The sequence below is a fragment of the Plectropomus leopardus genome, chromosome 2 (genome assembly GCF_026936395.1).
Source record: "Plectropomus leopardus strain MGB_pleo_1.0 chromosome 2, ASM2693639v1, whole genome shotgun sequence".
NCBI classification, from domain to species: domain Eukaryota; kingdom Metazoa; phylum Chordata; class Actinopteri; order Perciformes; family Serranidae; genus Plectropomus; species Plectropomus leopardus.
This window is the reverse complement of record NC_142177.1, coordinates 15,861,046-15,978,592: the sequence shown is the minus strand read 5'-3', so window position 1 is coordinate 15,978,592 and position 117,547 is coordinate 15,861,046. Positions and strand designations below refer to the sequence as shown.

General features: G+C 41.1%; 1 protein-coding gene across 3 annotated transcripts; it reads left to right on the top strand.

The window, feature by feature from the left end:
- Positions 1-7,810: 7,810 nt before the first annotated feature.
- On the top strand, positions 7,811-111,310 carry prickle2b (prickle homolog 2b). Of its 3 annotated transcripts, XM_042502522.2 has the most exons (9): positions 7,811-7,997; positions 9,387-9,472; positions 95,858-96,041; positions 102,901-103,014; positions 104,277-104,414; positions 106,454-106,657; positions 107,279-107,465; positions 108,565-109,449; positions 109,716-111,310. In XM_042502522.2, the coding sequence occupies exons 1-9, from the start codon at positions 7,956-7,958 to the stop codon at positions 110,663-110,665; spliced, it is 2,790 nt and encodes a 929-aa protein (XP_042358456.2). In that variant the 5' UTR covers positions 7,811-7,955; the 3' UTR covers positions 110,666-111,310. The 3 variants fall into 3 exon arrangements, with proteins under 3 accessions (XP_042358456.2, XP_087942624.1, XP_042358463.2); XM_088086498.1 differs by lacking the exons at positions 7,811-7,997; positions 9,387-9,472 and adding an exon at positions 53,293-53,515; XM_042502529.2 differs by lacking the exons at positions 7,811-7,997; positions 9,387-9,472 and adding an exon at positions 88,969-89,466.
- The last annotated feature ends 6,237 nt before the right edge of the window (positions 111,311-117,547 follow it).

The following is a 117,547-nucleotide window of genomic DNA, read 5'->3' as shown; positions in this document are numbered from 1 at the left end:
AGATGTCAAAACTAGTCCTCTTAAATAAATATAATACTGCTGAGACGATTTCAGAAGACAAAAAACAGCAAATAGAGAATGACCTTTTATCCAAGGCAGATCCAAATCTTTGTTACTGTGAAAAAAAGAACTGTGAAAACAAAATGCTCTGTTGTTGATCATAATATGCATCTTTTCTATATTCATTTTTCTGTAGCCATTACTTTGTGCAATCAACATTTACTTCATAATGATAAGTTAAAGCAAAAAATGTGTCTTCTTCTACTTATTCCCTTTGAAACCTGTAGCAACATTGCATTCTTTTGCTGCTTTCAGGCGCTTTTCATAAGTATTTTATTCTTGGAACCCTGAGCAAATTGGTACAAAAAGCAATGTCCAACTTGGTAAGAAATGTCCAACAAATTGCAAGAAATTTGTAGATATATAAAATTATTTTAGGAGCTAGGTGAAAATATATAGGGGGGAAAAAGAAAAGCTAGGATAAAACTACAAAATTATACTATGTGACAAAATTATTACAACATTTAAGCACTTTTTCAAAGATCATTTCATTCTGTTGTTGTTGGGTTTTTTTTGGGACTTTCTGTTTGTTTTTGTGTTTTTGTTTTGTTTTGTTTTACTAATTTTCAGTTACTTTTCTTTTTTTCTAATTTGTTGCAAATTTTTGAGTCATTTCTTCCTTTGTTGCTCATAGCCTTCTTCCCATGCTTTTTTCTTTTTGCAAAGGGTTAAACAGGGATTATGATGTAGCAACTGGCTGTAGGGCAGAGAGAATAATGCACCTCTGACCAGTTTTCACAAGTGTACATGATCTATATTTCATGTCGTTTTGGTAATCTCAGGTGAGCAATAGCAATAGGATCTGACACATCAGTTGAGGATTGATTTCTCAAATGTCTGTCATCAGTTTGAGTAAGCTGCTGTCTGAGAGTGGCTATTGAACTGGGGATAAGTACAAGTTTGAAAGGGAAAGAGAGGGAAGGAGAGTTGTGGAGGCAGGAGCTTTCAACAGCTCCAGAGGGCTTGTCTAAACTTAAGAACGTGATACAGAAGTAGATTTTCAAACATCCCAGAGGTCAGTTTGCTGGAAAAACTCTGTTTTTCTTGCTCACACATAAGAGCTGTGAGACAGCTCCACTGTGGAGTAGCTAGATGACAGCAGCGTGTCAGCAAGTTTGTATTACATCAGATATTCCTGAAAAAGAAATGACAGACTTGCAAGGAAATCTTCTTCCAGATGTAGCCACATGTAATCCAAAGAGCTCTGCCTCACTGCTCATAAATAGTTGCATCACTGTTGAAAGTTATGATGAATTCCTCCAAGCATGCTGATGTGGGTTTAACATTACAAAGACAAGTGGCTTCTCGAGTGTATCCACGCCTCACTGCAGGTTTTCAGCAGCATATCTGATCAAAGCAGCATCAATACTCACTCTGTGCATGGGAACTCAGGTGAACCACAGTTTGGAAGATATTCATGTTTTCCATTACAAGTGATTATTTGTCATGGTCACCGGCGATCTGATTTGCTGTGCAGATATTGATTCTGACTCGAAGAGTTGGTTAATGCAGTGTGTCTACTATTATTTAAATTATAACGACCTTAAAATCAGTGATTCAAGCAGAAAAGGACCTGATTTATTGTGGTCGATGGCACAGATCAAATAGCATTAGATTCACATTTAACCCTTCAAGACCTGAGCAAGTAGGCTCAATATCACAGGTAAAAGACAATGAGCTACTTCAAAAGAAATAAACCAAAAACCCAACCCAAAAATTAGCAAAAAAAGGTAAAAGAACAAGAAAATTACCTGAAATTAGAAAAAAAAAAACAGAGAGAAAAATACAGTAAATAAAAATAAAGTAAATGACCTGAAAATGTGCTTAAAGAATAATAAGAATTCTGTAAAATCATATCACACATATAATTATGATAATTGTAAATATAGTTTTTGGGACATTTCTCCAAATCTCCTTATTTCTTACAATATGTGGAACAGTTTTTTCATGTTGCTCAATGCCTTTTTTTTCCCATGTTTTCAAAAGAAAGTAAACCAATTTGCTCAGTTTTCGAAGGTTTAAATACTTTTCAAGGTGTCTGATTGCACCACAAGAAATATTGATCCAAAGGGTAAATATGTATATGACATCCATATAATGTGCGCTTGTGTGTGTGTGTGTGTGTGTGTGTGTGTGTGTGTGTGTGTGTGTGTGTGTGTGTTGGCTGTTAAAGGCTGTCATCTCCATGGCGACCTCACAAGGGCGTGCTCTGTTTGACATCAGCTATCATACATGCAGGCTGAGATGGTAGTTCAAAGTAAAAGCAGTATTCATGACACCTCAGAGGTCAGCGTCCACACTCAAGATGAATAGAAAATTAAAATCTGTATTTGCATGAATGAGTTTGTCCATCCCTGCATGTATGATTTATCTTTATTAATCAATCTGTGCATTTATGATTTGTGCAAAAACTTAATTGTTTTCATTGCATATAGTGCGTGGGTATAGAAGCAAATGGTTGTTTGCAATTTGAATGTATTTTTTTTAAATAATAAGTATTTCCATTTTCTACAGTAGGATATAGAAATTTGGGTGGTGTGTCCAGGTGTGCCCTGGGATGGTCACAATGTGAGGCCACTCTTAAAAAAGTTTGATCACAAAGCACAGTTCCACTGATAGCAGTGTGCCACTGACATGCTGACTGCAGGAATGTCCTCCAGAGCTGTTGCCTGTGAACTAAATGTTTATTTCACTACCATAAGTCGTCTCCCAATTTAGCGGTGCATCCAACCGACCTCCACTCAGTCTACAGCTGTGGCTAAGTCAGCAGATAGATTGTTTTTATGGGAGCAGCAGTGCAGGTGAAGTGCTTCACCTCAGTGATTTTGTTGGTATTCTTCTCTGCCCTGTAGTTTTTCCTCTGGGTCCTTGTCAGTGATCTGCAGTCCTGCAGCTTAATGGTACCACCTGCTGCCATCACTTACATCCACTCTCAGTAGGGTCGAAAAGCACCCTGATATGTGTCCCTGGTAGGAAATATAGGTACTGTTATTGCTGACTGAAGAAAAAGGAGAGGGTGAATGATTATGTCGCAGAGAAAGGTTTCTGAAACCGGGTTTGCTTACTGCTTTTAATGGTGCAGAGGACGCTATCATAGCTAAGTGTTGTTAGGTGTGAAGAAGTGTGTGTATATCTGTGACACCGATAGAGTGGACTGTGTGGGGACAGGGGACATGGATTATTTGACACCCCTGACAGCAATAGCCCACTAAACTCAGACAGCAGATTTCCGATTTTTCCATTGTGGAACAAAAAGGTGATGAATGTGAATATTTGTGATGAATACCATAAACACAAGAATGCACATACTCATAAAACTGCTGGAGTCTACGTCCATGTGTATTTCCATATTTGTATTCTGATGAGTGCAGTATTCAGTTAGTCTCACAGACCTTCCCACAAGGATTAGACCAGGCAGCTGTAGGCTTCGGGCTGAACTAGACGTACCCAACCCTTATGAACATCGTGCCCGCCACCTTCCAAGCAGCCGATTGTAGAAGCCAAATTCATCCTGACAGACTTCCACAGATCCAAAGTTCACAGGCAAGATATTTGAGATAATGGGCCTCATGCCGGAAATGAATACATTTTCTCTTATTTTTGCTCGTATCAATGACTTGTTCTTATTTTGTTAGTACACATACATTTTTGGGATTCACCAATACTGTCTTATTTTTTCTATTCTATTAGGTAAGAGAAATTTTTACAAGCGTTCGAGAACACTTTTACCAAGATAAGAGAAAACATCTTGTTTTCACAGGCCACAAATTGTTGCCCAGAGCATGGAAAAATAAGTTTTAAGGAACGTTAAAAAATGTATGAATATCAGATCATGCTTTAGAGTAATTTCAGTGACTGTATTAGTAAATTTCAGGGCTAAAGAAGTATTACTATAGCTGGTGCATGATCCCTCATTACTATAATTTCAGTTACTGTGCATCCCTCTGCTGACCAGTGCTGGAATATAACAAGTATATTTACTCAATACTATAGTTAAGTACAAATCTGAGGAACATTAATTGAGTATTTTAATCTTATGTTACTCTCCATTTCTACTCAATTACACTTCAGAGGGAAATATTGTACCTTTTACTGCACCGCTATTATTACACTACTACTTCACAAATTAATATTTTTGTACATAAACCATGTAAAAGTATACATGGAGCTAAAAAATAATTAGTTGATTAATTAGAAAATTAATTTTTTGAATTCATTTTTCATTCAAAAAAAAAATATGGGTTTAGCTTCTCATATATACGGTATGTATAAGGACTTTTCCTTTTACTTTTTTAAATTATCATGATTCATTACATTTATTTAAACCTACTTTTACATCTATGCTTTTAATCGCATTTATTTTAAGTTTATTTATCAGGACATCAATTTCACTACTGCAGAACTTCGTCTTACAACCTTTTGGCGCCTTCTCCCCAGTCCTGGGCATATGCCAGAGTCTTTGCACACTGCACAAAACCTGCTCTTATATAGTGCTTAGGGGGTGTTACCTTTACCAATAGGTGAGTTATGAGTTAGTGGAATTCTTCATTGAGCGCACCTGAGCAAGAGCAGATTTGTATGGTTAAGAACATATACATATATTTCCTATTACCAGAAAATTTAGAGAATGTTGTTGCATGAGGCCCAGTATGATGCAAAATGCAAAGCATCAGAAATCCCACATCTGTGAAAATAGTTGTTTTTCGTCAAAGACAACAAAAGTATATCAACTTTATTAACAGTCACCATATAACTGAAAAAGGAGAATGTGTTCGTAGGTCCAGCATGCAAGCTGTTTTTGATTCTGCCAACAATGGTTAAGCTTTTTTTAAGACTTAACGAGGGGAGTTTTAAAGTCATGAGTCCCCAGGGTCAGCTTCCTCTGCCATCATTATCATCATCATTCCTTTAGGTAATCTAGGATGGCTTTGAACTGAGGCTTAGCAGTAAGCTTCAGGCCCACATACACACATAAATAGTCTGGATGCCCAGATACAGTATGTGTTTATCCGAACGTGGAATGACTACATGTCTGTTTTGTGTGTATGTGTGCATTTTTTCTGTCCTTTCCTCTCTTTTTTTCAATCTCTCAGCCATCATTTGTTTCCAGACTGCTTATGTGTGACAAGGATACTTTATTTTATGGTTTGTTTTTTTTATCAACCGGTGTGGCTGAGTGTCTCAGGGCAACAGGTCTGTCCTTGAGACAAAGACGAGAACTCGCTGCTTTGTCTCAATTCAATTCAGGGCAGAAACATTTTGTTTTGACACCTTAGCACCTGCTGCTGCTGTTCTGCTTTTCTCACTCCAAAAAATGTGAAAGCAATAACTCCTCAGAAGAGGGTGAGGAGCAGAAAACATGATTTAGACTCACTTTCTTTGTTCTTCTATAGATTGCTTTTAAAGCTAGAATCTGACTTTTACATATAAATGAACGACTATTTAGCTATCGAGAGACTACTTTAATTATGTCATGCTAAATTTGTTATTGTTGTCCTTTTCTATTTGGCACTGCTTTGTGCTTTGTATTGTCATTGCTTCATCTGTATGTGAGTGACTGTGATTTTTTTCTTGTAATACTATTATGTTGACAGTTTGAGATAATCATAAAAAAAAACAAAACAAAGGACAGCCGCAGTGATCATAGCTATTGGAGAGACAAGTGATTGAGCAGCAGTTTTGAGTATGGCACAAGCTGTGGCAGAAAAATTCTAAGAAGCGTCTAGGAAAAGTTTCTGCTCCTAATAAAAAAGAAGCTCAGTGTTCAGAGGAAGGATTACACTAGAAAAAAAAACTGGACGAGTGCCCCTGTACCCAATGTAGAGTGCTCACCTGCAGGCATACGTCATAGGCGTATTTCAGCAGTTTATGTAATTACTATCACTGTCCAAGGGGGGAGACAAAAGCTCCGAACTCCAGCTTTAAAGTTATACTAATATCACATCTATTTATAACACATCCTCTCAGTTGATGTGGATACATTTCAGTAAAAGACAGAAATGGTGCTACAAAATATTTATATAGAATCACATCAGTGTGTTGCATTAGAATCAGTTTATTTTTAGCTGATTTCCAATTAAGCAACAAATATATCACAAATGTTTTGGTTATCAGCCCACAACTTTAGTGTTTATATTCACTCTCACTGCTCTCATAGCACCATTTTTGGTTACCCAGATGGACACATGTATGACTCTAAATGAATGCTAATGCTGCTCTGTCTGCTTGATGCAACAGGCAACTGTTTACCAACATAAAAGGTGATATTTCAATATATTTTAAGATGTAAATGTTGTGTTTACAGCTTGTTTCTGCTGCCCCCAAGTGGCCTAAAAACCAGCTGGCGTAGTTATAAATTTTTTATTTTGTATGATACCATTGAAAGCTTCAGAACAGCCACATAATGAACCTTGTCGTAAGATTTTTGCTACTGTGGTGAGACCTGAGCGTTACCACCTCCCTGTCAGAAGAAAAACTAGTCCAGGGTTTGCAGTCATTATATACTGAAATTTATTTCAGTAAAACTTTGCATTTCAACCTTATCTTTAGCATAGTTATTGACTATAACACTATCTGTCTTTGCAGAATAGGCAGAAGAAGAAAAAATAAAATAAAATAATGAATGTAGTGTTATTTTGTTTCATTGTTTCTTTTGTAAAATGTTCTATTCTGCAGTAATCTATTCTACTGTATTTTTCTAGTTGCTTTGTGAAGCTAGGCACAAGATACATTTTACCTCACATACTGTGTATGATTGTGATTTGTGATTATAAGATTCACTCAGAAATTCCACCTTCCAGCAGTAAAGCAGGAAAGTCTGGGTCGTCTATAGACAGCTATGACATTTAGTTTTTAGTGCCACTCTATTTAAAAGGAAAAGAAAATAGGTGGTGTGTCCAATAATAAGAGATCCATCCACAACTTTCAATGTCATGCCAGTATTGTGCGTACCTAAACTTTTAAGAGGCTTACAGAGCTGCATGGTAGGCTTTGGAGCACAGCCCTGAACAAAAAGTGTCTTACACATCTTGGTGGAAGAGTGCCTCTGAGCCAAAGCTCTCTCACATTGAGGGATTGTCACCGAAGCCTTTTCTCTGGTGATGAATAGTGGGCACTTGCTGGAGAGAGTCAACACTGTCAGACCATCGGGAAGAAAAAAACGCCCCATGGGGCACATGGCGGACGTTTCTTGTGAGCTGAAAAGAGGTTAGCAATTAATCTGTTGTGAACAAATGTGAATTAAGAGACATTCTGAGACAGAGAGAGAGAGCAGATGTAGGATAGTATTGGCATGTAAAAGATGTGAGTGGGAGCAGGAGCAGAGAATACTGTGTTGTCCCTGAGTCAGGGTTGCATTATGTTACACTGTGACTCAGCAGCGACTTCAAAATGTGAAAGTGTTTTCTGAACGTATTCAGCTTTTAAAATTGAATCTTTTGCCATCATGATATTTGCTTTCTCGCCTTGCAATTTGAATAATTGGAAACCGGTTATATAAAGGCAGAAGGTTTGAAGGAAAACAATTATCTCCTCAGTGATTACAGGGTCTGTTATTGCCTTAAGATTTTCTCAGACTGGACGTCATTACTCGCCCACACCCTCATTTAACCACTGCATCACTGTTTTTGTCCAAGTATGATTACAGTCTTTCCTCTCTCTTTGCAAAGGTATTTTCTCTGGTCCTCTATTGGCTGTAGGGAAACAGGGTGGAGCTGCAATCCGGAACAGCTCCATCCATTAATGAAGGCGGGTTAATAGGATAGGACTGCAGCTGGGGCTCAGTGCGTTTGAAAAAGTCGTGAGGACAAACATACACTCATCTCCAGTTTGCTCGGTGCATCTTTTGCTGTCGCCAGTAGCTGACTGTGCCTTCACTGTCCTGAGATCAGCCTGTCATGTTCAGTCGCAGCTATAAGAGGAGAGATTCCAGCAGATCGGTAGGTATGCAAAACAAAGTTACAGGTTTGGTGTCGCGCATGTGCCTACTTGTTTTGGGGCTCTAATTGAGGAAAAAACAAACAAAAAAAAACGCATGCGACTTATTTTAGTTTGATGTGAAGTTTTCCTTGTTGTGTGTCTGCTCTGTCCTGTTGCTGAGGGCATCAAGTTACATCTGCTCTGTTATGATAACGCTGGCACGAGCCTCATTAACAACGCAGCATGCAGCATGATGAAAGATATGTTTGCTCTGTTTCAACCAGTGGCTTCTGTTGATGAATGCAAGACATGAAACGTTCAGAGCCAAAATGATTTATTGCGTGTAGCTGTTTAATTTTTAATTAACTTTTTACTTGTAGTTAAGGCAGGTTGTACATACAACTCAATTTAAAGGGACAAAATCAAAAATACCTTTTGTTCAGTCTTAACCTTGGAGCTATTTATTGGTTTAGATTGTTTTGGTGTCAGTTGCAGAGTGTTGGGGATTTTGCCTGTAGAGATGACTGCATACTCTTCAGTATTTAGGAACTAGATGGCACTTGGCTTATGGTGCTCAAAGTGCCACAAAACACATTTAGAAAAACTCAACAGCAATGTCTCTCTCAAGAAATCATGACACTGTTACTCAAGATAATTCACAGTCATTGTTTTGAGCAATTTCATGTATTTGCTTTCGGCAAACTACACCTGGCAACAGTATCACTGCGCAGAAGGAAGTGTGCATTTACTCATGGATGAGAGGCTTGTGCTCGGGACAGCACAAGATGTCAACATTAAAGGGGTCCACATCTGTTGAGATGTAATGTTAGCTAGCTCAGTGATGCTAGGTGTGCTTGCAGTAGATGCACTCTTCCTTTTGTGCTGTGATACATTTGGCAGGTGTAGTTCCATATTAAGAAAATAGTTCCTATATGAAACTGCTCCCAACAAGGTATGTGGATTATCTTGAGAAACTGGATCATGATTTCTGGAAAGAGACATCTCTTTTGAGTTTTTCAAATGTATTTTTTGGCACTTTGAGCCCCAAACGCTGATTGCCATCTAGTTCCATTACACTGAAGAGAAGGCAGTCGTGATGTCCAATAATTGGCAACTCAAACCAAAATAATCTAGATTGATAAATAGTGCGACAGGTGAGATGAAAAAAAAGTATTTTTATTTTGTGGCAAATTGTTGCTTGAAAATATATGTTATACTATAACATAATACTGTATGTTCTGGTGTTTCTAAAATTATTTAGAGGAATACAGTAGGTGAAGTTGCTCATAGAAGAAAGTCACCACTTTGCCAGCTACATTCTGACATTCAGCGGCAGTGTCGTCTAAATGGACTAAGCTGATACAAACTATCTAACGTACCCGTCATCTCCTGTTCCTGTTTCTCCCAAGCTGAACCCTTCAGATGAGCCACAGAGAGGACAGCCCTGCGTCGCCTGTGGAGAACAGTGTCCTGGCTTTGCCCTGCACAAGTGGAGGTAATGGCAATGCTTTACTCTACGCACCAAAGTCACATCAATGCTCGCACACATCCAGTTTTCTTTCTTGATGTACAGGTGTTTCCATGCCAAAGATATGCATGCATTTGATATGAATTCTTGTGATCTAATGTGAATGTGCAGCTGGCAATAAGTGAATGCACGATAATGATCATTTTCTGCTCTGGCGTGACGTGTAAGCGGTTGGTAAAGCCACCAGCAATTTGGCAAGGTAATTTTACATTGTGATATATGTTAAAAAGAACTGTAGGGTTCCTTCTTTAAGTAGAGTAGCACTCACGAGAAACCTTTTCAGGTACTTTGAATAGAGCCAGCCATCCGTACTGCTGTGAAGAAACCATTGTTCTCCCCTGTGTGCTCTAAGATAATAGTTTTTACTGTAGAGACCAATCATGCAGCAGTGAGGATTCAAGCCTGCTGCCACTACAATCTCTCTGTCACAACTGGGAGGATGTACATTTACTTACACTGCGCAACAAACCGTGTATTGTAATAAAAAGTAATCCTGCTCTGAAGTACAGGTGGTTCAGGTTAGTGTGTGAAGGAGTGTGACTAATGTTTGCAACTCTGTCTTAGGAATGCGGTACAAATAGCATCACATACTGTACATATGAGGAGAGCGCAGGACACTGTTACTTTATCTGTATCAGCTGATTCTTATAAGCACCAAACACTCGGTAACAAAGTCACTCTTATGGCAGCACTGACTAAATAGAGATGCTGTGAGCTATACTGGTGTCTGTCTGTGGTTTAGTGGCTGAAGCTCAGTTTGTGGAAACAACAAAACCCAAAGGCACATTATGTGCTGATTTACAAATCCCACATTGTAATTGTGGAACACAATAAGCTGCTTGACTTGAAACACTGAGGATTGCTTGCCAAAGTTATAAGATCAACAAAACTGAGCAGTAGCATGAGGAAAAAATAGTTTAATTCAGTTTTAATTTTATTTCCATCTACATGACTTTATTCTGTAGCACACCAGAATTACTCTTAATACCAGTTTTCCAGCCATAAGCACAGAATAAATAACATAACACTACAATGTCTTAGCAAAAGAAAGGAGAAAAAGAAAGGTCAGCCAGGTTGGAGCCAGCTTTTTCAAAGTTAACTGGCAGCCATGGATTCGTCAGGCATTTTCTCTTGTTATGGGAATCCACAATAGAAGGGGAGGGTCTGAACCATAAAGACCATCTTTGCTGTAAAGTAAACTATTACAGGGGCAACGGCAGGCTCAGGAATGCAGCCTTTAATTGCCTGTCTTTGCAGTCCCACAATAAAAAGTCAACTTTTTACTCTCAGACATACTGGAATAAAATGTTGTCAGTGGACACAGCCTTAAGAAGCCTGACTTTGTGGCAGTTTTACGGCTCCAACATGTCTTTGTTCCTGTGGAGAAAACTTAGAGAGGTAAGAGATGAGGGTGATGAAGGTGCACATACTGTCTGTGGTCACTTACCAGATGCTGCTTGTCTGTTTCTAAAGCAAAAACAACAGTTTCAAATGGATTTGGTTTTGTTATGTAAATGCAACAAGTCATCATGGCGCGTGTGGATTATTGTTTTCTCAAACTCACATGCACTCTGCCTGGTAGCCTATGATTTATCTTTTTTCCTCATGGGGGAAAACTGTCAGTCATCAAATCACTGGCATCATTTTTTTGCCACACAAGCAGTATGGCTCTATGGAGGGCAATGTCTGTCAGTCACTACCATGTTTGCATCGATTGCCAAAATGTTTGGTGCAGATATCCAGTATGCTGAGAGAATGCGAGAGAGAGAGAAGTACTCAGCACCACAATGAGGTTGGTTGACTGCCAACAGTTGGAGGACATTAATTTTGTTTGCCGGGAGGAATTGTTCTAGTTAGAAAGAACAATGTTTTGTCTTAATGTTTTTGTTTGTCTTAATTTTTTCTTGATTTGATGGAGGTGTGTATGATGAATGTTGAGGCCGAAAATGAATATTCATGTTTAAAATTAAGTCTTTTTTTTTTTTTTTTTAGAAATTGAGAAAAAGGGGTAGGATTTGATAAATATTCATTTGCTTCTATTCTTTTTTTTGGACATTAAATACTTATGTTGTTTACTGAACATGTCCAATGGGCATTTTGGTTTTGTTTTTCTTACTTTTACATTTTATTTGGCATATTTAAAAGAAAATGATCTAAACCAATGTTGTGGCTAATAAACACTACAATAACCACTACATGGAGGTGAAGTAGACCCCCAGCTCATTATTTTGCTTTTGTCTTATCACAGGCTAGTGTGGACATGAGCTGTTAGCAGTTTGACCAATGCTTAATTTCTCTTTCTCATTATAAGGGTGTCAAGAGACATCATATGGTAAAAGTGGGCCTATTTAACAAAAATGATGAAAGAGTGTAAAAAAAAAAAAAAAAGAAAAATGATAAGAACCCTCAGATTAATCTTGGCACCCATTGGGGGTCTCCCTGCTGTTAGGTTGGAAATCTTTTGTAAAGCAATTATGACACTAAAATATGATTAGTGGAGTTCAAGTACATAATGACCTCTGTATCAGACTCTTGAATTATATATTTTCATACCAGTTTTCCAACATTCCACTGCAATATAATTCATGCATGTTGGTAGACGTGCTGTTTGTTGAGCTCAAAGAGAGAATTTTTAAGTTACAGTGAATGGTGCTGAGCTACACTACACAGCCCCAGTGTTCACCGCACTTTTAACATGTTTGTCTCAGAAATCACTAAAATATTGATGATTCTCTAAATATTCAATAGATGACTATATAGTACAAGCACTGTTTTTCCCCCTTCCCTTTCTTCTTCTTCTTCTTCTTCTTCCCCTCCTCTTCTGTACTGCCTCTGTATAAGATGTTTCCACTGAGCTAAACTCCCGGGGGGTTCAGCCCGCTCTTTCATAGCAAGTTGACTGAGTGTGTTGAGGCATTTCCCATTCAGAGTCAAGAGAGGAGCCAGGGTTGGGTATTTAAAATCACCCAGGCCTACCAAAACATTACCCTCAAGAATTTGCAGGAGATGTTATTTGACTCAGATGTGAATGTTAAATGCAGTGGCCTGTGTCTGCAAACTTTGAAAGCACAAAAAGTTCTTTGCGAGTGGCTAAAATGAGGATTGTCTGCACGGTGCGCAGTCTCATTCTGTGTGACGGAAGTTTGCTGTAGCGATGCTGCTGCTTCACAATGACAGAGGCAAGTCACCGGATCTAGATGGTGCACATTTAAAGGCCTGGTAGAAGAATCTGGACTCTGTTCTTCTCTCAGCATCCCTTGAGATCTTTCTGGATAAGATGGCAGAAGTTACAGTGGAAAAGGACCCCCTGGCCGCTTTGGTCAACGTAAAAAAAAAAAAATGGACAGATGAAAGAAGAGCTTCTGTAACCTGTCTGCTTGTGTGTCAGTGTGTAACCCAGTAACCTGAGTGGGCAGGTTGGCTATCGGAGTGGATTCTCCTCGCACAGCATGCTCCTCCTGAATTATTAATGCCTGCCTTTGGCTCAATTGATTTTCCTTGTGCTAATGAGACTCATTACCAGGCTTATTAGCATGTACCCTGAGTGTGAACGTGCTACCTGATCGCCCCGATCACATGACCCTCTTCTGCATGATGGCGGTGTGTTTTAGAGCTGCGTCTAATGTGCGCTTAAAAGGCTACACTTGACCTGTTGGCAGGGTTAGGTCAGTCCAGACACCAATCAGACTACGAAGGAGAATTTACACCATGAGATCATGCCATTTACCAAATCTTCATTTCCTCCGGCCAGCAGCACAACATAAAACTCCATTTAAAGGTTTAGTTCAGGCTGCCAGAGCTGACTGGCGCTGGACAAAGCCCACGCTTGTATGCAGAAGGGTCTTAGCCGTAACTTTAGCTGTCTAAAAGCAGCAGTGAGGGGGTTAGAGGAGGAGGAGAAAAGAGGATGGTTGCGGTAGAACAAGAGGGATTGAGGTTGAGTTTTAACCCATCCCTGAATGGCTTGCTGACGTCTGTCCCCTCGGTAACCCAGTCTGATCTGCATAACACAGGCGGGCCCCTGCTATTCACTGTGTTAACAAGACAGCCTGGCAAATAAAACTGTCAGGGTGCCCAGGCATATGAAAGGCTATTTCGGCAGAGAAGAAGAAGACTCAGTATGAGGTGAGGGAGGGTGAGAGAAAAGAAGAAGCCATTGGTGGTCAGTGCCACACAATAGAAACTTATCAGATTTATTACTGAAGCTATGTCTGTGTGTTTGCATGAAGATGGTAAGCCTCTTTGCTCGATTGTTTCCAGGGGTGAAAACACTCCCTAACCTGCTGTCTTGTCTCGCTCCTGGGCTTGTTTTGGAGCAGAAAGCAGCAGCAACATCTGTGATGGCACTCAAATGGGTCAGGAGGCAAATTACATGTTAAGCTGTGCCCTTATTGTGTAAATGGTGTGTTTTTGTCTTTGTCACTTGGAACAGATTCATTTTGTGGGGGTTATATTTTGACAGGTCTGTGGGGTCATGTGATGTATGACTGATGTTCACAGATAATGCAAACCCAGGGAGTTGTGAAGGCCCGATATAAATCATAGTTTGACCTTTGGGTTCTCAGACAGGGCTGGGCTGAACTTGTCGCCTCCCATCTTTCTCCTCTTACTCTGTTGCACTACGTATTCTCTCTTGCTCTTGCCAGCTTCTTCCCGTGTGCCGTTTCACTGTGTTTTCCCCTTGTTTTATCCCTCCACTGCTAAGATAAACATAAATAAACCAGCATTAGATTTAACTATCATGGTTAGGGACTAAAGCATGGCGGTCACGGAGACAAAGATGGTCCATGCATGCAGCCGGCTGAGATCCTGAGGGGCCCGTCGCTCAGCTGCTGAATTCCAATGAAATTCCAGCATCAAAATTCAAGAGCCAGACTGATGTGACACAAAAACACACACAGAGGTCAAAGCCAGAGAAGGAATCACTGCTGAATTCCAATAGTATTCCTCATTTCCTCTCTCCCAGTGGTTAAGATTGTCCGGGGTTTTAATAATAAGCACAAGTAAAGAAACATTTGTTGTAAACAAGCACACAATCCCGACATATTGTCTGATTTGTCATTGTGATTGCACACAGTGTTTCACTACCCTTTGCAAGGAAGTACACCGTGATATCATTTTATTAAAATTCCTGAATGTATTCTCAAGAACTGATAGCAACACAGTTTATTGCTTTCTCAGGCAGAGCAGTTTACGCCTTACTCAGCGTGATTTGGTGCGATAGAGCGGCATTGTGTTAGCTGTTTTATTGGCTGGCTGAATGCTTGTAGACCCTGTCATCAGAGGAAATGATCCCCCTCATCTGGGTTAGATGCAGCTTGTAATTATGCACATGTGACACCTCTGGAGCAGATGCTGGAGCTGGAGACGCACAGAGCGTACATGTGTGAGGCTGGAGCTGGAGATGCACAGAGCGTGCATGTGTGAGGCTTTCAACTTCATGTCTGAAACAAATTTGGATGTGTCTGCACAGAGCTTTAGGGCATAACAGCAGGTAATGTCATCTCATCCGCCAGGTGGGTTCCGGACGTGTAACAGGAGATCTCATGAGGTGTTGGGTTGCTCTTGTGCTCCATGCTTGCAATTGCTTTTGTAATTTTCTGTTGCTCCTGTATTATTCGTATTGCATGACATGTAACTGAAACTAAGTATATTTTTATTTGTTATTCAAGCTACATGTTGTGCAGTTCAGTTTTCTTTAGATTTTCGTCTTTGTCTGTGGAAGAAACTGTCGTCCTTGTCCTTGTCCTTGTCCCTGAACAACAGCACCACATGAGGTAAAATAGATGCCAAATAGAGGGATGTTTTCTCACCTCAGTTCTCACATATTGACTACAACCTCACTTAGAGCTGTTTCAATGCAGATCCCCGTATCAGTAATGCTTCCGATACAGCCTAAAATGCTGAATGGAGTATCACTGGGACATAAATCTATGCACTCATCTACACTTTAAAACAGTTTGTCACCCAGATTAAACAGCAGTTTTCACAGAAGTCAATTCTTCTACAATTCTTCTTCTTGTGTTGCCTACACAAGTTGGGCCTTGCAGCTTATATCAACTCACCAACTGTTTTAAAGCAGCGAAGAAGAACAGATTTCCATGGAAACTACCAGTAGCAAAGTGTCAAATTTGATGAGCAACAGAGTTAGGCTTAATAGTGTACAGCTGTTAAGTTTTTTTAAAAATTGATTTTAATTTAATTTTAAACACAGTAGTATAGGATCAGCATTCAAGCAAGTTCGGGTATCAAAATCTATGGGGAAGTAAAAAATGGTTTTGGCTTTATATTCGCCTGTTTTCTCCCCAGTAGCAGATTTCATATCACATCTTATTATGTTTTTGTTTGTAAAAACCAGTTTTAGGAACAGTGTTTAAGAGAGGGAATTTGATAATTCCAGTGCATCATAATGAAGGAAGGAGCTGTAAATATGAAATGAAAAATTCTAGTAAAAAAACAATGTTTTTCACTCCCTGATTAATTCACATTTTTGATAGGACTCTTTTAATACATCAAATTAAGCACTGGAATGTCCTATTAAGTGAGTCAGATGCTCTCCAAAGCTCAATTTTTCAGTCCTCAGCTGTTTTTCTCTGGGGTTGAAGCACACAAAATGACCAGTAGGAGGCAAACATGTCCAATTCAGACACTTTGCAGAGGTCAATCAGTAGTTCCAAGGTCTAAGATGAACACTGAGAGGAAAGTGAACAGAATTTCATTTGATTTTATTAAAAAAAAGGTTGGTTAGGGGAGTTTTAACTGGTAGCTAAAGCAGTCACGAAGCACTACAGTTTATGACTGGGGGAAAAAAGGAGAGATGCCAAAGAAAAATCTAAATTTATAGATACTTTAACCTAAATCATCCTCTCCTTCATGTCTGGTTGGCAATAAGGCCACTCGCATCATGGAGCTTGTCAGCCTACTGGTTTGCATTATGCATATAAATTTAGTTGCAACCATTCAAACATTTTGACCAAACAAAGATCCACAAAGGATTAAAACATTGTCTCAATTAAACTTTTGTGGCATGGAGTAAGTGTGCAGGCATTAGTTCTCTCCTTAAGGCAACAAGGCCACATACACATTTGTCAACAGAAAGACATTTAACAAGAGACCATAATACCAAGCCACCACATCATGTGACTGCTCTTTAGCTGTGAAGCACCCACAAGACAAAAATAAACATTGTTATTGCGATCCATAATCAAGGAAAAAAAGGCAATATTCTCTTATTCTGCTCAAAGTGCATTACTGTACTTCAGCAGAATTGAATAAATTACTGTGCTATCTAATCAAACTCAACAATTTCTCTTTCATACGGTCTTAGTAGAGCGTTATTGTGTAGCACAGCTGTGTGAGTCTGTGTAATGTTTTGTGGCGGCTTTTGCAATAAAGCCAGGAGCTTTACTCTGATCTGCAGCTCCAGTATTCTCCCTGCTTCTCTTATCAAGGTCATCTCTAACAGGTGCTCATGCATTTGGATTAAGACTGATAGGCATCAGAAAAGTCCTTTGAGTCCCTCATAGAGGGTGGTATGTGTGAGTGTGGATGTGTGCATTTTAATATGCTCTTATATACGTAGGCTCATGCCTAAAGATAAGATAAACAGTGAGTGTTATTTAATCTCCTTTTTACAGACTGTGAAATCAATCTGTTGTCTTTCACTTATTTAAGACCATTCAAGCTTGTTTTCAGAAATGAACTGGTGCAAAAAAAAGTATGCAGGTTAATATCAGAGTTTAGTGATGATTGTCTTTCATGCTTTGCTAACTATTCCTTTACATGTCAGTCAGGTATCAGTGATGATGGAGTCAGTTACTAACAGGGGACAAGAGTTCAGTCAGAGTTGGAAAGACTGGACGCGAGGATGTAAATCCCACAGTGTGAAAGGAAGTGGTTCTTTTTTGAAATAAAAGAAAGGGAAATCACTGTCAGAGACGTAAAAGGAACATTGAAGTTATAAATGCGTCAATGGATTAACATACATACCCTCTGAATTTAAACACTATTTTGCACAACTGTGCTGCAGTTGCTCTAAATTAACACAACATGATTTTAGCCTTGTACTGCTTGTAGCTAGTTTCCATTCTTCTCACATTAGCAAACCTCTGGCCTGTGCGCCAGCAATGTTAATTCACTCAGATTTTTGCCCTGGTGCTGATCCATGCCTTAATGAAGGCTTAGCGCGCTAAGCTTCCTTTGAACTGTCACTGGAAATAAAGGGAAGCAGGCTCACTGCTGTCATATGCACAGCAAGTTAGCATTTACTGTGCTCAGGCCTACAATTCCAACCCGCCCACCCCGGTAGGGAGTTCATTCATGTCATCCTGATTGTTTCTCCTGTTAGTTACTTCATGCACTTTGTGCTGGTGGAATTTTCAGCTCTTGACTTTAGCTACACCGATATCATTGCTCGCTAAAGCTGCTCGTCGAACAAAAGCAAATCTTCCCTTTAGTTCAGGCATTCATTTACTGTGTCCTGCTTAAATCATTTGATGCAAGCAATACTAACACGATATCACTCTTCCACCTCTTGTTCTATCTCTGTCACCCACATGCACACACAGTGACTAAGAAAGGTGTGAAACACCTTATCACCAGTCCCTTTTCAATTTATGTTAGAACACACACACACACACACACACACACACACACACACACACACACACACACACACACACACACACACACACACACACACACACTTGCTCAAAGTTAGCATTTGCACCCTGTTGTCTAATACCTAATTTCCACTGCATGGTTTCGCTTGGCTTGGCTGGACTCGCTTTTGTTACCAGCTGCTTTTCTCTATTTCGTTTTCCTCGATAGATACCCCCCTACGCAGGATTGTTATCTGACTGCCAGAGGTACCCTACATGAAAATGCAGTGACATCATCTTCAATGTGACACTCGCTGGATCCTTTTCAGCAACAAACACATTCATATTGCTTCATATCATATTACATTCTGTCAGTTGTACAGCATAGTGTACATAGTATACATTGTAGTTTTCTGGGTGGACATTTTTAAAATCTGGGTCAACCAACTAAAAAATTGCAGTCGCTATCAACAGTAGCTTGGCTATTGAAAAATCCCGGGTTTGATGTCATGTTGTGCTAGTGACGACTCTCTCTGTCTGAGCAGTTGGCGTGGGGAAAATATTAATACAGCAAAGTATTGTGATATTTTGTGTGGTAATATTGTATTGATACATGGAAACCAAGTGTCATTTTTTTAATTATGTAAATTATTATTTTGCAAATACAAATTTAACTTTCCTAGCTTACTTGAATAATAAAATGAATTGCTTTTTCCATCCTCCAGATACATTTTGCTGCAATAAAAATAACTGAAGTTACCTCGCAATTAACAATTACTTAAATTTTTGATGAAAACTCAAGTTTATAAAATGTCAAATTGGTTGTTGATGATAAGCAGTATTAAAGCTATAACACTAACAGCTGTGCACAACAGTGCTTTGAACCTGCTAACATGCTAGCATGTTGATTTTTAGTAGTATAAAGTTTACCATCTTCGTTTGCATGTTAGCATGCCAGTTGCTAATTAGCACTAGACACAAAGTTCACCTGAGACTGGGAGGACTATCATTAGTTTAGCAGGTATTTGGTCACAAGCCAAAGTAACAGATGCATGTAGAAATTGATGAAAATGATAATGATAATGCTAGATGAAAGGTCAAGGTATTAGACTTCTAACATTTTAAATTGTCCTCTGGGTACCATAAATGTCTGTACCAAATGTCGTGGCAGTTTATCTGATAGATATTTCAATAAAAAGTGAGAAAGTCAACCTGCTGCTGGTGATAGAGGTAAAGTCATGGAATTAAAAATGCATCGTCTGGGAACCATGAATGTTTGTACAAAATCTGCTGTCGATCCATCATCAGGTGCTGAGATATCATTGGAGCTTGAAAAAAAAGTAACCAGAAATAGAGTTCGAGTTTATCTTCAGGGAACCTTAAATATCTTTACCAAATTTCATCGCAATCTATTAATCTAACCTCATGGTGTTGCTAAATGAAAAGTGTGGGACTCACTCAAGTCTTTAGGATTCATCCTCTGGGAACCATGAATGTGTGTAAGTGGGAATCCATCCAGTGGTTGTTATGATATTTCAGTCTTGACAGAATTGGTCAGTCGAGCGACTGATGTTCATTAACTGACTTCAACAATGGATTAGTTATCAAATTGGTTAAGAATGAATTCTTTGGCTGTTGACTGATTACTTAAGTCACAAATCAATATGGGGAGAATCACATTGATGGAAAATGAGAGTGACAGATGGATAAAGTAAATGTTTTTGTTATTATAGGCTTTCTTCTCATAGTTTCCATTTTTTTACACCACTTTGGTCTTTAAAAATGTACACAATTTATCTGGTGTTTTCTCTTTTCTGTGCTTGTTTATCCTCATTCTGACATACCCCCTGTATCACTGCATCCACCTCACCAGCTCACTAACCCTACATCCCTGCGGCCCCTCTGTCTTCCTCTCTGCATCCATCCATCCATGCACCTCCTCATCTATCCAGTTTAAAGACTGCCAGCCCAGTGCAGCAAGGTTTAAGCAGTGCACCACTTCAAAGACCTCTTTGATTCTCTCCTCCTCTTGTTTTATCCCCCTCCCTTTTCTCTCTGTCCAGCCACCTGTTCCCATCCGGGGGGTTGGTGGTGTGAGGATGTGAAAATCCTTGATCAGAGCCGTACCAGCTGCGTGGTTTGAACACACAGTCCTAGATGGATTTCGTGTGTTTTGGATGACTTCCTCAGTGGTGGCTATTTTGGAAAAAGAGTGCCCTGTTTTATGTTTAATATTGTGGCAGCCAATAGAGGTCAGCATTGTACAGCAGCAAAGTAGTGCGTTATCCCGTCATCCTTGTATCATTGGTTCATGCAAAAGTTGGAGTTTGTGATTGTCAAAAAGACCAAGAACGAATAAATGAATAATGCCAAACTCTCAGAGTCACTGTATGACAGAAATCATTACTTTAGTTTTTAGGTTAACCTCATAAGTTAGAGACATGCTGTCAGCTTCTCTTTGACTTCCCCATTACTTTAATGACTTGTCCTATTTTCATTACAGACCCCAAATCCCAGTGGAACCCAAAGCCTCATTTGTCCAAACTGAAAAAGAGGAGCTTGATGACTCTGCAGTGTTAAATTATTTGATTAGTTTATTGATTTGGTGCGCCTATTGATTATAGGTTGGCCTAAGTGGCATATTGACCTGAGAGAATTGACTTTTGCTGCCTAATATTGAAGAAAGGGCCCAGACAGCTACTACATCAAACAACGCTGAGGAGAAAACACAAGGCTTATTTGCTGTTATTGATGGAGCATTTTTATTTTTTAAGACTCAATGTGTCAGTTGGAAAAAGCAAATTGTAAAGTTTACACCTGCTTGTTTGCTAAATTGCACTTGGCTTTCTTTTTTTCCCCAGTTAAACTTTCCAATGTAGCGTCACAGCTTTGACCCTTCCTCTTGACTCTTATCTCTCTCTTTTCCTTCCTCCCCCTGTCTGTCTGTCGCTGTTTATGATTTGTCGTCATCTGAGGAGTGGGCGAGGTGTCGTCTTAGTTCTTCTTCTCACTGCTCTGCATGAGTCAAAGCTGAATCTAATAGGCTGGAAGAGCTGTGATGCTGTTTCTATTCAGTTGGTTTACGGACTCTTTCCTTATGTTGTGTAGTTTTCTTCTCCAGCCGATGCATCTGCGTGTGTGTGTGTGTGTGTGTGTGTGTGTGTGTGTGTGTGTAAGTATTAATAGCAGAGAGGCTCTTAAAAGTGAAGGCTGTAGTCCATGAAGAGAGTAAGCTGGCTCTCAGTGCCAAGCTGTACAGGTATCTATCAACTGATCTGGGGGCAGAGAAATGGAGGGGGCAGGAAGTAGGAGATGAAAAAAGGCTCTGAAGCAAGGCCAGCTTCCTCTGATAAAGGCCTGAAGTAACACACTGCTTTGCTGACACACTTTAGGTCAACACACACACAATTCAGAGAAAAAAACAGAGACTACAGTAATGATCGTGGTTGTGCTGGGTGATGTGGAAGTGTCAATCTGAAACAATTCACAAAAAAAATATAATATAGGCTACAGCTCTGTTCATCTATGTTTTTTTCTATTGTCCAGCAGATACTGGATTTTGAGGCCAATATCAATATTTGAGAGCTTAAAAGATCTGCTAGTGATGTAGTGACAGATTTTTTTGAGACTGATGTGGCTCCAGGGATGTCAATGTCTGACTGTTGTTTGATCAAATTAAACATCTCAACAACTATTGGACAGATTACCATGATATATTGTGCAGATATCAATGCTGCCAAAAATATGAATACGAATGCCGAAAACACACTAAGCAGCAGTGAAATGCAATTAGCTGCAATAATTAAATTAAACTGCATCTGTGAGACTCATTTATGTTGGAGAAAATTATTTGTAACATAGGTGAATGTCACATGAGTCACAAGACTTGCTGACTGGCTGCAGGTATTCTCTGGAAATAGATGCTTATAGTTGAACTATCTTCAACATTGAGTCTGGCTGTGGAGTCAAATGGACGCAGCTTGCTCACCATATAGCATGTTCGACATTTTGTAGTAATGTCCAAATTCTCAGCAGTTAATTTCATCCACGATATAGTGTACTATGAAATACCCACAATGCACAGCAAATTTGAGTGTACATTTGATGTACCCTACATTTCACTCCCATATACCATAATTCAATGAGCTTGTGTATTTCCGGAGGACGAAAATTCCAGCGTAGTGTCCGAAATCTCGTTCAGTTATTCCATTTCTAGTTCACTTTTTAATACACACTACATAGTGAAGAGTGAGTGAGTCGCTGAGTGAACGGTTTCAAACACAGTTTACGCCACTGTTTCATGTGACTTCAGCATTACTTGGTGATCCCCTGATTTGAACCTCTAGCAAGTCTCTTCAAAATATTCTTGTCTTGTGGATTTCTGGTGTGATGGCGCTTTGATTTAGGTCTGGTTAGATTTAGGCACAAAGGCACGTAGGAAAAAACCATGGTCTGGGATAAAAAGATCACTTGAAACACGTATCTTAGCATTACGATCTGGACCTGTAGAGCCACCTCTTATACACTGAAATATCTTTATATCCAAGAGATGCATTGGCACAAATTTGAAAAAAAAAAAGGCGTGTTCCCCAGAGGATTAAACCTACTGACTTTGGTGATCCCTTTAATTTTTCTTTTGCACCACCATAAGTTTCGATGGATTATCATGTAACAGATATTCATGTTTTCTGAAGGAGAAACTGTACTTATGCTGGTAATTGGTTCATCAAGTCGGAGTTTGACTTTGTCCAAAACTTTGATTTATGACAAAATACCTATAAGAAAAATAACAAGATCTCCATCAGCTTCAGCTATACTTTGTGTGATGCTAATTAGGAAATGTTGGCATGCTGGCACACTAAGTACCTGCAAAACTAAGCCGCTCTTTGGCATTTTTGTATAGCGCTTTATTTTTCTCAGAGGTTGACCTGCACGCAGACATCGCATGATATATCAGTTTGGATGATTCATCAGTCCAGTTCTAGTTTCTGCATTTTCCACTGTAAAAGTTTTTTTTAATATATATATCTTTACTGATCTGCAGAATAGATTAAAGAAACAGATGGATAGATAACACAAGGTGGCAAAAGTTGAATTCAAACACACAAAACACATTTTCATGGTGCATGCTGCAGCCAGTCCAGACAGGAGGATGTGAAGTAACATGACATGTACTTTTAAGGCCTGTGTGTTGCATAGAGACAGCGTGGGCACAGACATTGAGTCATTTTGGATTAAGATGGATGGAAATGGGAGCCAGTGACACAGACACCTGACAGTTACCTCAGATTGAAGCCATCATCGCCCCTGTTACGCAAAATAATGTCTCTGTTGCTTCAGCTTGAAACTACTTAGAGCTCTGCTATTCCCTGTCTTTATCACTCATCTGGCCAAGTTTATTTGTGCAGGTTGACCGGTTGCCAAGGCGATGAGTGTTCTGTAAGTTTGCTGCTGCCTTGACAACAGGCCAGACAAGTACAGCATTATCAGTATGACAATAGAAACAGAACAAATAAGGATAGACAGAGTGAGCATGCACATGAGAGAAAGAAAGAATTAAGAAACAAAGAGGTTTCTATTGCTCACTTGACGTCAGACTCCTGAGTGTTTGCTCTTTCCTTGTGGTCAGTGATGCAGAATAGCTAAGACCTGAGTAGGCAGAGTTGATACAGAAAAAGAATTAACATTGTTTTTGAGGTTTTTATTGGCTGTGACTCAATGTAATATTTCAGTGTTCCATGATCTAAAAGTTGTATTAAAAACATTTTGGCCCTGCTAAGAATACGTTTCTGGGAAAACACTGCAGGCCTTTTTGAAAAGTGTCAAATTTAATTATGTTGGGTATCAAAAGATCAGCATCCTGATGCTTTGGCCAAAATAAATCACAGTATTAAATTGAAAAGCACATCATGACCCTGGATTTGATACAATTTCCTTAGTGACTTTAAAGTTATCAGGTCCAAACAGAGTGCTCATTTGTTTCCATACGGGCTCTGACACACTAAGCCGATGGTCAGCTGTTGGTCAGTGCCGGGCCGTTGGTGAGCATCTGTTGCTTTAGTTTTTTTACTGTGTCTTGCAATGTTGGCACTAGTCGGTCCATCTGAAATCATTCCTGCACTGGCTTTAGTTTTTAACCTCAGAGGTTGCCACTTGTTTCAAGTCAGTGCATGAGAAGAAACACAAAGCAAACAAACGCAAATTAGTGGCTAAAGCCAACAAGGCATGAGATTACAAAGATTTTTTTTTTCTGATGAGCTCTTTAGCATAGTTTGTAATTGTTTGCATTATTGTTCATGAGGGCACAGTAAATATCATTTGTTCTTTTAGAGTGGGGTTGTGTTATTAACGTGCTAAATAAACTTGCGGGTTCCCTTTTTTTAAAAAATGACAACTACAGACTACTGCCACCCGCTGGTGTGATTTATTTCCTCTCGTGCAGGTGCAGAACGTTCACGCTAGTTGCCCGTTGCTTGTAGTCTTTGATGTGTTCAGGTGCAACTTTTGGCCCGAGACACAGTCATCATGAGGCAACTTAATAGTTGTCCTTCTTCAACACTAGTCTGATGTCTGTTTGGTGTGTCTGAGCCTTTAAATTGTTTTATTGATTTATTTTTGGCTTCAGTCAAATCGATGTTCTAGTCAGCAGGAAAACACAGCGCTTTGCTCGATACCACATAGTTTGCATTTCTGCAAGTAACACTTGATTGACTTCCCCCTGTGAAACATAAAACAGACACACATGTCAAAAGAATCAAAACCAGACATTTGTGGAGAGCAATGCTTAGATATTGAATGTAACGAAATGTCCCTGATTCATTCTTCACTGAGTAGCGCTGCCCCAAGAGCGCTCAGGCTGTGGAGGAATGCCTTCCATTTGTGAAGTCTGAAAAACTTGTGAAACCAGAGAGCAAAGTAACTCACCAGAAAGGTAGCCATTCCTTGTAAACCCCCTCTGTGATTTATTTCTCAACCTGATACTCTTGTAGTTATGGCTAGCAGACAGACTGTAACAATTCTTGAATTTGATGTTGAAAGAGCTCAAATTAGCTTTGACTATGATTGTGATACCCAACACTGGAAACAAGCCTGGCGTGGAAGGCTAGAGTTGGAAAAACTACATATGCACCTGGAAATTTAATTAAAATGTCAGCCAGCAGTTTCACCTTTGACTTGGTCCAGTGTATCAGTTGATGAGTCACATGAGCAGTGTGGCTGTATCACACGTTAGTCTCAAGGGCTAATGTAACGCCAGTAATGTGCAATCACACTTTCTGTGGTCTTTGCAGCGTCCCAAGCTGTGGCATCGAATATAAACCCTTGTTATCCTGCCGCACCATGACAGTGAATGTGACCTTGGTTAAGTGACAGCGTGACTGCAAAGTCCAGAGGCGGAAAGCAGAATGAGCTGATCTGTTAAATCAAAAGGCCATTGTATGCATGTCAGAGGTCAGCTTTTAACCAGCAAATCCCCTTTTCTCCCATCTAATCCTCTGCCCAGGGGTTTTCCCACACCACAGGGCTCATCTTGGACCAACCAGACCGCAGACAGACAGGCGTGATGGCTCCTGATAGCCACCACATGCATTCAGACAAGTATTCATATTTTCAACAAAGATCTTTTGGCCTGCAGGTATAGATGAATCTTTAAAAAGCTTTGTGTCTTCTGCCATCAAGAGCCACCGCCAATATTGTGGTTGCATTTTCTGCTGCTCCCTTCTGGCATGACAGTGTTGATTTTCTGAATTAAGTCAAAAATTGAACTTTTGCATAAAATGCATACATTATTAACTGTCTTCAAACAGTTAATTTTTTCCCATGGTTAAAATAACAAAATAAATCGCCTCTACTAAACATCCAAACATAGTGCTACTGGTGTTTTGGTGTAACAACCATGTTAACTCATGACTTTAAGCTGAATGTGTCTGTGGTCGCTCGTAGTTACACACTCTGTGTGTGTGTGTGTGTGTGTGCGTGTGTGTGTGTTTAAAATTGAGTTTTTTAATTGAAGGCTTTAACAAGGACCTCCTGCAGCAGTGGTGTAGTGGTAGTTGATGAGGTGGGTTTACTAGGTAGATTACCAATAAGGGGTATACTCTCCTTTATATTCTAATGGCTCTATGGCTGATGGGGTATACTGTAAACTACCAGTAAAAGAGGTGGGTATGCCTGCGTACCTAGCTGACATGACTTGTTTCACCATCAGTTTTTTTCCAAAGCTGAAGCACAGGTTCTTCCTAAACTCCAAGACACTGTTGTCAAAAGTCAGGTTACATAGAAGGTAAAGGTAAAAGTAGAAACTGTACACTTCTTAGGACAGCTTGCCTTTAGACGTGCCAGTATTGTCAGGAGACGCCACCGCAGTAAAGGTGAATTGTTTACTTTTTTACTTCCTTGGATTCATGTATAGCAGAACTGTGGCTCCAATTTCAACAAGCAAGTGTAAAAGTGAATCCAGTATCTGATCATATGCAGGGTTGCAACAGTATGAGACTTTAATGGTACGATAACTGTCTCTGTAAATATTGCGGTTTGACAGTATTACATGATTATTATTATTAGTATCAGTCAGAGTGACCCTTAAAGGAATAAATACAGAGCACTTAGTTTTGGCTGAACAACTGTGTTATCATTATAATTAAGACTTGAAACCATTTTTTAAATCCAAGTATGTTAAAAGTCGCTATCATTGTTTTTTGTTCTTTTTAAAGATTGTTTGGGGTGTATTTTTGCTTTTATATGATAGATGACATTGTCGCCTGGAATTAGAGGAGAGAGAGAGAGAGGTATGACATTCAACAAAGGTCCAATGGGTGAATATTTTTTCATCTAATCCCAGGATGAAAACAAGCCAGCATTTTTCCCCAAATTTTGAACTACTTCCTTGTGTCCTTGCTTATAACCTTTAATCCCGCATACATCATCCTGCTTCTGCAAATATTCACCATCTCACCAAATGTGACAGGAGAAAGTAGTCCCCAGCATGTTCTCTATTTACTCCACTTACCGTGCCCAGCTTTTTTAGGAAATTATTTTGCTTTAAGTGAAATTATAGATTTGCCATTGATATTTTTTTATTTATTATTTTTATCACTATTGTTTTTTAATTTATTTATCAATGCACAGCACATTGGTCAACTCTGTTGTTTTTAAATGTGCTTTATAACTAAATTTGGATTGGATTGGATGAAGGTGATGTATTGCTATTATTTTATTGCCTGAGCCCATTTCCTCTGTGAGGTAAAGTAGTGTCCTCCTATAAAAAAAGAAAGAAGAAACAAATTTGTGCCGCAGGAGCCTCTTACATCTTTCTTTCCACTGGAGGTATCATCAGTCTACATTTGCTCTCTCAGAGAGTCAGCAGTTTGGGCCTGTAAAGCTGACTGGACTTGCTTAGTCAGGGAGGCTTCTGATCTGTGCTGTTTGTCTCTGCATTCTTTAACAGTGAGCTTAGCTTTGCATCAATTCTACCCCCTCTGTAAAATAACGTGGCCTCGGGCGTACACAGTCAACAGTACACACACACACACACACACGCACACGCACACGCACAGACACACGCACAGACACACGCACAGACACAAGCACAGACACACGCACAGACACACGCACAGACACACGCACAGACACACGCACACACACTGATCATTTCCCCCACAGACCAAATTGCTCATTTGGTGTGGAGATCAAAGACTTCAGTATTTATAAGTGGTCTTTGGGTATAATTTGTTTCTCGTTTGATTCTGACGAGACCATTCCCCGTCTGCCCTTTTATTTATCTATGTGTTTATTTATTTATCTGTTTAAAACAAACCTCTTCTTCCTCATTACAGCCGCTTTAATGTCCTCGCTGAGCACAAACTTAATTGACATATAATGAACACGATGCGAGCACATTCGGAGTGAAATGTAAATTGTTTCCCTGCAGCTCTGGTGATGAAACGGGAGGAAGACAGATTGGGCAGCCCGCAGTGTATGGAAAGTCCTGTCTCCTGTCATGTGGGAACATAGAGATCACACTGCCTGAGCTCTGGCCTGTGTGTTTTTTATGGCACATCTTAACTTCCATCTGGTCGGCTTATGAGACCCGTGGCTTTCTTTGTTTATCATTTAATGTGTTTTAAGGCCATTTCATCTTCTTTGCCCTTTTATAAGCTGCCGTTTGATGCGCATCTGTCAGGGCCGTGCCTAATGACGCCTCATTTGTTTCCTGATCTGGTTTCCAGCCAGTCAGATGGAGCCTCTTGTCTCTGATTGACACATGAGAGAAAATGTCCCGTAATGACAATAGGTTTGAAGAGGTATTGTTGACATAGTGTGTGTGTATGTGTGTGTGTGGGGGGGAATTGTTTGCCACACTCTCCTCCTGCTTTTGCTTTCCAAATTGATATTGGCGTCCTCACACAGGTGGCATACGGGGTGTGTGTGCAAGACATGTGAGAGGTGACAGGTATGGAGGCAGCATGTGTGACAGCTGGTGCTATGCTAAATGCTGGAGTCTCTTTGTGTAACTTTGGGATGTCCTGAGGCAAGGGTAGCCCATGCAAAACGTAAACACCTGTGAGCACGTTTGTGTGTAAGGTGTGCCAAGCCACACGTGCCTGCCCGTGCTCAGCAGCATATGGAGAACGGCCGCCACAGAGGTTTGACCTGTAATATTTAATAGCTTGCCACTTGAGCCAGAAAGTGTGCCCCAGTTTATTTCTTATTGTCAGATGATGTTTAGCCTAATGATCAAATTTCATGCTCCAATCTGACATCAGTGTAAGACGGGTACGGTTGGATACTGTTCACATTTGAACAGTAGCTGCACACTTAATTCATTATCTGTGTCTTTCTTTGTAATAACAATAACAATTACAATAATAATAACAATAACAATTTTAAATTTCAATTTGTTTTTAGAGCCCAACCAAGCTATAGCTAGTTATAGTTACTAGTTTCTTTTCTGTCCTATAATAAAAAGTGCTCAGAAAAATATATATAAAAAAAAAAACAACCCTATTTTTAAACTGTTAAAAATGCCCAGCTAAAATACAATTTTCTTTTCATTTATCAACTAATGATAGCTGAAAAGCTACAGTAAACAGGCAGTAAGGTAGTTGTCTGCAGTACCTGCAAAGCAAGACTAAGCCACAGATCTAGCAAATTTGGTCATTTGTTCATTTATATAACTGGTTGACAGTGTATAACAATGTTAAATTTTTTTTAATAAAGTTATTGATTAAAGAACTTTACATGGTCATATCAGTGTAAAATCAGTACACAATCCACATAGAAAAGGGCTATTTTTACTCCAGCTACAAAGGTTACTGTATCGGCCGCCATATCGGTTATTGGTGAATTTTCCCCCTCTAAAATTGGAATCAGTCTCAAATATGCCATATCAGTCGGGCATTACTGTGATTCCTCCTGCCTGAACCTGAACCAAACCTTTAGCCCTAACCCGGGAGAAGTACATTTTGATACAACATTGGCCTCAGAGCTCCATGGATGACTTCCAAGCTTTGTGAAGCTCCATGGCACCTGCCTCTTGTCTAAATCCACAAAGATGCACTCTCAGGTACTGACATTGACCCCCCCCCTCTCTGTCTCTCTCTAGGTAAGCTGGTCACGTCTCAGTGTGTGTGTTTGAAGGGGCTGTTGAAGGTACGTTAGACGGGCTCCTCACGGAGTCGCAGCTCCACCTCTGGCCTGTTTGAATTGCAGATGCTCTAACTCAGACAAGCTGTGCTCCAAGTCCCTGAATAATGAATCTTGAGCACGAGGAGAATGGTTGATGGGAGCTTGTGTGTGTCTGATGTTTGTGGATTTCTACTTGTGTGTGTGCCGGCCTTGACTAGTATGCTGTTGTATTTGTCCTGTTGTTGCTCTGGCTGGTGTTGGGGGCAGCAGAAGCCGTCTCACTGCTGTCCAATGAAACAAGAACCTGTTGTTTGCACACTTCAGTTTTTGGAGATATAAAACAAATGAGATAAAATGTGTTAATTAGTAAGCCTTAGAGGCGCTTGATCTTGATTGTCCAGACATCAAGTAGTGGCAATTTGTTTTCATCTAATCTCAGTATGGAAACAAGCCAGCATTTTTCCCCAAATTTTGAACTACTCCCTTGTTTCCTTGCTTATAACTTCTCTAATTTGTTTTGAGTTTATCCTGCTAATCCTGCTTCTGCAAATATTCACCATCGCACCAAATGTGTATTAGTCCACAGGAGAAAGTAGTCCCCAGCATGTTCTTTATTTACTCTGGTTACAGTGCCCAGCTTTTTTGGGAAATGATTTTGCTTTAGGTGAAACAATAGATTTGCCAGCCATTTAAAAAATGAACACACTTATAGTGATTCTTACACACATTTACTGCAAGGTTCACTGCTTTTGTTTAGTTAAAGTTTTAAAGGCAGATGTTCCTAGCCTATTTTTTTGTTGTTAGAAATGCAGCAGGAATTGGTTTATTTGTTTTAACTGGAAAGTCTCTGCACTGGCTAGTGACTTAAGAACGGTAGGACAAGCTGCTGTAACACGTGGGGAAGTCGGGAAGTAGTTAGAGACATAACTCACTGACAGTGTTTACATGCATACTACTATTCCACTATTAGTCCTGATTAGAGCTCTCATTGGGCCCAAAAAATGCACCGTTTGGTGTGTCTAGTATGCACGGCGATACATGGGGATGCAGTGCGTAGATGATGATTACCAATCTCTGCTGCATGGTACACATCTTTCCCACTTACAGACAGTTTCATTTAAAAACAATTTAAAATAAGTAATTCAGGAAATAGTGAGAAATTGCAGTTAAATCGGGCCAATTCAGGAGGAGAATCAGCTCTACTCCTGATTATATAAACAGCATATTTGGTTTGGATTACTCGAATAAGACTGCATTCCCAATGTAGCCTTTTCTGATTAACACATGTGAGATATGCCAATGTTAATTGAGTTTTAGGAGCAGTATTTGGGCATGTATGCAGTGAATCCAGGATATCAACAGCTTCTTGGATATGCGCAAATATCATAGCGCAGAAATGCGGTTAAAGGAATGAAAGCGGGAAGCTGTGTTTGCACAGTCTGACAAGTATGCAAGTTTGTGGAAAAATCCAATTTTGACCATGATTTTGATGCAAACAAGTAAAATGGCACGAATGGCTCCAGTCATTTCGATTTTCCATATTGATGTGATAAATGACGCCAATCAGCGTATGCACAGCTGCATGGGAGTATTAGTGGAGTATTTATTTTTGTCATGTAAACAGCTTAGTAGGAATATTGTGTTTTTTGAAATAGGGTCAAAAACTGAATATTTTATGCATGTAAATGATTCATCGTTGATTTTGGTGGTTTCATGGGATTTGTTGTCAATAAAAAAGAGGTGCAAATATATTTTTACTTCTTTTTATTATCTGTGTGTCTCCTGAGTGGGACCTTTTCATGTCCTACTGGTTTAGCTTTTGAGCCAGTGGTGCATATTATTAGCACAGAGACTATATTCTGTCTGGTCTGATTAATGATGTGGGAAAAAAGAAGGGAGAGTGACTGGCTCTGCTTCCCAAACACAATAGAACTACAATGGATGGTCACTGAGACACACACACATGCACTTACACATAACTACACACACTCACACAAATCATTTGCTTTCTCCTCACTGCCTGCCTGCCTGCCTGCCTGCCTGCATGAGGCAATTGGAGTTTTGGTTAGTCGACACCTGTGTGCTTCAGCAGGTTGTAACGGGGAGAGAGGGATAAAAAGTGAAATGTGTGTGTGTTCTGCCAACTACCCGAAACACCTCGAGACAAGGAGGCAGTCTTACCAATGCGTGTGACTGTACATAAAAACATCTAATCCTGAGAAGTCTGTCTGTACTGAATTGAAAATTTACCCCAGAGGGGACTGAATCATAATGTTGGTCGACATCGAGCTTCACGAGTCTCTGTGGAAGCGACTGTGATGATAACTGCCTGACAGCTGCGAAGCATCCACAGAGCGCTCGATTTATTTGGCAGGACTCCCGGAGCGTGAGCGTGCTTGGCCTAAAAAGTTTACAGTCATGGTTGCACAACGGAGAGAAAACATCAATGCCTACACACGCTCCTGTCGAGCATCACTTGTGCTGTAAGGAGATTCTGGCCCTGCTGTTGCTTGGAAGTGTCAGTTTCATAACTGGTGAAGTTGTGTTTTTATTGTAACATACCATTGCTTATTTTTATAGTGCTGAGCGTTATCATTGCACAATACCTGTGAAGCAATTTATGAGAACATCTGTCAGCTCTTTTTTCTCAGAAGGCTTTGTTACTGATGAATTTAACTGATTATCAGTCGTCTTGAAGTTTATCTGTGTGTAACAACCAGTCATTTAGGAATGCAGTTAATATCCGTTATTTATCCCAGCATCATTCAGTCTGTTATCTACAGTATATAATCAGCAGGTTGCGTTTTTGAGTTTGTTTTCGTCTGCCTACACAGTGATGTTTTCACACAACCTAGGGCTAACACCCCAAGAAGGTGTACGTAGTATTACAGTTTGTTTAGTGTCACAGAGCTATTAGTTGTATTTGCGTATCTGTTGTCTAACTGTTTGAATAACTGCAATCATTAAAAAAAAAAAAAAGTAAGTTTTCATTGTCCAAATTCAAGATGAAACATAGAAGGTGGATAGAAATTCTCCTGCTTTCTTTTCTGATCTATTAAAAAATTAGGATGACGGGGAGAGAAACTCAAACTTGTAACCACTATAACTTTAATTTAGCACCTTTTCTCTTTCATATGTCTTTTTATATTGCCCCTTTCTCTATTTTCTTCTCATGTGAAATACTTGTAATTTATTAATGTTGTATTTCTAGTTTAATGGCTAGAGATCAGATAGGGCACTTGTTCCAAACCTTTTGGGTTGTGGCTGTGTAAAGCAAAACAGTATCTACTTGTAACCCATCGTAACAGGTTAAATATGTCATTGAGTTGAAGAAACGGCAAAGATTTCTATTCGATTTTGAGATTGATTCATGCGGACAATTTCGGAACCATATATGGAATTGGTTGGAACTGACAAAATGTGAGTGCAAAACATAGCTAACCAAGCTTCTGCAGGTAAAGCTGCTTTACATTTTTAGTGAGTTAAAATATGGCATTAGGTGAAACTAAACAATAGTAGGGTGTGACTTCCATAACATTGCTTTAATACAAATGTATGTGTAGGTCTCTGTTTAACTAGAAGTTGACTGTTGACTAATCTTCTGGCTACCATCTGTTGTTTGACCTCCTCCTTATCCACACACAACCAGCCTCCACAGGACCTGTGTGTGTGTTTTTATGTGTGTGTCCATGCCCAATGATGTGTTATGTTTGTTTGTGTGTGCAGACCATGACTGTCAGTCAGCCATCATGGACCAGACGAAGGCAGGCGGCTGGGGGTGGGGGGGGTCATTAGTAAAGGCCCAGCATAAGGCTTGTTTAGGGTTAATAAGGTCGTGCTCCTGCCAAATGTGAACATGTGGGACGTATTTTAGTCCAGAGGTTAGCCTGGCAGAGGGGGGCAGCAGGTTTTGGGGTTCGCTTGTTAAGCAGGCATCTGTCAAGATCATATTTCAGAATGCTTTCATTCATTGATTCATAGCTCTATCTAAGTCATTACAATTCAGGAAGCTGATTGAAATTCAGCCCATGAATCTAAAAAACTAGTATGAAGAAATAATGAACAATTGGCATTGAGAGATGAATTGCACATCAGCCTCATAGCACTTTTGTGTTCCATTGATGTTCATTCAAACAAGAAAAGGGAGCAACAAGATCTTACTGTGTAGAAGTTGTTGTTTCTTTGCTTTGTGTTGGAGTTGAAGCTTGGTGAAGTTTGGTGCATTTGAGGAATAGAAACCATCTTGACCAACACCAGGGGTCAGTAATTCTGACAGTCTCACACTATTCACTACTCTGTCATTGTGAACTGTATATAGTTTTTACATAAAGAGTGAAACTGTGCAGTGTCAGACTTAAAAAACAAAACAAAACAAAAACAAACAAAAAAAAAAAACTGGTTCCAAGCCAAGTAGCTATTCAGAGACACATATCAATTTTCTCATTTACATCTTTGCAAGTGAATAAGAGTGCAGGGCTCAACACTTCCCTCTCAAAGTGGTTACCATGCTGGCAACCAGGCATCAATTTTTGGTCGCCAAAACTGAAGATATGTTAGACATTTTAAGTCACCTTATATTTTTAGTAATTAAGATAACATGCAGTTGTAAAAAAAAAAAAAAGTTTTGATGTAAAGAGTGTTTAAAAACTTTAAGTAACAAAATTTCTTGTAGTTTTTGTTTCATCTTACATGCAAAAGTATTTGAACTCTTAGTGCAACTTAATTTGAGTCACTTTGTTTCTGAAACAGATGTTTGTGACCACATAAGTAAACCCACCAAAATACTGTACCTGCAGCGTTGTCTGGTTCAGGTTCTTATTTCAAAAATAATATTTGAATATTACTAATGCAATAATATATATTATAAAATTTTAATTTATTTTGGAGTGCATGCTTTGCTGTTTGCTGTCCCTGTCTTTCATATGTTAAAAAGTGGTTCCCACTGTGGCAATCAAAGGCCAAGAATTGGTTGTCAGTTTGTTGAGAGTGCCAACTGCAACCTGGGAACTGTGACCATTGAGGCCATTATTACATGAATGGAGAAACACAGTGAATGCAAATGCGTCTATAGAGTTAACATTTGAATTTCAGAGAAACTCAACCCAGATGAAAACCATGGTTTTGGAGCGACATGTTAGTGCTCTCCAACACCATCATCAAAGCACCAAAAAGACATAGTGCCAAGCAACTTTGAAGCTGTTCTTGTGGCCCCCACTCCTTTACATCACACAGTTTTTTCTTTATTTAGATAACAGGAAAGACCCAGCAGTTTATTTTGAGTGTATGTATAGTTTATTTAGCTAGAAAGAAAAATCTTGTGGGGTGTGATCTCAGGCCAGTAACAGACACTAAATCACACAAACACCTCTGGTCAGTGGGCACACAACTTGAAAGCTTTTGAAAGCACTTGTTTTTGTATTCTTGGTTCAGTATCATCTTGACGTCAAGCAGTTTGCCTGGATCCTGTATGGAGTGATTAATCAAAGTGAGCACAGTGCCATGAGTGGGCAAGCTTACCTGACTATTACTGTCCAGAGCTGGTAACATTTTTGTATTGTGTCATGGTCAATGTGTTTGTTAAGAGAAATCAGCCCTACTGGCCTTTAAAAGAACCTAAAAAAGAGTCCTTAGGTGCTTAGCTTTCATAAAGATTGAGGTCAATAGTCTTAATCATCGTCATGCTGGTAAATGGTATTTCTTCGGTTCAAGTCAGTGAATATTTACACCCACACTGCTGCTGTTGTTCACTCTTTTTCCACTCTTGCGTCACAGCAGCTTGTTCTTCAACTCTTCTCAGTGATATTTCTGACGGTCTTTGTGGTGTGAGTCATCCCATTTCACTGCAATTTTGTCCTGAAATAGGTTTGAATTGCGACAGCATAGATTTTAGTCCTTTTGGAAGACAGGTTTTTAGCTCCTTAATGGAAAAAGGTTAAAGCGGAGTTGTGGTAGTGTGGAGGCAGGCATAATATGAGGTCCTGTCCTGAGCTGCTGTGTGGGATGTTTACTGTTTGCTACTGACAGCTTTTCCTTCACTAGTTCTTGTCTTTATGTCCTATGAAAAAAATCTTGTAATGCAATGTCAATGAGAGGACATTAACTGGTCAACGTGTTCTCATACAGCAGGTTTTATGATATGTAACGAATATGCACCATGAATGGTGTTGTCACATTATGTACCTAATGCAAAGTTAAATACATAATGCAAAGTTACATCGGTTAAGTTTAATAGGTTAGGTTTAGGAAAAGAAACATGGTGGATGTTGTGGGCGTTGGGATGGTTGTTGTCATCATGTTATGTACTTGATGTAAAGTTTCATATGTAACATAAAATTGCAAAGGTTAGGTTCAGGCAACTAAAATTACAGAAGTCAGGTTTAGGAAAGTGAAGTTGGGGTTCTCACAGTCATGGAAAACCTGGAAAAGTCATGGAATTTCACAATCACATTTTCAGGCCTGAAAAAGTCATGGAATTAGTAAAAATCATTAAAAGTTTTGGAAAAGTCATGAGATTTTGTTGTTTATAGTGAAATTGTTATCTTCAGTGGATAATCTTCCACATAATGTAACAAATTTATTTTCTAAAGCTGTTGATGTAATGTAGCTCTAATATTCTTTGATATCTGTTAACGTTCTGTTTACCATCACATACTTTTATTCATTTTCTCCCTGCGTGTCGTTTGTCCCTTCATGTGTTCCGACTAGCTGAAAATTATGTTTGAATAGAGTTTGAATCTGATATGTCTGTAAACTGCCAGGAATGTTTGCCAAGAAGAAAAAAAATGATTATGGGTTCTTGAAAAGTCATGGAACAAATGTTTACATTTTCTCCATGAAAATATGGCGAACCCTGTAAAGTTATGTAGGCTAGATTCAACCAAGTAAAATTATGTGAAACATGAAAGTCCTGTGTTTGTTTGACTCATCCACCACCCAAACCTACCTTCATTCGCAGAGTTTCATTCTTTATCTACTTCCTTCTTTACTCTCATGAGCAGACGGGTCACATATTAACAGCCTTCCAAACTATGAGGATTACACACAAATTAAATGTTAATGATTTCGAAGGTTATACACAAATTGTGGTGCATTACTTTTCACAGGTATATGTATGGACAGTGCGTGACAACAGCCTCGGCTGGTATACAGCTCTAAAAAACTTTTATAACAAGATCACTTAACGCCACTTTTTCAGGCTTTGTTATTTGTTTCATTTAACAGCTTTCAAGACACAGGTGAAAGTAAAAATGTATCCATGTCCATATTGGAAACACTATACAGAACATCCGGCCTTGACACAATAGCACTGGTCCTGGCAGGTATGTACAGTTCCAGCCTGCATTGTTCAAATCCCACAGCGGGAGAAGCACCCAAGGCCAGTCCTGTTCAACACACCAGACTTCCCAATGATTTGTGTGGTGTCTAATTTGTTCTCCATATGGTGCATACACACACATGCATGGACTCATACATATTTGCTAATGCTCACGCATACAGACAGCTAACCCCTCCCGATTTTTATTCCAAGTCTCTTCTTGCAAGGTGCAAATATAAACTGGACCACATGCGCTCAACATGCCTGTTACAGTGCAGTTTCTGAAGAAAGGTGCATGTTGGCTGTCCCTATCAACTAGCATTAATCTGCTAGATTGGATTTAATGAGCCGCATGGGATTCATCTGCCGTTTGGGCCTGTGTCTGCACAGTGCACAGTGTCCTGGTTAAAGTAAGATGCAGTGAGGGTGGGAGATGTAGGTGGGAAACAACATGGGGTTTCTGTGGATGTCTGTTCTCTGCCAAAACCAAACTGCGTGTTGGCTTTATTAGAGCGTCACCTCTGATTAAACCACCTCAGAGGAGCGCTGGTTTGTCCGACCAGAGCACCTCACTGGGGTGGGGCTTTGATGTAGAGGAAATGAGGCTTGACTGGGAGACACCAGGGAGGAGAGGTCACATCATCACTAGATGAGTTTGAGAAGATGCAGAGACAGGACGTTTCAGCACACTAAACTCGGGAGAGTTATACTTTCCACAAGAAAAGGGAGCGATGGAGCAGGAGAAAAAGTGTGTCTGTGTGTGAAGGTGTGTGTTTGGGGTTTCCAGGTTGTGTATACAGAGATGGTAACCTGTTGCACCAGCACCAGAAGGAATGATTATTTTTTCCACAAAGCAACACTTTGAAGTCCCTCTTTCTCCGTCTTCATCCCGTTTTCTCTTGATCTCCCGTTTTCACTTTTGCATTGATTTACATCTCCCTACCTTTGTAGTGCAAAAGGCAACCTCACTTTAATTTCAGCTAATGAGTGCTGAATTTTAGAAAGGGATATTTTTTGGGGATGAGGCAACCTTTTTCAGGTGAAAATTTGCAATGCAAGTGCTGTAGATAGTATCATTTGGAAAAATAGGGCGGCAAGAAGCATAAAAAGATTCTTCTTGGTTTGAAGAAGCTTTTGCGTCTCCAGTAACAGCTCACAGAAATAGGAGACATTTAAAGGTTGACAAAAGTCAAAATAATTAGTAAGTTATTGTAGTTAACAATGAGTAAATGATCAAAGGACTTTGGTGTCATGTTTCTTTTTTATTTGATGAGGTATGAGCTGTAAAGTGAGGAGTGAGGACTCATTAAGGCAGTGTCATTGTGGTGATTCAGGGAAGGGGTGAAGGTGTGATAATACTTAATGATGAAAGTCTGCAGTAAACTTTGTGAGGACAAATTCATGTACTGATGTATCTAAGTGTGTCTGTGGTGTGTCCATTGTATCTAAGTGTGAAGTCATTCTAGTTTTTGACTAAAGAATTAAATTAGTATGAGAAAGAGACTATAATTTATAATTCTAATTGCTGTATTTCATTTATGTGTTTCAGTTCCAGGATACTGGCAGAGACTTTGGGACGTGTTCATAAAATGTCTTAACTGTTAGGAAGTCTCCAAAATTGCAATAAAGGTTCCAAGCAGAGTTTCCTCTTCAGAGTTATTCACAAAGTTGCTGAGAGCATCTTTTATTGAGGGACCAAGGTAACTCTGAAGTTAAGTGAAAGGGCGGCTTTTACCCTGTCCCTGTGGATGACATGTTTCTGAATGAATGTTCTCACTAGATCAATAATGACTGGTTGACAGTCTGTGTCAGTGAATGAGAAATAAAATTATTATTGCGTAAGAGTGTGAAAAGAAACTAGATTAGATCAAATTTGATTAAATTCTGTTAGATTATTTGACAAAATGTAACACATTTTTTAATAAATACATATAAATACAAATACAAATACTAAGGCTAAAAGTTGAAGAACTACTTTTTAATAAAATTCATAATTTCATGTTATCCTTATACGACATTTTTTGAACATGACCCTTGGGTAGTATCCGAAATGACTCCCTTGTTCACTCATTCAATAATCCCTATCTAGAAGGTGCTTTAAAGATTACTTAATGGAAAGCAGAAAATGTAAAAGGAAATTTATGGATCATTATTATTTTGCTTGTAAAGTAATACAACAGTAATTTTGAGTATGCTAAATTTGAAATGTTGACATCATCAGGGTTCATTTTTCAAACTTTGGAAAGCCCCTCTGGAGCTGCAGAAGACATTACTCAACTTATGGAGTTAAATGTAGTGGCCCTTTAATAATAGAAGGCCTAAAGAGGCTTTCACATTAAGGCCCAGGGCCCAGATTCAAGTACCCTTGGCCCAAAAGCCAGTTTGTTTGATTGGTGTGAACCTTGTATATCTCCAAGTGAAATATCAGTATTGTGTGTGGTTATTGTGCACTCAGGGTTTGCGTCAGGTTTTTAAAACCAACTGTACTGAATCATAATAATGGACTGCTGTTTGATGCAGGTAGCAGTTGGCAATCGGTTGCACTCCAGTACAGACCAACATTATGAATGTGAAAGCTGGGACCATCGTTATTGTTGCTAGTTCCATCTGTCCTTTTGCTGCTATAACATGTCAAAATGCCATGAAAAGGGCTTACATCAAGTGTTTGCTGGTTTAAACTTCTCAAATAAGAATATCTGCCTGCTTTCCTTCATTTAATAACATTGTTAATGCTATAGATTTGTTTTTTTTAACTTATTTCTTTAAATTGAAAAAATATATGAGTAGATAAATCAATAACAAAAGTAATTTGCAGGCCTGATACAATTACCGCACTGCGTTCTTCTCTGTTCTAATATGCAGCTTCTCATGAGATCTAATCAGGCATCCAATTCCTTCCAGTGCCTCAAATCAAGAAATTAATTTAAGCTTCACCACTTTTCACAGAGAAAAACAGTTCTCCTCATTTAACAATTTATTTTTTGCCTCAGCCTTTTTTTAGTTTGTAGTGTTTCAGAGTGAAGACCAGACTTCATTTCACTGCATGCAGGCTTTCTTGATGCAGCTCTCATTTCATTTTTTCAACTGCCCCCGGTGTATTTCATTACATACAAAGCAACAAAAACCAAACAAAAAAACAGTGATGGCAGTCATATTTCCATCAGCAGGTTTTCATATCCTCCATTTTGAGGTTTCCCAGTCTTTCTTGTTTAATGTACTACATTGTTCAATCCTACAGATAACACAAAGCAGTGTGCAGCATGGCAGCACTCCAAATTATGTCGGGTCTTTCTGGCCATTTGTATTTTGTCTGTGTCCGAGCTTGGCTGGGGCCGGGGCCGGCAGTTGACAGCAGATGATCCCTTCTTTAATGAGATTTTTTTCTCCCCTCTCTGTCTCGCTTCATGGCGCCACAAGGGAATCATTTTAGGCAGATAGAAGCTCTGAACCATGAACAGAAAAGGCTTGGACACAGATAGGACACCAGCGTGGAGACGGACAAGGAGGGAAGAAGAGAGGGGAGGATGAAAGGAGGGATGAAAGAAAGGGAGAAATTTTCATTATTGTCATACACTGACAGATGCCTCCTCCTCTCCTCTTGGCCTAACTATTATCAGTCAAAGTCCTGATATTTATTTCAGATATCAATTTCAACATGAAGTCATACAAATTTGGTAGCTGACACATAAGCTACACTTTGCCGTTCATGAGTGTTGGATGTCACATTGAAGGGCTCATGATTATGCATAATTGATGTCTTTTATTTCAGCACTTTGTAATTATCTTTGTGTGTCATGTACAGTACATTTCAGCCCGGCGGGTTGTCAAGGTGATGTTCAGAATTCATCTGAATTGATTTAGAGCCAGATCTTACATTTATAACACATGTCATGCTCCATCCATCCACCCATCCATTATTCATCCATCATATCCAGATTCAGTCTAGACCTCATGTACTTGGACTGTATTTACATCCATCCAACCATCCTTTATCTCTGCTCACGAGACAGGTTTACAGACCCTGCTTCACTTTTGACTGTGGGAAGAAATGGGAGTACGTCTGTAAAGCTCTTTTACACACTGAAATTTGATTCAATCGCACGTTGCCAGAGTGGATGGTCGGTTGTCTTACTTGTAGTAGTTTATTCCAAATGTGAAAAAAACAGTGGGCAGACATAGAAAATACATCAAAAAAATATGATGTGAAAACAGTAAACAATACATCATGATTTGATACACATATCCGAAAATGAATGGGAAGAAGTACTAACTTATTTAATCCCACCCCTTATCCAAAACTTAATATTAGACAATTATTTAGCCTCCACATCAATATAAAGCTATACAATAATGATTTCTCTAGGCTTATTCTAATATATCATCTAAATTACCAGAAATCTTTATCTTACAAGATATAAACTAATTACAAACTAATCGACCAATCACCACACACTTAATGTCGATCATAGTTCTCCTTGTGCTGAGAGAGTGCCTGCTCTGAAATAGGAGCGGGAAAAAAAATCCCTCAACAGTGTTCCAAGAACTACAATTATTCCTGCTTCTTGTGGTGCAGATACAATAAAAAAGAGGGTTCTCAGAACTATGGTCTGGATATGTCAAACTCTCATCATTCTCAGATTTTGATTTATCATCAGGCCAAATGTATAATTCGTCCAAGACTTTGGTTATGACCAAATATCAGCAAAACTGACAGCCTCAGCTATACTTCTTGTTAAGTATTAATTTTCAAATGTTAGCATGCAAACATATTTAACTGGGATGGTGAACATGGTAAACATTATCATCAGCATGTTGGCATTGTCATTGTGAGCACAATGGCAAACCCATATTAGCATTTAGCTCAAAGCACCGCTGTGTCTAAGCACATGCTCACAACGCTGTGAGCATGGCTGTAGACTCCTAGTTTTGTTTCTGTTCATCATTTTCTCTTTCCATAGCTCCCATATATATGTAGAATATTGTATATACACTTAGAATATAGACTGCAATATATCACTAATATTGTCCAATACACCTCTGACTATTTGAATAATCACATCTTCCGAGCTTCTCGGGTACATTTTCACCTGCATTCAATGCATTTTCCAGTCCAGTAGAGTCTAATTTGAATCTAATTGCCCTGAATGCATGTTAATGCCATATGCATAGGGGTCATTTATAAGTCCATTAACTTAGCTTTCTATCTAACCACCATCTAGCCGTACAGCCAGCCAACCCCTTTCACTATTGTGACTGATGACTTCTGCTCAGCACCAACAAATCATAATGAGCCCATCTGACAACCTTTATGGTGCCTTTTAGCCTGAAAGCTAAAGCACAATAGGAACTCTCAATGGAAAAGTGAGTAAATTCACCACAAATTACTGTCTTTATTGTTTACCACAGACAGTGGGAGGGATGCAGGAGGGGGAGGTGGTGGTGTTCATAGTGGTAGGGTAAAAAGGATGATATACAGGTAGCAAAGAGTTTTCATAATGGTGTGGTAACCACATCCGCACTATTGTTACAATCCTAGTGTGTGTGTGTGTGTGTGTGTGTGTGTCTGTGTGCTTGAATTGTAGCATGTGGGGTCTGACTTTAAGCCTGCTGCCCTCCCTGATCATCCCTTTGTTCCTCCTCTTTTCCTCCCCTCTCCCTCCCTGTGGCTCTCGTAGCGTGGCTTCCTCTGAGAGAGGTTGATATATGACATCTGTTTGACTGGAATTGGATTGTGGACATCCCCAGTGGCACATGGAAATGCATCTCTGGTATTCTCTCCATGCGTTGTGCATCTGGATTGAAGGATTGGGCTGTAGACAGGGAGGAAGGAGGAGGTTTGGATTGAAAAAGAAATAACTAAAAATCACTCATGAGAGTGGACTTACTCGATCACCGTTGAAATGGCTCCCTGAACTATCAAGAAATCCCTGACAGGGACAGACGGAGAAAACACAAAGAAGGAGGAAACCAGAGAAATATGGAAACAGAGAGTGTGAGAGAATCACTCATTGAGAAAAGGAGGGAAAGTGAGGCTATAAAGAGAGAGGAAGGCGAACATCAAGCCTCGTTAAACTGACAGGCTGCTGCCAGAAAGCTTATTGCCTTGTTTCCATCTGAGTGATAGACCGTCTTAAACTCTTGTCTTCCTCCAGTATCCACTTTGACTCTGTTTCCTGTCTAAATGTACATCCACTGATGAAGTAGAGGAATTAGGCACTTTAGCAGCTTTCTGTTAAAGCCACTAAAGGGACGGGATTTCCTTTGTCACGGTGAAGTTATTGACCCCCCCCCCCTTTCTGCTCACTGTCTTCTGTTGAATGTTAAGTCAGAATACAGAGGATGTTCAGACCATATGCTTTGAAAGCCTTATTGATGGGACAAGTGGCTTGGCTTCCTCACAGAGAGGCTGATCTACGACATCTGGTTAACTGGAACTGGATCATGCACATAAGGGAAATTCAAGGAAGAAGAACATTGGCCACTGCTAAGGGAATTTGATGTATTCTCTGTTTTTCTGTGTAGTAATGTGTTTCACCTCCTCTTACTGAAGGATAGTTCCATTTTATTACGACTTGGGTCTTATTTTTTTAGTTTTGGCCATAATTTTCTGTCAGTTATGACAGTAATTTAAAGGAGTTACACGCACATAGGTGTAAGGCTATCAAAAAACAGCTTACATGAGGAATAAAGTAACGCATGCATACTTACTCCATGCCACACAAATTTAATGAAGAAAACGTTTTGATCCTACTTGGATCTTCAACAAGTCAAAATGACTTAAGTTGTGCAGATTTTTTTTCCTGAGTTATGATAACAATGTCAGCACTTAAGTTATTGCTGAGATCTAGCAACACAGTGATATTGCAACCTGACCTTTTCCAGTGCGTGGTACACGGCTCTACTCAACCTGACTCACTGGTTTTGAATTTTCCATGAGCAAAAAGCTGTTGATGGTACCTGGTACTTCTTTTGGTACCACCTTGGTTGAAGTTCCAAGCAAGCTGAGCCCATAAGATGACAGAGCGATTTATCAAGGAACCACCTGCACAAACCAGCCATTTTTAAATAGTCAAGCTACCATCAAAAGTGACCCCTTTTTTTTCTATAACTCGACCCAGATTTTTCTAGAAAAACATTGCCTGCAAAACCACGTACACTCCACTATACATTTATTTAGTGTTGACGTTTCTCTCTTTTTTGTTGATTAAAAAATGCAGTGATGTGTCACACTGATGATGATGTCATGGCAGTTTCACGCTGTGTCGCTATGGCAATCAGCTGAGAATCCCACCTACACTCAGGAGGGTACTATCTGCCGTGAAAACAAAATATAGGAAAGGACCTGGTACCAACTGTGAGTTGAGTCGAGTTGAGCCGAGATTGTTTAGTTGTGTCTGGACCAAAATGTTGGATGCAACTGCCACCTTTTGAACCATTCATTGGCTAAAAACAGTTTTAATAAAACTGAAAGTGCTGAACATTTACACAATAGCTGCAGATTGCACTGCTGTATAGCAACAATCACTGACCTTTTCCTATAATTCACTGAATAGCTGATGGTCCAGTTACCAAAACTTGTGCACCACATGTGAAGTCTCCTCTGTATTAAAATGGAAGGATCATTTCAAAATAGTCATCCATCTATTTGCTGTGACGAAGCGCAGAGGCAAACTTTGAGTCTGGACGACTGGTGTTTGTGTGCAGACACGCAGTGATGGGCTGTTAGCGGATGCTATCTCATTTTCCATTTAATTTCCCAACTTAAATCCCTCCCTGCCCCCCAAAGCTCATCCTTAAACAGTGTCTGCATTATGCATGGACCAGAAAGTGTATCATAGTAGATATGAAATATGCATGAGCCCCTGTGACTCCCCTCCTCATCCCCTCATTCCTTCCTCCAAAGGAAGAAATCATTTTGTCTTGTCTTATTGTGTTAGGGGCTAAGATCAATGAATTGTTCGTGTGTTTGTGTGTGTGCACGTGCCAGTCTTGTTGGTGGTGTGTGGTATTTTCTTCAAATGGCTGTGGAAATGAAAAAAGAAAGATTGGTCTGCAGAGTGGTTGGTGGTGACAGAGAGAAGTACAGGATGAAAGAGTGGAAATAAAATGGATATGGACTCAAAGGTCGGTGTACGATTTGAAAGAAGAATGAAGGAACCAAAGAGTGAAATAAGAAAAAACAGAGAAGGAGAAAAACAAGGGCGGCAGATCATCAAACAGAAGGAGACTCTTCTGGGGACTGTCAATAGAAGCAATATCTACTGATTGATTGTGTCACTGTGTCACACTGAGCTGATCCCTGGAGACCTTGTGTGTGTTTGTGTGTGTGGAGGGACGGGGTGGGGGTCTCTGGGCCTCAGCTGTTGTGAGAACAGGGGGCCACGCGCCTGTTTTGGAAACACTCCAGAAATCCCATATTGTGAGGCCACAGTCACCACAAAGGGAGCGCCTCCATTTTGTGGGAATTTTTTGCTCCTCCGCCCTGTTCTCAATTTACGATTGTATTTGTTAGGGCGCACGAGAGAGTGAGGCGATGGTTTTTTAATGAGACTGGAGAGCAAAGCATGTGTTATGTGTATGCTGAGAGGTTTAGTTTTTGAGTGTTGCACTTAGAGCTGGTTTTTGAGGGAGGTTTTCCCCAGTTTTTCCCACTCTGAGTTGTGAGGACTCGTCTTTAGGATTTGCATGGCATGAGGCTTTTCAGCCACAGTTCATCAATGTGGCTGCGATGATAAACACAGGCAGCATCTCTCCCACGCACATCCACAGCTGTACACACACACACACACACACACACACACACACACAACCACAACCTGAAAGGGATGAACCCACTGTACACAGATGACACAAACTTATATGGAGAATTCTGTAAAAACAAAAATCTGTTTATAAATTTGTGGTTAGATCATGAATTGTAGCTTAAGCGAAAGATGCTTACATCACTCAGGCGTTATCGGGAAAGTGGTGACTCTGTGAGCATTGCTATGACACACACACACAAATATGACCCCACACCCAGATAATCCAAACAGGTCAGGGTTCAAACAGGTCACGGCCTAATCAGACATGGCTGGGTTAGTGTGTGTGTCTAATTCCATGTTACCTTCTTTGTCTGTGATGAGATCGTGTTTAATTCCCGACATGAAAACCTGCTGCAGATGGACTGTCTTGCAATCACAGCCAGTGGTTGATTACTCAGCTAAGTGTGTGTGTGTGTGTGTGTGTGTGTGTGCGTGTGTGTGTGTCTGACTGGGAGATTTGTCTTCAGGACTCCCGCTAAGCAGTCCTCCTTAATGGTTGATGATGCAGTGACCCAGACTGGAATCTGATTCACCAGTCAATTACCATTTTAGACATTTAGTAGACTGTCTTCTTGCAAACAACAAAAGTTAGCTTTTTAAACTTTCCATCTAAAAGACCCTTTACTGCAAGATCAGATTTGACTATTCAAAACCTCACAGTTCCTGTAGAATACAAAATAAAATCACACCATTAAAAATATAAAGTGCACGTTCTGAAAATATAAAATGGCTTGTAAGAAGCTAACTTTCCAGAAATAAAGGAGTTTGTGAGAAAAAAGATTTGAGTGCGTCGCAGTTTTAACAAAATGTTTTTGGAAAGCAAAGATTTTACACCGTATTGTGGACACTACTCGCTAGTTGCAGTATGAGAAGTATAGATGAAAGAATGATAAAGGGCATGAATACATGTGTTGTCTACAATATAAATTATTTGTCTACTTATACTAATACATTTATACTGTTTTACTGATAATAATTGTGTTGTCTCTATAATTCTTAATGATAATTCTGAGGAATTTAGAGATTTGAGGCATTTCATTTTAATATTCAATGTTTAGTGACATGTAATTTGCTTTGAACCATTCTGCATAATCATATAAACCAATGTTGTGTCATCAGGAAACATTAAGAAAGAAACTATGTGAGGTTGGTAAATCATTTTTATAAATGTGAAATAATAGTGGCCTAAGCATGGATCCCTGGTGAACACCACATTGTAATAGTACTTGAATGGCAAGCCAGCATGCATTCTCTGCAGCATTTGTGTTTTTAATTGGGCAACAAGAAGATGACCATGCAGTGGTGGAAGCTTGCGCAAGAGTTTGATAATTGGCCACAAAAATAATGTTTAGTTTTAGAAGTAGGCTATAAATCTTCTTGTAGCAGCCCACCAGGTCATAAATATCATCTTTGTTGATCTTTGCTGTAACACTTTCGTTTTGTATGACCCAGTGAGTCTAGTATCGTGGCCCACTATCCCTGTGTGCCACAGCAGAGACCCAGAGAAGCAGAATTGAAAACTGGATTGTTTGTCATTTTAGATTTTTTTTCCCCTTCCTTTCATTTTCCTTTAAATAGTATAAATTGTTTTTTTATTCCCCCCATACACCTCCTTGAAAGTGCTATATAAAGTAACATATCAAGCTGAAATCCATTTTCACTATGCTCATTATAAGGTCTGTAAAGCTCTGTATATTTATTCATTGCACCCTTCATCCCTCATTCTCATAAAAATAACGATGTAGTTATTATAAACTTATTGCAGCAAGTCTTTATCACTGAGTAGACAACTAGTGTTTACTTTATTTTAATGTGCCGTCTTCCTGTTTGGTTTGAGTGACAGCTCTGACGGCCGCTGTGCACGCAGGTTATTAGCTGCTGTGTACTCTGCTGGAGCTGGACGGGACAGTTAATGATGACACAGTGACTAACTGGGGAGACTATGAAAGTGTGTGTGGGAGTGTATTTGAATGTGCTGTGAATAAATGAGTGTGTGTGTGTGTGTGTGTGTGTGTGTGTGTGTGTGTGTGTGTGTGTGTGTGTGTGTATGTGTGTGTGTGTGTGTGTGTGTGTGTGTGTGTGTGTGTGTGTGTGTGTGTGTGTGTGTGTGTGTGTGTGTGTGTGTGTGTGTGTGTGACCATTGTTCCCCAGAGATTTAAGATCTATTGTGGGAATGATAGGGGAGCAGATTGGAAGATGAGACGGACAGAGAGAAAACAGGATTAACAGATGCAGAGGAAACAAGACCCCTTATGAACTTAATGGCTTGATCTTCCCCTGCCTTGAGCTCATCCCCCTGTATGTTTGAGGTGTGTGTGTATGTGAAAAGAGCGCAGCGATGTCTCTTCACTGTAAGCAGGAATTTTCATGGGCTTTACTTGTGCAAAGGAAACAGCTGGGTGTTGTGAAATCCAAGCCTTCCTCTAAGTAGAAGGATTGTCCCTCAAGAGCTCACTGAGGACGTAGTTAACTCCTGTGGCCCCGTGTGTGTGTGTTTCTCTGCCTGTGTGTATGTATGTTTTTTTCGTGTGTGTTCGTGTGTGTGTGTGTGGAGTTAAATGGTGACTGGCTATTGAGTTATTGTCAGCACAGATCTCTCCTCTTTGGCTCTCCTTTTGCCTGTGCCTCTTTCCTTCCTTCCTTTTGTGTCCCCACTTTTCCATTCCTCTCCCTCCATCCCTCCTCTCCGTCCACGAGAAGCTCAAACAGATCGGAAACAGCTGTGAAAATTATTCTGGCTAATAAGGGCCAATCTTGGCTTCTCAGTTAGTTGCGGTGCAATGCCTCAGACATTGTTTTTCACAAAAAGAGCACCCTGCCTCGAAAATCCCCTCAAAGTTTGCAGTGTTGTTTTAACTTTGGTCCCTTTGTTTGTGTGTGTGTGTGTGTGTGTGTGTGTGTGTGTGTGTGTGTGTGTGTGTGTGTGTGTGTGTGTGTGTGTGTGTGTGTGTGTGTGCGCCCGCCTCTCTCTACAGGGTTACCCATATGCAATGGATACCGCAGGTTCTGCCAAAAGGCTGACTGCCAGCCCAGCGAGCATAGAAGAGAAGAGCGGGTGCAAACTCCCTCTTCTCATCCTTCTCTATTTCAGTCTCTTGACTTCTCTCCCGGCCACACAGTCCATATATTCTCCTCTCTCTCTCCTCATCCTTCTTTGTTTTTATTCGCCTTCAAACAAAAGCAGAAGTATTTCACTCTGCCTCTCTTCTTTTTCTTTTCTTTTTTATCCCCCTCCATCTTTCTGTATTGGTCTTGGCTAAAGTTCAGCTCGTGGTCTTCGGCCTCACCGCTCCTCTCATCACCCACCACACTGTCTGAGAGAGAAATGCAGCCAAGCCAATGAGCTGAGGGAACTGACAGCCAGAAACTATGAGATGATGAGTTCACTGCTGAGCTGTGTGGACGTCCGAGGTCACAAGACAAATTCCAGGCCTTTTTGTGGCTACATGTGATAAGCGTGGCCTTGAAGAGGAGGCATTCACCAAGACTTTACTGGTTTCATGAAGCAGACATTTCATTATTGCAAGGTTGTCTTTTCATTCAAGATGATCCATTTCCATCTGAGGATTTAAGAGAGTGTTTGTCTTACAACATAGGATGTCATTTATGCTGATCATTCTCTATTCTGTCTGCAGCCGTCTCATTCATTGTCGCTCAGTAAGACTACCAAAGGAACCTTGATTCACACAGGTAGGCATGGAAACTGATGATTTTTGTCCCTCTTTTTACTCTTTTCTTTACATTTTCATAGATGCGGTCAAATTAATGTTCTAAAAACCATCTGGCTGTTCAGGGAAAAGCAGTTTCTGGTGTGTGTAGTAATAATTGTGTGTCCACAGTTGTATCGTCTTTATATCTCTCCAAGGTATGCAATACATTATGTCGTTATGGCTGTGTCTGATTCTAGACAGTTCCTGACGTCTGCATACAATACTTCAACAACAATAGAAGAGCTATTTTAGTTTTCATTAGACTTTGGAGCGATTTTCTATATAAATTTGCATATTAATGGAGGAAAAAATATTTTCTTGGAAGTGCTATGACTTCTTTAAATACATTTTTTTGCTTATTTACACATCAAGCAAACATGCAGCAACATTAACATTTATTTTGTGTCATGTTTGTCTATTTGATTGATGCAAATCCAATATTGTATATACACTGTCCTTTAGCTCGGTTTTGATTTTTACCAACTCCTGAGGGTATCCCACTCTTTAGCTGCTAAAGATATGCTAAGATCTCCAGGTTCATACATATATTTTGGGTTTCTACCAGAACATGGTTACATGCTTTAATGTTCAAAGACATATTTTCCTCATACAGTCTGTACTGCAACTCTTGTATTAACCCTCTGTCTGAAAAACTCTCTTTAGGGGACTGTCTCTTTAAGCCCCTCTTCTGAAAAGCCCAGTCTGCTCTGATTGGTCAGTGTTTCTGTGTCTTCTGTGTCTCTACGTCTTAGCAATATCATAGCAGCTAAAGAATGACTGAATCAGAGAATACTGTCTAATCTTAACTTTACAAACCTTGCCTTTATACACTAGCGGCCACTCGTCAACAGCAACAGGAACATATCTGAAATTGGAGAGAAATATTGGCAACAGCAAGAGTTGCAACCAAGATTACATGTTTCCCTGACATAAGCAAGTAGCAGTGTAGGCTATGTAATGTAAAGCAGTGACGTGCCTGGAGCAGATAAAAATCTGTCACAAGTTAGCAACAGCTTGTCTCAAAAGCACACAAAAACATTGGAAACAGAGTAGTCATAACAGTCTCAAGCCTCCAGGCTGTTGTTCGCATGGATTACTTTTACATATGTTTAACTTATTATTTGTAGCTTTAGCCACATTTAATATGAATATCCAACATTGTAACAATATAAATAGTATACTACAGAAAATAAGAGAAAGTTAATTAGGTACTCTTTAATGACCCAATGACTCATACAGACCTAGTTACCAATACATGAATATGAATGTCAAAACACCTCTTGTCCCAAATGTTGTCACAGCAGTGTGTCATTCTGTGATGTACACCTGCATATATACAAATGTGTACAAACAAAAAGATGTATTGATGTATACAGAATCAACCCTTTGCAGCTATGCTTTAGGGCTTTTCCTCGAACACAATCAGCTTGTATTCTTAGAGTGTTTTTGGCCGCCTCAGCGCTGCTCTCTGTCTGCCTCTGGCCCTCTCCTCCCTCTCTCTGTGGGACTGTGGGATTGATTGATAACTTCATTTGTTCCTGAAGGGAAAAGGGGGATGAGTACATGACTTATCCTCTCTGTGTGGGGATGGAGGGACGAGGGTGTGGTTTTTTTTTTCCTTCTTCTTTTCCTTCCCTCTTCCTGGATGCACCTCAGGCTCTCTTCACGCACATTTTGTTTTTAACAGTGACAAATGATCTCATTTTTTGAAAAGCATTAGGTCGGTCATTAGCAAATTGAGGTGTGGGGGATTTTTTTGTCGCATGAGAGCTCTTGCATGCGGTCAGGTGGTGCCTGGTTGTTTCTGCTATGTGCTCCACTACAAATGGGACCAATTTTGCCTGGCACAGCAGGGTGATTCTCAGCATATTTGGGGCATGATGGTAAGCTTTTGTACCGGATTTGAGTGATGTGGACTTGCAGCAGTTCAGTTTCCATAGTAGCAGGAAAGGAAACATGAGGCGTTGTGGCTTGTTGCCTGTTACTGATTTAATCTACATAAATGTTGAGACATTGTGTGTCTTTAAGGATGGTGACCAGCTTTGTGTAAGCATTATTTTCCAAGCCCGTTTGTCCTTGCATCTTTGGTTTGCTGCGTTTCTGTCTGTGCTTGTGAGATGTGAATGTTTCATGAATACCTGCATCTCCTCAGCCGAAACAACACAAGTCTTTGTTGTCAGGTGTGGACAGGAGCCACCTCTCTTGACTGCAGTGCTGCTTGTTCTCTAGAAATCCCTCAAGATTTACAGCTGTGAGTCTGGCTGCCCGACACTCCTGAGAACAGTAGGTGCACAGTGTGAGCACCACAGAAGAAGTGATGACATTCTGCCCACATCGCAGTCGCTGACGGTGCCAGAAACCTCGACCTCGGACAGCGCGGAGATAGATCACTCTTTCCTGTGCTCGCTCCCTCCCTCCCTCACCGTTTCTCTTCCTGTATTTATTTGACATTTGACTGGCAGGCAGGGATGGGGGGGGGAACCTCCCTTCAGAGTCGTCCATTTTGGGCTATGGTTAGTTTAGTATTTGGCACCCAGAGACCCATTACAAGGTCGAAGTCAGCTTGGGCTGATTTAAGTTATCCGCTGCTCACTGAATGTACATCAGTCCAACTTTTTACAGAAGAGAGATTTTGGAGAGTGCTCTAGCAGATGTTTCCATAGACTGCTGCCCCTGTGGATTTGGAGGAGGGAGAGTAGACTGATTGACTGCTGAAGAGGGAATAACACAAGAGTAGTCTCTATAAACGTAAAGATCAGTCATTGAACACCTGAAGACACCTAATTTGCATAAAAAAATAATTTAGTAAAACAGTTTTTGTTCTTTCATGCAGTGTCCTTAAAGTATAATACATATGCCTTCAGGCTCAAATATTGAGCTGCTAAAAAAATGGACACATCATCAATCACTGTTTCACACAGTGCTTCCAAAGTCTGCTGACTTGATACATGTGCAGCCACATAAATTAGAAACATGAGGATGTTGGCCAGACTAATTTTTGTAACCTGTTAATGCAATAAGTTATTAACATTATTTACACAAATTTTTATTATTTGTCTTCCGGACTGTTTCTCATCTCACTTGAAAATCCAGTTCTGGAAATTCTTGTTTGTAGATTTGAAAATAGTTATGTGGGGATTCTCGATTCTTGGCTATTATGTGACAAATCAAAGGTATTTCATTTAGGTCTCCAATGATATTTCCATTATAGACACTTTCTCAATGAACTGTTGATGACTGTTGGTCAAAGCTCTCAAGTCATAGATATCAGAGCTTCCCACTGCTTGATATGAACTGTTTGCATCTCTTGTGATTGCTCGCTCTATCCAAGAAAATATGATCTGAAAGAATTTCTTAACTTTTTGCAGTTTTTATCCAGCAATCCTGCTTGATCCTGACTCCGCAACTTGCTATAAACATGGAAAGTCGACCATGCCTCCTGGTTCCTCATGATGTCAGCGCAGAAAACTGCCAGAATATTTACGGGTTTGTGCATGTGGGGAAGGGGCTTAGGAGAAAACGCTGACTGCTGTTGACAGGCAGTGGGAGGGGTTAATGTTGTGGACTGTTTGCCCTCTCAGCAACTAGTTTGGTGGTCACCCCTAATTGCATTTGCCCGTTGAAAAACTCTGTCATTCTCTCACTTCCTCTCGGTGTTTTACTCACACTCGGCGCTCTCACCCTGCTGGATGTCTGCAGGCAGAACTGCTCCTCTCCTCCTCATCACCTCAGCTCAAGGCATCTGTTTCTTTTCCCTCCCTTCTCTCTTTTGCTCTCTCTCGATCTGTGAGAGATGAAAACAGAATTTTTCAATTAGGGGGAGCCGTTGAAAGTGTTTGCTTCAGGCTGCCGCACTGCTGCTGCTCTCTGCCCCCCCTGAGATCCTCCTGTCGTTTAGTGTGTTTCTCCCCCCTTCTGCCTCATTCCCAGCTCAGCCAGGGGGGAAGCGGGAAGCGGTGAGTAACTTTTAAACATTTTCATCCCTTTCATTCTGCTGCTGATTTGTTCATGCCAGCTTCTGAGGCGCTGATTGGTGGAAAGGAGTTGTCTTTGGCAAGGAGTCAAGACTTCTCCCCTGGGTGGTGTAAATTCTGCAGTTTGACACCTTCGTTCTGGATAGCTAATCCCCTCAGTGATTGGTTAGTTTTCTTAAGCACACTGTTGACTTATCTTGACGATTGAGACATTATGGAATGTTTTAATTTCGAGAGGGCATGCATACTGCAACAATTTGGGCAATCTCTTGTGCGTGTGTGTTTCATGTCTGTGCTTTCACAAGTGTGAGAGTAATTTTGAGCGACTGTTCCTGCATGCTGGTGCGCAATCCCGCCTCTGAGATTTTTACAGTGAATTACGATTGAGGAGTGACAACTGAGTATAAGCGTCACTTGAATCTTGTCTTTCCGTTCCCCAGGGTGCTGCTTTGTTGGGCTGCCAGCGCAGTTGTCAGGAGTGGGTGGCGTTATCTTTAGACAAGGGAGAAAAAAGATGGAAGTGAGAAAATGTGTGTCAGGGGGAAGAGAAATGGACAAAGGTGTAAGGATGGATTGAGTTAGAAGGAGAGGGGAATAAAAAAGCAAGTTGAACGACAGAAGGGAGAAGGGGAAAAGGCAGTTGCCTTGTCATCTCAGCTGTTGCGATTTAAGTGGGCTGACAGCACAGAAATCTCCCAGCATCTCACAGCTGTGCGACATGCCTCCCCCTTTTTTATTTTTAACCCGGACACTTATATTAGGCTGCCAGGTCCAGGCAGCGTGCAGACTGTTGTCTCCCAGACTCTGTAAGTCAGGCATGTCCAAAGTCTGGCCCAATTTTCAATAGCCCTCGGCTTGACTTTCAAAATATACTACGGCCTGCAACACAATATTAGTTTATCAAGCATGATCTCTATGCACTTTTTCCCTCACCTAACAATGGCAGGATAATCATACAGCTTTTAGACATGAACCAAGTAAAAACTTGTTTTGGGAACTTTGTTTTTCATAAACAGTCAGTAAAAAAGCAAACAGAATGGTTACCTAACACCAGACAATTTCTATGTACAGTTTACTATTTACTGCTTTCGTGCGCAGTGGAAAGTTGAATATGTTTTCACTAACAGTTACTTGTTTGTGATTTTTAAAAATTTTTTTAAATTTTATAACCTATTTAATAAGAAAAGCAGCTGGCCCCCAGATATATTTACATAATACAATATGGCTCCCATTCAAAAAAGTTTGGACACCCTTGCTGTATGTGTTTGGGTCTGTAAGTACCAGAGGGGGGGGGGGGTGCCTTTGTGTGACTGTATTATGCCTATATATGTCAGTGCCACGAGTTGCCAGACAAATCGAGGGTTCCTTTCCCCTAAAACCTCCGGTGTGTGTTCTGCCTCAAATCATGTCATATGTGACAAGTTTAAGAACAGTTTACATGTGTGAAATCCAGTGCCGGCTCAACAGTCTTTATTGACCGTGTGAGTGTGTCCGTAAATTGCCGGACCGCATTCCACACAGACATGCTGCCAGCTCTGTTGACGGCACCCTTGTGTGAGCGGCTAGTAAAAGACTAATCAGGGGAAGGGGGAAAAACGAATCTTGGATTTAGAGCACAGAAAGTCCTGCAGCTTTATGCAGCTTGCAGTGTCTCCGCACCTGGGCTCGGAGCACCCACCCACAGCGACTGCACCTACAAGAAAAGAGCCTCTGCGCTGAGTGATTTAAACATGTTGCTAGGGAACAATTTGTGTATTTTTGTGTGTGTGTGTAGGAAAATCGTATCATCAGTAGAATTATGAGATAAAATTGATTTGTTGACAGCTATGGAAATACCTATTATTAATCGCGTCCCTATTACCACTTCCTTCTCATCCTCAAGACAAACATCCCTCACTTCAAAGATCCTCTGGAGTAAAGAAAGATTTAAAATCTGCTGAGCTCACTTAAGCAGGAGGAAGACAAATGTTTCGGGGTCAGGGACGAAGGGGGGATGGAAAATATAGGGATGAATGAATTAGCTTCTGCAAGTGGATCTTTAGTTGTTCCTCAGGCGGTAAGAGTGGCAATTGATTTGGTAAGTGAGTGGTTGCCTTACCAACCCCCCATCCCTCCTCCTGCTGCCGGCAGACGTGCTGCCCTGCATTCGTGTGCTGTCAACCGATCGATGTCAGGGAGCTGGCTCACAGTGGTGTATCAGTTCCGTTGATCTTAATCCTGATTATGTTTCATCGTCTGAATCCCTAAAAAGGGATGTAACTGTGCCTATCATTTCATATCATTTAGCTTTAGAAAAAGACAACCTTCTCTTCTTGATTGTCAATATCACCATTATCTCTATCTTTTTGTGCGGCTAATTCTTTAATCATACTCCCTCTTTATTGATCGGTATTGCATTTATTAATTGACAAAGTGATGTGTTATTATGAAGATTCCACTCTATTTTAATTTCATGTTTTTGCTGTGAAGTTTCGCCTCCCACAATATTCTTCACATATTCAGGACATCATCTACTGGCTGTGTAACGTAGTTCCAGACTGGCGTCAAGGACCATTTTAAATAACAAGACTAAGATTTTACAGCCATGCTAGCAGCTCTGTTAGACTGCACTTAGTGACAGTAATGCTTTGTAGTGATAACCAAAAGTACTGACAGATTTCAAATTGGACGTGATGATTGCACTAGATGAAAGTTCAAAGCTATTACAGGTTATCTTAATCTGGGATTTTTTTTTAGGACCACAGCTATTGATTATTTTAATAATCAACTATTCTGCTGTTAGATAAATTAAGTCATCGGTAAAGAAATAATTCTTTGTGAAAGAGCAAAAGTCAATATTTGCTGGTATATTATGCTGTTGTGATACACTAGTTTGGTTTTACAACAGACACATTCTACAGTTTTTATTTTGTTTTAGCTTGAAATGATCTGAAACTCGGGATACTTTGTTTGTTTCTGTGGTCTTTTTCTTACCCCATGCTTTTTTTTCTCCCTTCCGTCATTTTGCAGTCAGCGACATCAAAACACGTCTTCTATTCTGAGCTTGATGTATGATTTGGAGGTCTTCTTCATGCACGTGTTCACAATGTAAATGCCACTGTGGCATTGTGCTACAGAAATGTCATCCAGTAATTTCACATCCCTGTGAAACACAGTGAGCTGTATATAGTTATTGTGGATTAAACAGAGCTTCAGTGCAGATGATTAGCATAGATTATTTTCAATAATCAAGTTGCTCGAGTTTCTCGAGAAATCGGTTCAGTCCTACAATTTTTGTACCAATTTTCATGCCAAGCCATCAAATTGTCATTGAAATACTTTACTCACAACCACAAATGTCATTGTTGTGGCACTAGAGTACCAGTCACTACAGTCAGTAAGATACATCTTCTGAAAAGTGAACCATGAACATCTTTACAAGATGCTGGTCAATACATGTTGAGACATTTCAAAGGATAAGTAAAAATGTTGCTGCATGTGTGCTACAGGAAACGTGCAGAACAACCACAATCAGCGGGATTCATCTGCTTGTCATTTCATATCAAATAGTTGTTGAGATAGTTTAGTCTGGACTAAATTGACGGCACGATGAACAACAGACTAAATGACTGACATACATTGCCATTCTTAGAGCCATGGTGCTGGCCTTGGACAAAAATTAAATTCCAATTGTCAGGCTTTTATTCCTTTAACATTTTAACATATAATGGAACCACAGACAGGATTGTATTCATGGTGAGTATACACAGAAATTTTGAAGACGACTTTGGGGAAAGGAGACAGAAAACATGAATCCCCTTGCGTAGTTTGTCTACCTTTTTGCCTCATCTTTTCTTAGTTTTCATTGTGTCCATCCTTGCCGTTTTCTGTCTTTGGATCGTGTGACAGCACAGAATCTGCACTTCATCTCCATTTAGTGCCAGACAACATCAGCCTCAGGACATTTAGCCAAAAGTACGGTAATCGCAGGCTGGCCGTCTGAGGGATCAGACAGGATGAAACTTGAATGAAATAACAGAGTAACTGGGTAATTGGGTTGTGTCACAGTTATGATAGACCTCACGTGTTGATGGTGGTGGGGGGGAGGTAAATGAAACAAAAGCTCTTTCTTTCTTTCCCACTGCAGTGCTGAATGACATTTGAAGGTCATTTCAAATGAAAAGAAATATATCAGCACTGGCCTAATAAAAATTAAACAACAGATTGTAATTATAGTCTCTTGTGTATCAAGATGTTTTTATCAGACAGGCCTGTACACACACACCACATACACACACACACACACACACTCACACTGCAGATAGACCTCTGGAGAGGACCAGAGGCGAAAAGTGTGGCCAGAAAAAGCTGCCTGCCACTCAACTTTGCCAAGCTTGGCCAGTGATAAGGTCAACCATGGGGAGATGTCTGCACTCAGGACCCGTCCATCAAACACAAGAGCCTGCTTCCCTCCCCTCTTCACAAGAGAGTGAGGGGAGTGATTAGGGGGGAGGAGTGTGAGAGAGGAAGATGGAGAGACAGAGAGACAGAGAGACAGATATAGAGTGGTTAGGGAATAAGAGGATTGAGGCAAATGAATAAAGAGAAAGGGAGTGGAGGAGAGTCGGAGAGAGAGAGAAATGGACCAGTACAGAATCCATGAAACCGTAAAAGATTGGTAAAATGAGGAGGAAGTGGAGAACTCTAGAAAGAGAAGACAGAGACAAAGAATTTGACCATCTTGTCGTGTAGCAGCCAAACCACCCGTCATTAGCAGCACTCCTTACTGTAGCTGCATGTCAAAATTAACTCGGCTTAGCCGTATAGAACAGCGTTTTCCATTTTCCTCAGTCTTAACCACAATTTCACCCTCTGTTCTCATTTTCTTGCTGTTCACTGCCTGAAACCTTGATTAGGTTACAGAGATTCAATTACCATAAAAATCTTGTGGAAATCAAGTCATTGTCATGCTGAGACCCAGACGTAACAATAGTGCTTTGTTCAAGGTTCACTATGGAAGACATTTTTTCTGTAAGCACAATCAGTATTCAAAAATGTTTTTTTTTTTTTTTTAAAAGAGTCTTATAGCAGCAGTTTCTTATGATGAGTGGGTTCAAGGTGACCGGGTGAAGAGTCGAAATCCTCAGTATCCTCTAGTTGAACTTTTTCTGTCTGAACTTTTCTGCTGACAAAGAAAGAAATGAGTTTTTACCCATGCTGTGTTTTCAACAGCGGATGGACGCATCACTCTGAGTCATTTGTGTCCTTGATAACACATACACAAAGAGAGAAATATGTTCAGGCTCGCTCCATCTTTTTTCATTTTCTTTCCGCCTTCCTTCTCTCTCCCACGTCGAGTCACTAGTGATCAAAGAGGCCCCAGATGTTGTTCTTCACGTATCTCCTTTCACCATCTCTTGACATTGTTGTGAAAGTGGCCCGAGTAGCATTCATTTAGCTAAGGGCTGCCTCCTGTCCTGCAGCGTTACTTACATATGAAGAAATGGATTGGAGTTTCATGGGATGCCGAGCAGCCTTACATCTCTTTCAAGGGTTAATAAGGGAAATGAGACACACAGCTGAGCCGCAGCATTAGCAACAAGCTGATTTGATTTTCCTCCACACCTCCCATGTTTTTCCGTTATGTTTTGTCAAGAACACAGAGCCCCCTAACAGCCCAACCCACCACCTCTGTCTGTGGAAAAGAAAAGTGTCACGGTGGAAAATTTGGCAGTGGAAATTCTTTGTTTTTGATCCATCTGCTGCATGCACCACACAAAACAGAGCTATTTTTGGTTTCACAGCAAGCAACGGAAGCGCCAGCTCTCACACAGTTCATTAAAGTCCTGATGGAGGATAATTATGAACTGAATCGCAGCAAGAGCAAAGCTTTTTCATGCTAAGATGATGAGCATTTCCTCAGTGTTTTCTGATTCATTGAGGTTTCAATCTTCATTTGTGTTTCTCACCTGGAAAGTGTGGTGACATGTGGACATTATTCAGGCCAGTGTGAGGGCAGCGTCTCCGCACTGACCTCAGCCAGTGAGCTCAGGGTCATGTGTTAATGTCTCAGTGTCATATGTCTTCTGCATGGGTCACCCTGAGCTAGTCCCAGAGGTATGACTGCTATGTAGGATAAGACTAGAAAGTGGAAAAGGCTGTAGAGGAGTGCTTTGTGGAGTATATAACTGTCAGCTTGATCAGTGTCGTAGATGGCAAGAACAAGATAGGTAGACCACATCCTCCAAGGAGCATTGCTGTGGCTTTGAATATTTGTTTTTTTTTGTGATATAAATACATTTACATGTTGTGTATCTTCTTTTTAAAATCTCAGTCTCATAAAAAATATGTCCATATGACCATAAAATCCAAGCCGTCGACATGATTTACGGTCATAACGTGGGCATGTAAACTGGCATTGCTGGTTTGCTGCTGTGTGAACTTTTCCTCTGTCTCTATGGCGACGTGCAGAGAATTTAGACTCGTCTCTGCTCTCCTTTTATCCTTGTTTATAATGCCAAGTTGCCATAAATACAGGACTTCAGGGAGCACTTATGGTGATACACCCAGTTTGTGGGGCAACAAAAGCTTTAATTAGGCTGAATGCCAACCATATGGGACAGCAGGTAGGCTTCCCACTCGTGTGGTCCAAACACACACATACACGCACACACACGGTAGAGATTCAGAGGGTTAAAGGAAAAATACTGTAAAGGGCCAAAAGCCAGATTCTGTGCTTTAGGCTCATTTTTATGCTTTTTATGCTCTGAAAAAGATTGAAACCTCTCCTTGTTGGATAGGTAAATAACTATCTCTTAAAGAGAGACTGTGACATTTTGTGAAAATTGCTTATTTGATTTCTATCCAATAGTTAGATGGAGCCACAGGCAAGAGACGATTAGCTTAGCTTAGCATAAAGACTAGAAGCCAAGAAGTTCACCAATCAACATATTGCATCTCATTCATTTAATCCGTACACAAATAAGATTGTAAAAACAGCTTTCAGATTTCAGAGGAAGTGCTGTAACTATAACTATGTAACTAAAAAACAGTTTATTTTTTGTGACAGCATGACTCAGGGGATTTATTTTTGCTTGATTGTTTCCACTGATGTATAAAGAAAACTAGATACATCACCGGAGGCGGAGCCCTGTCATTTCCTATAAAAGCTGCTCAGTGGCAAAAAAAAGTTTGACTGCCATATATAAAATTACCTAGATGATCTGCACTTTGTGGCCCAAAGAAAGGCACACCAGAGACTTCTGCCAGTGTAGCCAGCTACTTGCAGTTTAAGATAAGATGTTTAGATTATACTTTATTGCCTGTTTTCAGGTAAATTTTAAACTGTAAACACAGTGACATACAAAAATAAATAAAACACATAAAAAACATCTGTAAACTTGCCCTCCAGCAGTCATCAAAAAGACAAACCCTGTTATACGGTAAATGCATCCACATAATATACATCCTAAGTTCAGAAAAACCCTTATTTAGTCACAGTATGTGTGTGGGGTATAAGAGTGTTTTTTTAGTACTACGCTAAATTGGATAGATATAAGAAGATTGAATTGTTATTGGACCAAATGAATCAAGTTCTGATTGTGGAACAAGTCATCTCAAGTAGGTTTTGATGCTTAAAAAATGATTTAGAGACATCTCATTGGCTATGTAAGTCATTGGTAAAAAGTTTTTTTTTGGGCCATAGGGCATTTCTTGATGGATTTAGTTCCACTGTGTGGCAACCACAAAAATTGGAGTCAAAGCACAGCGTACCTCCCAGGGACAGGAAAGCAAGTTTAGGAACCCCTTTGAAGCCAATTTTGGTAGTGACCAAACAGTGAAATGCCTGCCTAAAAAGACTTTTTCCCAATGATTTAGATTGTGAGAGAGAAGGTTCATTTCACCTTTAATGTCACACAATTAAATCATTTTATATCCCCATTCAAGTTAGCAGAGTACTAATCCAGAATTTAACTGCTCGGCTGGCAAAAGTCTCCAGTTGAGCCTGCTCTGTGGGCCCAACGAAGATGCAGAGGATCCCGGTAGTTATACCAACAAGGTTGAAATTCCTTGGCTTCCATGATTTAGACACAAGTAAAATTAGCTCCTGCTATCATTTTCATTTTTGTGAATTTTTTTTTTTTTTTTTTTTGGTTGCTATGGTTACAGTACTAGCCACAGTGGCAAATATGAAAAAGTTGAACCATTATCAGTAGCAAATATTCCTGGACAGAAAGACAAAGCTTGTTGTCTGAAATTAATTTAGATACATTTAGGTAAATGTATTTTTAAACTCAGAGCCCTGCCAGCTATATCCCCCTTCTTCATGTCTTTATGCTAAACCAGGCTATCACTTTATAGGTTAATGGTCTAACTGTACTTAATGCACAGGAATGAGAGTGGTATCGACCCTCTCATATAATTCTCAGATAGAAAGTGTATTTCCCAAAAAATCAAACTTTTCCTTTAACGCACCCATTCTATAGAGATAGTTTGCCCGACAGAATGGCCAACTCCACATTTAACTACATTTATACTGGTAGTGCACATAATTATGCATCAGTGGTTCTCAGATCAGTTAGCCTTTGGGAAGAGGAGCAGGATGAGTAACAGGAATGAAAAATGACTGAGTTTATGGGAAAAAGGGGAGAAAAGGGAGTGAGGAAGTTAATGAAAGCCTGGGAGGTTGGGTCAAGACAGAGGAACACGGAGGATTAGAGAGAGACTTAATTAAAAAAGAGACAGAGGGCATAGGGTGAAGCCTAGAAAAGGTAAGTAAAGTGAGAGCGGTGGAAACAGTGGAGCGAAGCAAGCAAGCAGCAGAGCGAGGGGGAAGTATCTGACCAGAGGAAAGAAGAGCAATAAGCACACTGTAACAGCACTGAGGGAGGGAGATGAGGTGAAAGAGGTAGAGGAGATGTTGGGCAAGGGACCCTGTGCAGCTGTAAGTAGAGAGGAGCAAGGGACGGGGATGGAGGGAGGCGGGAGGAGAAGTAAGGGGGGGGTTGAGAGCGGTGCCAAGCTGTCCCAGGGGTGATGAATGAGGCCATAATGAAGTATCTGTGCTCCTCTGAATCTGCCTCTGGCTGGAGAATAACCGCAGCCTTGGCACGGCCGTGAGACCCACTCAATCATGCCAAGGAGAACACGCACACAGAAGTTTGGATGATACACACACACACACACACACACACACACACACACACACACACACACACACAGAGTTTGTGACAAGCTCCTGCATTACAAAGCACTCACACACATTTACACACAGGAACTTATGACAGATGATCCATCTATTCCTACCACCCACTGCATCCCCATCACATGCTCACGCGCACACACACACACACACACAGACACACACATTTTTACCTTTATTCTGTTTCTCCTCCCAGACCAGGGGTGGCAGGAGTGTGGGTTTTGTAAAACAACCTATTGTTCAGCATGACAGGCTGGTAATGCACAAGACACTGTGTTTCTTCACAGACACATACACAGCGAGTGATGGAAGTCAAGACAAATGGTAAATTCTTCCCCTGCAGTAAACAAGTCGTGCTGTCCTGCGGTTTCCACCGCTGTCTCTGGTACACTGAGACGTCAGCCTGCCAGTTTGCCACTACTGCGCAAACAGTACATGTTCAGTATGCATACAAGACAATGGCTAACAGTACATGTGTTTCTCCTCTCCCCCTTTGCATGTGTCCATACATCTGGAGGCAGAACCACAGTGATACAACCCAAGTGAAAAAAAATCCAAGTACTAGTGTCAGTCAGTGAGGGGAACGAATCTCTAAATGACCTCAACAAACAGCAAACACCAATTCAAAGAGCCAGCCTGCATTGAACTTTTTCTTTTGTTGCATTGCAGTGATGCAACCTATCATGGCCCACCCAAAAAAAACAGGATGCTATATTTTTTGTGTTCAAGTCAAATCCACGGTGCTTTGACTTTTATCGGCATGTGGGTTAATGTCAACAAAGTATTGATGCACTTCAGAGGAATCTAAAAGTGTTGTTTTCTAGATCTGTGTCTGCTTGTGGTTGCACGCCTCTTCAATTATGCAATGCAAGAATTAGATGCCGAAACCTCTCAATCAAAACTTAAGTGTTACTATGACACACAACTCTGTAGAACACTTCAGTTGAAGTAAGCTATGATGCAATGTGGTGTTCGTGAATATTACTAAGAATGTCTTCTTCAGAAAATGATCAGTTTATATAGTTTTATGTGTGGTGATGGAAGCATCGATATGTACATATGTTGGCTATTTATGTTACTGTTCATGCTATTTTGTGGCAGCCTGTGGGTTCTGTGGTATCTGCAGTGAAAGGTGGATCTTTGCTCCCTTTCATTGATAGTGTTGCAGAGGGGGAGCTTTGAATTAGGAGGGAACAGCACTGGATGTACAGTATAGCCTGAACTTTGCTGACAGGCAGTTTTTCACTGATCCCTCCCAAAAGACTGGAGCTGGGAAAGAGAGAAGGAGAACTGTGGTGGAAAGTAGGACAGGGACGATGGAGCTCTCTCTCTCTCTCTCTTTCTTCTCTTTTTATGACTATCCACAATATCTCTCTGTGTTTCTCTCCATGTGCATGTTTCTTAATGTGCTCGTCTATGCAGCATCAACCACATGAATATTTTTGTCTGTTGCAATGATCACTGTTTCAGATTAGGGGATTACTGAGTCATAAATTCTTGACTGAAATGCATGTCAGACACCTTGGTCCCCAACCAATCAAAGCTCATTATCTTTCACAACGTTCATAATGTCATCGGATAGGAAGTGCTTGAGATTGACTTCCAGGAACAAAAATGTAAACAAACAGTTGCAGTGTGAATGATGTTGACTGTCTTGTATTTGGAAAAGGCCAAGAAAAAAAGGAAAACTTGACTGTGACCTTTCCTCTGTGTCCATCTCGCATCACCAACATCATCATTCCTCTTCCACTTCGCTATGTTTACAGCTGTGTGGAAGAGTGTTATATCAAAATCTAAGTTGTGGAAAAAAATGCATATAAGACCTTTTGAGGCATCCCAGATGCGGCGTTGATTGTCACACTATACGGGATAAATGATGAATGACGCGCCTGACAACAATTGTCTCTTCCCGATTCAAGTTGAACCCTTACATCTGCCAGGAGAGGCTGAAATTGGGCTAATATCGTGTACTCTGAATCCAGCATAAGTCTTTCTCCAAATGCAGCTGGGAGTAATGGCATCAGTACTGTGAGTCTCAGACAGTAACGGTCAGGTTTGTTTGATGTTGGATGTCCTGTCTTACAGTGGCATCCCTCCTAATGTGTTCTAGATGTGACATGTAAATAGTGAACTCCTCCCCTGTGGTATTGATGTAAAAAGCCATATGGCCCCACAGTCACGCTGATGCCTAATTACACATCCACCAGTTGGAGCAGGTTTCAGAAGAAACCACTCCCTGATACTCCATCTAGCCCCCTGCCACCCGCCCACCATGCCAACCAGGCAAGGTGGAAGCAACTGGTCATGTTGGCTTGGCCTCTATACAGTACAGGAGCAGGATCAGTGGAAGGTTTCATATTGTTAAATATAAGAAGTACAGTGTAAACACAGGTCAGGGCTATATCCTAGGTCTGTTAAAAGAAAAAAAAAGTTCTCATTTGGATATATGGCTTATGATTCTCTAAATTAATGATAAACTGGATGGAACACAGTATAATACAGTTGATTACTGTGTTATCGCTTGCTTCTGTGAAATGATAAATTGTCACATGTCATCTTGTGTGCAGCTTTCAGAATTTCCTGAACATTTTATGAACTAGCAACTCTGTTTGCTTCATTAGGTTACTTTCCTGATAACTGACAGAAATGTAACTTTGTTTCCATCTTCAGTCTGACATTGTGTCCATTCTAACACATTTCTGAAGGAGAGGGAAGTTACATTTTTCTCTAACCAATCCCTTGAGACCAACATATCAGCCTGAATCATGTCATTTTAAGTCAGCATTGATGTGCAGCCGTGCTAATGTACTGGTTTTGCCAGGGTTTTAAGAGTGTAGTGGAGCAAAATACAAACAAACTACAATTTAGAGTAACTTTGAGAAGATAAGAAGGCAATTGCTCTCCATTTGGACTGTTTACCTGCCACTGAAATGTCATTGGTCAATACTACTCTCACTACAAGCCCAAACCAAACTGGCTCTGACATAAAATCTTGTGCCTTTGCATTCCAAGTCAGCTCATGCATGCTGGTTTCAATAAACTGTAAAATTCAGAGGCTCGATCAGATGCTATCAATAACCACTTTCTTATAAGTTGTCTATTTACACAGTCGGCAGGTACAGAGAAAGATTTAGCATGTTTCTAGTCTTTAAATGAAAGTAAGTCCAGCAATTACTCTCCTTGTAGCTCTGTTTTGCTCTCCACAACCTCTTGAGGGAAATATCTGGCTGCTTAACACTCAGCTAGCTCGTTAGGTGGTAGCTAACTTTGCCTGCTGTCTGGTACTGGGCAAGCTTATCATGTTCAGGGTGATGGAGGTCACTGGAGTGATGCCTGTGTGTGTGTGTGTTTGTTTGTTTGTTTGTTTGTTTGTGTGTGTGTGTGTGTGTGTGTGTGTGTGTGTGTGTGTGTGTGTGTGTGTGTGTGTGTGTGTGTGTACTTTGGCTCAGCTTCATACAGACAGCCTGTAGATTAGTCTGTTCCTAAACAAGTCATCTTTCCAGCAAACCAGCCTACATACTGCTCTCTGTAACTTGTTTCTGCTGCACTGCTACAAGCTGTTCTTTTCTCTGCCACATATCTTCATCTTCAGGATTTCTTTCCTTCTTTCTTTCTGCTGTCTTGCCTTCTTTGTTTCTGTCTCTCTGTAATTTGGCCACTAATGGTTTTGGAAAATTGATTCCCAGCAGTCTGTGATCCGTGTCTCCTCCTGCTATGTTTTGCCAAATCTATACCGAAAGGAATGCCACAAAACAAACAGACACACACACACACACACACACACACACACACATACACACATAAATAAAGCGTGTGCCATTGTTGCAGTGAGTTGCAGAGGTTTTGTTGTGTCTCGATTTACAAAGAGAGTTTGCATGTTGGCTTGTGTTTGATTTGTGAAGCAGAAGGAGGGAGTGGGATATCAACATTGGCGGTGATCAAATACAAAGGAATGTGGAGCAGAAAAATGAGGTGATGAGAGGAAATTTGGTAGAAGGAAGATGAGGGAGAGAGATGGAGAAAGATGGTTGCGGATGCAGCTGTAGAAAGATGTGTGAAGCCTTTTTAAATAGAAATATTGCCTCTGTAACCCCCTGTGACATTACAGAGCTACTCCACATTTCCAAAACTCCATATCAGAACTGAGAAAAAGGAAGAGGCATGCTCCACATTGGTTTCTCATTACAGAATTTGGCCACCAGTCTAGAGTTATTTGTTAGATTAGTTAATGCAACGCTATCACATCCTCTCAGATTCCTTATTCAGTTATTGAGAATTTCCAGTCAGGCTCCCAAATGGCAAAATCTGACAAATCAGTCTGGAGGCCTGCCTAATAATGAGTGAATAGTGCTGCCACTGTTGTTTTGGAGGACAGACTTTTCCTGTGTGTGTGTGCGTGTGTGTGTGTAACCCCAGCGGAGCGTGTAACATTAATGAGAGGGCCGGAGACAGCCCTTATCACCAGCTTTCCAGTCCTGGCCAAACCTTAATTAGCTCATAAATGCTTAGTGCAGACCTCGCTGCAGTACTGCAGAGCTGTGCAAAGTTAAACACACATGTGCACACAAGCAGACAATGGACATGTGAGTGCTTATACAGACACAAAGATGTACACAAACTGAAATCTTTGCCAACCTGAGCGGATTACGAGACAATGGGCCCATGGGCACAGATATGCAAAGGGCCCCACCACCTTTTCTACATAGGAGCAAGACACACAGACTTTGTGGTGTTTTTTTACACAGAGACGTGCTATAGGGCCAATAATTCCCTTTTTTATTTCTCTATTCTTATGTTTACACAGAATCAAACAACGGCAGAATCATAATGCTCCAGTGTGTTTAAGATGGCATTCGGCATCACAGAAACATACCAGGCATGACGTTTAACACAACAGCATTTCAGACCACTTTCAAACCAAGTTAATTTGTGTCTGTGAGCTTACATATATAAAAGAATGACCATGGTAGAATTATTAATGAATGTCTTCCATATACGCAGGCTAGAAAAACTTGCACGTATTTAGTGCTGGTATTTGGTATGCACATGTTGTGTGTGTGTGTGTGTGTGTGTGTGTGTGTGTGTGTGTGTGTGTGTGTGTGTGTGTGTGTGTGTGTGTGTGTGTGTGTGTGTGTGTAAGGGCACTTCTATATATGAATTAGCTCCCTCTGGTCTAGCCTATCAGTGACCTGTAGCCTTAAGCGTAGAATTGTGAGCCCCATTATTATGTCTCAGACGGCAGATTTCACTCTCTGGAAAAACAGTGATTTTCAGACCACCCTTGAATGTTCCCACAGTCTCTAACAGAGCCCAAACTGCAGATAAGATAGCCCCATCCTCGCTTTGGAAGGCGCTTATCTTTAAACGCCCACTGTGTGACAAAACTGATTTCTTTTTAAATAAAGCTCAAAATGTTGCCTGTCTGTCAGCTCTATCCCCCTTTCTCTTCCCTCTCTTTCTGTCTGTGTTTTCTCACGGTTGCAAAGTTCTTTTATAGTTCTACCTTTGTCCCATGCACACACAAACACACACATACACACACACACACACACACACACACACACACACACACAAATGACTGGTGACATCGAGGTGTAAAAGCTGCCACTGCCTTTAACCCCCACCCCTCACCCAAAAGTCAAAAAAGGGCCCCACTGTTTGCTTCAGGTCAATGTTAGTTAGTGGAGAAAGTTGGTTTTGCCCTCCTCCTCTGCCCATCCCCCCTCTATCCATCCAGCCATCCATCTCTCCATCCAAGCCGATGCCTGTTCCCAACCAAGAGGAGACCATAGGCATGAAACATACACTCTACCAGAAACTCAACCGAGTCTGTCTGCCTCTGCATCATAAAACAAGGACCTTTGAAGTTGGGCAATGACCTCCAATGGTCAATGACCTCCTTTCTAACACCCCCCTTTTATATTCATATACACACTTCCACTACATCCCACTCCCGCAAAACACCCCAGGAGGAGCGACTTCCTGGATATTGTAGGGCTTTTACATGCACACATTTGGGTTGACTTTACTGAGTTTGAGTCTGCGTGTTTGCTCAGCACAACAGAGATTTGTGTGTCCGTACAACAGGGCTATGTGCTTGAGGGAATGCCTTCAACTGAGGCTGACTGATGTACTGATGCGCTTGCGCCTTTGAAGATATTAAACATTTTTCTTTCTGTCTCGCTGTTATAGTGGTCAACATTTTTCTTGTACTGTCTTCAAATTCATGAGCACTTCACCCACCTTATGATCCAATCATCACTAAAGCCTGATGCAAGAGATCCAATAAAAAAATATATATATATATATATATATATATATATATATATATATATATTTTTTTTTTTTTTTAACTCTGTGCAACTACTTGAAAATAAAGATTGAGAAATTCCGTATAGGGTAGACAGGAGGGGCGGTGGAAGGGTCAAACAAACTGGACTTTCACCTGGGAGCCTGCTGTTTGTGTCACAGATAAAACCGAAAGTTATACATAGATGCACAGAGGCACCCTTTAGCAGCAGTAGGAGATGACCCATCGGCATCGACCCATGGCATCAGCATTTTCTGCAGCTCCTCCTCTGTAGCTCCAAACTCTGGATTTTTATCCAGGAGCTTGCTGTTCATTTCCAGTTTGAAAAGTCAGTTGAGTTATTTTAATACCAACATAGTGTGCTAGTATGTTTAGCATGCTTTGCTAGTGATGTATGTCACATGATATTCCATTATGATAGAAATGTAACTTAATTTAGGTCAAATCATGATATTTTTTTCTAAATCTAACCACATACTTTTGTTCCCTAAAACTAAGTAAGTAAACCCTAACACAAAGTTTTTTACCTATGTTCTAAGTTGATTTTGAAAGACACTCTATGCATTAAACCAGCTGAGACTTTCCTGCAAAAATGTTTATGAAAAAAAGTTTTATGTTGAAAAACACAATGCATTTAACAAGCATAAATTGACATGCTAGCCCTGCGGGACCAAAACTGACACAAGTGGGGTACCTAGCCAGTCATGATTTGACGTTTAGGGCCACTGACCAAGCATCTCTATTTTAGGAGTTCTGAGATAGAGTGTGTTGACTTGGCGCGTTTAAACTGGTAATAAAGACAAAAATTGATGCCGCATCTTGTATCATTGTGAAAGCCTAATTTCCTTTTTTTTTGAGAGAGAGAGTTTAACTTGTTTTTATTTTGTAGCATGTCAACCTGCAGGAGGTTGTTGCCGTGGGCAACAGGGGCATCATGGAGATATTTGTTTGAGATTTTGTTTTTTGGTCATTAAAATGATCCCTTGTGGCCCCAGATCTAATGTAATTGGAGCAGACCGCAGCCCCCACACAGCATTGCGTGTGGCTGAAGACCCCCACCTACAAGCATACAGAGATAATAGGAAACAGATTTAGCCTATTAATTAATCTGTATAATACAGTTAGACCCTCTGGTATCTGGCACACCAAGTTCTTCCCCTTCTCGAGACACACACACACACACACAGACACACACACACACACACACACACACACACACACACACACTAGAGTTCCCCTTTTCCTCATTGAATCTGTCAGTTGTCTGTCCTGAAGAGTCATTGGAGAAATATTGCAGGGGGCTGCAAGGCTCCAACAGAGAAAATCGATGTTATGAGGAACAAACGGGATGAACTCTCTGCAAGACTCCCAAAGTACACAGCCTTCATGTTTTGCTACAAGTCAATATATTGAAAGCGCACTTGTCGCTTCTCTCATTGAAGCCACTGGAGTGTTTTGTGACAGAAAAGCTTCCTCCGTTTGTCAGCGATTATGTTCTCCATCCCTCTTTCTCCATCTCTACTCACACTTGTTTATCAGCCTGTGTGTGTGTGTGTGTGTGTGTGTGTGTGTGTGTACGTACATGTGCTGTGCGGCAGGCAGGTGGTCTTGGGAAATGAAAGACATTGAGATGGAGCCATGGGGATGTGAATCCCGGATTCTCAGTCGTGTCCTTTATTTATCTCGACTGTGCTCTCTACCTCTCTCTCCCCTTGCAATTATCACAAAGTCATTCACAATCGCACTGAAGCCATTTCTCTCACGTGCACCTGCATGCACAAACATTGCATATATCTCCGCTCCAAGCCTCCTATTTAACCCAAATCTGTCAGATTCCACGGTGAACAAAGATGCAACCACCTGGAGCTTTTTTTCGGATCAGACTGCCTCGCACTAAAAAGTGAAAAGCAAAAGGCAGAACCAACGTCATAGCCAGCTGATGCCCCTCTGTGATGAACATCCTCTGCTACTTGCTGAAGCACAGTCATTCAGTTCCACCATTTTTTGTCTTTCCTATGAACTGTTTGCTTGAATTCAGCACATGCCATACTTTGCTTATGTATCTTCTGATGCCAGATTTGATGTCTGCCTAGATATGACACGTTAGCGACCACCTGCTTCCCGGCTTAATTGTTCACAATCTGTGCAGTGACAGAGTCCAATTCTGGTCGCTGTATCTCTGTGAAATTATTAGGGTATTTTTAGAATGTCAGAGTAATTCTGGCCTTTAGCCTTCTGTCTCTGAACAGTTTTTTTTTGTATTGATGTTTTCAGCAGGTGAGGGGAACATAGCAACTTGCCAGTGCAGTGCAGTTCAGATACTGCAGATGCTGACTGGACACCAAAGTACAGTACAGTTCCACTTTTAAGTGGACTGCTGACAGATGGGATTGATATGACTTCCTTAGCAAACACTATACTCACCTCTGCATTTGTGTATTATTCTGTTTTTATAAATATTCCATATTTTTGTTGCAATGTCCCTGTCACCACCATGTAGAAGACTTAAAGGTATACTATGCAGGATTTTCAGGTTTGTGAACGCACTCCCAAGTGAAAGTAAAAGCCAACCCCATTCACTCTTATTTGGCTCACTATATTCATGTTTTTTTTGTTTGTTGTTTGTTTTTGCCTTTTTTCTGCATTGTCCTGACATCACCTGAGCACTGGGGGTAAGAAAATAAGGAAATACAGGCAGAGGGCAGAGTTGCTTCACCTTACCTCAGTGGGTCTTAAAGGGGTACTTTGCAGATCTTCAACCAGCTTTGTATTATAACAGTGTGCATAGTATGTCTAAATGAACAGTGGTAAACGTCTTTATATCCAACTAGCAATTAGATCTGTCAGCTAATCTCCCAGCTCAAATTTCCACTAGCTCTAGGGCTGTTGCTCGAACTACAGATTGTAATTCCGCATTTTTGTTTGTCCACCACCAAGGACACAAAGAGTATAGAAGCATATCAAGAGAGAGATCCATCCCCCCTTATCCCAGACTCAGACCAAATTGTTAAACTAGGCTGTGCTGATCAAATATAAACCAAGATTCTATTACTGCATTTATGTCCTCAAATGTGTTTTTGCTCACAATTTGACTGTATATGCTTTGTTACCTGCAGGCTGCTATATTATTTCATCGTTATTAGTCATAACAGCTAAACTTGCATTATGAGCGGGAGCATTTATTGGTCCGGTGAGGCATTGTGCAGTCTGGTAGCTGTAGGAATTCTATCTCTTTAACAAAAGTCGATGCCACAGCCCTTTTCTCTGTTTTCTCTGCTCATGTAGCACCAACTTCAAAAGTGTTCTTTCTACCGCAAAGACAGACAAGTTTTCTGAAAAGACCATCGTTGTAGCAGTGAAATACTTCTTTAAGTGATGATTGAGAGCAATTACTTTTTTATGAGTTTGCACATTGTTTTCATGCAAATACTGCATAATATATATGTATGTGTAAATTATGTTGTATACTTGCTGTAGATATGAAGCTTGGCTAAGTCTTTAGGGAACAAATACCTGCATTGTTTGCAGACTGTTCACAATTAATAGAATTTTTCATGTACCTGAGCCTTTTTGGTGACTCTCTTGATATACTGTATATCGATTCTTTACTGTACTGTTTTATGCTGTTATTTTTAATCTATAGATGTGTAAAAAAAAACAAAAAAAACTTAGTACTCAACTTTTTAATGCTTTTTAATCAATACATACCACCTTCCCTTCCCACTTAGACTCTGCCTGCTCACATTCTAGCCCAGCACAGCAGTAGGGCAGCCATTACAGGTTAAATTTATGACCTATATTCTGAGTCTCACGTCTGACCTGCGAGTCTCATGTTTTAGTTTTGATCATCATCCGTGATGTGAAAACATCTGATTTGCAAACAGGTCAAAGACTTGAAAAGTGTATGATCACGGTTCAGTAATAAAATCCTAGCGCACTGCGTGACTGCTCAGCCAAAACAGCAGAGGAGGTGGTGCTTGCCTTGCCTTGTCCGTCATCCTTCTCTGTTTCTTTCACTGATAAGTTTGCAGTCGGATCATTTTTGAGATAAGACTCAGTTTGTAAAAGTTAATAGCTTACATACTGTTTTCCTTTGTTCCTCTGTTTACAGTTTGATTTAAAAGACAACAAAAGATTCAAATTGGGGACTCCTGAATCGGTGATTTGAAACACTGATGCATAGGAGGCAGCCCTTGTCATCTTGTGGTGTTACCATATATGTTGTGTCCTTCAGTTACAGTCACATGTCTCTCACATGTGTGATACAAATAAAAGCGAAGAAGTTATTTTTGCCGTTAGTATTTGGACACCTTCAGAAAACAGTCTTATTAGTCCGATATTGACAGAAACGCAGTGACAAGTCCTCTCTTTGTCATCATTATGATGTCATCTTTTTATTGTAGCTATGCGTCATACACAACCAGATAACATGTGAGTCACTTGAACAGACACAACACTCACACTGATAACATGCAGCGATGATCAGAGCCAGTGCCCAATTACTATGTGGGTTTTCATTGCAGATATGATGGGCTCTTCATCCTAATTTCATGTTTGAGTGCATCATCTAAAGCTATCGCCTGCTGGTGTCTGTCATTACAGCAGGCCAACGACATCAGCTGCTGACGTTTGCTTTGTGACAAAGTGGTTGGAGGTGAAAGAGCCTGAGGCTGTGCTTGAGCCTCCTCACCTCCACCTACTTTGTCACCTGCAATATCTTACCTTGACGAGCACTAGTTATTTCGCTACAGTTCTACATAAATGCTTTTTTATTTTCCCTTACCTCAACATAGCCCACATAAAACCCCAAAAATAGGGGAGAAGTGTCAATCTTTAATCTGGCACTTGGATGAATAGCTTATATTTATTTATAGCAGAATACAGCATCTTCAAATTTGCATCCAATTCCTATTCCAGTAAAATAGATGGAAGGGTTAGGGGTACACACACAAAGACACACACATACACACAGTGAAATACACACACCCGTTCCCTGGTTGTGTGTGTGACCTCTGAGGTTTGGCTGAACAGTAGACCATGGTGGAGCTTTAAGTGGGTGCAGGCAGACCAGATGTGGCTGTCTAACCCCACAGACCTAACAAGTGGCTGCTTGGCCAGTAGCCTCACCGCCTGCTTAGCATTCTGCCGGGAGAGCTAGAGAGCCAGTGGACACGGTAGCGAGCCACCAGTAGGTGCTGACTCCAAACAGAGGCTGACTGAGGTTTTGCTCTGAGGTTTCGACAAGGGCTGGGCAGGCCATCTGAAAACTTCATGTTATCTAGGTTTATTAAAGCCATGTCTTTATGTCTTTGTTGGTTTGTGCATTGCCCATTAGGATTTAATGTGGCTTTGGGTCAGTGGTAGACCCTGGCAGTCTTCATGAATTCATGCTGTTTTTTCTTATTATTATAGTATGAAATTGTAATGTACTCAAAAATGTTTTGCAAGAAAATTATAGCTGTTATCCCCCAGAAAAGACGGCATAGTGATAAATTACTGATGTAGTTTTAGTCTCTTACTGAATTCACATCTTACTAGTCCACTAGCGTCTTTTGTCCAAAGCACTTGTTGTTTTTCTTACTTTTGTTCATCATAGTTGAAAAATAACAACAAAAAACCCTCTTACTGGAGGCATTCCTACTTGTTGTTTATTCTCCAAGAAAAACTGAACATCAATTTTGAATGGTCTCTGTGATTATTCATGAAGCCGTTAAACCAATGGAAAGTTATCCTTAGATTTCTATGTAAGTGTGGATGCAATCTCCCATTTTTGTGGTGTAGTGGAAAGATAATCCTGTGTTGTTAGAGCTAAAAAATGGTTGTGGAATAAATAAAATAGGTAAAGGAATAGCTTGACATTTTGGGAAATATGCTTATTTGTGTTCTTGCAAAGAATTAGGTGAGGCTTGCATGTCTGTCCGTGAAACCAGAGCAAGGAGACATTTAGTTTAGCTTCGGACAGCAGTGTCAAACAGTGAAAAAGCTGCAAACCTGGCACTGTCCAGGAAGGCCAAGAAAAAGTTGCAGATTTACGTGGATTTCTGGACAGAATAAACAAACAAGATACTCCTTGCTAATTATAATGAGCTACATTTCTTTCAACACATTCTCACTCCCAACTCGTCACATAGTGACCTTTAGTCAGGTGACCTTCCACAACAACCTACCACATTTTCGGTATCCTTCCTGCGTCAAGCTATAACATACCAGGATCCTGCTACAGAAATGCACTGGTGAGATGACGCAACCAGTTACCGTGAACACATGCACATGTGGTGGATTATATTCACACAACGGTGCGGACCATCATGATGGTTGGGATTAGCACCAAAGCCAATGATGATTAATTGTTTGTGTGACTCATCCATCCCCCCACCTGCATACCCTATAGACCAACTCTTGCTTCTTCATATTATGCTGTTCTGGTCTACATCTTGTTTCCTCCTGCTTCCAGTCAACCGAGTCTTCACCTCAGTCTTCTCCTCTAACTTTTGTCAAGAAAGTGAATAAATTTATTTCCCTGGATGTCAAACAATTCCTTTAAGAGCCCAACAATTACTAATCATCTTTTTGTGCCCTCAGCTCTCCTTGTCCTTTTCCAGTTGAAGGTCATTGCAGTGCCAAGTTAGCTCAGACTCCTCAAGTTGATGATCAGAGTTTGCAGACCGACACAGGATCTTAAAAGTTTACCCAGCCTGCTGACCATGAGGGTGACGAATTTCACCCCTGTGCTCTAAAACAGTCATTTGCTGCTGAGAATGCTGGGAGTGTGAAGAGCCTGGAGGTAGAAAAGCTGCATTGGATTGTTTTTTGCTGAGTGTTTTTGTAGTTTTTCACTTTTCTTCACTTCTTTCTGACGTTCTCTACTCCTAAAACTTTGTTTTCTTTGCCCAGCTTCTCTGTCTCTCTTCCCTTTTCACCCCTTGGTTACTCTGTTTCGGCTCCTCACAGAAAAGCTTTGCTTACCATGCTGAGGTCTCAATAGACCAAACCATGAACAACAGGAATAAACTCCCATCAACAGATTACAGACTCGAGCGTGGCTTCGATTCCAGAAAAATGTAATACTTTGCACATGGGTACTAAATGTGTCCCAGATGCGAGGGGTTCATGCGTTGTTCAGGCTGTGCTGTCTGCACCCCAAGATCTGTGCTATGTCATCAAAAATTGTGCTCTCTCATATCCGCCTCCCAACATGGGAAACATTTTTATAACATATTGTTTATGTCTATACATCTATCTACTAATTTTCCAATGAAGATGTGGTGAAGCTTGGGATTATTCTCACTTAAACCCGCTGACTCATCCAGAGCATTGATCAGATATTGTTTGAGAAAATGAAAGTCTGTCCCAAAGGCTCCATTGAAATAGTTGAATCTTGATTTTTATGTGTAATCAATAGAGTTCACGATGCATGACAAAGCAGCATGTGGATCTGTTGGTAAGATCTGTGGTCTTTAGAGGATCAGATGGACATGCAGGGTCAGTCACAGGCCCACAGCACTTACATGCAAAAACGCTTATGATCAGTAGAGATCAGAGGCAGGTTTTATCCAGGTCTTTTTGTTAAGGGGTTGGCTTTGAGGCTGGAAGCCTGCTATTGGCCATATTGACTCAGGACTTGGGGGGTTTAGGCCTGGTGAGACCAGTAATAGGCAGGTTGAAGTTCTGTGTCTAGGGGACTTCCCACTAGTAGGTGAACTACTGGGGTTGCTAGCTACGTAATACATGCTAGCCGGCTAGGAACGTGGCCATTGTCAGTAGGAAATCCCTCCCCATTAACCACACTATATTCACTGTCCCCACGTGATGAGTGTCCAAATTCTAATCATGTAAATATAGGCTATGTACTATACAGTGTCCTTAAAACATTCTGACACAGTAGATGTTTTCCAGAGCTAATAAGCTCCAACTGTCGGTTGAAAAGTTAGTTAGCTCAGTTGGTAATGGGACAATATTTATTCTAGTGGTGTCTACACAGATCATTGGTCCAATGGCCCAAAATTCTGAAGACCCAGTAGTCCGAAAATGTCCATTCTGACTGAAAGCCCATTTGTCCAACAGCTTATTATCCCAAGAACAAACACCCATTGCTCCAAAGTCCAATTTCTCTGAAAAAGTACACTCCCTGAAGTACCGTGTAGTTAGACAAGCTAATTGTCAGAAAAATGTATTCACAGTGTATGTCATTGTAAACATGGATATGTTACATTTATAACAATACTGTGGTGAATGTATGGTTGTATGACACCAAAATGATTTGCTTATGGTAACAGAAAAATCTGGATCTGTGGCTCAAACGTGTCTGGGTATCTAAAACTAACTGCAGGGAGTGGTTTGTTTTTTTTTTTTTTGTTTTTTGTTTTTTTTTTAGAGAAAAGGACTTCAGAGCAATGGGTGTTTGTTTTTGGGGATAAGGGGGTGTTAGAGAATTATTTCTGCTCAATGAAACAATTTTTGGACTAACAGGTCTTTGTAATTTTGGGGCCAAAGGAACAATGGCATTGCATTGTTTAGACATAGGTTAAGACATAATAATGGGAAAAAAAATTTCAGGTGCAACACAAAAATTCTTAAAATTCTGCCCATTTATTGGCTGATGCTGTCACAGCAGCCTTTTGTCAGGTACTCTACTGATCTGATCCATCATGCACGCTAAACAGTAATCTCCACATGTGCCACTGCGTGGTTTAGATACAATGGGAGGTGAAACAGCAATTACACAGATCCATAGGTCAGATCCAGAGAATGCATTAATGTATTGGCATGTAGCTTGGCTGCAGATGGATGGGCTTGGTGTTACCGCATCCACTCCCTCCCTCCTTATTGTGTTTCCCTCTCAAGCTTGGTCTCACAAGCCCTCCTGCTTTTCACACTCCCTTTTACATTTCCCTCTCTCCCTCTGTCTGTCACCCATTGATGTTGCTTTTATGATCTGTTTTTATGATCTCTCTCTCCCTCTGCGTCTTTCTTTCTAAGCTAACCTCTTGGTGTACTGCGGGGAAGGGATAGCGGACTGAGTGTGATTCATTCTGACGCCAGCATCAGTCTTGTGGCTGGCACAGTCTTGGCATGCAAATACACGCTGACACACACTCACACACAGCCTTTCCTGTCCAGAGTTTACTCTACTGGCTGGTACGCTGCCCCAGATACCAGAGAGAGGAGCCAGAGCAGGCACCAAACACACTTGAGCTTCAATGCTGTGATGTGATTAGACATGGAGGATACCGCCTTTTCACAGATTAGTATGCCACTCTCTGTTGTGCTACCCAGAGCTGTTGTGAAAACAGTAGCTCGTAAAGACACTGATATGATTGTTTGGTTTTGAGTCTGTGTGTCGTATATGTGTTTTTTGTCACACAAGTGCCCAGTGCGTGACTGCGGAGCATCGTGTGTTTGCACATCTCTCTGCATGTTTCTGTCTGGCCACAATGTGTGTTTATGTGGAGACATGTGGAGCCCGGCAAGAGAGGCGAGAAGAATGATACACAGTGATTAGCAGCTCCACGCTTCAGGAGCCACAGGGTTGTTTTTTTTTTTCTTTCTGTTCATGAAATAGCTTCATGTCAGTGAGCATGTGTGAACATTTTGAAGGGAACTGATGCTGATGATCACTTATTTGTCATCCTTTTAACTCAAACCAGGCTTTGGCTGCTACTTCTCCTGTGGTCCTTTACGTGTTCATGCCTCACACAGGTTGGAATTTGATGAAAAAAAAACCAGTGACATTAAATCCGCTTTATTGTTAGTTTGACAGTTTGATCATGACGATGAATGGCGTGTTTATGGCCATTGACGCTTGTGCTGCTAATTCAGAGCCACCCACACATAAACGCTGAAAGCTGAAAGAGCAAGAGCTTTAGATAAAAGGCTTTTAATACGACCTGGACACAGATAAGCGCAGCTCTTTGTGAACATGTTTGTGTATATTATGTCTTCTAATTTCATGTGTATATGTGTGTCTCCTTAGTGTGTGTCCTTGCTCTCATGTCTGAATATTTGGCAGCCTTTCATATTCCTCGTTGCTCCTCCAGTCCGTCTGCGCCTTTTTGAACAGTGGTCTCATTGATGCTCAGGTCTTCTTATCCTTTGCTCTTGCCACGGACAGTTTTAACCGATCCCACACTAACCTTACTGTTCCCCGTGTGTGTATGTGTGTCCGCTTAGAGTTCCATGAGCATACAATTTCATGCGTTCCTGCTCTCACATTTGTGTGTGCATGCTACGCAGCAGAGGTGTCTGTATGTTTTCTGCGTGAGCATATGTGAATGTGTGAGGGGCAGGCTGTGATGTCATATGTGGTTCAGCAGAAGGACATAATTGTGTCTGGAGCTCCACAGGTGGTGCAAGAGGTCTGTTTTCAGCCTCCTTGTCCCCGAGTGGCGTAGCACAGAGACCCGTCTGTTGCCCCAAAGAACCGGAGGAGCGCCAGGAGCCCGTGGGGCGAATAAATACGCTGTGAAAAGCGTGTTAAGAGAGGTGTGAAAGAAATCGCAGGCTGAGACACTAGGTTTTGTGTGGAACAGCTCCCTCCCCCTTGCCTCTGCAGTACACATGCTCTCTCTTTCTTTCTCTCTCTCTTGCACACACACTTTTCCTTTCACACACACCTCACATGGAGGTTCACAGTTCAAATAAACAGCGGTTCAAGCAGCGGAGCCGGTCTGGTGTAAACAGCAGTGGGCCGAGGTGATTTAGTTTCTCTCAGGGCACTGCTCTCTCTTTGCTTCCTAATGGGCCATGCTTTAAATGGGGAACATAGGTGAGCAGCAGTAAGTGACAAATTAAGTGGGTGAAGAAAAAGCTACAGATTGATAAAGACTCCGATGTGACTACCTTGTGAAAAAGTTTGCTTAGATCTGGTAGTCAAGACAAGCCTACTGTACTTTATAAAAGGTATATTGAGTGACTGTAAGTCTTTGCTCGGAAATGTGCTCACTCTGAAAGTTTGACCTCGGTTTGATAAAAGTTGTTTAATGGAATGTGTCTGCGTGTGCAGATAGCTCAATATGACTCATTCCTCCTCCCGTGCTTTCTCTGCAGTCTTGTCTGTCCTTGTGTGTGTAGTATATGCGTGTCTGCTGCCTACAGCTCTGGGCAGTGATCAGTCAATAAAGCCCTGGGTTCACCATCTCTATCAGCCTGTGATGAAATACACCGCCAGGCTGTCACGTCCTGGAAACGGCAATTTCTCCTCAAATCCATAATCTCCACAGGCCTTCAAGATCATGTGGGGAGAGGGCTGTGGTGGCCTTATTGACATGGATGTGTTGTGTTGTGTATGTGCCATCGATTCATCATGCATCCTCCTTTGTTAGGGTAAACAGTGTAACAAGATGAAATAGGGGAGAAATCAAATTGCATAAACCTGACTGAGAGGAATCATTTCAAGATGAAACCCTGCTATTGCATCAAATGCGATCTCTGAGGAAACTCTGTAGGCTTCCCAAATATGTTCTCTGTGGTTTTACCAGTCTATTAGCTTAAGTGACTTAGTTTTTTTTGCTTAGTCTGAATCCGATTTGAGTTTAATCTCCTTGTTTTTCTTTCGGATACAGCTGTTCATTAAGTAGACACATGACATCATCCAGAGATTATCTCTGTCTTTCTCAAACAGCTCATTTACTTTCTTTCTCCAATAGCCTGCTGTATATGAACACAATCACACCATGAGATGTATATCGGTTCAGATGCTCTGAGCTGGATTATTGTGGTGAGAAAGGGCAAATTGAAGTAAAGAGAGGAAAAGCTGTCCCCTTTCCCCCTCCCAGTTACATATAGCATTGAGTATGCTGTCTGGGTACTATTATATATGTCTACATAGAGCCCCCTTTTCCACTGTGCAAAAATGCCATTAACACCTGCTAACATCTGGCTTTTTTATTCAAAGGGAAAAGTTACAAACGGCATACACTCCCAGGACAAATGACTCTGCAGTAGTCACAGGTATTTATCAGCTTCAATAGGCAGTAATGGAAATACAACACCTATGTGTGGCACAATGGAATGAGAGACTGCCACAAAATACCATCCGTGTCTGTCCATGCATGCTTGAACATTGTTCCAAATTTCATCTAGTTTGAAAGAGAGACTAAGTAAGGAGGTATAAAAAAAAGAAGTAACCACTGTAACATTTTCACATGGTGCTTTATACTGAGATACACCGGAAGAAAAAAAACCAAAACACAAAGGCATACTCGTCTACTGCAGAGCTGTGTACACAGCTCTGGTCTACTGGCAATAGGAAAGCGGTGTTTCACCTATTTTTAAGGGGGTGATCAGTATTATAAACACCCTCTGTTAGATGACGCCACCTGTGAGGGCAGGAAAGCAACAACAAAGCAGCATTTTCTGAAATATAGAAAGGCACTAAAAAATGTCTTAATTAGCTAATTACTGAAAAAAGTTTTACATGAACACAACATAAAGTTTAATAAAAGTTATTATTTTGTAACAAGAGATTATTATATTATTGTCTTTGCTCTTCTCACTGATTTGCAGTGGGCGGGGCTCAGCTAGAAAAACTTGATGTCGCATACTTTCATTCACCGATCAGGATTTAGCGAAATTTCATTCTACTCAGAATCTAATGACAGCGTGGTGTTTGCTCACATTGCCAGGGTGCTGTCAATCAAGTCTTATCAAAACAGTATTGATTAAGCAGAATTTACAATATTTAACTCTTTTAACACTCTTCAAACTTTAGCTTGCTGGTTATTTATTGAATATGTAGTGTTATAGAGATGTACTCAAGATTCGAAACCAACTTTTCATGGACCAATTGTGTAAACATTACAGGTGTTTAAAAAGAAGATCCAGAAGTTACATTTTTATTTTTTTTATTTTTATGTCTTTACAAGCCCTATATTCTGTGTATCCTGTATAGTTAGCCTGTGTCTGTATTATAGATCAGTCTTCATGCGTGTGTGTATTGTTATAAAGCCAAATCGCCCTTCAAGTTTTAGCTGCTAATTAAATTCTCCTCATGCAAAGATTGAAATGCTTTGAACAATGCTCTGCCGCTCTTCCCACCACAAACATGTTGCTACTTGCAACCACTCTGAAGGCACAACATAAATAGGCCAGTGGAACCTGAGGCTGTGCTCATAATTGACTATCATGACTCGTGTTTTTTGTTGCCATTAATTACTTTACTCAAAGCCACACACAAAAACACAGACTGGTTTTATGATGGAAAACTCATATGTCCAGTTGTTGTGTTGAAAGAATCTTTTTCCATCCAGTAGGACTGTGTTGATAACAAACTGAAAACCAAACTTATGGTGTAGTTTTACACAAACACAGCACCCTGCTCATGTATATTTTTCTAGTTTGTTCAAGAGCCGATCGAATGCCTTCAGGACAAACTCTGTTTGATGGACTGATTCTGTCTGTCGCTGCACTACCCACAAGTCCTCTAAAGTTAAATATTTAAACGGTGCATAGCTGAGTGTTGGGGTTTATTTAACTGAAAGTTTGGGCTTAAACCATTATGGCAGAACTCTGGAGAAAGTGGAGTTCAAACCTCCCCCTTGGCGGAGAATATTTTTTGCAAAGGCTATTTTTTACAGGCTATGTTTACATCGCTAAGGCAAAGACTTTCTGCAGTCTCCTCATTCTTCACCTTTCAGTCCCACGTTTCTCTTCTCATCTTACAGAACTCTTTTCTGTCTTTTTCTTTTATCTCATGTTATCTCCAGATTTAAAATTCATGGCCAAAAACCTGCCAAGGCTTTTCTCTAGAGGCTTACCAGCCAAGTACACATTCAACATGTTTCTTTTGTTGCACTTTTTCACCCCAACTGGATGTATTGGTTTTACCTGTCTTTTTTTTTTTACAAAGAACAACACACGCAAATCCTCAAACTCCACATAAAGGCTTTTGTTTCGACCTGCCTTCTGAAAATAAGTGGTAAGATCATATATCAAGACTGCAGCAGCCACCCCGCAATTGTTGTCCTGCTAACGAGTATGCTAATATTCATTATTAATGATGATACATGCGGTCAGTCGGCATGTGAGTGTGGCCACGGGCGAGGGCTGCGAGATGATTTGTTACGGAGAAAGCACCAGAAATAAAAAGTCAGAAGCGCTGATGGAGTGATGTAGTGAATGAAACAAAAACCGCAATGAGAGGGAGAGAGAGTCAGCAAATCAGTATCAACACCTACACCACTCATCTGGGTCATGATGAGAAGGTGAGGAAGAGGAACATCAGTGGAGGCTGAATGAGAGAGTTGAGTCAGAGAAATGTGCTGCAGGGTGCTGAATGTGGGAGGTTCGGAGGTGGGTGGTTCATTCATGGAGCCACAAGATCGTTCTGCATCAGAGCTGTGGCTTTATGTGTTGCTGTGAGAGAAATGAGAGATTATTGTGCATCACCTCACATAATTTTAAAAAAAAGAAAAAAAAATTACTTTTCAGCACAGATGGGAGGGTTGAGCACTTAGAAAGCTCTCCCGAATATCTTTGTAGAGCTAATGCACAAACACAGGAATTATAATTGTGTCAAAGCTCATTTTTCACTGTCTCTTTTTTGCAATTTTATTATATCCCAATGTGTCTACAACAGTATGCCTTTACTTTCTAAAACAGTTTCTCCCTCTTCATTTTTTTTTGAAATGGGAGCATGACCTAGTTATGTTTTGAATCAGAATCCACATGTACAGTACGTCTGAGAAAAGTTCATTGACAAACCGCTGTTGTTGGGCACAGCATGCTGGAAATTGAGCTGCGTTGCCCTGGAGAGCGCTGTCTACAGTGGAGATGGATGGTCTAATGGATAGACGAAGGTGGAGGGCTTGGAGTGTGTTTTTCCTCTCTGCTGAAGAGCCCTTGTGTAAGTGGGCTAGGAGGGGCAAAAAATAGCTCCATTCCCCTTGAGGAGTCACTCCACAAGGTCACCTCCTTGCCCTGGGCCTATATGCGTGAAACTGAGTGTCCATACCTTTTCTTTCTTCCCCCTTCTCTCTCTCTCTTTCTTTTTGGCTGTCTCCCTCTGTTTTCCGCTCTGTGACTTAATGGCTTACCCAGGCCTCTGCACCAGCAAGGACTCTGCAGCAAGAGTTGAGTTTGTGTGTTAACGAACCCCGAAGCTAATTAGAATTTAAGCCAAGCTGGCTACTCTCCTCATTTCCTCGCCATTTCCCTCCCTTTAGACAAATACAATTTCACCCCTCAACCCACGCAGAATTAATCCAGTTAATGTTCAACACGGGATGAATAATGGCCACTTATCTGCTGGGAACATTGGTTCAGAGGGGCTCTTGGGTGGAGGACCCATAGTGAGCCCCCAGTATCATGTCACACTAAATCTGTTTCCTGGGCAGAGTAATTGGGCCAAAGTACTACTAGTTCATAGCAGAGGTGAGGTCAGAGTGTCTTCAGAGTGACACTGCTCTCACTGAGTGGGTAGAAAAACTACCTTTATCCAAACTGTTTCCTCTCCTTGTGACTGAATGTGTGTTCACATGAGTCATTACATCCTTAATGTAGCAGAAGGACAGCTATCCAACAGCAGGTAAACAAAGAAAATTTACCAGGATTATCTGCAGAGGTTGGCAACAATGTCTCCAATGTGCCATTCACTGAGTTTAACCCCCCGGTTGCTTGTTAGCACAGAATCCAGCACTTAAAGATTAACTTCATGCTGCTCCAGGTGTTCTTTTACTAGAAGTTGTCCAATCACGTCGAAAGACAAAAGAGTTCATAGCCGTTTGGAAGACTTGATGCCAAGGCAAAAATCTTGATTTCAGGTGACAGCTGAGACAGGATTGACTATTCAACTGTTGTTCATGGTGCACTCTGTTATATACAAGTGAGAGAGACAGTTTTGCAAAGAATGAGGGAGAGCCGAGAGAGAGAAAACAGTTGAAGACATGCTTTTTTCTCCCCAACCCAAACTTCCACAGCCAGAAAGCTGTACAAAAGATGGCTGTAGAGCATACTGTATAAAAGAAGTAGACATAGCCACTGTGGTGACACCCATTGGCTAGTGGACTTCTGTTTTGAATCCTCAAGTTTGGCATTTTGGTCGTTGCCATCTTGTTTTGTTTTGTTTTTTGGAGCCAGGTGGTGCTGGCTGAGAACCTGAGTACTTGTCAATTACAAGGTAGCGACACCCTAAAGCATACCTGCTTTATAATTTATTTTACTCTAAATTGGACCTTAATTTACAAAATGGATATTATGCTGTATTGAAGAAGACTTGAAATTGGCAATTGAGACCATAAACTCCTCAGGAAAATATTTAATGTTGTAATAAATCAAGTCAATCCAGTCTCACTTTAAATTTGTAAAATACAGACCATAGCTGTATCAAGACTTCATGAGTAGGCTCATTGGTATGTGTGGCCGGACTTCAGCTGACAACACCCTCGCACCATAGTACCCCTAATTGTCTTTATTAGGTTAAGTTTCTTAACATTCTTCAGTTGTTAACAATCAGCTTTGTGGTTCTGGAGGCATAATCTTTTGTACATCTTTGGCTTCTTTATAATGTATGTTTTATTCCCAGAGCTCTAATCGTAGTTTTACAATTAGTTTTGGTCATTTTTTGTCTCCAATCAAACCTAAAAATTGTGTTGCTGCTCTCTATCTGTCTCATTGCTGGTCTGGTTTCTGAGGAATGATATTGTGTGATAATACTACCTTGCCCTCAAAATTATAGCCGCCTCAGTTCTAGATCAGTTGGTTTAAGGAGCTGCAACACAGTTCAGTAGCCAGCCGGAGATCTCATTCTGGGCGGTGTAAATACTCAAAGTAGTCAGAAATTTGCTTAAGAAAACTTCTACAGCAGTGGGATAAAAAAGCTACATGAGAGAGGAAGCTGGTTCTCTCCCTCCCTCCCTCCCTCCCAACATGTCCGAGCTATCAGCTGTTGGGGTGAGTCCCAGCTGCCTCGTGTGTTGACTCTAGAGTGATAGCCATCAGCATTTGCCACATGAAAGGAGAGGAGACTGGTGTTCCTAAAAAAGCAGATGAGAAATAAAGATGAGGAGGCCATGTTGGGATGTTGGCTACATTTCAAATCGAGATAAAGGCATTGATTTATCAGGAGTGTTTTTCTGACCATATCATGCAGTATATAAATCACTTCCTTTCCTGGTAAGATATGAATAATGCTCTTGTAGGATAAGATCCTTTGAGGCACTACAACTTTCTTGCATACTTCAGATACAGCTCCCGGCCCTGGGGAGCATGTATTTACAATATCGCTCATCCTGTCCTTTGATAGAGACAAAAACCTCAAACCTTATGCGTGCTTAGGAAGGGAGTAAACCTGTTTGGCTCACTGTCTAAAATTACCAAGCTGAGGCTCTTGGTGCATGCCATGAGCCCATGCAGGCAATGCTATCTGTGGTATGTCCCCCACACTGGCCCCTATGCTTTTATTCAGTCCTCTCGTAGCATTTAAAACAGCTCACTACAGGTCGAGGAACAGTTTATTGGGGAAAAGGGAATGACTTATTGAGGTAAACGGCTGGCCCCAACCCAGCTGACCCATTCTGTGGTCGCTCTGAGCAGAGGACACTGTCACTTAGGGCTGCTCATAAAATCTTGTGGATAGGCCGTAAGTACAGCCTGAGCTGTAATTGATATTCTTGTGTTTGTAAAGGGGCTGCGATTATATGTTCTTATATATGAGACTAAGTCATAGCAAGAGTCGCCCCGCCACGTGTGAGAGGAGAATCGAGGGCAGAAAGACGGCTTTCAGGAGAGAGAAAAGCAGAGCTATAGATTGACTCAAGGGAAGCCAAAGGAGCAGTTCCTAAAAGGAGAAAAGAGACCGCAGTACTGTCCTTAAAAACCAAGGAGGTCATTCAGAGCTGCTGGCTGTTTTGAGCCGCAAAGGCAAAGTTCCTCCTTGTGCAGCTTTGCATATGTTATTTCAAAGCAAGCGTTTTTATATTGCTCTCTGCATTTTTTACTTGTGTTTGGCCAACAGGCAGCAGCAAGGCACTTTGGGAAAAAATATACACAAATCTTGATTTAATTACTCTCTAACCCACTTCCATCCATCCTCTAAGTTGCCTTTTGAAATCTTCCACAAATCTGTTCAGCTTTGATCGCCAGAAAACTTTTGGCTGTTTCTCCTTTTTCCTTGACACATTTTGCGTTACACAAATGAGGAGCATTGGTGGGATGTTGTTTAACACTCCTACCACTCATTGTGGGAAGAGGAGACAAGAAATAGCAATATTGTCATGTGAGTGTTTGTGAAATGAAAAAAAGAACCAAAATAGCTGAGATGGCGTCATTCTGTTAGGAAGCAAACTGCTGTTCATGATGTTGCCAATAGCTGAGATAACTGGCGCCACGTGTTGATCGCATACAGTCCCCCGTTTTAATTTTACTCATGACCGATTGTATCTGGGTCAGTTGTATTTTTATTTTCATATCAGTGTAGGAAATAAACTTAGTTCATAAAACACTCTTCAAACCAAAAGTGGCAAAATGCTTTACATGTGACTATAAAGCATTTTATACTTTAGTCTACTGTGTCCCTAGTTAATGAATCTATGGCAAACAACTTTGTCTAAAATAATAACAGACCCAATAAGTGCACTGTGCAGTATTAAAAATAGGCTTTAAGATCCCTCTAAATTGGCTTTACATTTGTTTTTGATTCAGTGGATTTTCATTGGTCTGTAAGCCTTTTGTCCTCTCCTTATGTTAAACAGCACCGTTTTGTTTACAGGGGCTTACCTCCCTATTTCCCCCATTTCCCCATGCAGGTCAGCGCCCTGCAGCTCCTCTCTCCCCTCCCTCTCTCCCTCCTCTTGTCGCGGGCCAGTTGATTCAGGGAAGTGGTTTAATTCACATGCAAATCTCGCCAGAACACCAACCATTCACGCTGCTAATTACAGCAATGCTGCGACGCTGACTTGCTGACATCACACCGGGATATTAGCATGCAGGGAGGAGAGTGAGTGTGTGTGTGTGTGTGTGTGTGTGTGTGTGTGTGTGTGTGTGTGTGTGTGTGTGTGTGTGTGTGTGTGTGTGTGTGTGTGTGTGTGTGTGTGTGTGTGTGAAGTTAACCAGAGAAGGTCCTCAAGATCGGAAGTAAGTGACTTTGCCTGAAAACAAAAGCTTTGTAGTTACAGAAATAAACAGAAGCCAATGGCGACATGGAAGGAAACAAAATCATAGCTTTATGTATCTGTGGCTATTACAGAATATATCTAGGATATATCTAGACTTTCATGGTTAAGACGCATATTGAATAAATATGCAGTTTGACCAAGAGAAAAAATCGAAAGCCTTTTTCTAATTAATTTCTTAGCGTGGAAATTCATTCATGAATTCAGAAACGGTAGGTTGATTAAAAAATAAATAAGTAAATAAAATCTAAATAAAAGGTCCACTTAGTCTTTTTCCCCATAGCTTTCAACCAAATGTCATGATTATCCTCAGTGGACTGAGTGTGCTTAATTGTTAGTGTGCGATTTCCTTTTGCAGCACTTCCCTTTTGCATTCTATATTTTAAGTTGGTCCAAAAAAATGACCTCTTAATAATATCTAGAGCCTATATGACTGCAGTTACATGAAATAAATACATAGGCTGTGTAGATGTATGGCGTTTAAAAAAAGACTAGCTAATTTGGCTGATTAAATTGTTCATAAAACTGTTCAATTAAGCCAAATTTCTGTAGCTGCTGGCTTCTTAATTAACAAAAGCATTTATAAGTTTTCTGTTGCATTGCAGTTAAAGTAAAAGGAAAACACTGTGTTCATGTTGTAATTAAATGGTTAGAAACTTGTTCCACTTTGGCGTATTGCTCAAAATATTGCACTTAATTTGGCATAGGCCTATTTGGGGTTTTTTAAATTATTGTCCCAAACCTATGGTCCTAAGCATTTGACATGGTGCTTTTAATATGAAAGTGCCAACCGGAAGTGATGATGTGATGTGTGCGCACTTGACAGGGGGAAAGGATTAAAGCGCTGTTATTCAGTGGGTCAGTCAGCAGCAAGAGGAGCAGCTCCGGAGCTCCGTGCCTTTACGCAGCGAAAGTCCGCGCGGATCTTCACTCAGAGCCTCCAGCAGCAACTCCGCTTCCGAGGAAGACTTCTGACTTATCATTTGGATTTCAAATATTTACGCGGAGTCTGCGCTCTTGTTTGGATCTGTAAACGGGGATCTGACTTTACGCACTTTAAGTTGGCTCCTCGCTTTCTCCTCATTTGCTGAGCTCCTGAGTGTGTTTGCGGAGAGCAGGGGGTTGACAAAAGGCTTTTAAACGGAGGGGGTAGATGTAGCAGAGGGGTGCGGACACCACGCAGCGGGTGAGAGCGCGGTGTTTTCGTGGCAAAGCTTGGGCGCTGGAAGTTGTGTGTCACATTGTGCAATGAGGAAGACGTGTTTTAAAACCCGCACCGCCGCAACCAGCGCCGAGGTCAGAGCCATGGTTCCTCTCCGCCGCAGTTTGTGAGAAGGTAAGCAGCTGATTATTGATCCTGTTTATGTTGCGTCGGAGCCGTTTTGTCGCGCGACGGACCATCCATGTTGGGGCTTTAAATGCGTAATGGAAAAGAGATTTGAAGCTTTCTGCACGAAATCCAGTTTGTTTTCTGTCTTAAACCTCTGAGAAATGTGTGCGTAAAGTGATCAAAGGACTATATACTGGAGCCAGTGGTCTCGTTTTCAGCGGCCTCAGTATTCAGACTGAAATCTTCACTGTGCGCATTCATGACTGAAAGCGGGTGTTATTTGGATGTAAATAAAACCCAAAGCGCTGAGTCGTCTGACTCTCACTGTAGCTCTCTTTATAGACGTGTTCTCAGCGGTTTATATCCCCCACCCAACCCCCTGTGGCGCAATGGTCAAGCTACTGTGCGTTTTCTAGCCAGAAAGTCTTTGTTGCTCCGAAACTGCGCTAAATGGTTTCGTAAACACATAAATAAGTAGGCCTCCGTAGTATATTTCATTTGTTCACCCTCCTAATCAACTTGCTTCATAATTCATCTCCAGTCAAGTGTCACTATGTTGTTGTTATTATGTCACTCTTCCTCGTTAAAAAGCAGTAATTATTTCATGGACTTTGCTGCAAACTGCACTGGAAACAAGTGGTATAATTTTCATAGCTCCGTGGCAGAACATTATAAAACTCAATGCAGCCTAATTGAACCATTTAGATGGCTACTTTTCAGTGGCGTGAAGGGTCACTGGATTAGCACATGAATGGAGTGACTGGGGGATAATGAATGATGTGGCTTCAGCAGCTGGCTCCTCGGGTCTGAGAGCAGTCCAAACATTAACTGAACTGACAGGAGCCCAAACAGCAAGTCAACATAATTTCTGACATCCCCAACTGCTTCTGGGGGAAAAAATCAGCCCAGTAGTGGTTGCTGGTTTCTCCACCGACAAGAAAGAAAAGTCGGCATCATATAAAAATAAAGTTCCTCGAAGCACTCAGAGAATTCTGAGACATTTTCTACTAAAATGTATCACACGCCAGTACAGCAACGCCTCTTAATGCTTAAGTTGTTGGTTAAAAATTCACTGATGATTTGGCACTAGTGCCTGGTTGTCTTGGCCTCAGTCCGTACTGAGGTTGTCTTGGAAGCCTGGCCCCTCCATGACTCCCCAGTGTTCCCATTCAAAGTAGTGTCGCTTTATGGAACAAGTCAACACTGAATGAATAAGTAATGTGATCCAGTCTTGAGTATAGCGTGGCTGCAGCTGAAAAGCGTCCTAGTGTGATGTTACATATAAATACCTCTCTCTCCTTTTTGCTCCCCACTTCCAGCACAAGTCCTGTATTCAGTTCTTAGAAAGAGAGATAATATGGGAAGCTATGATACGCTTTACTTTTTAATGACCTTACTACACTTCCATAAAGTTTTACTGGCACACAAGAGAGGTTAAATAATGAGTGACTGAAACTGAAGCAGTAGCAATCGAGATATACCAACTTTTTTTAGCATCAAGTATGGGTTAAGTTCCAAAAATATTGGCTCCTACATTTCCCATTATACAACTCACTAGCATCTATGATTAGATCTCCTAAATGCCCACGTCTCTTTGACTCCACACCAGTTTGTATTACTGGCTTTCTGTTTTAAAAGAAATGCAAGTTTTAAGTCCAATTGGAGTTCATGTGCACCATTGGTGGAGTTGTTGTACTTCGGTCAAAATGTAGGTTAAAATGCCTATATGTTTCTGTCCTCTACAGTAAAGGACTACATCATCAGGTTGAGGCTTTTGGACCAGAGGTCAGCTGAAAAGAGAGCCGCGCTCTGTAGTTTGTTATGACAGGTGGATGCAGGCCTAATCGCTAACCTTTGCAACACACCGCATCTGGTTCTTACTAATTGGCCGCAAATGGAAAATGTCTTTGTTGAGCCTGATCCTCGAGTCATGTTTAACTGTGATTAGCTACTATTGGCTCTAAAGTCATCATGCAATCTAGTTCAGGTACAAAGACTTTGTGTGCTTGTATATATTAGTCATTTATAAAAGCAGGGTTAATCGTTGAAGACCCCGAAAATTTGCTTCAAAACGCTGAACGGATATGTTAGATTCACCAAACATAAAGGTTGTTACAGAGACAAGCGCCTGTCCTCCTCTTCCCCAAAACTTCTTCCAGAGAAAACAAAAGCCGAAGCAGGAAAAAAGAAGACGAGACTTGGCTGCTGTGTGCTCCCAGCTGCTCTTTTCTCTGTGCTCTCCTCTCTTGTCATCTAACCTCAGCTTTCGCTCAGAGCTGCCATTTAACGATGGGATTTTAATCTGACCATCTAGAGTGATGCCATGGAAAAGCTGCAGCGGTTTCTGCTCAGGAATGAGAGTGGAATGAGATTTCTGCATCAAACCCTCCAAGGCTTCCTACGCCAGCTCTTGGATACGGTTGAATCAGAGGGTTTTCTGAAGCTTGGGTTGAATAGAGTCTTTTAACCCTGTAGGTTACAGCCCTAGCTCTATTTTTTGTCTTGTAAAGATAGATTTGAGTAGAGAGGTTCTGATACCATTTTTTTTTCCTTCCTGATACTGATTTCAATTCATGAACTTCCGACCCAATACCAACGCCTTTAAAAACAGCAGCAATATACTTGTAACCCTGTGTGGATAGGATATAATTCATTATTTTATATAATTATTTTTTATTGCATGGCTCAGGTTAAAGGTAAAATATGAACGAAGACATACAGAGAATGAATGCCATAGAACTACCCTTATTTACCAAATAGATATCAGTCCAAAAAATACAATCTTAGAAAATAAATGACAACTCTTTCAAAGACTTAAAGTGCAGTAACAATTTAGTGAAATAAAAGACATTTAAAAGTTTAAACAGGACAGTAAGAGTATGGAATAGCAGTGTAACAGAAACTAAACGCTCTGGAACGCTCTCAGTTCTTCTCAGCAGCTCTAAAACAAAAGGTGCCAGTGGCTGCAGAGCACAACTTGCTGTGTAGGTTACTGTTGTAGAGCACTGAAGAAAAATTGTTTCTCGGGAAACAAATGTGCAAACCCTAGGATAGCGAAGGAATGACCTACCCTACTCTCCTTTTTATTGGTTCTTTCTTGATGCCTTCATATGTTGGATTGGTCAGGTTTAGGCGAGAGGAGTGAGATTGGTTAGAGTTAGGGTAAGAATGTCCAGGTAAGCCAGTCAGAGGCAGGGTAAGTCAAACTATTCTTTTGCTTTTGCTGTTTGCTTCCAGAAAAACTGCTGTTTTATACTGATGTGAAACTACCTTAAAGTTATACAATAAATTACACTGTATTAGATCAGGACAAGACAGGTTATTTGGCCAAACCCGAGACCACGTTTGCTGAAGATCTTGCAGCAGTGCCCTAAAGCTATTAAACATAGTATATGTAACTGTCTAAGGGGCCTATCAGACCCTAGTTACGCATTAAAACCACCCGTTTCCTTGGTAACGGGGCAAACCTGAAGGAGCAAGGCGATGATAATTAACCTGACAAGGTGAATCATTGTCCACTGACATCATGGTCACAGGGATTACTATCCAACAACAATACCCCCCAGGTCTTGAACAAACCTCACACTCCCAACTGACCAGTGATACGTCAGCATTTACATCTCCCGGGGGGTAGCAGGCCCAGTTTCGTCTGAATAACAAACAAGCCTTTTAACTCCTTCTCTTTACCTCGCAGTCATTTATGAGGCGTCAGTGATGCACTTGACTTGTATTACCAAAGTCGCCAAATCTTCCCTAATTGAAATCATGTAGATTACAAGGGGAAGCTCAGGGATTACGTTTCAGCAGAGGGGAAATCCCAGGCATGTGCATGAAGCGTGTCGTAAATCATGAGGATAGAAGGGGAGGGAAGGAGCAACAGGCCCCTGTAGGCCTACAGTGTCTCTGCCAGTGCTGATGTGGGGAGATCAGATGTTTGCGAGGTGAATCACTGAAGGAAGGTCATCATTGCACATCTGGATTGAGAGAGTGGCTCGGAGAGGTGCGTTTCCCAAACAAGTCTCTGTATTCAGACTGAACCCCACAGAGACAGTATAGGCAGAGCGTGGGGCAGGGACGCTGTAATGTGTCCTCTCAGAAGGAATGCAGTGTGAAATGCTTTCCTTCAGCTCTGGCTATTTGTATACTCTTATCTCCAAGAGTCCCTCCTCACCCCAAGGCAGAAATAACCACCTGGCAGCGTGTCAGAAGACTGGAAAAGGTGTTCATACGTGCTTAAGTCTTTTTATCTTCACCTTTGGTGTCTTTGTCTTTCACTTTCTATGATCATCTTCGTAGCCAGTGTGTGTTCTTTGGGGTGCATGCATTTTCTGTGTGTGTGTCAGCCAGTTAATCAGCCCTAAATTAATAATGATGGTGAAGGTGCTGGGTTGTAATGAGGCAAGCTGTGTTGCCCCTGGCTATAGCATCACGCCGCTGGGACAGGGATTTACCATTCGGTCTGCTTGACAGCTGCTTGATGACTCTGTCTGCCTGGGCTGTATCGCCACTCTGTTTATCATAACCATTAATATTTATGCCGATATCTGGCCACTTTTTGTTTAATATTTATGGAATCATATTGGAAAGCCTGTGGCCCTTCCACAATGACCGCAGGTGTTGCAGAGGTCTGCCTCTCTGCAGGGCGGCGTTGAAAGCTGGAGCTGACAGTAATAGGCTGTTAGGCTCCAAGCGGATGGCGAAGAATCTCAATTGGTGATGGATGGAGAATTTTTGACCTATGTCTTTGTATGTTTTCTTGTCAAAGATGACATGTCATATGACCAGTTGTGGCATGTCTGTTTTACTTTGAGACCTGCAAGCATTTCTATCATCAAAATCCATCAGCGCTAAGCCAAAACAGACTGAAGTGCTTTGTTAACCAAAACTCTGCCCTTGGATGAGAAGTGTTCCTTTGAACAAGATGCAAGGTGAGACTTGGCCAACTCTCCACATGGTGCTGTCTGCGCTCCAAGCACTTTATACTAACAGCCGACCCAATCTGTCAGTCTGTCAAGTGGTGTCCTGAGTGTCCTTAAGCTCCTCCATAGGGCTGTCTGTCAGACAGGCAGGCATCCGTCTGGGAAGGTAATGGGATTGTCTCCGTGGTTTGGCCGCCTGAGGGACAGAAAGGGTTAGTGGGATGCAACCTTCTGGCCACCCAGAGTTTCCCCTCCATGCATGAGCTTATAGATGTCAAGGACACGGGAATCTGTATGTATGCAGTGTCGTCACCCTTTGGTTCGGAGCACAGACGTGGTGAGGTGGCCCATATTTTAATTTTAATCATGCACTCAGGTAACTTGCATCCATTTCTGCTTTTTGTGAGACGTCTCACAAACTTTGTATTATTCTCCGAGGAGTCATTCCTGCCTGGTAATCCCAATATTTTGTAAGACAACAGAATAGTTGTTTGAGTCTACGAAATATAACAACTCTTTTTATTACTCTCTGGACACTACTAGAGATGAAAGAGCAGCAAGCAGAAGAAGTGTCAGCGTCAAGTAACTCCCAACCATTTTTTTTCTGTGGAAACTCACACATGGATACTTTCCATTTCATAGCTGGGTGGGTCTGCTTGACTAATGAGAGTGGAGCACTGTCCTGGCTAAGCATCTGCTAGTGTTTCTCGCTAACCTTGTGCATAGGTGTGTGTGTGTGTGTTGGTGTGTTTGTACAGTGCTGCTTTCCATCACTGTCATTGGCTGTATTCTGCTAATTTCCATAGCCTGTTTGTGATTATATCCTTGTTCTTGGTACCCCAGAGGTTTTTTCAATGTTGTATTTGTGGTACCCACATTTTCCTGTGAGAGCTGCAGTGGGAAACCTTGACCTCTGAACTGTGTGGAGTTCACATGCTGTACGGGTGGAGGGTCTGCAAACAGACTCCATGCGGTTTTGAACAAAAGTCAAGAGTTTCACATAATTTTTCTTTACTATGTCTACAGACAAGTAGGTTGGGTGATGGATTTCCCTTTTTTTACAGGTAGTCTAAGGTTGCTTTAAAAAACAAAATTAAAAAAATGCAATTTGGGTTATTTTTATTTTCAGTGATTAATGGAAGGTTTCAGAGGCCCGAACAGCAGCTTTGGTATGACGTCTTGTTTCTGTTGAAACTCTATCGCCCCAAATGTATCGCTGTTTACACAATGATTTATTGAACTGAACTAATGGTGGTGTTTTCTGGGGTATAATGAGTTAAAGTGTAAAATAGTTGTTTGCAAGCCACAAATCACACTTTTCAGCAGCGCAATTTAGGAGGTCAAGTAACTGCTTTGATTTGTTATCTGAGTCTCTTATTCCATTAAATCTTTCATTTCATATGCCTGTTGTGAAAAAGTGCTGTCTCCATACAACATTAGGTTGACAGATGCTCTTTGTCTGTGTTTGTCCATCGTAGGAAGATCTGTGTGCACTGTAAGTGTCGCCGTGAGGAGCATGCAGTGACAGCCATGCCTGTAGAGATGGAGAAGACAGTCACTAAGCTGATGTATGACTTCCAGAGGAACTCGACCTCAGACGACGATTCCGGCTGTGCCCTGGAGGAGTACGCCTGGGTACCACCTGGACTCAAACCTGAGCAGGTATTAAAATCTGACATTCATCTTGGCCATGTCACATGTACACTAGACAGCACCACTGAGGTGTTTGTTAAAGATCTGTAAAATTGTGCAGTTTTGTCAGCTGTTTTCAATCACGCCTGATTGTAAACACCGCATGGTGACCCAATCCTTCCAGCCTCATCCACTGCAGTGTGAATAAATCTGAAGATGCAGGCTGTGCACCCAAATTTTGCATTCACTCCAGTAACATTGACTTTCCACAGTTATACTGCGTTCACACCAAATCAGGCATCGTGGTGAAGATGCCCCTCTTCCCAATAATTTCAGTGTTGGTAATGTGTCTAGGCCAGCCTGTTCTCATTCCTTACTTGTCAAATACAGCTGCTTTGTCAGTTATGTTGTCATCAGACACATGCCAATGGCAACTACTGTAATATAAAAAGCTAGAAAGTCCGGTCTTTGAACCGGGAGCCCGCTGTTCACTACCCATGTGATTGTTAATCCAAACTATGATGTTTTCTAAACCTAACCACAAGCTTTTCCTGCTCAAAGAAATAAACAAAAGAACAAAATATTACACCCAAGTTGTAAGTATATTTTGAAAAAGACTGTACACATGTAATGAGCAAAAATGACGCACCGTCCTGGAACATCAACAGCAGCAGGGGAATACCTAACACCTGATATTTAGGCGTGAATGTCCACTTACAAAGCAGCAGTTTTTTACAAGTTTGAGATGTGAATGTGTTTTCTAGGTTGCAGCAGTGGGGCCACAGGGATGCTGAAAACAAACACAGCAACCTGCTGTGAAAGGTGATCAGACCATAAGACGCCCGCACTTCACGGGAACAAGTAATACAGTCTCATTCTGTTGTTAAATATTACACCCAGTTAAAGAATGTAATAAAACATTTATGTGTAATATCCTACAAAGGAAAGCCCTGCAAAACCCGATTTGGTGTAAATGCAGTCTGAAATTGAAAAAAAAAACGTCAAATTTAAACACTTTTAGCGTTTGCTCATTGTCCGACAGCAGGTGTTAACAACAGAGTTGTGCGTCAAGACTCTTAGAGACTGATTTCATAAAAATGAGATTCCTGGGATCACATTACAATCACAGTCATCAAAAAGTTCTGATTCACCATGCACACTGCAGTGTGAGTTCAGGAAGTTCAAATTTAAGATACATGTTTGATGGTGTAAAACAACAACATGGACAGACAGATATTCGTTGCACAATTTTATACTCCATCATACACCCCAGTAGATTGTAAACCTAATCAGACTTGTGTATTGTGTTTCACCTCATGCCTACATTTTGTAACTGTTCAGTTAGAGCTGTACCTCATCGTATGATAGCTCACCAGTTATGCTGACTGCTCCTTCTGCAGGCTAATGGATAACAAGTATTGTGTGGCTCCAGCAGCCAAATTAATCTCCAATTCATTCTGCCTGCAAACATGTTAAAATTGGGTTTCATCGCCCTCATGGCAACTAAGCTAAGCCTGAGTAATACACAAAGGCATTAAATGGGCCCATGCGTGTTGAAGAAAATCCTCTTTTACGATAGTCATTGAACTGTTAGTGCACACATGTGGGAGGGTTCCCAGTTTTATAGGACAATAGAAGCATTTATGGAAGCTGGTTTCATTTTGTTGATGAGCTGAAAGCAATGAACTGGTCAATACAATGTTATCACAGCCCCCTGTTTTCACCTCCATGGACTGAGCGCAGCTATTTTTCATCCCCCCTAAGGTCACACATCTAACCCCAGAGTCAATTAGGTTCTCGTCTAGTGGTGGTATGGCCTCAGGAACAGTCAGGCTATAATGGAAATGGGACTGTGCCGTTTCAGATGAGCAGAATGCTAAAAAAAAACCTTGAAAATCGGCAGCTATTTTTGTATTTTGTGGACAAATTGTGACAGTTAAGAGCATTTTTAACAGCCTGAGTGAAGAGCATGCATAGCTGTAGTGATTTCTATTTTCCCCAACCTGACGTCCAAGTCATTCAAGCTGTGGAAACATGTTATGTGACCTCTCACAGAGGAACGGAAGATTTCCTGATGTGGGGCTTTTCAACACCTGGCCTTCCTCTGCACGAGGTAAAGACAGAGTGAGAATAGAGGGAGGTGGTAAACACAAAGCTAATCTCTTGGATCTAAACTGTGGGTTTAGGTTTCGTAGGGAGCAAGAGCTGTGTATGAGTCTGCTATTCAGCCAGCAGGGGTGTAAAGTCACCGCTCCGTAACGAGAGATTTCAGACAAAGACTCAGCACTTAGTTAGGACTGTTCAACTGTTCTATGTGTGTTTGCATTTTTGTCAACAATTGCTGAAATACAGACCCATAAAGGAATATGAATCTTTATCACCAAACACGACCATTACTGAGTGTGTTAGAGATGTTACTGAGCTGCAGCGTGAAGGAGGGCCTGCCAATATTCTCTCCTCTTGCTCTCTTCTCTTCATCCTTCTCAAACAAAATTCCTGTATGTTGCCAAGTTACAGCTTTTCAAGGCCAAGAATGTTACTCAGCATTGGCCTGTATCTGGTGTTTTATTTATTTATTTTTTAACATCACATAGCAAGAGCTGCAGTCTTGTGTGCAGACTCTACTCAGCATTATGGCTGTACCTGACTCAGAATTTTGCAAGTTTAATCCCATTTGACTGTTTAATATGAATATTCAGTGATTCGGGGTTGTTTTCAATATTAAGTTTGAACGGGCTCAGCAGGATATTAAAGTGCGACTGCGGCAATCTATATAGTAAACAAGCTAACAATGCTAATGATGGATCGCAGATGCACAACAGCATTTTTTTTTGCCTACGCTAGATATCAATAAAATGCCAAAGACTGTATCTTATTAAGCTGCTGAGTGCTGTAAATTCACAATTTCTTAGCAGAGAAGATAATGTTGTCTCTAAGCTTATGGTTTAGAGTCTCTCTTCCCCTCAGTGCCACTGCATCATGTCAGCTGCAGCTTGTATCAAAGAGTATCATCAAAGACAAGAGCGTTCACTCCGCAGCAAAATCGAGGGACCAAAACATCCCCACAAGTACTGCACAGCACACTGACAAGCAAAAAACAAGACTGCTGGAGTTGAAGCTATCTCAGTCAACTGAGGGGTCTTCACCTGATGGTTTGAATCTCAGACTTTCAAGAGAGAGCCCTTCTCAGCATGTAATGGGATCTGATTTAAATTTGCTTGTGAAAATGAAGTCGGCTTTTTCAGGCCTCTCACGTGTGGGGTATTTAAATAGAATTTCAGTTCAAGGTTATTTAGGCAAACTCGAGGTGTTTCCAGATTCCGAGAGGGACCCACAGCTCTGATTAAGATAAATAAAGATTTGGTCTGAAAGGGACCTGAGGCTAGTTTGACCTGTTTCAAAATCGGCCTGAACACAATTAGAACCGTCCTGTCCAGGGTCAAGGACAATAAAAACTGCCAGCCCCTGACCTGATTACAACCAGCAACTCTGAATAGGAGAGACATGATAGAGCTGTAAAAATGCTTTTATACACCTTCAATGATAATTTCAGATGAGATCAGTTAAAAATCAGTCAAACTCATTTTTAGCCATGCTCGCAACATGGTTCAAGAGAAGTGAAGGTCTCCGCCCTAACCCAGACTGAAATACCTCAATAACTCCTAGATGGATTGACACGTTTTTTCAGATATTAATTGTCCCCAGAGGACTGAGTGTACAGATCCCCTCCAAAGGTCACAGCGAGATTTTTTTTTTTTTTGAGTTCTCTTGCAATACTTTTTTGTTACCCCGCAATACTTTTACATTTCATTTGCACAATTTTGCATTGCCATGCAACATTGTTATATCATCATCTTGCCCTGGCATGAAGTAACACATAACCTATAGACAGACAGACCAATTTGTTTGTCTTTACTTTTACTAATCACTTAACCATGCCTATTGAGCAGAAGTGCTATCCGCATTTTCAAAATTTATTGCAAGTGAATGCAATATTTTTTTGAAGATAATGCTGAACATACTGCAAGGAAGCATTAAAAATAATCTTGCTGTGACCCTTGGGGGGGCTCCATAGTAGCCTAGTGACTCATATGATCCCTTTCCCTCTAGCGTCAATGTGAGCATTTTAGCATGCTAATGTTTAAGGCTGTACCTGACTCAGAATTATGTCATTCACATCAGATTTTGCTTTCAATATGAATATTGAACTATTCTTTCATTTTTTCCATATTGTGTTTGAGAATTTGAATGGGTTTTAGTTGGATGTTCAGGATGACAATGATGTTTTTGTAATATAGCAAATGAGCTAAAAAAGACATAAGACACAAAGATGCAAAAGCCGGAGACCATATGGTATTATGCTGCTGTGAGCTGTATATTCAAAACTTCTAAGCAGAAGGTAGAGGATAACACTATGTAGGAGCCTGAATGGACAAAATCTCTCGTCCTTCAGACAGCTACCTCCACTTCTGCAGCATCCTGCAACAGAGAGCAGCGTAAAAGCAATCGAGTGCTTACTCAGCAGCTAAATCTGGGGACCCCTCAACTTGAAGGGATCATCACTGAACTGAGGGATTTCGACTTATATTTGAATCTTCAGGGGGCAGTCCGACTGATGATAGCATGTAGCTCAAAGCATTGCTGTGCCTAAATACAACTTTACAGGGTTGCCAGCTTGGCTGTAGAATATTAGTATGATTTTTTGTACGTCCAGTATAGCTTCTGTTGTGTGTTTAATTGACAATCTCAGGCCTTTCAGCTTTCAAACACATTGAATTTGCATTCACGACTGCGCTGACCTCAGAGTTGAACCACGGGCACATCTTAGCAAAGACGTGAGAAGAGAATGACCGAGAATGAAAACACAGTCGTTAAATCGGCTCACTTTGCTTATGAGAACACCATCTTTCCCACCATGTTTGGCTGCAGCTACCAGTGTTTTCTCAACAATATAATATCAATGTCCACCAACCACTGTAAAGTGGCCTGTTGAGAGAATGTTAGACTGGTGCCTGGTGGTGTCTTTTCCTCTGGCTGTCTGGCCATTAATAGCAATAGAAACCAGCTGTGTGAAGCGATTGCTCTTGTCACTCAGTTGCCTTAGTCCTACCATTTAGCTTCATCTTTTAAAAACACTCCTTTCAGTACAATTCAAAATTCTGCCCTGTCTTTAGTTCCGTCTGCTTTCGATTACAGTTATTATCACAAGCTGCTCCTCCTGGCTCTCACTGCAACTGTGTCCATTATGTGCATGTAAGAGTGTGAGCATATCTGTCTTTAGATCTTTTCCTCAGGGCATCAAGCCTTTCACTTCCAGATTGTAACCCTGTTGTTGTTGGAAACGTGTTTTGTAATTTATCATTAGCGGTATGTGTGCGTGTGTGCATCTGGAAGCATGGACGCTGTGTGATTTATTAGTGCTTGACCACAGTCAGTCTTTCGTGGACTATCCTAAAATCCCCCTCGGCGTCCCGAGACGTGCTGCTGGACACAGATCCTGTTTCCCTCGCCAACACTGGTGGAAGCCAACAAAAGCAGGACAGGAGGAATAAGGTTACACTTACAAGGAGAGATGCTGCTGTAAATCCATCCCAACAACAATCATGCTTGTAGACTGTGATGCTACAGCATCAGGATAATTCATTTTCAAGATATGAGAGTTTTTAACAGGATACATTTTAATTTTGGTTTCTCCGTGCCAATGCATGTCTGCGTTTGTCAAGTTAATCTGTTTTTGTGTGACAGACTTGGTGTTATTGCCAAGGACAAAGCTGATGACTTCTAGTCAGTAGATTCATTCAGTAGACAGATCGGTCATTAAGATTGGCCTGACCTAGTCAGCAGGTATCGATCATGTTGTCTCTCTGTACAGTCCTACTCTTTGTTAGGTTTTCTGCTGTATTGTTTTTGTGTCTCTCATTTGATCAGACACGATCTTGTTCATTCTTCTACTTTTACTCTCTTCATCCATCTTGTTTTTATTTCTCTCTTATTCTTCTCTTTTACCCTCAAATGTCCATTTAAAAATTATGTGGCTTTCATGGTTATCACCCCTTCCAGTCACATTCATATATGACTGCCTGACCTCTGTTACACCCTGGCCCCCTGATACAGTGTAATAAAAAAGACTGCAATAAATAACCTGGAGATGACACTCATTGTCTGCCGCTGTAATGTAGAGAATGTCCGAAGCAATTTGGAATGACCAGATTACCATCAATCACGCACTGCTACATGCATTCATGTTAATCACATGCATGTATGAGTGTGTGTGTGAGTGTGTGAGAGAGAGTCTGAGTGTGAGCACATTTGACAGGTCAGCAGCACATTCCCATGTCAGTGTGCAAAGATGGAGAGGTGAGGTTCCATCAAGTCTTTGCTGGTGGGCCATAAATCAAAGAGATTTTAAGTTGTGTGTGTGTGTGTGTGTGTGTGTGTGTGTGTGTGTGTGTGTGCGCGCGCAAATCTGTTAATTTAGTCTCCGCACCATTGTATCTTTGGTGCTGAAATGATTAATGGACAACATTTGGCTGATAATTTAATAATTTTGTGTAATCTATCAAATAAAATGCAAAATATTTGTAGGTTTTGGCAACTCTAAATGAAGATTTATAGCTTTTCTGTGGATCATATCATTATATACTGCATTTGTATCTGTGTTTTTGATGCTGTACAGACAAAAAAAACAATAGTAAGAGAGAGGGAGTATAGGAGTTCTCGATATTTTGTGACATTAATAGACAAAACAATAGGAACCAAGAGTTTAATTGATCACAAAACTAATTACTGGCTGCAGCCCAAGTATATTTTTGGTTTATCTGCTAGTCTACATGTTACAGGTATGTTTTTGTCCGTCATCACTCTGATCGTCTCTCTGTGTCTGTCTCAGGTCCATCAGTACTACAGCTCCCTGCCTGAGGACAAGGTGCCCTATGTGAACAGCCCTGGAGAGAAATACCGCATCAAACAGCTGCTCCATCAGCTCCCGCCCCACGACAATGAGGTGAGAGTCCAAATTGACCCCTCCCCCACCACCTCATCCATCCACCTATCTACCCCTCCCTCCCCTCCTTCAGGGCGGTACAGAGATAAGAGAAGATAGACACAGGAAAAAGAGGTCTGATGTCTGTCTTCTTAATGGACAGGAATGAGATAGTTCGGTGTTTGTGTGCGTAGCTTCCTATTTAAATTTATCACATCAGTAAACTACAAATAATGTTGATATATTGGTGTGAATGCCATAAATATTTTTAGCGTCACTGAGAAGATCGACACCCTTCAGCACCTCTACACCAGCCTGATAATCAGACTGAGGTGCCATCTTTTCTCACTTCATTATTCAGTGTAGCATCATGTTCATTTTTATCTAATTTCTGTTTTAGAGTGTGCTTGTTCTTTTTTGTAAGAAATGACATCAGTAACTCTGCCTCTATATTGTCAACTTACTCATAAAGGCAAAATATCAAAAGATATCTTTAAAAATATTGTAATTTTTGATAATAGCATGCCAATTTAAAAAATGTTGATTCTGTAACAACCAATACAGTCATGCCAGTTTCATCCACACTTTTTGCTGTTTTGTGGCCATTTTTCTGCAGTTTGTTTCCATGAATGAAGCTAGCTAGCGGTGAAGAAAGACGATGTCACCACCTACTAAGCTTTATTTGGCTAGTCAATGAGCACGACACCAGATGTATAAGTGACGCAAACAGTGAACAGTGAGGTCTGTAGTGAGGCTACATCTAGAATGCATTTTACTTAATTAAATGGATTTATTTAGCAGGGAATAGGAAATTATTGTGCTTGTGTCAGGAATAGAAAATAATGGAAATAATGAAATGCTGATAGAAAAAAGACTAACCAGTGTGGTTATCTTCCTCTGTAAAGCCAACTGGGGAAACCCTTGGCTGAAATACCATTGTTTAGTATTAATAAAAATAATAAGATCAGAATTTGAATGCTAATACAGGTTGTACTCTTGACTCAAGATAAGTATTACCTTTTATTATGATAACATGACAACATTTCATGTGTGATGAGTGTCTTTAGTGTGAGGTATTTGTCCTGTTTGTACCTGCTCAGGGACTACAGATGTAAACTAGTTAATAGCTAAATCTGGCATGAATCATCTCTTCTCTTTTTGAGATTAATGTTTTTTATGTATAGTCTTTTTTTAAATAAAGCCACCTAAAAGCCACCTAAAACTTTGTGTCTGCGTAACAAATCCCACTTTACAAATGTATGTTGATGTGTGTTTGTGTCTAGGTACGCTACTGTAACGGTTTGGACGATGAGGAGAAGCGGGAACTGAAGCTCTTCAGTAACCAACGGAAACGGGAGAACCTGGGCCGTGGCAATGTCCGGCCATTCCCTGTGACGATGACGGGGGCAATATGCGAACAGGTAACTGACTGAAATATCATAAATAACATGTATTTTTGTTTCATTTCCTGGAGAAGACAAGAGATCAACGATGATCTGAAAGCCACCCATTGTCTCACTTCTAAATGTCATCTCTGTGTCGCATCCCGTGACATGAGCAAATTAAGTGCGACGGGATCAAAGGTGCATCATGTGGCCAGTGGAATGAAAGACATGAATCGTGTGACAGACATACCGAGCAGCCTGCTGGCATTTCAGGTCTTTTTTAGTGATGTATGAGAGGCGCTTTATGTTGACACGCAAAGGGCAGAGATGGTGTGCTTCTATAAAGATATTGTGACCTTGTCAGTTTCACCTCAATGTGTTGTTCTGAAGAGGATCTTGAGGTGCTGCATGCACATGCTGTCTTATTTTCCCCTCTGCCAGACCAGCTGTCCACGCAGTATTTGTTTAAGACAAACAACACTACTGTCAACTGTGGACAACTAAGTTTCAGTTGAACCTGCTTTTCCTGAAAATATTTCATAGTACTCTCATCAAATATTTAATGTGTTGTTTACATTTATTCTTGTAGTGGCCTTTTGGGATTACAGCCCGCGATGGAGTGTGCTCTTTGAACAATAAACTAGTGCACTTACACTAGCCATTTGTTACTGTGCGCACAACAGCAGAACGGAGCTACTCTCTGTTCTTTTGGTGCCCTAGGTGTATAGCTTGTGTTTATATGGCAGACAGTCACACACACACACACACACACACACACACACACACACACACACACACACACACACACACACACACACACGAGTGTGCAGATTGTTGGGAGAGTGTGTATTGATTGAACCCCCCGCCCCCCCTCCCCCTGGCCTTTTTGCAGCAGAAGGCTCTGTGCCAGTTAGATAACCTGATAGTAACTCCCGCTCCATCTTCCCATCCCTCTAAATCTACTTTGGCTCCCAACCTTTCCCCCCTGCCTCCTTAGCACTCCCTCTCGTTTATCTTTCCAGCTTCTCCACCTTTACACCTCCACACCAATCTCGCTTTCCTTTTTATCCTTCCGTATATCACTCAATTTTTATTTCTCCCCTTTGCCCCGGCAACGTCCTCCAGCAGTCATTCAACTTCCTCCCCATGTCTGTGGCTGCCCTCCTCGGCCAAACATGTAAACACGCCCTCGTGCTCTCAGTTTAGTCCAGTTTTCATGCAAAATTGTGTTAAAGACAGAGATGCCCCCAGATGATACACTCAATCTGTATCAGCACCCATACCGACCTTATTAAAGATTATTTTGCTTCTTGGGGAAAAAATGTTACTTTGTGGAAAACTGCCTCTTCAGTGGTGAACTACTGCAGTGCTGACACTATTAATCTGTCATTTAACAATTCCAAAGTTATAGCTTCTTATTTATAAGGATGTAATGCTCATGTGTTATGTGGATATCTTTGGGTTTTGGACTGTTTGTTGGATAAAACAAACAATATGAAGACATGACCTGGAGCTTAAGGAAATGATGAAAGGCATTTTAAACTGTGTTCTGGCATTTTATAGACCCATTAAGTCTTCATAAATGGTTAAACTATCCAACCATTCTACATTTTCTATCAAATCACACCTCCTGTCTATAGTAGCCCATCAGCTTGTTTTAAACAGAAATTACTCCACTAAAAAAGTAATGATACCATACAGTGTTTCAAGATGGCACCCTCTGATATATTTCAATACTTTTGAAAAAAAAAGAAAAAAGTTTTTTTCTGAATTCCCCAGACGTTTTGAGTCCATAGAGCGTGCACATTAGAGTCTACCTCTGGTCAAGCCGGCTGACTTTACACTGGCTCCTGACTCACATGATCAGGAAGAAAATTGTGTATCGATACTGTTCTCCAAGACTTGAATAAATCAGTTTGTCAAAAACGTAACACAATGTATGCCACTACTCTGAATTTAGGTATCTCAAATGTTATTGGAGAACAAAAGTGCAATCTAAGTTGTTACAAGTACTGATAAAAGCTGCATGGCTGCAACCATTTACTCAAAAACTCTCCTCTTCCATCTCTGTTTAGTGCGGAGGCCAGATAAATGGTGGCGACATTGCTGTGTTCGCGTCACGGGCGGGTCACGGTGTGTGTTGGCATCCAGCCTGCTTCGTGTGCAGCATGTGCAACGAGCTCCTGGTAGACCTCATCTACTTCTACCAGGACGGGAAGATCTACTGCGGCCGGCACCATGCGGAGAGGCTGAAGCCACGCTGCACTGCCTGCGATGAAGTAGATAGACACAGCATGCACATACACACGCAAGTGCCTGCACATGGAAGATCATGTGTTAAAAGACACACACATCACAAGAATACTGTGCCTTTCTAATATGGTACAGTGTCTGTAGGGCTATGTATTAAGTGTTTACACATGGATTTTGCACATACTGTATGCATGCCTACACACACAACAGACTGCTGTCATATGACGCTGAGAGGCTTCCTAGCACACACAGTCGCAGTTCAACACATGCAATGGTTTTTCTGATCTAATGGGGTCAGCTCTCAATATCCTGATCTCTAACCATTAGCACTGACTTACATTCCTTGCAAATGGGGACAAGGACACTGTTAGTACTTCTAAAGCACCCTGGTGTTTTAACAGCAGTGTAATTAAAAGTAAATGCACCATCTAGATTTCACAAGTCCCCGCACACATTAGCCTCCTACACAAGTCAGTGACAAAGAGGATGATCTAAGAGTACAAAGCTGCAGCGGAGAAAGTGGTGTGAACTGAGAGCGAGGGAGGGCGAGCCTTTGTCCTGTCATTCAGCGCACAGTAATAACCCAACTGAGGATATACCTCTGAGGACCTGTGATAAACGATACTATCCTATCTCTCCTTTCTTAGATCATCCTTGCGGACGAGTGCACTGAGGCAGAGGGGCGTCACTGGCACATGAAGCACTTCTGCTGTTTCGAGTGTGAGACTGTGCTGGGGGGCCAGCGCTACATCATGAAGGAGGGACGGCCCTACTGTTGCTCCTGCTTCGAATCCCTCTACGCCGAGTATTGCGACTCCTGCGGGGAACACATTGGTATGCTGCCGGCATCTTTTGCTGTTAATACAAACTGCATTAATCACCAAAAGGTCAAGCAAAGGGGAAAAAATCCAAATGCTAAATGCATGGATACATGGGAAAAATTAAGTAGAACAATACTGGGCTGCAGGATTTTTTAAGGATGAAAGAGTGACCTCATTTCTTTTTCAGCAAGTAACACAGAGGAGGAAAGAGCTATGGTAGAAGGGATGTGGCCTCGATTTTAGCACTTTATCATTGAATGATGTCATGCATTTCAGGCAGGGGTACATAGCAGAGAAACACAGACACCTCAGCTTAGAGAGTACAGTAATATATACAGTATATATCATGCAGCGTGAAACTAACCTGGGGCAAAGGCATTACTGTATCAAGGGACTTTTCCCTCTCAGGATCTGCTTTTATCACAGAAACATGCACCAAGCGTCAGTAAAATGCTAATTTAAACATCTCACAACTTGTAGTGTAAGAGAAACTGGGGTATTTTTCAGCAGGAAACCTTCATATTAGCTACTCTTGGCCCCATGCCACCTCCTGTTAAAACTCTGATTGTGTGTGCGTGTGTGTGTGTGTGTGTGTGTGTGTGTGTGTGTGTGTGTGTGTTTGTGTTTGTGTGCGCACGCACGCGCGTGTATCCCCCCCAACAGGATGCCCAGGTGTGATTTTGGCACATACCTCTCAACAAATTTGCTCTGTAATTATTTGTTAGACAGGATATAGAAAAGTATTTGGCTAAAAACACAACTGATTATAAATTGAAAACATCAGAAAACATGCTGGAACCAGATGGCAGCCATTAGCAAATAGCTGGTTTTCTTCCCCCTCCTGCAACAATTGCAAGCATACTCAAAATGCAACGTGTTTATACAATGCTGGGAAAGCTCCATAATAAGTTTGCCCCCAGGCGCTGTTAAGTTACAGCCTCCAGCTCCACTTTCTCACTCAACAAGTAACTCGTAATGTGCCACTATTTGCACATAAAACAGCATTTTGAATAAAGACATTAAACATTTAATTTCAAGCTCTTTGATAAGCTTTGTATTTTAATTGTGCATTTTCCAGTCATTTTACACAAACTCGTGTATCTTTCCCGCAGGCATTGACCAAGGCCAGATGACATATGATGGGCAGCACTGGCACGCAACAGAGGGCTGCTTTTGCTGCGCCCGCTGTAAACGCTCTCTGCTGGGCCGGCCTTTCCTGCCCAAGCAGGGCCAAATCTTCTGCTCACGCTCCTGCAGTCTTGTGGAGGAGCCCAATGGCTCGGACTCCTCTGATTCGGCCTTCCAAAGCGCTCGCTCCACCAGAGAGTCCAGACGCAGCTCCAAGGCAGGAAAAAGTGGGGGAGGAGGGGGCGGAGTTCAGAGTGACAGATTCTCAGGGGAGGTGGACCCTCTGTCTTTGCAAATGGATCTTCTGAGTCTCTCAAGCCAAACGCCCAGTTTAACTCGCGAGCCACCTGCCTGGCAGAGCCAAGAGCAAGCAGGGGATGGCTATAGTTACGAACCCCAATCTGACCCAACTGCTAACCCCACCCCTCTCCAGCTCCTCAGCCAGTGCAATGTCAGGACTGCCTATAACCCCACCTGCTCTGGTCTGAATAACCAACAGCAGGATCACCGAATCAAGGAGAACGGAGGTCTGAAGAGACCACCCATATCAGCCATGAAGGGCCACTCTCTGAATGAGATGTGGTTTCAACAGCCAGCTCCAGAGGAGTACTATCCACCCAAACTGAGGACCCAAAAGAGTTTCACAGAGGTGTCCCATTGTTCACAGCACCACAACGGCTTCTCCTCTGACAAGCGCTCGATCAGTTTGCACGGCTTTCAGAGGGACAGAGAGGCGGGGCCTCCAGCAGCGACGCAAGTGGCACGAAGCAGGAACCCCATCAATGCACTTAACTTTACAGAGCAACTGACCCCACTGGAGCAGACCCCAAGAGGATCCATTGAGTCTCTGGCCCTGTCCATGTCAACAGGTGGGTTCAGTGGTTGTAGTTAGACCTCTGCTTGGCCATGTTAGCATGAACAGGTGAAGTTGTGTATTTTTACAAGAATGGTTCTGGTATTGTTTGAAATAGGGTTGCAAATTGTAAGCACTTTCCTTAATCGATAATTGGTAACATTAACAACTAATAAATTAATTATGATAAAAAACATAAAAACTTGTATCAAACAATACCAAATGCAGGATTTTTTTTCACAGCAATGTATTGACACTGAATGCATCTCTATTTCCCTATAGGAAACTCTGCAGATGGAGGAGGAAAACGTCAGGAGCACCTTTCTCGTTTCTCCATGCCGGACCTGAGCAAAGACTCTGGAATGAATGTGTCCGAAAAAAGCAACATGGGCACCCTCAACTCCTCAGTGCAGTTTCGCAGCTCTGAGTCTATTCACAGCCTCACAGCCAATCAGCCGTACATGGAAATGGAACCTCACAGGTCCTCCCAGTACCAGGTGCAGTACTGCGACCCCTCTGGCATGGGTGTGGGTATGGGTATGAGTCATTTACCACCTGGCTTCACCTTCCAGGAGGAGGATAGGGTGAGTTTGGTGAGCAACGCCAACGCTGCCCGCCTTCCTCCCATCAGTGAGCGCAGACTGGGTGGTGTCAGTGGTGGAAGGGGAGCCAGTGTTCGGATAGAAGCCCCAGACGATACTCCCCAGAGGCGGCGGCACCACCATCACCGCTCCCGAAGATCCCGTCGGTCTCGTTCAGAAAACGCTCTCAACTTGGTAGCAGAGCGAAGGCTGAGACCTCAAGAAAGACCACAATTGCGTGTCTGTGAGGATTATGACCGTTTCCCACCTCCAAGGAGCGCCAGGGACCAGTTTGGAGTAGGAGGAGGAGGAGGGGGAAGATACCAGCCCCAACCCTTCAGGCAGTGCCCCAGAACCACTTCAGACCTGACTCTTCAGAACCCTGGGGCCAGCCGACGCACTGGCTTGAATCAATACTCCTGGGACGATTACGATGATGATGGCTGGTGCTCCACTTGCTCTTCCTCCTCCGAATCAGAGGATGAAGGTTACTTCCTGGGTGAGCCAATCCCCAGACCGATCCAGCTGCGCTACCTCAGCAACCAGGAGCTCGTCCATAAGTACAACAACGCAGGGATTGGAGGACCCAACCGCAGCGGGCAGTTACACACTCGCAAACGCAGGAAAAGCAAGAACTGCATTATCTCCTAACATCCTGTCATCTGGTAACGGAAATGACTCTGTGTCCAGCCTGTGTACACTAACATCTTCCATCTGGAACGAAAAAATAAATAAAACCCACAGTCCATTTATTCAGTGTTGTTGAGTGTTGAATATCAAGTGATTGAAAGTCAGTGATGAATAACAGTAAACAGTGAAAAAGCAACAGCGTTTGCATGTTTGTTCAATTTAATGTTTCAGAATATCTCCTGAGTATTAAGGCTAACAATTAACATGCGCAGTTCTATCAAGTTACAACATTTAACAAAAGCTGATGTGCAATTCTTAAAAATATTTTATCATAACTTCATTTCCATGCAGCAAACACGTGTGCAAGGTAGTCTGTACAGTTTAGCTTTTACATGCAATGTGATCTAGATATAGAAGATACTGTACTATTGTATTCAGTTCATAGTATGTACATAGATAAATGAATTAATAATTTCACTTAAGTTAAGGATGCCCGTGTAAATATGGTTGTAAATGAGGCCTCACATATTTTTATATTTTGTATGGATAGAATCATTTATGTATTAAATATCTATAATGTAGAGATAGAAAATGACAAAAACAACATATGCATGTTTTATTTGGCTGACCTGGTCCTGCAATTGGAATAAAGGAGTATTTCAGTGAGTGGTTTTGATTGACAGTTGCTGTTTCTCTCTAGAGGACGACAACACGTGCCTGGTGTTCACAAGAGTGCGTAACAGTCACCTTCTCCATCTGTTTAATGCATAAATGAATGACAATGCGGTGTAGAGGTTGATTAGGGGAGTCACCCTTCACTCGGTTGTTAGACGCTAATAGGTGCCGTCACATTTGAACACACAGAGCTCCATTGTCCTGGAAACAGATGCCACTGAAGTTGTGGTTTATTGCATCAGCCTATACAAGTTGGGAACTGCTGACAAAGGTCTAAGGATGTAGTTATTGAAATGTGGTGTTGCTTTGTGCAAGTATGTAAGGCATGCTAGTAGGGGATGAGAAAGGCAGTATGTGCCACCACTTTTGGTCCAGACTAAATAAGCTCAGTTAGACACTTATGATACCCAGAGGATAAATCCTAATGACTTTGTTGATCGTTTTAATTTCTCCTGTAGCACCCAGCAGGACAACATCTCTCTTATCTCAACATGTGCTAGATTGGCACAACATTTTTTAGTAGCACCGCATGACTTTTGTTGTTTTGAGGGAAATATCTTGACAACTACTGAATGGATTACCATGAAACCTGGGAGAGATATTCAAGTTCCCCCCAGGACAAATTGTTATAACTTTGGTCACATTCTTCTTTTTTTGACTAGCATCATCATCCTGTAAAATTGGGTAATGACCAAATACCTTCTAAACTTATGGCATTGTCATGAACCACAGTTGCACCTTTAGTGTTGACTGGCAAATGCTAGCACACTGAAATCAAATGCTGAACAGGATAAGCATTATACATGTGAATCATCAGCGTGTTAGCATTGTCAGCATGCCACATTTAGCTCAAGGGATCACTGTTCCTAGTTACAGTCTCAGTGAGCTTGCACACCTGTAGCCTCTTAGTCTTGTCTACTTGTAAGAAACAAGTCAAATCCTAAACAACTCAACCTCTTCTGTTTGAAGGGACAGTTAACCCCAAAATAAACTCACACCAAAACAATATAGTATGATAAATAGCACTACGGGTAAGGGGAAAAATATGTATTTGCGATATGGGACAGAACTGTCAACTGGGCATATGGAGTATCACAGGTTGTATCTGTAAGAGTTAAGCAGTGTCATACTGTAAATTGGATTGCCTCTGATGTCCATGTGGTCCAGGGATTACTGCAGCTAGCCCCCATAATCCACGCAAACATACACACACAAACACACACATATGTTTGGAACGAGGTATGCGAACACCAGTCTCTTGATTAGAGGCATTTAAGCACTAATGCTGTTGACATGATTGGCACATTAGTGCGTTTACTTCACCTAACCTCGACTTCCAAGGCGTGCGTCCCAGTTTTCATGTTTACTCTGGGACACTCGAAAAACTCCCAGACGGGGAGGAAAAGAGTCCTCATTTAGTCGGCCATGACATGACAAAACCAGCTGCAAAAACATGTGAGATACATTATGTCAGACTGCCGATGGCCTGGTCGGTAAAATGTGGACTTTCCCTGCTTTTAGCAAGTCTTCAAACTATGGCTGCAGACTGTTAATCACATCAGCTGCAAGTTTTGACGAGTGTTACTGTAATCAGTGTCTCCAAGTGTAATGAGACATACAATAAAACATGCAGACTTCTGTCTTCAGTAATGTGGATATTATTGTCCTTGACACATGAGCCTCCCTTACATCATCATTACATAGCTCATATTAGTTTGTTTCTTTATTAGTCCCTTGCCAGGTCCCATGTGTGGGGTGTCTTCATGTGTTTAATTAAAAGCAAATGAGGGCCGATCAGCGAGGGTTGCCACAGATTGCAGCCATATGCCTCCCGGGCCGTGCCATATTTTAAGGTGGTGGATGGTGGGGAGATAATCCTCGAGTTGCTTGGATGCTTCCAAATGTTACAGTCATATTGACAACCAAGCTGTGACTGCCGGTAAACTAAATCCACGAGCGGTTCAGGATTAATTCAACATACAAAGAGTTTGGTGACATTGATGACATTATTGTTAAGGAGGGATGGTTTCATTGTTTTCTGATAATGTGTCCATAAATGATACAAGTTTGCTTCTCTGTCTAGTAAATGCCAATTTAGTATATATTTCCTTAACCTGAACATTTTTCCAGAGCACACCCAAAATAGTCATTAAAATTACTAGTGGAGCTATGCAGCAGACACTGCCTGATCAGAAAATATAATGCAGAGTTCTGAATAGAAAAACAACTGTTGCATGGAAACACAATTCAGTGTTATTTAGTGCAGGTTAATTTCAGGTTTGTTCGTTAATTTTTGTTTGTTTTTTGTTTTGGACTGAAGCATTTTCAACGATTCATTTAGGATCCAGTGAAGTAAAACTGAGGTGATTCTCATTTGTCTTTTAACTAATATGACAAAGTTCCCATGTGTCTACACTGTACTGCAGGTTGTTGTATTACATGAGCCAATTGAGGAATCTAATTTTGTTTTGTCTAATTTTTTCCACCTTCAATAATGATCCATTGAATTGCATTGACTTTTCTGGTTTATTAAGCCTGACAGATTACACAGTGTCTAGAGAACTGAAAGCCACACTTTTACTAACTCTGAGGTATGTGTCTGCTGGATAAACAATAAGCCAATCAGGTGACAACGTGAAAATAGACAGAGGTCCTTTGCTTTTCACTTAAACTTATATTATAAAGTAGATGTTGTTTTGACTATGTAATGGCTATACAATAATGACACCATCAGTGTTAAGATTGGTTCCCAATAGGTCTTGCCTTCACTATGCATTTCTGTCTACGTGTGTTCAATCTCCAGGGAAAATAAAGGCTTGATTTAAGGCACAAAGGAAGTGCCTCAACCAAGTTCTTTCCAACTACTATTCCAAGTAACAGAAATGGCACACCGTGGAGCAACCAGAGTAATTGTAGATACTCTACCTGGCAAAAGAAGATGAGCCCTGTTGCATACAAAAAAAAGAACATGGCTAATTGTTAGCAATTAGAAAAGTTGTTCAGCTTGTTGTATTTTTGGAATTTGTAAAAAATAATCCAACATTTCACTAGAAACATGGAAAAAAATAATCATATTTTAACCATTTTCTTCAAGTTGTGTGGCCTATATCAAATCCATTCATTGTATATTAGGGTCTAATAGTTGAAAAAAAATCATTGCTAATTTTTAAAAATTATTAGTAAAAAAAATTTATTTGTAAAAAATAAATAAATGTACAACATGGGCTACTTGCGTGTTGTACCTTTGTATTTAAATCCACTAGTTGATAAATGGACCAGTTCAATTAACAGCCACACATATGTTAGGTGCCTGTATGTGTGTGTGTTGGGGCCCAGATGCACAGCTGTCATGAGTTGAAGCCGTTTGAGTTGTTTTGGGAGACTCTAAAAGCCATAATTACCGGTCCTTAAGAGCAGAACGGCTGCAAATTACAGCTGTGCTCTGAGCAAACTAAAATAGCCTGATTCAATTATTTACAAATGAAGAATGCCAATGGTGTGTTCTCGTGCACACAAAAACACACAACCAGCTTGATCTCATAGGCATGCAAGTACACGTGAACTCTCTCACCACACACACACACACACACACACACACACACACACACACACACACACACACACACACACACACACACACACACACACACACACACACACACACACACACACACACACACTGGGCTGATGAATAAGAGACGCGTGACAGGACCGACTGAGGCTTTACCAGCAGTCTCTCCTCCTTCAGCCTCATCATGTGTGTTCAATTATCATGGTAAGAATGCACCAGAACAATGTCAACACATTCACAAATACAGATATCACAGTATACTACAATCTGACATTTAGATACATGAACAAGACTGGTACAAAAGTTCTTTTTGTAGCAATTTACCAAACTCATTATCACTGTTTGGAAATATTTTTCTCTTACCTGAGTGGGTTATATCCCCAATGCTGTATCTGAACATGTCTGGGAGGCTAACTGCTCTCCTGAGGTGGATGTGTTAATATTACGTGACAGTAAACCTGTTGTCCATCTGCTACTTCTCTACAAGATCTTCCTTGCTATCTTAAAGGAATATTTTACCTCCCAATTGACCATTTGTTTATCAGTTACTCATCTTGTGTTACGTTAAATTTGTGAAGAAAACTTTTTTTCTGCATGAAAAGAGGAATCTCAAGACAGAAAAAAATCTTGAGGAATTTCAATCTTAGGCGACCATGTAAAACAACAGCAAAAACTATATCAAAACAACCTTTTACAAACCTCGCACAACTCATGCTGTACACCTTGTGTTTTAAAGGGTTAGTTTGGATTTACCGAAGTCACAAGATATCATATCACTGATCGAGGCAGCCGTGAACCAGAAGCTCAAATTATGGTTTGGCTTTTTTGTTTGTTTTTTAAAGAGGATATCGATAATTTTTACTTTCAGTTTAGTTCCCTGTCGGAGAGGGTTGTCTTTATGGGAAGTGATGTGCATATGACTGATTGAGACTTGGATTATACTGCACAAGTTGTGCAAGAGTTTGTAAACTGATGTTCTGATATTCTGAGCAGCTTTGGCTCAGAGGTAGACTGGGTCATCTTGTAATCGGAAGGTCAGGGGTTCTCTCCCTGGCTCCTCGGGGTAATATCCTTTGGCAAGATACTGAACCCCAAATTGCTCCCGATGCTACGTCATCAGAGTGTGCATGCGTATGAATGGGTAGCCTCTGCCACCACAGTGTGAATGTGTGTGTGAATGGCTGAATGTGACATGTTCTGTGAAAGCGCTTTGAGTGTCTGAAAAGACTGTCCATTTACCATATAGTTTTGCTGTTGTAAGACAAAGTTTTCTTAACAAATTCACTGTAACACATGGTGAGTAATTGATATACAAATGGACACATGGTCATTTAGGGGGTGAACTGTTCCTAACGCCTTACTTTCTTTCTGCAAACCTGCATACCTGACCCAAAATGTAATTACATCCAACAAGTTCCCTGCTGTTTTCATTCAAACAGCTCCCACTTGTGTGCTAAAAAAGACAGTGAATGATTAAGTAGTCAAGCACAGCATTAGACTTGTAGATCTTGACTAAACCTGCTAATCTCGAAATGCATTCTCACCCACTTAAGCGTGACCTGTGCCCTTCCACTGGCCTCAACTGTGACCGCTCAACACTTTGTATCCGACTCAGCTTCACCTCTCAAACTAATCCCTGTTTCAATAGACTTGTCTTCAAGTTTCTGCAAAGTTTTTTTAAGCAATTAAATACTGTAAATAAGAATCATGAAACACGCTCTGCACCATTAATTAGGGCTGAAAATAGGTCTCTATGGGGCCCCTCATTAGGCCTGATTGTTGTCTTTCAGCTACAGTGAGAGAAAATAGCAATGTATTTCCAGTGTTTGCTCAGTCTGACACGTGGCACGGTGCAATGCTGCCAGGTTTGGGTTAATCCGCAGCTCCGACGGCCAAAGGGGCACCTCGCCACAATGGAGAATGGCATGCTTGGTACCTCGGTGCTGCGCTGCCAGAGGGCTCCGTCTGGTTCATGATATCAGCCCGCTGCTCCCCTCCTCTCTGTGGCTCATTAACAAGCTCAGGTCCCAGGAGGGGTCCCATCTGTTTGCCACCTGTACGAAATCCCCTCCGACAGCAACATTTAATGCAGGATACCATACACATTTGTTCGAGTGTTTCCCTCATGTATATCATTTAAACATCTATCCCCTTAATTTCTTGCATTTTCTTCTTTCTCTCCCCTCAACTCTCTCCTTCTCTGTGTCCCGGTTTTTGCAGAGATGATGGATGGACCGATTAGTCCTCTGGCTGTAAATGAGGCAGAGAAAGTCTGTGATGTTGACTTAACAGCGACGCATTTTTCCAAGACTTTCCAAGACCTACAAATTATTGTCACACTTATGATGATTTATAGAAAGGCAAATGGGGCTTTTGTCTTATTACATGTGCAGTTGTAGCTGTAATTGATCAAAAGTGTCAGAGGAAAGGACGAGATACGAAAATCTTGATTTGAAAAGGATCCATAATTATTTATGAAAAGTTAATTGAATATTTTAGGACAATCATATCATCAAAGGTTTTGACGTTTTAAATCTTTAAACATTTATTATCTTAAACCCTTATTTAAATCCATTTTGTGGCTTTTGTTTTCTTAACAGCCATGAAACCTATTTGCATTCCATAATGGTCCTGTAGAGTAGTTTGCATTGTTAGTG

Coding starts and splice junctions, on each gene's coding strand:
- prickle2b (XM_042502522.2), top strand. CDS start 7,956: ATGTTCAGTCGCAGCTATAAGAGGAGAGATTCCAGCAGATCG. Junction 96,042..102,900: donor CTGGACTCAAACCTGAGCAG/GTATTAAAATCT, acceptor TGTCTGTCTCAG/GTCCATCAGTACTACAGCTC. Junction 107,466..108,564: donor CTCCTGCGGGGAACACATTG/GTATGCTGCCGG, acceptor TCTTTCCCGCAG/GCATTGACCAAGGCCAGATG.